Here is a 144,179-nt window from a genome sequence, read left to right as displayed (position 1 = left end):
GTTGCAAGTTACAAGAAAAATATCTAAAATGTAGCCAAAAAAGAAAGAAAAGAAAAAACGTAAAAAATAAGAAAAGTAGAAAAATAGGAAAATAAATATATAGATAAAACAGTGAATCATGATACTAATAATAATAATAATTACCATTATTATTATTATGTTTTGTAGAGCTACTTTTCGGGTCATTTTCTTGTCACCTTTTCCTAATTTCACGCAATTCGGGAGACATCTCTTAAAAAGTTGATCAGTGCCTTTTTAGTCATGTTTAAAACAAATTAAGCCATTTTTCTTAGGGTTTTAAAGGTTTAAATACACGTGAAAGGTTTCTAAACGCAAGGTTTCAATGGGTTAACTAACCTACAGCACTGGATTTTTTTTTTGTTTTCATGTTAGACTTAAATGACAATATTGATGGAGAGTTTTAATAAAGTGAGGGCTGGTGTCAGTAATGGTCCACTGTATTTCAGAGCATAATGAATTGTGCGGTAATAAAGTCTCTATCGTCGTTACATGTTAATATGAAAAACCTCTATAGATTTTCCGGTAATACTCTGTTCTAATTTAAAACATGGCTAATAATCGTTTCAAATGAACTAAATCTTTAAATTTCAAGACACGTGAGCAGGGGGACAGCCTGTCAGTACAGTAGATTGCATTGCGCTGGAGCCTACTGTCTACATGCGTATCCCGAATCTATGTGCTCGCTGATCGACTGCTCCGGTCTGGCGGATGCCGTCAGTTCACAAACATTCGCTCTCAGTTGCTAGAGAAAAGGGACATGTTAGAGGCTGGCAGGCCCGCGGAGCAGCGCGTCTAGACGGGGTGACGGACACCCTTTCAGAGATGGGCTACTTCGCCCAAAGAGGAAGGCGACGAATTTGAACTGTGTAGCTGCGACCTGGGCTCAGTGTGGTGTTTCTGGACGCTCATATGCAAGAGTTATTTAATGTTTAAAATGTGGGAGATGGTGGTGTTACCGAGAGCGAGCTCTCCCTTCCTGTCGTCTAGGACAAGATGGCAGCAATGCAGGCGAACTGTGCATGGTATGGATTTATAAGTCCATAACATGTTCAGAGAAGCCCTGGATTATACTTATAGTGACTCTATGTGAAGGTAAGTGGTGGAGTGGAGTCTGTACGTGGTGATATTTGTCTAACTTAACCTTTGAAACGATAGTTAAATGTGACGTAATACAAAGTCATAACTTAGCTACAAAGTTAGCTAGCAAGCTTTTGGCAGGGTAAGGTTTCAACCGTTCCAACACAAGCTCGTGCGTAGCTAGCTGTTAGCCCTGTCAGCACTGTGAGTAATGAAGGTGCTAGTAGGCAATTGTTTTTTTTTGCCCCGACAAACAGCGGTAGAGGTGACGTTGATGGCAATTATTACCGCGGGGCACTGTTGTGTTTCGTTGCTGTCACGGAGACCCGTTGTTTTCTGTTTAACATGTTGCTTAGATCATTAACGCTCGCTATGTTTACATGACGTTAGTTTAGTGGTTTCTGTTGCCATTAACCTACACTAAATAGACAATATGGACTTAACTTGTGAAGGCTGTATTACTTCACATGAGTTAGCTTACTCCTGGCTTCGTGCGTGAATCTGATTAGCTGGGTTTGGTATTTGCCTTGGAGTCTTTCAGGGTATTTTCTAATGATATTCTAAAGTTGAAAGTTTTTTTAGTGCACCACAACTTGCATTTTTTGATCAAGACACCTAAAATAGAATAGTCCCTTTTCCATCACTAGTCATCTACCCTAGTCATCTTATTTAGTCACTGTTATGGTTAATTTAGGCTTTAGGCAAAGTACTTTTTAGAGAGAAGTGCAGTATGATGGGCAGTGGTAGAAAAAGTACTCAGATCTTTCACTCAAGTCACAATACCAAGTGAAGAAGTACTCTAAGTAAAAATCCGGCATTCAGATTCTTAAAAATAAAGTTCAAAAGTATCAGTATCAGTTCAGATCAAAATGTACTTAAAGTACCAAAAATAAAAGTACTCATTATGTTGAATGTCCCATTTCAGAATCACGTACCCTAGGCATTTTAGGAGATATATGTAATAAAACACACAGTGAAAGACAAGACGTGTTACGTTCCACAATTTGATATAATGTCCAGGTAACCATATTACACCTGACTGTAATAATCTAGTAATGTTAGGTCTTTTACCACAATGGAGGTGGTTGATTTGTATGTAAGAGGAGGTATGGGGTTTAAAGTTGAGCTCCTATAAGGGTGTGGACATCACCGCCACACACAAGCAAAACAAAAGCATCCTTTATAATTGTAGGTAAGATTGTGTGCTAGTAGTAATTATGTGGCAGAGAACCATCACTTGGAGTCCCACTGAAACTTGAGGTTTTTTTTTTGTAAAATGGTGAAACTGGAAAGAGAAAAACAAGACTCGGACTGTGGCCTGTAGAGCTAAAAGTTAATGTACTTTCCCCGCTGCATGTTAGTCCTTTGTGACAGTATTAAAAGTACTTCTTCATATGTTGCAATGAAACTAAGAAATAACATAAATATATTCTTGTTTATATTTTCCAGGTTTAAGCAGAAAAATATTTAAAAAATTCCATTAGTTCAGCAAATACTGAATGGAAATTTTGGCTGGTATGGCTTATTCAGCAGACATGGTGGCATGGTTTGATCCAAAAAGTATGACGCTCGTTTTACAGTTTCAGTTCTTGTTACTGGACCAAAGATGACTGCTGTGTTCACTTGAAACTTTTGTTGATGTTTTAGAAATACTCTACTACAAATAGCACCAAATAACTTAACTATTTTTGTGAACAGAGATGAACTGTTATTCAGGTTTTACGACCTACTAGGTCTAAACAACATTTATGGTAGTGAAGCTGTCATCTGTTACTATCTGTGAATACTGTGAACCTTTTCAACAACACCAAGAGTAATGTGCTGTACTGCTATATTTTCGTGATTCCCCTTTCATAGACACTTCTGTCTGCTGTACTGTACGTGTGTCACATTCCTCAGCTTATCAGTAGCAAAGCCACAAAAGCAAGGTTGTGGGTGGTAATGTTACCAAAGACAGTCAGCACAGTGTTGCCAGTAAACAGATGTGTAAACAGTGTTTCCCCCTACAAAAATTGTTATTAGTGGGTAATGTTGGTTGTTAATGGGAATAGGAAGGCAGCAAGACTGGCTAACATGTTGTCATGTAATGCCATGCTGCACGGAGGTGCTATATTAGGGCAGCTGGGTATCTGTATTGCATTGTGACCAAGCTTAAAGGCTTGTTTCAGAGTGATATCATCTTGAGACGTGCGTACAGGCATGAGGCAGAGAGCACCATGACAAGAAGCTGCTCTGGGGGAACTTGCATGAATCACAAAAGTGATGGGTGGAAAATGTCCAATATCTCAGGAAGTAAACATCTGTTCCAGCACACAGAACATAATTACTAGCGATCTGGTCAGAGCCCTGGATTTTAATAACACGGTAGATGCTTTTGTCCGGAAACTGGTGAGGGAAAAAATATCTGGTGAAAGGTATAACGGCTCGCTCTGCCGCTGTGTCCATGGCTGGTTTAATAAGAAGTGAAACAGTGGGTGCCGCTCTATGATCAATGCTTTGCTGATCAATAAAAGTGCTTGTTTGGCCGGCTAGTATTTCCGTGTTTGCGATGTGGTGACAGCTGTTATGTTTGATAGAGGTGATAGGCTGATGCCTTTGAATGCAAAAAGCATTACTTTGTACACATTTTCCTATAGTGAAACTTTTCCTACATAGATTTTGGGCATCTGAAATTTGGAGTTCTTCATCTGACATACACCTCTGATCTTCATGACAGAAAGCAATAAGTACCCATATCACGATGAAGCTTCTGTTTGCTAAATATCTTTCGGGTTGTGCTTTTTATCTACATTTACAAAGTGTATTAAAAGGTGACGGGTTTATGCTTTATGCATATCGAATAAGGAGCACACAGATGCCGTTACATCAACATGTCAAGTGGAGGTAAAAACAGATACTGCTGCTTATAAACAGCAGTCAGTGTCCCTTCAATACAAAAGTCAGCTCTAAAGTAGAATACATTGCCTGTATACAGTCGCTAATCCAACAAGGAGAACACTTCTAAATGATAGTCAGAAGCTCACAGTGGAAATACCATGTGGTCACATGCTTTAGAAAATAGAGAGCCTTTTCTATCTAATGAGCAATGAAGATCATGTTCACGAGACACTGGCAAAGCAGCACAGTGTGAAGTGAGGTTGTGGGCATGTGAGTTGAGGCAGTAACCCCTACATAACAAACGAGGGATAGCTACAGCTGGAAGTGCGGAGGGACTGAAGTAGGTTCTTTTATTTCCACTTTCACAGCCTGCATTTGGTATCATCTTCTGAACTGAGCAGAAGCCAAGAATACGTCATTACATTATTTCATAAATAGCCAAAACGTGTTCTGGGTCAAGTAAGTGAATGAAATTGAAATCTCTAGTAGCCAAAAGGAGTTTGTTCTTTATATTTAACAGCATCTATCCAGACCCCAAACCCAGAATACATTTTGCAACCTAGTTCAGTTGAATCTTACTAAATTTAAAACATTTTAAGTTTATGTAGAAAGCGTTCTTTGAATGTATTTATTTATTTAATATGGTGATACAGTGATGTATAAAAATGTATATATCAGCTAATGAGTTGGTAGCTGTACAAAAATGCACCATGCCATATTCTGGAATAAAATCTTGTACAGTGATTTAGCAAAGTGCACAGTAAATGCTGTGTAGAGTTTACTTTCCTTACAAAATTGATATTGTTGTATTGAGGAAAATTAATACTGCTAGAAGTACATTGAGAACAGAGAACCAAAATGCTATTGAAATTATTTGTTGACCAACCTGCTGTGGACTGTCTGAAATTATATATTATAAAGACTTTTTCAGGGAAGAAGCATCCTCAATTTGAATCGTGACAGTAGTGCCAGATGCTCAAAGTTGCCTATTCATTATGTGAGAGATGAATAGTTTAGGAAAGTAGAAAGACTTGGGTTCATGTAATGGTTAAAAATTGATCCGGGCAACTAAAATTTGGTTAATGTGAGACAACTAAAGCACTTTGGCTAAGATTATTGTTTGATCTGCACGATATATTCAAAAATGATCTCGATTCAGGCCTCAATGCTATCAAATTTTTTATGCAACAACTATTTGTGCCGTGTTTGTAATAGCAGAGGGACCCATTGAATCAAAACAAACTCACCTATTTTTTCCCTAACCCCTTAAGGGCAAGACATCAGTGTTAATCAATCTAATGTTTGCGAAAAAAACAGAAGAGTAAAATGCCGTGAAAGATGGATCTCAGGATTGGGAACAACAAAAATATGTTAGTTGCGGAAGACTGATGATGGTGAGGAAGAACAAATGATTTAATAACCCAATGTTCTCACCAAAATGCACCTCTTGTACTGTGCAATCTGCCACTTGGAAAGATGATAATGGTCAAAAGCTACTTTGCACGGAAAAGTAAGAAGGCAAATGTACACAACCACATGAAATGTCACCAACAGGCCAGGAAAACCTCAGTGGAAAATCTTTGTTACTGACCACTCAAACATCCACAGCTGGAGGCCAAAAAAAGGCAGAGGTTAGACCTGAACTTTGCTCTGTGATCAGTAAGTCATAACCAAAAACACCAAGGATCACTGCTTTGTAAAAAGCCTTTAATAAATGGGCTTAGCATCTAAGTGTTTCAAATCACAGACTTCATCAGGGCAAATACACACCCGAAGCCTAATTAATGTTGCTTAACTTAGCCAGAAATATTACTCTGGTCACCATGGCAAGGATTATTACTTTGCTAAATAAATGCTACATAAAGTCTTCCTACCACTGTTCTCCACGTTGTGCTAAGTTTCACCAACCTAAAATACCAAGCAACAGTCAAGTCAGAAATGTGAAAAATATTGATTTTGAGGCTACATTTTTATGATCAAGACAAATTATAGAAACATACTTGAACCTGACAGTTTTTATAATCAGTAATGACTTTATCATGAACAGTCTGATAGACTGTGACAACCCCCGAGGATCACACAGCCTTAAATGTTTTTCTGACAATGGGTTAAACATTGATGAGCTGGACTAGGCCTCTGTGTTTTTGGGGCACAGAGCTATTTAACAGATTGCATGATGATGTTATCAGCCGGGCTGTTTTCACAATCATCTGGCATTTAAAAAAAAAAAGTGTGAATGGGTTAATGGGTCTGTTTTGATATGCTGTTGGTTGGATGTAACATTTATAGCTCACATGTTTCAGCAGCATAACAGCAGTTTCATAAAAACACACTGATACATGTTCTTGTGTTGACTTTTTAAACACATCGTTTGAATTTACATTACATTTAGATGTGAACAAAACCATTGACTTTTGATTAGATTAGTGCGTTTTTCCCCAATGGGGTAGAAAATGGGGTGGAAAGATAACTTTGTTTTGTGTTTGTTTTTCCGCCCACAACTTGGTGTGACTGTCATAACCTGTTCACCCTCTCACCTATTAGTTTTATTTCTTTGTCTTAAGAGGCCATTTGTCCATGTGGACAGGTGTCTACTGTGTATTTTGTCAATTTAATTTTGAGCAGACCAGAGTCAGAAGTTCAACTGTGAGCAATTACTTAGCAGCTTAAGGTTGCTGGAACCGTTCTGCGGCTTTGAAGGCAACGCGATGCCACAGGAGGAGCCTCACAGCTGACCAAGGGAGTATCTGGCTTCAGATGGTAATAATAGCAGCAGCTGCCATACTTTGGAAACAACAGAGGCTGTCTACTTCACATCCTCGAGTCAGTCTTCTCCTCAACACTTAGTGATTGTATTTGTGTGGCCAGGGAAATTAACTGATGCCCAAGTAAGTTTTATTTAAATTGAATTTAGGTGTTTTATTACACTGAGCTGATATTCAAATCTGGACATCTTGATTGCTCGGTTGTTAAGAGTGGTCCAAGTGCAGGCTCCCTATGTCTAGGGACCCTGGCACCAGACAGCACGCTCTCCATCTCCAGACCAGACAATTAACATTTCCATTCCCCAGGCACTGAGCTGAAACTCAGAATGAATTAGCATTTCATGTGCAAGTCATGGAAAATATGTGGAAGAACTGTAAGAAATACTTGGAACAAAAATCTGAAATTACTGTTTGGCCTAAATGTTTCAATGACAGTTACAATTTATTCTAAAGCCTCATGCCCACTGCACAAAAAACCCGCTAACGTCTGGGTTTTTAATGCAGTGGGAATGTGTACATCCGGGTCAATTGACTCTGTAATAGTCACATGTATTTATCGCCTCCGATAAACTGAACACCCAGGTGAACTCGCTAATTTCAGCTCCTTAACTGGCGAGATGCAGTGATGTGCCACAACTAATTACCGCCTGTCTCCACCCAAGCAGCGTTCAAACATCCATCCAAATCAGTCTGCACTGAGTTTGAAGGAGAGACTGAATAAATAACAGACACATAAAGCTAAGTAACCACTGTAAAGTTTTCACAGACCTCTGCCCATGCTGCCTTCTTCTGTTTAGCTGTTCTCCGGCCTGTCTGTGACGTTGAATGGACACACCAAAACAACCCCGCCACACACAGAAAGTCATGCTTGTCTGGTGCAGGGCTGTGTACACATACTGCTGTACTGGCAATGGGAAAGCAGTCTATAGCCTATTTTTAGCAGGTTTACCCATGTCTGAAAATCCTGCTTGCATGTGCTAATTTTGGTGGGCAAGGGGTTAAGGAGTGACTCAGAGAGCCCAACAGTCCTATTAAAACATTCATAGGAACTTCTCAGATCTCTCCTGCAGAACAATCAAGTTCTCTGCTGTTGCTTGATAGGTTCCAGACACTCATAGTTTCTTCACATCATATGCAAATGTCCCATGTGCTGCTGCCATGCTTTTACTTGCTCATTTTTGTGAAGCTTCGACTGATATTTAGCAATTTATTGGCAAAGTGAGAAGTTTGAAACTTGGATCTGTAAGCTACTTTAGGTGTATGTGTAAATACTGCAATACAGTGTGCAATGCTATTTGCCTCTGTGTCTTTAAAAGAAAATCCCATTCAGGAAATTGTACCTATAGTGCTTGTAATGAATAATAGAGCCCAGGGTAATTACAGCCAACACACCATAAACACTGGGACGGTAGCCATGGCCCCAACAACAATTAGGCAATTCTAGCACACACTGGGCAAGAGGTGGGGTACAGTCTGTTTCAGACTAACAAAGACAGGCAGGCTATTCTCTCACACACCTACTGGTAATTTAAAGTCTACGATTAATCCAACCTGCATGTGTTAGACTGTGTAAACCCACGCTGGCACATAGAGAACATGCAAACTCCACACAGAGAAGCCCTGGCCAGCTGCCATAACATGATGGTTACAAAGTGTTCAGTCTGGTGAACACCATTACAAATCCTTTTAGCTTTATGGGGTATAAAATGAAATTGTTTTGTCACTTTGGTTGGCTTCCAGACTGGACAGCCTGGACAATTATTTGTAGGAGTGGCCAAATTTAATTTCCCCATGGAGTGCGTCCAATTTAGTTTTCATTCACGACCAAAATGGTTGCCCTTTTGAGCCCTGCTTGGGATAATTTCAGACATTGTTTCAAAGGGAGAAGATGGTAAACAGTGTCGCCAAACAGTAACACTGGGTGTTGTTGTGCACAGAGCTGTCAAGGGAATAGGCTGACCTTATCTTGCTGCTCAGAATAGAGTCAAAGGGGTGGCTCACAGCACTGGTGTTATCACAACACAAGTGTGTTTTCCATCAGGGGTTTTTATTTTTAGGAGACTACAGGGGCACTAACAGCCCAAACCTGATTCTCTTGTGTTGTCTTTTTAGACCAATCTTTTTCAATAAGATGATGAAATAAGTCACTATAAAATCATGATGGTGCTAGTAAAGTAGCTTGTTTTTGTTGTTCTAGTTTTGTTCTGTTTTTTTTAATTTGTTTTTGTCTAATTTGATTTTTAGGTGGGTAAACATGCTTCAGCAAATGCACTGTTGATTAAAGTACAGAAACCCGTGGGGACAAGCTTCTTGTATCTCAATGAATTTGCCCCAAAATGAAAGTAGGTCAGTGGCTCCAGTATGGCGCACAGACAGTGCCTGATAAGGTCACTGTGCCAGTTTTTATTGTGGATTTTAAAAATCATCAGGATCATGAAACTAGTTATTTTTACTTCACTGCTCTTTCTCCACACATAAATGAGCTTTAGAATATTTCAGCATATTTTAGCAAGTTGTGATGGTCTCATGAGCAACACACGCACATGATGGGGGATGAGGGAAAAATAAACCGTGTCTTAGGTAATTGGACACGTGGGCCTGATGATGCTTTGTGACTTTATTTTTCTCTCTTTGTCTGTCTCCTCTCCTCTCTCCCTCTTTATTGGTTGCCTAGAGACCTGCAGTAGGATGCATGGAAATGGCAGGAAAAGGTCAGGCAAACCTTTGAGAAGTTAGTCATCCCCCGTGTGGAGGTGTTAGTGGGATTGCAGTGGATAGGGCGGAATAGTGAAGGTGTTCTCAAGCACTTCACTACATCACATTATCTTGTCCTAATCCGTTTGACACACACGGTTGGGGTGACAGATGTTAGTGGGGGCACTTCTAGCTGGGATGTCATCAGGTAGGAGTAATTACAACAGTATAATGGCACTGGGGCTGTCTGACAGTTGTTTTGGACTCATTATAACTTAAACTCTCCCTAGACGGTAAGCAAATAAAGGAAAACACTCTGGACTGTTCTTTGGTTTTTCAACTGATGATATAACAGGTAAATAGGTTTTTGTACTGTGCAAAGATTGTTCAACATTCAAGTTACGTATGAGTGTGCTACATAATGCTTCTTCAAATTCTACAGTGTGTTTTATTAAAAATGACACCATTTTATGTAACATGCTAAAATGGTTGTTTAGGATCCAAACCAGTGACCTGTTGCTTTATTCTCTTTCAGGTATGGCCTCACAAGTCTTGGTCTACCCACCACACATTTATCAAACCCAGACAAGTGCCTTTAGCAGTGTGAAGAAACTCAAAGTTGAGCCCAGCAGCTGTGTGTACCATGAGAGGGCACACCCGCGGACTTATCTGAACAGCAGAACCCTTGGCATTGTGCACCCAACAAAACAAGCCCACTCGTTTGTGAACCGAGACTTGGCAGTGGGCGTGAAAGTGCGTGGAGGACAAGAGTACCCGGTGCAGACAGTGGTGGTGCGTGGTGTACAGAGACAACAGCCCGGTAAAAGAGGAGGAGGAGGAGGAGGAGGACAGGGCCCAGCTGCGGCCCAGCAGCGTCAGGACGCAGGGGTTGTCCACTCGCAGGGCAAGGAGCAGCAGCAGACGGACACAGCAAGTGGGGGCAGCAGTGGAGCAACAGGGGCAGGAGGAGGGGGAAGGGGAGAGGGCTGCAGTGGAGGAGGTGAGGAGGGTGGAGAGGAGGAGGGTGACAGGGAAGAGAACTGTGGAGGTTTGAACTCAGCCGACAGCTCTCAGCGATGTGGGCTGAAACGTAAAAGTGAGGAGCTGGATAACCAAGGGAGCACCATGCAGATTGTGGAGGAACTGTCAATGTTGCCTGCCATGATGCAAACGACGAATGTGGGGAACGCAACCATGACTGCGCCTGCGGCCGTGGGGGCTGGAGGGGGCCCCTCCAAACAGGGTGTAGGTGCAGCGGGAGGGGCAGGAGGAGGGGATGGGGACTATCAGGTAGTACAGCATGAAGTCCTGTGTTCCATGAAGAATACTTATGAAGTGCTGGATTTCTTGGGACGTGGCACATTCGGCCAGGTTGTAAAGTGCTGGAAGAGGGGCACGGGTGAGGTAGTGGCGGTGAAGATCCTGAAGAACCACCCTTCATATGCACGGCAGGGTCAAATCGAAGTTGGCATCCTTGCTCGTCTGAGTGGGGAGAATGCAGATGAGCACAACCTGGTGCGAGCCTTTGAATGCTTCCAGCACCGCAGCCACACCTGCCTGGTGTTTGAGATGCTCGAGCAGAACCTGTACGATTTCCTGAAGCAGAATAAGTTCAGCCCGCTGCCCCTGAAAGTGATCAGACCTGTGCTACAGCAGGTAGCTACAGCTCTGAAAAAGCTGAAGAGCATGGGTCTGATTCATGCAGACCTCAAGCCAGAGAACATAATGCTGGTGGACCCAGTGAGGCAACCCTACAGGGTGAAGGTGATAGACTTTGGCTCAGCCAGTCATGTGTCCAAAGCAGTGTGCTCCACGTACCTCCAGTCTCGGTACTATAGGTGAGTACAAAAATGGTAGAACATTTTAAAATATTTTTGAAACAGCAATTTTGAGTTCAGTGCAGTTCAAACCAATTCCAGTCTCTGTTGGTTACCAGGCTGCTGTGGTCGGGTATAAAAATGTCCGTCCTGTAGCAAAACAAGGAAATGTCTCCCATACTGCACAACATCCTGCCTGTTTAGGAGCCACATACCACAGACTCTGAAAAAATGTGACCCTGCAGTGTTTACTAGCACACTATAGACACACTGTTTATGTCCCTACTGCCTGGAAAATAAAACTCTGCAAAACTTACAACTGTAAGAAGAAAAAAGAAGTAAGCTTAATTGACTTTGTGGACTTTTCTTGTATTATTTGCATTCAGGGCGAAGCTTCTTGGCCTTAGGAGTTGGAAAGAATTATAGAGATTATGTTACGATAGACAAAGAGCGGATAGGCAAATATTTAAGGGTGACATTATTACTTAGTGTGAACAGTTAGATTAAGTAAAGAAAGGTTGGGAGAGAAATTACTGAATGCCATTCCAAACATAAGTATGCTGTTACAGGCTCTAGGGTATGACATGGCAGTAGATACAGTAGTTAGTGTTTATTTTAAAAGGATGTCTGTTTCTGGTCTTGGATTTGCGCTTGGAAAACCTGCAGGACAAATTACCTTTGGCATTATGTTATGAGTGCTTTGGTTTGATTAGGAAAACAGGCCTAAAATGGTTTCAAATGTTGGGTAAGAGGCAGAGTGACCCAGTTCACTGTTTGGTTTGTACCTTTCCCTGCTTTGCATAGAGGCTCTGAAATGATAAGAAGGTATAAATAAACCATTTTGCACTGATAGTCCTTTCAGATGGTTACCAGTAATTCACATGAAGTTTTGTATAGAGTCTTGCACAGTTAATAGCAGCAGCTAGTATTTTGATCTCATCATGGTAATATATGCTTAATGCAGAGGGTACTTGACTAATGGATGCTGAATGATTTCACAGCTGGTTTATACTCTCTTCATCAACCAAGTCATACAATAACTGAGTCACAAGTTACAGCACCATTATACCTTCCCTGGACCTTTCCTGATGCACAACAAGGAATGAATTGTGACATTCAATATTTGCCTGGTGTCCATACAGGATGTGCTGTCTCTGTGCTAGTGACCCACTGCTGTGAGAACGCAGTGGAAATGCACAGTGTGTCGCAATTATCCCATGGAAAAGGGGACATATTTAACCTTGTGCAAGTTTATTTGTCTCTATTTACATACACAAATAGATCATTACGTAATAAGCTGTGATCTTGGTTTCTCTAGAATTAGAATTTAAGGATGCTGTATGAAATTATTTGCATTACTGTCGGGAGTATACTATATTATATACATTTATTTGATTGGAGCTGCTGCCACGTGTGTTGTGTAATGTCCCCCCCAGTAGGAGTGATCATACTTGATGAAAAAAGTGCAGTGTGATTTAATTAACAGTATAAATTGAAAACAAAATACCAGCAACACTTTGCAGAAAAAAATCCCTAGGCACATCCAAGTAAAACTTGGATTGCCTAAATAATATTTGAAATTTGGCCTAAACAAATACAATACTTAGTAATAAACAAATGGTGCAATTTAACATCTGTTACATGGTAAAGATTTCTGTCAAGAAAGACAAGTAGCTCCCAGCTACAATAAAACATGGTATGATTCACACTAGAGCTGTAGGATATAAAAAAAATATGCAGTCTTCAATAATGTTGAATATAGCAAGAACGATATTACTTGGCATAAACAGATATTAAAGTGTACTTAGTTCTTGACTCAGACTTGCAAAATGCCTGTGCTTATTTACTTTATGTGTTTCTTTAGGAGCAGCAGTGTTTATTCATTTTCAAACTGAAACCTACGCTGTACATTTACTACCACCAGAAAACTTTGCTGTTAATTTTGTCTCTGCTCTGATCGCCAACACCTGTCTGCTCAGAGCACGCCCACCATCTCTCTCTCTCGACCACACACTCGCTGTGTACTGAGCTATTCCCTGAAGGAGCTACGCTTCTCTTATAACATAAGTCATAATTTTCAACTCAGGTATATATTTTTCTCCAAGAGGCAATGGATGTGCTTTTACGTTTCAACTTGTATGTTGTTTTAGAATTGATTGCCTTTTCATGTATGAAGTAAACAAGTCTGACTGTGTCTGTTGCGGTACCTTCTACTCGCACAAAGACAGACATGAGCAGAGCAGAGCAAAGTCTCGGAGAGTAGAGCATACGTAGTAATGTCACTTACTCACTTTTTCAAGCACTGACCTGAGCGGGCAACTGACATATGCCGACATAACTTTTTCTGCCCTCAGGCCAGGACAATCCTTGTTTTTAGACCTTGCCTAACTTCAAGTGCTCTGTGTGACTGGCCAGAGAGTTAACAGCATGGCACATGTCAGACAAAACAGGGTCTAGGAAGAGAATGTAATTTAATACATTGTATCTATATTCAAAGTACAATACTGCAGTTATTTGCGATGGTTTGACATTGCGGTGAAAATGAGAAAACAATATGTTGTGCCCTTATTCACTCTGGTGGCATAGCTCCATACAAATAGACAATGCTTGCCACAAGATGAAATTCTGCCTTTGTTGTCTTTCTACCATGCCAGTAGGTCTTCCTCTGTGAAGACATCCTATAATAGCTAAGACTTTGATGCTGCATCAGCTTAATGCTGTGGAGTGATTGATGTAGCATGTGAATTAAGCCTGATCAATTTGCCCCTCCTCCAGACTCGCAAACTCTTTGTATCTTACTCTCACACATGGCAAGCGCCTCACCCTTGAGGCGTATCTGATTTCCATGAGTTGTGATGTGATCATGTTAATTAACAAGTCAAGAAAAAAGATCTACCTGTGTTACCTTTTCAGAAAGGAGAAAATGTCAGTTTAGATCAAGACTTGGATATTTTTTTAAATGTGAAATGAAGGATACATTGAGACATATTGTTTTGACAGAGCATGTCAACATCAGGCAGGTCGGACTACCAGAGGCACCTATATCTGATCAACTGATGGAAACAGTCAGGACATAGGGGATAGTTAGCTACAGTTTATGTTAACCATGAACCTTCAACATGTTCTGTTTTTACAGCATGGCACAGTATAGCAAGAATACCAATGCAAGCGGAGATCTGCTCGCATGGCGAGATTAAGTCTATTGATTTTGTGGTACAGATGGTTTGTGCTTTTTTTGTCTTAAACCTTGGTTTCTGAGGATGGGAAGAAGTGAGCAGGATTTATGAGCCACATTCAGGTCAGCGCTAGCTGTTTTACTGAAAGGCATTTACATGGCATTTGAATAATTCTCACTGCTTGCACAGTGAGCCAGTGGAGCAGTATGCTCCAGAGGGAATAAAAATACTGTCGATGAAAATAGATGCAAATAAATGATTTGATGTCTGTATCTATTTGCATTTAGCGTAGCTTTTCTCACTGACTTAAGTGTGAAGACAATACTGGCTTTGACCCATTCCTTGGCTTTATGGAAATGGTTAAAAAAATACTTGTCAATGACACCTTATTTAACATTCTCTCTTCCTCCCACACATTAATCATTCATCATATTTTTGAATGTTGTATTGTTGTAAAGGCACTTTGTTTCAAGAAGTTGCTCAAAATAGAAGTGTCGTGCTTTGCTGTGCTTTTGTCGGGGAGGAAGTGCAGCTGTTTCAACTGTTTGTCAGTTCTGTCAACCTCAAACTTTGGTGACCAGCAATTTCTCACAGGTGTTTTTATGATGTATTTATATACACTATGAAAGATGATTTGATAAATGAGTGTTTTATGTGGCAATATTTTTCACCCTAAAGTAAAAAACAAAAGACACTATATTATACCGAGTTTTCATGCTAGGTATATCAAACAATTGTACTTGTCGCAGCCATAAGCAGAGGGGCAGTTTCCTTGTTCATTAGGCACATCGGTACATCAGTAGAAGCTTTAGTATATAATGTTAGAACTGAATATGTTTTATTTATTTTTGATTTGATTCTCCTGTCAGGACAAAGTTTGTACCCCCTCACAGACAGTAGTATGCAAAGCATACTGTGAGGGAACAGCGTTGCTGAGGCTAAGAGTGAAGGGTTGCTTAAAATAGCTCCTGGGATGCTGGCCAGTGGGCTTTGACTTCTATAGATGGTGAAGCACATAGGCAGCTAGAATGAAATAAGGACAGCTTGAAATACTAGTGAGCTCTCACTTACTCACGCAAGGTCAACCAGCTCTAACGTCAGCTGTTTTGATTTTCATATGTCAATTTTTGTTTGTGTGTGTTTGGCTATTGTACACAGCATTAAGTATTCACTGGCCAGTTATCACAAGTAGCTGGTGGATACCTCAAATCTGTCAGCGACTCTAACTTAAAAAGGTGCCATCCTGATTTGCACAGTCAGCTGAGAGCTCTCAGAGCTCAGTTTTGTTGAATTGGCTTTTTTTTTAACCGAGTTTTAGATACATATTCAACAAAATAATTACAGGCAAATGATTTGGGTTGATTTAGATTAGATGGAAATGAGACGTGGTAGTAAATTATTTGGATTTGGATGTGCAAATGTGGTTTTACTTACTTCTTTTAAATTTACTACATATTAAAAATGTACTGCACGAGACATACGGCAGCATTATTATAGCTAGCTCAATTGGTTTGTATACCTGTGCAACATTTTAGCGTTGACATAATGGAAAGATCTGCTCTAGGTCGCTGAAGTTCATTCTCAACCACACAGGGAATAATTGGACTAAGACTAGTGGATTTACTTTTCCTGAAAAGTAGGTCTGGCATTTTTACAGAATGAGCAATTAATCCCCCAGACAGTCTTTGAAACATGTTTTGTGTGTGTGGGAACTTGTGGGCACACAAGCGTCTCCCTTTTTATAAACTGTGTACTTCTTTTCGTTAGTGGGTAATGAGTATTTCCAGGTATTTATACGGCCTAAGTAGCACGACAAAGAAGCTCGCAATCTCTAAATTAGCAAGAACCTAAATTATGCATCAAGGTCAGTTTCTCATGATGGTGTTTTTTACAACATCTCGTATTTGACAATGAAGTTATCATTTAGTTTTCAGTCCGCTTTGATGCTATGTCAAAACACTTAACACATTTTTTAACATTATGTTGGATCTGTAATGAAAGCAATTCCCCTAAGGTTTGCAGAAATATTTAATTAATTTAAAAAAATACATACATTTTAAAAAATTGTTGACAAAATCACTCAAACTGGTGCTCACATGCTAAAGACTCATTGCTGATATCTTCAATTCAACTTTCGTGCTGCTCACCAGCTTTCTGTCATACACCGCTTCATTTTCTAGCAACAAATTACTTTGCTGGTGTTGTGCCAACAGTCACACTGTTTTAATAAAATATGTTTTTACTGGTATAACAAGTGCTATTGCAGTTACCAGAGCAGCTAAGGCATCTTTTTATGAAAGAGCATTTTGGCTATCCTCCTGCAAAGCTGTGTGTTGTTACATTACATTCAATGTGTGCAAACTAAAGTGAGTGTGCACCTAATTGTAGGCTTTTGCGGGTGTGTTATTATGATACAAATATTGTTTGATTAATCCTGCAGAAAATAATGATAATACCACAGTGCGCAGACACAGTTCAGCATAATATGCTGTGATATTACTGCTTCACAATAAATGCTAGCCTTTCTGAAATGTCTGTTTGAGTTGGTAGTTAAACAAACTGCTCAAACATAATAAAAGTGGAAATGAAAACTGCAGAAAGTGCTTCAAACTCTAATCTATGCTTCGTATTTCAGAAAGCCTGAATTTCCTCGTTGGTGTTTTCTTAAATTAATGGCTTTGGGTTGAAGTGTCCATGGAGTACTTGTGAGATTTCGCTTGAAAATGGCATCCTATATGACTGAGACTATGCGGTAGTTGGCAACAGCAAGTAAAGAGACGGTGTTATAAATTGCTCATAGCTTGCTCTGTGCATTCTGGTACACGTAAATGTTGAAATTTTATTTGGTTAGAATGGATTTTCTGTCAGCTTTGTTTTATGTAATTCAAAGAATCTGTTTAATAAAATGATAAAATAATGAACATTAAATCAAAGTAATCTCCGTAAGCTGCATTGGTTACTTTAAAATCATTTATATAACATTTGTCAAGGACCTTTAATATATGTGTGCAAGAAAACAAATGTTTCAAAAAAAAATTGCCCTATATATTTTCAACTTTTCTTAAAAGTTGAAGGGTAAGGGTTATTTTTTTTATCTTGCCCAAAGCCACCTGAATTCACAATACTTTGCTTTAACAGCAAAACTGTAGAGAAGAAGCTCAGCCCACCAACTAGAAAAGTATCCTTCTTATGACTGGCTCCATGTCAGCTCATTGAATGGTTAACATCTGTAAAACGTGTCTAAAGCCTTGTATCCTTAATCTAAGGTCTGGGCAGATCAGAGTGCAAGTGCTACCTCTGACTTGACTGCACTGCCTCTGTGTTCCTCTGAATAATGCAGAGTGCCCTGAGAGTGTGTGGAATTACTGTTCCTGGAAGAGACGTGCGGTAAAGCTCCATTCTTCCATCATGGAGTCACCGTGTAGTCAGTTTGTCTTTGCAGCTGAGCCTCTGCCAACTGCAGCGTGGCCCAAATGAGTTTATTTATCAGAACAAGCTTACTGAAAGGCCTGCGTAAGCATGTTATGACACTGACCCCTTCCCTTTGTGTAGCCACCCTTATTTGCTGTTCTCTGTGTGAGCTGGTAGATGCCACTTTACACTTGGTTCCTCCATGTGAGGACAGAGCAGGGAGGATCAGAGAACTATTCTTGGAGTGTGAGATAATGGCCATGAATAAAAAATAGAGATGGAGATAATTTCTCTGCCTCTGCCATGCCCTTTCTTGCAAAGAATTAAGACTCGTGTCTGCACAGTTTTTTTTTCTTCCTTGAGGTGAGATAAAAATAAGATACAACTGAAGGAAAAAAACACTCACCAGACCTGCAGCATATCAAAGGAACACTGACATTTTGGGAATATGCTTGTTTACTATCTTACCTGCAGTGAGAGAAGAAGATTAATATCGATTTTGTATCTAGAGTACAGTGTGGAAGTATGTCTGGGGTATGTGTAGCCTAGCTTCAAAGAAATACTAAAATGAGCCAAAAATACACCTTTTTAACCACTCTAAACATGTTGCATTAAATGTAGTCCAGCGAGCCAGGCGCTGATACAGCCATCAGCCAAAAGTGTTTACAATTTGGACAATGTGTAAAGCTGGCATCCTTGCTGTGTGGAGAGGACCACTGACATACTTTTTAGCTTAGTTTTTTTTACTAATTTTATTCAGTTCTTTAGAAAGCTGACTTCTGTTGCTCCAAAGCATCTGGAGACACAAAAGAACTCAGTTAGCTGACTCTGTAGCAGAGGTGGGACCAAGTCATTGTTTTGCAAATCACAAGTCTCAAGTCACTCAAGTCACAGCACCCAAGACAGGCAAGTGCAGAGTCAAGTCCCAAGTTGAAACTGACAAGTTATAATCAAGTCTCAAGTCCTAACATGTGGATTTGATTCCTAAACTAACAGAATAAAATGTTAAATTTACAAAACCATCAATGCTTTTTAAGTTTGTATTCAATTTTATAGATTTTTCAAAATGTTATGTAGCTGTTAAGCTAATGCTAGCTGAACTTTAAATCACTAACTACATTAATATTAGCTTCATCTTACCGCTCTTTGAGCAACTTCAAAAGTTAAAATGGTTTAGTCTCCATCTCTGTTTTCAGCATGCATGGTTTTCATACTGCAGTGTTTTTTGTTGAATGCTGTGTAGTTTTTGTACACAAATGAAGTGATCTTTGGTGTATTTATTTTTCCAGCTGGCAGTCAGTAAAGTATTGTTCTCTCCTGTACCTTCATGTGATGCTGTTGGATTGGTTCAAATAGAAGTGGATCTGGGGAATAGTGTGTTGACTTGCTGTGACCTAATAGTGTCAACGTGAGCTGATACTTGAGATAAGGGGGGAAAGCATCAAGTATTTTCAAGACAAAACGCTCAAGTCCAAGTGAAGTCATGAATCATTGGCATTAAAGCCCAAGTTGAGTTTGAAGTCTTTTTTTGGTTTTGTGAGGTTGAGTTTGAAGTCATCAAATTTGTTTCACTCGAGTCCACACCTCTGCTTTCCAAATACCAGTAAAGACATAAAAATACAGCTTGTTTAAAGAAACATGTTTGAATGTTTATCCATGTCCTGATGTAGAATATCAAAATAGAAGACCCAGCTTATTTCCAGTGTTTGAGGAGTTGAAGCTTTGGGTCAACAATTTAGTGCACACGTACACAGTGTGTTTTGGAGTCATGCCATGCATCATGTTTGTGTTGCTCCTACTAACATAACACTGCCTTGTGGCTCAGCCTCTATGTGGATGAGAGACAGACAAACAAAGAGGGAGGAAAAGAAGAGATGCATGGAAGAAGGGAAGCAGCTGTTTGAGGTGAAGGAGCCAACAGTTGAACTTGTTGACCAGGGAAAGACGTGTTTTCATTGGTCAGATTCTTTCCACAAAGGAGCAGTGAAACACAGTGGAAGCTTCAGGCTGTGAGGAGAAAAAATGGCTACCAAACCTTACCATTGCTCCTGCCTGTTTGGGTTTTATTTTGTGATTGTTGCTGAATATCGTACCTGCAGTGTGGGCGGGTTATACTTGGCACAGTGGTGTGCCCGTGCTGGGCCTGCTGTTACTGCTGCGCTCAGCATTGTGCTTTAGGGTTTGTTAGTGATGGTTTCTATTAAAGACAAGCCAGCAGCCAATGCAGAGATTGTTATCCTATTGTTATCCAGGTCTTGCTCTGTAGTGACATCGCCAAAACCAAATGTCACATATTGCACCACGTCAGCCTAAATATATTAAATACCGTCAATAAAAGCTGATCATGTCACTATCTTTAACTTAATGAGCACATCCAACATGTTATGGTATGCAGTGGTTGAAAGGTTGAAACTCTGAAAGTGCGCTGTGAAATGGGGAATGTTTTGGAAAAGAGCGTCTGACAACGCTGCCAGCAGGCACAGAAAGCTCTTTGAAGATGTGTCTTTTTTCCCCTCTGCTGCCTCTGGATGTGTTTTTCACCGATAACACATGAGGCTCTATGGAAACCTTTGAACACAGTGATATTCTATACAACTCTTGTCTCACTCATAGTCGTTCGTTTCCAACCTTTGAACAGCTCAGTAGTATCAGTCAACAGACCTGATGTGCTCCCTTTTGTCTTGTGAGTAAGAGAAAACATGTTTAGCTTTCACACAAAGATACACTGCATTTTATGGATGGTAAAAGTACATCGATGTTGTGTTGATGCACCCTCAGTTGTTGCATAAAATGTTAAGAGAAGAGAGAAACATTTATCATGCTCTTAAATGAATCCATCTCATCCAAAATGCAACTTGTTTATTTATTTTTTAAATTTTAGATCCAGCAGTCATGTAGCGTAGGTACCACTTGCCTTTTTTTTTGCCGTTTAGCTATATATTGGGGTATTCTTTAGTCCCTTTTACACGGCCAGTTGAAGGTGGGAATATTGTGCTGTTATTTCACCTCATTGTTCTGCATAAAAAGCTACAATCACACAGAGTTGCACAGAGTTGTCACATGTTTTTTAGCATGGTTGTAAAAAAAAAATGTTGGCTTTAAATGAATATTTCCCGTCATTGGATATAATCATTGCAGTTTTGTCCCAGTTTTGTTAGACTTGATCGACATCATATCATTATTCAATATCTTCAAGTTTTTAAAAGGCGCTAATGATCACCTGTTTATATATTATTGTCTATACCTGCTTATTCCTGCACAGCAGGACACTAGTCCATCACCATGCTCACCTTTTTGTTGAACCTGTCCGTTTCTGCCGGAGGTCTTGCACGTGGCAGTAAACAGTCACAGTGCCTTCTGTAGTATTCATTCAGTGGCTCCCTCAGCCTGTTCTTCATATTCTCCAGATGGAAAATAGATTTGGTTTCACAGGGGGGCGGTGAGGCTTGAGTTGCACGTAGCACGTGCAACCATGGCAACAGCCCCCACCCGAAAACCCCCAAAACCAAAGTGAAGGAGACCTGCTGTTTGCTATTTGTCTCTCTTTATTTCACTCTGAGATTCTCCTGCTGCACTGCCATTGTGCATTCAACAGGGAAATGTAACTGAAAGAACCAAGCATATCAAAACAATAGCACAATGTTACTGTCCTCTGTGTATCCAGAGGCTTTTTGCGTAACCTTTGGTGGAGTCTGATGAAGAAATAAACAAACGAGGAAACCCTTAACATAAGCAGACTCCTGAATGATCTGTTGCTTCCTTTTCTGCGTCTATGTCTTGGTTATTCTCCTGGAAATAAAACTGGTTCGTGACCACTTTTGCGAAAAGCAAACGGCAATCCTAAAAATGTTTCTCACATGGATAAGAATTCTGTATCCCTTAGAAGGTCCTATACTGAAATGTCCGGTCATAGTAACTATTGTTTGTGTATATCCAATTATCAGGCTTTTTTTTACTTTAAGACTTTTGTAAGGATTGTTACCAGAAGAAGATTATTGAGGCCATGATAGAAGCTCTTTTCTGGCTCATCTTATATTGATTGAGCTAGTTGACAACTCAGAAGTTTAATAGGACCTGTTGATGGACTTAAACATGGACTGCAAGGGGCAAGACTGTCAGGTTTTGGTTACAGAGCAGTCTCTCACTACTAGAATGATGCCTTGTTGTGTTGCTCAAGTTGTACTGATCAGCCTTACTGTACGTACATCCCAATGCTAGCCTTGTGCCCTGATGAATGCAGTGCTGTGTTGATATGTAGCTTCTGTCTTCTTACTCCCCCAAGGAAAACCTGTTTCTTATAAATAGGACATGCCTGTGAGGCTGAAATCCTTGGCATAACTGCCGGTTGGTTTTCTGCTGCTATGTTGCCTACTGCACCAGCTGTTGCGTACATTTGTTTGGACCATGTGATAAATAAGTCCAAAACCTATTTTAGCAGGTCTTAAATTTGCTGTTGCCATCCATATGTCCCACCCCAATCATTCAGTCCCATATAGCTCCAAAGACGTCATCAAGTAGTTATGAAAGCTCAGGATTGCCTTAGTTGGTATATCCAGCTTCCTGAAATAGACCTCAGTCACTTGAGCTAATTGTCTTGAGACCACATCCTTGTCGATTATTTGAATCATCTGGTTTCTTAAATATATGTAAATAATTTGTAGAATTTGGTTTATATGCTGAATAGAAATGTAATGGTATCTGTAAGTTACTCAAGTTTCACTCTAATTATAGGGCTGAGTTAATCTAATGCTTTTAGCTATGTTTAGTTATTACTGGGATAATTATCATAGTGTGGTCTTAATATATTTGTACTGATAAAATTAGTAAGATAATAATAAAAAATGTTGGATTATCCCCTGGCCCTGTTGTTGAATTGACAGAGGGATGGGAGGAAAATTTTTACTACTTCCCAGCATACAACCCTCATCATTTTGAGCCCGGAGGCCACTCCTGCACAGAGAGACCTGTATCTGAGGGAAGAGCTCAGGCTACATCATGCTGTCAGTACACTGTCACAGTTTATAGGCTTTGTGGTGTATCCTAAACACAGTGCTCTTGACAGTTGTCAGCATGTTTTACCTGTATTGGTACTGACAGGCCTGCGTCACTGCTAGCCATCCCTGTGACATGGTATTACAGCACTAGTATGGAGTTACTTGAAGTAACTGAGCCAGCATGAAGGTGAAGAGGTAGTGGCTGTGTTTCTTATTTCCTATCAGCCTAGAGCATATACAACAGCCTGTCAAAGCTCTGATCCCAGCCTGGCTGACCTGCTAACCCACTGACTCAGCCTGCTGACGCTTGGCTAGGCGATTCTCACACACAACACTGACTTACAAGTCACTTGGCACCAGCATAATGTCCCACAAAGTTCCATCACACCGAAATATTATTATTAATGGAAATTTATTTGCTCAAGAGATAGCACCAGCCTACAAAGCCAAAAAGAAAAGCATGCATCTGTAATAAATTTGAGAATTAAGTGTTTTAAGGTGTTGTTAGTGCATAATGTGACACTATATAGCCTTTATGTAAACACTTAATGCATTACATGTGAAAATATGAAAAAAAAAAGCTATAAACATTGTGCTAAACAAGTTTTTATTGTTCTGTTTTTCAGAGAACATTTTTTTCTGACATTTTCAATGTTTTCCTGCTTAATGATTTTTTTGTGTTTGTTTCAGAGTAATTTTTGTTTTAATGGCACAAAAGCATTTGTATTTAAGCATTTTCAATTTTTTTTTAATTACAAATATGTATAATACTGGATATTTTCATATGAAATGTAATCTATATATAACTGTTGTTTGTTTTCTCTGCTCCGCAGGGCTCCAGAGATTATTTTAGGATTGCCGTTTTGTGAAGCCATAGACATGTGGTCCCTCGGCTGTGTGATAGCTGAACTTTTTTTGGGCTGGCCCCTTTACCCCGGGGCCCTGGAGTACGACCAGGTAAACAACCTTCCTTTGACTACGTGTGGGCCTCATACTCTCCGTTGTGTTCTATATACAACATATCCCAGCATCTCCTACTTTTTGTTCCAACTGCTATGACTCAGTCTCTCCTCTCTGTACCATCTCCACGTGAGAACTGTTTTTCTCTGGCACATCTATAGGTGTTATCCTTTCTACAGTCTTTTCTCCCACAGGTCAGCCCTGCCATCCCTACACTGCTCATGTGGCTGTCTGAGCAGCGTTACACCCTCTGTTTCCACCAAACCAGTTATTTTCCTGGTCTCTTCTCTGTCCTTCTTTTCTTCTTTCTTTTTCTTCTCTCTTTTCCATTATCCCCTACACTTTCTAATCAAGGCAACCCACAGAGGAGTGGGTTTCATTGTGTTTGTTTCTGAGTTTGCATTCAGTCCAGCTTTCTATTACAGGCTTGACTTCAGGTTACTGACTCACACGTGGCTCCCACTGTTGAACTTTGCGGGATATCCACTTCAGTCTAAATCTCCCAAAAGACGTGTTGAAAAAAGATTCATTTGGGATGAGAAGCTGACAAAGCCTTAAAAAGGCAGGCCGGGGTTGTCAGCAGTTGAGTTAAGGACAGATGGCTTGAAGCTAGAACCAGAATGTAACATTGTCACAGTGTGTACAAAAGGAAAAATCTGTTATTTTAATCTGTGCAAAATTTTGGCCCAATGCTGTTTCAGAGGTACTGAAGGGATTTTCTGTATGAGGATGACGTGGATGGGAGGGAGAGGAAACTTTTGAGTTTAAGGAAAAGAAAAACTTCTGCGCATAATTACACACAGAAATAAAGACGGTGACAGATTGTTTGAATGAACAAAGAGACTAAGGGCTCAAGTGACTTACAGTAACAAATTAGTGCCATATTTACTGCTTCCTTGATGACGTACGTACCCTGAGGATTGTATCAGCTGGCGTCCGTGACAGTGAGCAGAAAGGCATATTATTGTGATTGATGGTATGTCTATTAGGAGCTGTTGGATGTCTGCCCCTCCCAGTGGAGCCCTGACAGTGTCTTCCCAGGACTAGACTGATCTGGGCTTATGTTGAGCTGCTTTCCCCCTGCCACGGAGCCCTATCTACTCAAAGCCTGCCAACAGAGCCTCAGTCAGATACTGCCGTGTCCCATGCAGAACCCTGCATTACACCACTCAGCCCCACTGCACAGCGCACTCATACCAAAGTATTTTTATGGCCAGGCATCATTTTTCACTCTCCCCAGGACTGAGACAGGAGAGATAACTCAACACCTCCGAAAGAGATTTGACTTGAGCGCAGCACCACCGGTCTAAATATGATGAATCTGTTTTTGCAGGAGCCAGTCAGCATGTCACAAAGCTGCTTTAGAGATATCTGTGGGGGAGCATCCTCAGTTTAGTAAGGGACCACTTGGAGCTGATGGGGTTGACAAGGGGGGATGGGATTAAGTTGGCACAGATAGGGAAGAGTGTGAGAGACAATGAAATAAAAAGATAACAGGTGAGAAGGAGCCTGTGGAATGAAGCATGTATCAGATAGAGATCAGAACGTACTGTATGTGAATGGATGACTGGATCAGAATCCAAATACTGTGTGAACACCAGTGGTGGATTGTGATAGAGGGCGTGAATAATCTATAGAGAGAAAGCAAGAGTTTGTTGCTTTAGGTTTCAGCTTGTTGAATCTTGCACCTCTCATGTTACTGTCTATTGTTGTCCAGTGATTAAAATACCTGCAGCGAATGTTAAGCTCTGGATGTTCTCTAGGATGAACTTACCACCACGGCCTGTTTTAGCAGAATGGTTATGTAGTAGAGTCGGAAGCAAATCCTGTTTTGCCCCCCCGCCTCCAAGACATAGACTATTCTGTGACTGAACTGTGTTTTGACACCAACCCCACATTAGAAACACTACCTAGTCTTTGCCTCGCGGCCCTCTGGCATGTAGGGTTCAGTTTGGTCATAGATCTTTCCAATGAATGGGAAAAGCAGCCTGTGCACGAGCATAGAGACAGAGCACTTTTAAGATCTGCCCCCACCACATTTATGTCTGTTAGCAATCAACACAAAAATACCTCAAAGCTGTTTTGTGGTGGGGGGGGAAATGCTAACATGATAAAGAATCCATAACTAAAATTTAACAAGTTGCCAAGTTGCAAAACTGATCTTTAAAGCAGTAAGATGTAGGACATCAACAGGAAGATATGGGAAAACTGTGAGGTCCTGACACTCGGTATGCTGACATGCAGCAAGCATTTTTCTAATTTGGCCTTTACACTGTAGAGGTTGAAGCTAACTAAGCTATGTAATGCCTGGTTTTGATCTTTGTCAGTTTTAAATGATAACCAGATGATTTAATAAAAAGTGGTAAATATCCAAGTATATCTCTACTGGCCATTCAGTGGGATCATTTCTCTTAAGATTAGCAAGGTAATGAGAGGGGCACTGAGATAGACTGACAATTTTAAATTTGCCAAGTTAAGTTTTCCTCTCTGGTAGCTACAGGCATTTTGTTCACGTTTCACCCATGAGCTGCATACTGTGCCGATGAACCCCCTCCCCCCCATGATGGGCGTGGTATTCAGGGTATGACGTGCTGTGCTCTGTCTCTATGAGATGAATGCAAAAAAATCTGAGTTTTATTTTTGGTTTCTGGGGTTTTCTGGAGGCTATAATCTCATAATGAAACAAAAAGCTATGCACACATCACTAATTCAAGTTCTTTCAAATGAATCATTATCAGTTCTCTTATGGCTTTGAAAGCATTTTTAAAAAAAATTTAATAGCATCAAGAACAAATCTTGTCCTTCCATCCTCTTTTATTTTTACAGTCTCCCACACAGCCCTATCAGTGAAAGAAAAACATGATGTCAAATCACTTTAAGAAGGTGAATGATTTAATAGACCCGAACCATCATCTTTTCTATTCAGACATGTTTGATGTTTAAGGTGTCCTTGATTCATAAACAAAAAAAAGCTCCTCCAAATAATCTTAAACATCCTTGGTAAACTGACATTATTGGCAAACTTGTAGCTTTGCACCATTTTAATGTCCATGTCCTGCAACTATTAATTATCCTCCACAAGCGTTTGAAGTGAGTTAGGAGACATGGATAACGTAAATTGACACCCCATGGGATACAAGGCCAATACATACTGTATATATAACAGAACGTAAGAATAGAACGCTTGTACATTTTTATCACCTTAAATAAATAGCCAGCTGGCTGTATGTCAGTAAACAGCGAGGCAGCTGACTGCTGGTGTGGGGTGTCATCCAGGGGCCACAGGGTGATCTGGCCAGAGCTGACTGAGTTGCTGCTGCCCCCTTCATCCCCTTTTCTTCTACTTGTCTTTCTTCAAGGGGTCTTGTTCCATGCCACCCAGCATATTGTATTTATAACTCAGACTCCTCCTCCCTTCCTTCCCTCATGTTCTCCTTACCTCATCCTCCAGTCACAGCATCTTTTACTTCACTTGTACAGCAGAAGTCTGCTCATGTCTTTGATGTCACAAACCTCACGATTCAGCCAGTGTTTCATTATGAGCTAAGACTAAGATTAGCCCACGTCCTTTAGATTTCGGTATGACTTGCCTGGTTCCCATTTTTTGTCTTGTTGATCTTTCTTTATGACCTCTTTGCACTTTCTGTCTCTTGGTTTCTCAGGCACTGTTCAAGTGAGGGTCAGTGCACATTGTTGCAGAGACCAAAGTAATGTGTGCTTGCTTATTTTTTTTCTTCTTTGTGGCTCGACCTAGCTGGCAACCTGGAGGATCTGTAAGAATAAGAGGATGTAGGCAGGGTCAGTGGAAGCAAAAGAGATTTAGGTTAGTGGGGGGTTAGAAGCGTCAAGGCTCTAGCTGGAGTTTTCCTGTTTGTAAGCTGGTGCAAACTACTGTACCCCAATGTCAAAAATGAGGAAGAGATCTATTAAATACTTGCTACGTAAGAGGATGTAGGAACATTGTTTCATGTTGATTTATTGCAGTGAGTGATATCATTGAAATTCATCTTGCATGGTGTGAGTTGTTATTTGAACTGCCATAAAAAAATATACAGCTTCCTGTCTGCTGTGCAGCAGGCCCGGGCTCACTGGATAGTTGTTTTCTGGAGCCATAGCGTCGCACCAGTGATCTCACTGGTTTGTGAGATCTCTGCAGAGACACGCCTTCCAGGAAGAATCAGGGTTTTCCCGTCACAAGAATTTTCCCACCCACGCACACTGGCTGGCTGTGTTGTTTTTTGCTGTCTGTTTCTGTTTATATGATGTTGCTGAACTACAGCACAGCTATGTTATGGGCATGAAAGGAGGGGAATGTACTCAGTACTTTCAGAGTTAAGTTTGCTGGAATTGACAGTGTCAGTAAACCTTGACTAAATTATGAAAAGTGAATGTGAAAGAAAGAAAGAAAGAGAGAGTTTGGTTGATGTAAACCATGTCCTGGGAAAATGAAAAAGGAAGAAATGGACAATGATGTACTCAGTCAGTCAGTACATAGACAGTGTGTTTTATGATACTTGGATTTTAGTGTGCCTTGAGATAAGAGAGGGGATCTTCATCCCATCCCATCGAAAGCTGCTCATGCTGTCAGAATCCCAATGAATGCATTGCTTGATCACAAACTCATCTATAGCCAACTAAGAGAGACACAGGTCCCACCCACACAAACACAGACACATTGCAGTGTTTACACCTCAGCAGCAGACTGATATAACCACTCTGCTCAAGCATCACTTCAGCAAGGGGAGCAACTTGAAGATCAGCACTTGAGTAGCTTCCAACAAAAACATTTTCAGTTTCTGTAATTCACTTTTGAGTTGTGAGGTGCCTCACACACAATCTCACTCATTCACGTTTAACGGGCTGCAGTGTGGAAACTTCATGTATGTAAAGTATAGGGGTGAGGACATGTTTGTCTGCCTTAGATCTGGATCTGTGTATGTCAAAGAGAAATGAAAGCTTATTATGTTAATCCTCTTCTTTTGAAAATGTTGTGTCTTTGTGATCCTCACCGTTCTCCTGATGTGCGACTCTTTGTTCACTCTCTGCTTCTTAGCAGCACTGAATCTCTAATGGTTGTTGTCCTTTACACTCGGGTGTGATTGACGTCAGCCAGGCTTCTCACTGGTCTCCTCTCATAAACCTGTGTGTGAGACTCTTGTCCCGCAGCATCTGACTGAAGAGCATCACTGTCCAGCAAAGTGTTTGGCATTGAGACTAAAGGAACCTTATTATCAAAGTTTACATGAAAAAACCCTGACACCTTTCAGGCATCATAAACACAGGCTGCTCTCAGTTTAGGGGTCTTATTTGGATCTAGCCATTTGTCAGGAATGTGCCATCTTCAAGGTCTCTGCAGCTGTCCACACTGTGTAGCTGCACGTCCCCGCCGCACACAGTAACTTTAACTGTGGGGGACATGATAGTATGATGTCACTGTGAATGACCTTGTAAATTATCAGCACATAAAAGAGTGTGTCAGTATTAAGTGCTCTGGTGACGTGGCTTTGGCGTGGATGATGGAGAGATAAACATTAATAGGAAAACAAAACAACATTTAGTGTTTAAGTGACTTGTTTAGAAAAAAGACGATTGTTGGTAGTTGAATATAAATCAGTACTGTAGTGAGTTTTTTCCTTCGTTTAAACCAACAAATATTGCCTTTTTCTTTGGGTACAAGATTAATTTCCTGCTCCGTGCTCTTTTTTTCCTCCTCCCTTCTTTATGTCCAACAGATTCGCTACATTTCTCAGACACAAGGTTTGCCAGGGGAACATTTATTGAACACGGGGACAAAGACAGCACGGTTCTTTTGCAGAGAGTCAGACTCACCTTATGCAGCATGGAGACTAAAGGTGAGGAGTATTTACACACCTGCAAAATATGGCATATTGGCTTAGTGCCACAAACCTCAAAACAGCTAACCTCTCCCCTTGTTTTGCTTCCCTTAAAACTGATGGTAAAAATCATAGGTCAGCTCAGACAACAAATACTTTCTTCCTCCCTCTGGGCAAACCGAGAATGCTGTTCTCAAAAAGGAAGTAATGATAGCTGTCAAACCAAAGCATGGACAGAGGGACTGACTATGATAAAGAGAATATTATACCTAGATTCTGCTTTTTGAATTGCTTCACATACTGTGAATCAGTATGTGAATGACATTTTTCTAATGAGCAAATTTACTAGCAGAGGCAAGCACGAGTTATGAATACCAGCCCTGATTTCCTACTTAGGAATCTGAAGTTGTGAATTTTTAGGTTTTACAATGTCCAACATAACACGAATAAACTAGTTTGTAGGATCACAAACCTTTAAAATCATAACATAACAGATGATAACTGCTTTGCTGAATTCATTTCTTGCAGCCACCCTAAACTTTTTCTTTTTCTATAGTCAACAGATGAGCATGAGACGGAGACGGGAATGAAATCAAAGGAAGCCAGGAAGTACATCTTCAGCTGTTTGGATGACATAGCGCACGTATGTTAAGCCGCTTGGACCACAATGTACCTTACAGGACTTCAGAGGAAGTTCAACACCAAAGGCTGAGAGGATGTAGGCCACTGGGTCTTTACCAGAGGAAGTACATTCATAGCTGTATGAACAGAAAACACAGCTTATTACTGGGAAAGAAAAAGGCACCTCTAACCTGAACTTCCCTTCAGTTTAATGTTGAACACAAATTTTAAAAAATTTTTAGAGAGGTCCCATGGGTGGAAATTCCCCAGCCAGCCATATTTTTTTTTCAGATCTGTGACTTCATAATTCAGAGGAGATTCTTAAGAATTCGTGACTAATTAAGTATCATTTTTGGAAAATTGCTATTATAATTTAATACCAAACCATTCTTAAATGTATTTTAATGTTGCCCTGTTGATCAACAGTTATCTTAACCAGTAGGTTTAACCAAAGACTGTATATAGAGATAAATCCAGGGATATTTATCTTTAACATACAGTCTGTGGTTCAACAGTAAAATGTTTGTTTCCCAGGTGAACTTGGTAATGAATCTGGAAGGTAGTGACTTGTTGGCGGAGAAGGCAGACCGTCGGGAGTTTGTGGGCCTGCTGAAGAAGATGTTGTTGATTGATGCAGAAGAGAGGATTGCCCCTGCCGAAGCTCTCAGCCACCCCTTTGTGACAATGCAACACCTGCTCGACTACCCCCATAGCAACCAGTGAGTCCACTTTGCCTCAGACTTTGACACACGTTGTCATTTTGACCTTCCAACATAACTTTGTGACACTCCTCTCTCTGCCCGTAGTGTCAAGTCATGTTTCCACATCATGGATGTTTGCTGGACTCGTCCCAGTGCATACGAGGCGGCCAACAGAAATAAAGGTCCTTTCATCAGACCGGTGACCACAACCGCTGCTGCCTCTGTCAACCACCCGTTCAGCAAGATTACCGGTGTCCACACTCAAGTGAGTTGCTCGGGATGTGTTTGCATCATGAGCTGACATTTCTGTGAATGTGTTGCTGGTGTGGTATTATACTTACACAGAGTATTCTTTAGATCAGGCAGTTAAAACAAAGAAACGCATTCATAAGTTGGTGTATTTAGGAGTTATATATTTTCTTGTTCCCTGAACTGGGAATTCAAAAAAATATATCACAATATCTGAGTGAAGAATAATCACAGGTTGTGTGGGTCATTGACATGCAGTGTGTTGTTCTCTTCATCTGCTCCTGTGAAGACTGATCATGTAGACAATTTCCTCGCCTTTATTGCTTTCGTGTATGCCGACTCGCCCATCTTATTGCGTCCTAGCACTGCTGTCATGGCAACAAAATCACGTCATGTTTCCGAGGTCATGGCAACGGTGCAAATCAGTGTTGTTGCTGAGGAAAAAAAGGAGCTGACCCTGTTTTTGGGCTTTGGATCTTTATAATGCAAAACATCTTGAAATCTTTTTAAAAGCCATTATTCTGAGGATGAAACATGAAAGATGACAATATAATATAACAGTGACTGCATATGTTTTTAATAAGTGCAGACATAAGGATAATAATAGAAGGCTCTCTTGTTCTTATTAAAACCTGATGAAAGAATAACTGGGCACATTCTTTACACGACAAAACTGCTCTGCTGTAATTTGTGTCTCTGTGGAGCATTATATATGTTAAATCTTTCTTCTTCAGGAGATTTTTTTCAAGAAACTGTGAAGGCTTTTTTAGTATTATGCTCTGAAAGGCTGCTTTGTGTTTACTATCATGTGTATGGGGGTTGTTCTACATGCAGGAGCTGTGGCAGAACAATATAGGCCTAGTTCTCGTTATTCAATAAATGTGATTATAGCCAGGCACGAGAGAAGCCTGAGTAGCGAAGCAGAGGCACATGCTTGGCTGTTCTTTGTTTAGCCCTCAGGCCTATCTCAGAAAAGAAGTTTAAGGACCTTTTAGTTTTCCAACCTTTAAAAACATCTAACCTCACTGAGCCTGAATAAATGGTGAATAAGTTTGAGTGTGTACATATAAAAAGATGTCCAATCATAACCAACATCAACATATCAATAGCAGCATTTTGTTGAAAGTATTGATCAAGACATATTCAATAATTTCCTTTGCCTAATGCATTTCTAAAGCATGGTGACTCCAGTTTTCCAGGGAGTTGATAGTAAGCAAGTGGGCTTTGTTGATTCGGCATCTTGAATTTCCTTTTGAGTAGTTCAGTTTGTGTTTGCACAGTTGAGCCAAGTGAGACTCTGTCTTTTGACTGAGAAACCAGGGTTATGCCTAAAGGTCACTGATTAGCCCATTGATCCCAGTACAAGAGCGGTCCCTGGGCTCTGTCTGAATGAAATATAGACTACGCCTTACAGAGATGTCGCCATCTACTGGATCTCTAATGCCATTGTTGTTTATTGTAATACCTCAGAAAAGTCCAGTCAAATCCTTTTTCCTCTTCTAGGGATTACCCCCATCAGCCTCATCAGTGATGCACCCTGGGATACCACTACAGGCAGGAAGTGGTCAGTTTGGATGCAACGATTCATTTCAGCAGGCACTCATTCTATGTCCCCCAACCATTCAAGGTAGAACTTTTAAACCTTTGTTCCACTTGTTGTTTTTTTTTATTTTTATTTTTTGTGCACATTCGACAAAATTTCTGAAAGTCAAATATGTCCTGTCCATTGTCCCTGCAGGAATCCCCACCAACACAGCCAAACCAGCAGGCTACTCTGTTCGAATGGAGGCTTCTGTGCCTCTGGTCACTCAAGCACCCCCCATTCAGCCCATACAAATCAGACCTGGAGTCATCACACAGGTAAGAGGGTAGCAGAGATAGGACTGATGGCCTTAGAGGTCAAAGATCAGCGGCCAGCGTGCCATGGACCGCGCTTTCGGGGAGGTTCTGCGTCAATTGTGAACCCAGCGTTATGCATAGCCATGCCAATGCACTTTTTTTAATCCTCTTTTTATCGTTTAATATGAACACACAAAAACAAAATACACAATACATGAACATGAAACCCTTTCAATCATGTATAAAGGGAAAATAAATAAAGAAATAGTATAAAAAGATAAATAAAAAATAAATAGAATGAACAAGTAAATGGGTGGGGAGAAAAAAGGTAAAGGGGGTAATTGAATAAAGAAAAACAAAAAAATATACTAGCGGTAGAAAATAGGTAGAGAGGCAAAAAAAAGAATCTGTTATAAAGACAAGGGTTTTGGATCAAAACTTACACACATACACAATGGGTAGCTACTAGTTACATTACGCAGTGTTCACACAAAGTCAGTTCTGATAGTTGAAACATATACTATCCATTTTGTGCAGTACAGAGTGCAGCGGAGTGAGGTAAAACAAACTACGATGTTGTGTGATACTATGAGTAGACATGCTGATGTAGAACAACCTCGATCACAGCATATATCTTGTCTATAGCGCTCGCTGTTAGCCCCTCCCATGGCACTGACCAGCTAAGCGTTAATGCCCTCATGGCGCTCAATGGACGTTTATTAAGTCAACTGAGAAACTGCAGTTTTATTTAGATATGTCAGATGAATCATTCATCCCAAAATTTGTGGGGTGGACAGGTTCAAAGGTCTGGACCCAGGCTGTGACTTCATTAATAAGTGTAGATAAGGTAAATGTGGGGATAGGTAAATTTATTTGATATTATTTAAAGTCAAAGTAATTAATAAGGACAACAAAAAAAAACATTAATACAAAGACACCCATTTACTTATGTATGCGTATCTGTGTATATGAAATGGAGAGGTTATTATATATGTGCAAACTGATAAAAGCATTATTAAAAGGAAAACAGATGTAACAGTTTGCCTCTCTGCGCTTTAACAGGCCTGGTCCAACCGTGCACAACAGATCTTGGTGCCCACTTGGCAGCAGGTGACATCAGTGCCCCCGCCACCAACCACTCTGGCATCCGACACTGTGGCGGGCTCACAAAGATTGGGTGACTGGGGGTAAGCAATTTGTTTGTCTGTCTCGGGGGGTTACAGCACAATCCCTTTTTGATACATTATCTGTATTCTTGATATTTTCCTCATAGTTCTAATATGCAGCATTATTTAAAGCAATATGTGTTACTTCTTTGTTACCTTCAGTTGCTATGTGCACCCTTGAGAATGGCTGCACTGCTCTGATAGAGCACGCCTGCTCCCCTGAATATTAATGATCAATGAGTCATACATGTCCTTTGGGACCAGTGACTGAGACCGTTTTGTCAGTAACGGTGCTAACGGCTTTTGGCTCAATTTGCAATGTTCTGTTTTCTTATTGCAGGAAAGTGCGTCCCCATGGTAACCATTACAGCTCCATGATTGCACACCCTCAGCCATTCTTAACCAACCAAATGACCATGTCCACCCACCAGCCAATCAACATAGGCATTGCACATGTGGTGTGGCCACAGCCAGCTGCCAACAAGAGAGCGAAGCCTTGTTTGAACAGGTATGGCATGCAAGGTTTGTATTTTGCAACTAAAACAGTAAAAACAGTTTTTCCCTCTCTGAAAATGATTTGTTTTCTTCAACAGGGGCAGCAACTTCTCCCAAAACACGAACGTCCAAAATTTAGCATGCCAGTCCCCAAAGATGGCCGATACAGCAAAGAATGTGCAGCAGGTCGAAGCCAGGTGCCCAGAGGAAGGGCGCACTGCTAGAGAGGAGCAAGGAGCAGAGCAGGTGGAGGATGATGAGAACTGCTGTAAGGTGGAGCCAGACTGTGAGGAGCTTTCAGTTTCACAGGAGCAGCGGCAGGCCATGGTGATCTCTGACCTAGCTAGCCCGACTGTTAGTGTCATCAGTATCAGCAGTGACGAAGAGGAGAGCGCACAAAGACACTCAATGGGGGAGTGAGTACCGACCACCAGATTTCTTCTAATGACATTTTTTAATTTTGTTCCACAAAATGTTTTTTTCTTAAAAGCCCCTTTAACACTGCCTTTTCAATGTGGAAATATGGCGCCATAATGCTTTCTCACCATTCTTTATGAAAGTTACAATCATGGAACGGAGGGACAGAGTTGTCTCGCCTTTAAGCTGAAAAAAGAGGCGGTAAAAACGCCAAACTGAAGTCTGTGTAAAAGAGACAGCTGGGAAGACAGGATCATGGAGGTGAAGTGTGTGATGTTTTGACAGCGAGTTTTGTGTGCCACCCACGTGGGAGAATTAAAAAGCAGCTCGCAGCAGTAAGCAGCTAACTCAAATTAGAGAAACAGCTGCAGAAGATGTCTGCAATTTGGGAAACAACGAGATTCAGGAGCTCTTTAGCCTTTGAGCAGCTGGGACTGTAAGTGATTGTTAGGCCATTGTTATATTTTAGAAAGCGCAGCCGATGTGTGTATTATATGTCACATTAGAGGCAGACTCTGCTGTGTTAGACATCATGCACGTTACCCCTCTTTGGCTCTGCGATGCTGGCATGATGTTTAAAATCAAAGCAGCATGACATTGCTGTTGTTTGGTTCTGTGAAAAAATGCAAAGGTGGTGCAAAAGGGGACTTCATAGCAGCCGTATAGCTCGATCTCTGTGTATAAAGGGCTATTGTATGTGTGTCTCTGCAGGTGTAAGGGTAGTGCAGATTGTGAGGCATGTCAGAGCACTGTCAGTATGGAGAGAGTCTGTTCGCTCAGCAGTCCAGACAGCACGCTTAGCACCAGCTCTTCAGCCTCAGCGCAGTCTAGCACGTCACCCTGCAAACACCCCAACAGGTACAGGTGCAGCCTATTCAAATAAAGTTTCTACAAATGTTTTTCCGGGTTCTACATGAGCTACTACAATGCAACGAGCAAAACATCCATAACTCTCTTTCTTATTGGTTGCCCTCTTGTAGTATGTCAGACGACGAACAGGAGAGTGGTTGTGACACAGTGGACAGCTCGCCTGCCTCAGACGCCTCCGGTCATAGCAACAGTCCCTTCACACAGCAACGCTTCATCGGCGACAGCAACCAGAACTGTGAGCCCCGTGTTGCATGTGTCGCCCCAGAGACCGAGCCCAGCAAGCCAACAGTTCGTACAGTTGTGGTGCCTCCAATGAGAGTGCAGAACAACAACAACCCTGCTGTCAGCGAAACATATGGCAACACAGGTAAAAACTGTTTGTGTGATGCATTGTTAACAAATAACATCCAGTTTGTTCCTCATTTAAACATACAGTTTGTAATTTCTGTCGCTAAGGGTCTCTCAATCAAAACAATAACAAAGGACGGACTTAAGTGATGTTGTGAAGTATCATGGAATCGTGGGAGTTGTTGTCTACATTGAGTACATTCACATGGACATACATGTTATGTTTATGATCAGATTTTTGATGTCTACAGTTATATGCTAGCTGAAGTACTAAAAAACTGTGATGTATACAGGAAATATGAATAACCCTATTTCTATGTGCTCATGTGAACACCATATCCGAATGTGATCATAACCAGGGTAAGCCTTTAAATGGTTTATTCATGTCCATGTAATTGTACTCAGTGATAAACAACCGCCATTGCAGATGATAATCTGTCTGATGTGTCTCAGGCAGAAATCCTGATTACTGAGAAGGAAATGTATTAAAGTATTTATGTCACATTTATTCACGTTTAGTCATTTTGTGCTAATAAAATAGCCACATCCTTACCAGCATCAAATGAGTTAAATACCCATACAGCCACTGTAGATAGCATTATGTAGCGAATTCAATCATTGAAACAATCATACTAAAAATAGCTTTATTAGCTTGTTGGCTTTATAATGTTACTGTACACATTAACTTTGCATATACATTAGCCTGGAGGCTGGCATGACCCACTTGTTATATTAGTATATTGTTGGAACTTGTTATTTAACTATCATATCAATAAATTGGGTCTCTACTGGATTACTGTGTGGCAAAATGGCATGCAGTTAATGGAAAAACTGTGCTACTTTAGGATGATGTATTATCTGATGTATCCCCTGCTTCCTAAGAAGTTACAACAAGCAGTGGGCTATTCACATTGCACTTAGCCCCAGGCTAAGTGAGCTGTTCGCCTGCAGTTAAGAAAGCCATTACACTGGCTCAGTCCTGAAACATTTTGAGTGATCTCACTCTGACTTTGGTCTAGGGCTTGCTGGGTTTGCTCTAGAGCAGGGTTATCCCTCAGTTTGCAGGGTTATTGCCCTAAAAAATTGACTAATTTCTGGACTAAAAGTTAACTGTGTAAAACAAAACTAAGTAAACAATATAATTGTAGCATGTTAACTTGAGCTACATGCTCCAATTTACACTTAACCCGGGGCTAGTAGATGTGCAGTTTGCATATAGTCTTGGGCTTAGGTAAACCCTAGTGTGAGAGTGAAAAGGGACTATATTAGCCCTGGATCAACAGCAGTCTTGGTTTGAACATTGCTGGAAATATTTGGGAAAATGTAAGTACACAACTCCACAAAATATAACCCAAGGGAAGTTGTTTTAGACATTTTAATGCGGAAATGTTACATAATATGTCTTCAAGCTTGACTTCAAACTTTAATTTATATTAGGTGTCAAACCTACAGGTTGAAATGTGTGCCTTGTTACACTTAAAAACTGCAGGAAGTGACAGGGCCAGTAGAGTATTAGACCCAGGTTATTTCTAAACCTAAATTTATCATACTAATAAAGCAGGTGGCAGGACACCTTGTCTTCTCCAATCAGTAGCTTTGTGTCTGAAGCACACTCTGATGGTGTTAGCCACTCAGACGCCAAGCAAGTGCACGAGTAGGTCATGTTAGCTCAGAGATCCAGTCACCACTGCTGCTGTCTGCTCCACAGGTCACATGCTCTGGGATTACGCTGTCTTTGTAGGCCACAGAGGTTCTCACAGGTGATTATGAGTGACCTGCCCTGAAGTATCTGCTCTGATCTCTGGGGCGGATATTTTGTTTGCTGTCATCACTCCACACTGACTCTGAGTGCCCCTGTATCTGTGTGGATGTGCACTTGTTAAAGCTATATAAGACATGCGTAATTGTCCCGTAGTGTTAAAGGTCCTGAATAAAATGTTCAAAACATGGATGTCAGGTGGAGACCATTTTCTGACTGGCATAAGCATGTTGGACGAATGTTTTTATCTGGCGCTAAAGTGGAGTTACGCATGCTCTATGTAGGCTTTATAACAGCTGTGGTCAGCGGGACATCAACTGTCTTTCTCAGCAACCGAGTCCATTTAAGAGCTCTCTCTTTATAGGTATTTTAAAGCGAGGGTTCAACTGTAAATCCTCAGAGAAAATCATAGAGTCATATCGCCTTTCATGTCAAAGGCAGCCCCCCTCCCAACCCTCAGACTATTGCGACGAAAGCCACACATAAAAGGGCACAGCTTGCTATTCTAGTGCTACCGGGTGTATTTATAGCTGACAGTGTGACCCCACTATGAGCTCTACGTACAAGCTTAGTTACCAACTCCTCCCAGATCCCCCCCAAACATCTATTTATAATCACCTAGATCATATTCAGAGGACAGATGTCACTATGTTTAAAGGTTTGGATCAGATCAAACACAGCTGAAGTCACTGATAAGCCCACAAAGCCTCCTGCCACAAATATTGCCATTTCTGCAGTTGACGTTGGCTCCAATCCCTGGTTGCATCTTTATTTTTTTCCCCTTTTCCTTCCCCTCATTTACACTATGATACTGATATTGTGACACATAATTTCTGCATTGACATGTCATCTCCATCTCTCTGTATTTCTTCATCGTCACTCTTTACGTGACCTCCTACCTCAGTCTTAGAGTCGTCATGCCAGTCCAAAGGGCGAGGCATTCCTGGGCGACAGCATCACCACTCCACTCCCCTCCTCAACAGGCCACAGAAGATCACCCCTGCATTCCAGCCCCAGCAACAGCAGCCTATAGGCTTTGGGCAGGTAAACACATGCGGTCACATACTTGTGTTTCACAATCATAAACACACACAAGAGTACATAAACATGAGGGTTGGTTACCAAACACGGTACTTTAAAGGGTACCAAATGAATTGGGTCGATACTAGCAATTACTGATTCAAGTATATCCATGTGTGCCAAATGTTGGTACCTGGGAAAACAGCTGGGTAAGAACATGGGGTTTAGACAAGAGGTGGAAGTGTCCGAAAGCTCCTCGAATCGCCTGGATTTGCTAGAGCGCCCATTTGTCGCAATAGTTTTGTTGTCTATTTTCTTTTTTTTTATTATTTTAGTTATAGCTAAGTATCACTGCAGAGCAGACACACAAGCAGGCAGAGACAAATGATAAGCTCTATGTGTTATTAGAAGAGAGCAGATAAGCAGAATTGTGTTATAATCTGGTGTGTCACCCCTGAAGTTTGTTAAAAAATTACATTTTTACAGAGGAGGGTTGCAGCGATATATCAGTTTTAAGGTATACCGTGATATGAAAGTTGACCATTATCATACCATGTACATCTGCTTATCAACGATACTGGGGGAAAAAAATGCAAGTGGACAAAGAATTTCCCCTTTATTTTAGTTATTCTCAAAAGCGAGACTTTTTGCACATCCATTTATGAAATGGTTTCAAGTCTTAATGAACCCATAACAATCCCAATAACAAACCCTTATGCCCACCCCCCCACACACCCTCCTGTCATCTCTCTAGCTGGCCTTTAAAAAATAAATGCCATAAAAGCCCCAAAAATATCTTTAAAAACCCCTAAACAAAACAAAAAACAGTAACCTTACTGTTTTCATTTGTTGAGGGTAATTCTGACTGATGCTGGTGATAATTCTGTAATAGGGTGCCCGGTGGCTCAGTGGATGGATCAGGGACCCCATGTACAGAGGCTGTGTCCTCTCCGCATAAAAGCCCCCCAAAATAATCTTTTAAAAATAAATAAAGAGAAATAATAATGATAATTCTGTCATACCATGATACTGTAAAACTGCAATATTTTCTGAGACTGCTATCGTACTGTGAAAATCTCATTCTGTTGCAACCCCATGATAGAGAAAGTAAACCAAAAGAGTTACAGTTGGGTACTGGTACCGAATTCCAGTTACAGGTATAAATTCAAATGTGATAAGTACCTAAGCTTAGAAAACACACACAGCTTTTTATATATTTCATTTGTTGTTGTTTGTTGCAGAGACATATTTTGCCCCATTGATCGAGCAGAATATACAGTATTTGTATGGCCAAAGAGAATTTATGTTCATCCGAGACAGTGAAGTATATTTCATCTTGATAACAGAACTGACTGCAGGGATGAAAGCACTAACGCACGACCCGGGTTTAATCACTTGCAGAGGTGAAGCTTTAGAGTGTTTGCTTGTGGGAAGTCCCATTTTATAACATGTCAAGCCATTATATCCTGCATCTGCAACGTCTCTGGAATGTGAATAAGTGAAGAAGTTAGCAAATTGCACCACAATGTGCAGTTTCTGAAGTGGCTGTGACTACACTCTGTACATTTAGGTGATAAAAAGCACATTTGAATTGCAAATATTTCCTTTTTATGGCAGAGCAGCAGCCAAAGAGCACAATTCATACTGAACTGAACTCATCAGCTACAGTAGCTTTTGTCGCAAACAAATCTATCAGCTGTGAATGCTAATAATAATTAAGAATATTGCTATGTTAAACACAAATTAAGATGAGGTGAATGTCAGGTTTGTTAATGACTGATTAGAGACACAACATTGACATATAAAACTGTGGAAACAGCAACATCTAGTGGCACATAAAGACAAACTGTGTCGATGAGGATGTTGACTCTGATTGGCTGGATCTTTTCTCCCTCAGGTGCAGCATTTCGGTTCCTGCCATCAGGAATGGAATGGCAACTTTGCCCACCGGAGACCGCAGGCCTATATCCCACCCACCATGCATGGGCACACATTCACCCTGTCCCACAGCAGCCCAAACCACACTACGGGCCCCCACCCCCACCCCCACCTTGGGGGCCACCCGCACACCCAGCCCACCTTACTGTCCTACCCCCCATCTGGTCCTCTGGTCACCGCGGCCCCCGTGGCCCACCCCCTGGCTTCCCCTGTAGCCTCCCGCCCCGTCCTCCAGCCCACCTACAGCATCTCCCACCCGGCAGGCATCGTGCATCAGGTCACAGTGGGCATCAACCCCCCTCTGCTTCCCTCCCCCACCTCGCACCCCCAGGGCCAATTCAAACCCCTCTTTCCCCCGCACTCCTACATTGCCTCGCCCGCCTACGCCAGTTTCCCCCTCAGCCCCACCAAAATAAACCAGTACCCCTACATCTGAGCATGGCTGCCCAGGTACCCTTTATACCACCGGAGGGCTAAGCGAGCAGGGCGAGATCTATCTTAAACCACAAAAACATGGTTTTCATTTCCAAAACCATGGCACAACCACAGAGAAAGCAAGCTATTTTTTGAATCATGTAGACTTGGGTGTAATTGAACTTCAAGCTTTAAAAAAAAAGAAGAAAAAAAAAGAGTTCCAATGGTGGAGATGATTTGGGCAAAAATTAAGAAGGAAATAATGTATGAATGATTGAATGAAAGAATGAATGAGTAGTTAAACTCACACTTAATGTGTTTTGCACATTTGATATATATCTTTGCATTGGATCTTCTACGAATACTCCTCAAAACAGGTAAATAATTGGGGTGGTGTTGAATAGTTAGACTTTGCACCCCTGATCCCAGCTATTTTTCTATATTGCCTTCTTACGTGTGCAAGACACATCCATATTTGTAAAGCCATCCCAGTCTCTAGCTCTAGATCGACAGATGCACACGTTGTCCACAGTGTATGTTGTACTGCGTTTGAAGTATTTGTACCTTTTCGATGTCTTTTGGTGTTAGCAATGTCAAGTCAATTAACCGATTTATATAGGGTTGTTCCTCACGCTGCATGTGGTCTTGCATGAGCAAAAATGTAAACGGAAAGATGCATAGACGTTGCTCTTATTGTTTGTGTCACAAGACTCGCTGCATTGTATAACTGTCCCCAGCCATAGTGCCTTACATATTTGAGGTTGTTAATGTTACTACTTATATATGACTATATACATGAATATTAATGTACTGGACTGCAGCACTTGAAATTCCAATCAGTCGATGCATCCTATGTGTGAGTATATATATGCACACGTGTATATGTCCATGCATAGCCTGCATGGATGTGATGTATCGCAGATAGCGGTGCTTATCTTTTGGAGTCAGTGTATATTTCAGTGTGTAGTGAGTTACTTTTCTGTTCTTTAAAGAAGAACAGCATGCTTTGCTGTTGCGAATGCTTACTGTTTCATAAAAGACCTTTTTGTTTTCTTTTTTCATTCACCCTTTTCCCGAATGAACTAGTGTACAAAGTGCAAGTACTGAGTATTGCTTAATATTTGATAATCACTTTCTATTTAGTGAAACTATTATTACAAACAGTATTTGTACTGTTTGATGAAACTGCAATACAATCTAAATAGTCGTTGATTCGTTTTCTTTTCTCGTCTTCGTATTTTCATTTTGAGTGTTTTCACTTTGTTTCTTAGATGTTTAGAAGTGTGGTGGGCATGGCTTTGATTAGGTAAGGAAAAAATGCAAATTAATTCACGGTATGGAATTTTCTAAGCCTGAGCAAACCATGCAGTATTCGATATACACACATATATGGACATATATTATAGAGCTAGACTATTTAGTACAGATGCTTGATAAGGTGTGAGTTAATTGTGTGCAATTCTCTCATTTATGCATGTGTGACAAAGTTAACTTTTTCCCTTTACATTATACCATTTGTTAAAAGGCTTAAGGCTTATCGGTGTCGACTGCTTATTTTATACATTCCGTCAGGGAGGATATATACATATATATATATGATGGTAGCACCAGTCTATATATATGTAGATATGCTGTGTGTGCATTTTATCTGTTCATTTTACTAGTTATGTGTGTATTTTTTTTTTTTTTTTTTTTTTTTTTAATGAAGTTGCTTGTGCAGCACCAAAGACTGTAATTCATTTCCTGAGCAAGGTAGCTATTCTGTTTGCATAGACCTCAATTATACTGTAGTTGTAGAATGGGGTTAAATTAAAACAAACAAAAAAAGGTATTTAAAAAAAAAAAAACGGCCGAGGTTTTGTCTAGCTTATTGGGCAATTAATAAGTCGTATCATTTCTTTCTTGAATGTATCATAGATAAGCTGCTATATGATGATTGCCACTTCGATAGCTGTGAAATTAGGTGATTTCTCTGAGTTTAAACCTAGCGTTGCTATTTTTGTATAGGTCCCTAATTATCTGAAATAGAAGTGGTTTTGATTTTTGTGTTTTGCGTTCATATTTGGAGTGTCATTGTAACTACTGTATTGCTGATGATGAACATTAGTTGCATTTGTTGTTTCTCGGGGTGTGTGTTTTTGCATCAGTATTTTATCCTTATTAACCTTTCGGGCTCATCACTGCATATAAATAATGTATCGATGTAACTTAATTTTTGTATGTTTTCATATTGACGTTTTGTACACATCTAAAGCTGTAGCTTGCAGGATTGATTTAACTTTTTCATTGTGCGTAAATTCGGTATACTAGCAGTACTCTTTTGTGCGTTACAGAAGCACTGTGAGATGCCAGAAAGAAAAAAAATCCATTGTGTTCATTAAAAAGCTTCTGTAGTGTTTCCACCAATTACACACAAACACACTCGCCACTAAGCACTCATACAGGTAGTTAGGCTTGTAAGGGTTTGGGTTGATTAGACTGTGTGTCCAAAAATGAATTTAGCCCAATGTTTCTGTTCCAAAATGATGTTTTACAACTTGTTTTACTGTTAAATTGATTTTAACAAATATTTATTGCAACCTTTTTAACTGTTCAATGTTATATCTGGCTACAATATCACAGTTTGTTCTTCTAAACTGCCTTGTGTTCGGATCGCTCTCCCCTTTATGAGTGTCTCATATCAAAATGATGTTTTGTCAGCGCAAAATTGTGGCCATTGTTGTGTGTTCCTTACCGAAATTGAGACAGTGTGAGCAGCACTGTGTATGTGCCTTGAGCTTCAGAAAGTGAAAATTCAAGATGGTGATTTCCTCACCTCTTATTTGAGGAGGAAGGCATAGAATCCACCAACAGTCCGTTACCGTATAGAGTAGACAGTCTTTGAACGGCCACATTACCAGGATTTATATTAACAATGAAACACAATAGGACTACATCACGGTGTCATTCCAGGGACTCCTCTGATCAGCTTGTAGACATGACAGAGGACATGTTCATGGTGGTGCTCTCGTTTCAGATAGCCGCCGCCAAAGCCTCTCTGTAATAAAATACACACACACATACACACACACGCACACACACACACACTTTGAATGATATGACACTCAACGATCTTTGGATAGTCACTCTGGCTGAACAGCAGATGCAATACTTTACATTGTGCGGTCATTGCACCACCAAGTGTTCTTAGATAATCTCCATGCTTTACATTACCTTGCATGTACACCTAAGTTGCTTCACTTTGTCTGCCTAGAAGCTGTCTGCTCAGAGCAGCTTTTCCATCGTGCAAGCACAGGCTGAGCGGGAGTAACCAGAGCACAGCTGACAACGCTGGCCTTTAAAAAATCCGAGGAGCCGTGCTTTATATCCGGTCTTATCTGGATTCTGTGCTCTGGATGGAAATTGCTCTGTCAAGGAGATTATTGTGGTTTCTCTGCACAGTCAGTCATGAGTGCAATACTCCACATTTAAACACAGACATTGATATGGTTGTACGTTTTTTGAAAGCTTTTATTTCTTACTCTTTACTGATCATAGTATCATTTTTGGGAAAGAAAGCTTATGACAACAAGGCATGAACTTGGCAGATTAGTGCTTGAAATAGTTCCCCATTAATAAGCATGTTGAAATGAAATCTGTGTTTTGATTCCTCCAAAGGTATTCACCAGCAATGCGCCTGCATACTCTCCCATACTTGTTAGGAAAAGAATGGATGCAAGAGGAGAGAAATCTTAAAACTGTTTTTGATTTTCCACACGATTGACACCTTGGGTTTATGGATAACTTCTTTCTTTTTTGTTGTTCATGTAACATTTAACAGATAAAACAGTCGTTTGTAAAATTACTACTATAAAGTTATGACTTTGATATCAGAAAACAAATCCTCTGCTGCGGTATTATCCTTTAGAGATGTTAATTCAGGGTCTGTATTAGTCTAAATGTACTACTGTGTTACGCTTTGATTTGATTTGATGAGATTTGTTTTACTCGAGCTCTTATTTTTCTGGTCATCTGTATCAATTTCAGAGTTAATTCACACTGCAAGTTATGGAATCATCTGTTTAGATTGCTCATCAAATAGACTTGATTATGAAAAATCTGAACTGTTACTGTTTTAATACCTGTAGATTTTTTGTGGCTTTGTTTTATTCTATTTTTGTTTTCGTTTCATTTTTTGCTTTTTTAATTTTGTGCTACACTAGTTTGCCATGTAGCAATTGCACTGTGCAATATTTACAGTATGAGGACTGGGAAAACTAACTCTATGGATGTGATGTCTCAGTTTGCGATAGTGTTTCCTCTCTAGTTCTCAGTGATTTAGGTGTGACCAAGCCTTCTCTACTTTGTCACATTAAGCGGGTTTTCCAGGTGACTCTTTTGGTGAGTGTCAAAATAAGACTTTATCGTGTATTATTGTTAAGATTCACTTTGAATTAAAAAAAATCTATTGATGCAGCTCTTTTTGGCTTGGGCTGTTTTTTCCCCCTCATTATGTTATTCATTTGGATGATTTTCTTGTATTGAACACATTGAAGGCCAACAAATCTAAGTGATCATATGCAACTTCTGCACCACATTGTCAAAACCGTGATAATTAGTCTTTTCAGACTGTTAGTAAGAGAGGAGGACCTACAATTGATGTGTTTTCTCATACCTAATGGAGAAAAGCAGCAAATCCAAACAACTGAGAAACTTATTAAAGATAATATTTGATATTCTGTATGTATGCAAAGAGACACAAAAAAACTACAAACGGGGCAAAATCAGTGTGTATAGAATGATAATAATAAATTAGATAAGCTATACTTTATTGTCCCTAGAGATATTTTCTTTTCTTGACAGCACATTGGTACACCACAGCAAAATAAATACATACAGGGAAAAAAACTAGGATATTTAGAGTATTGCACATGCCTTTAGAAAAGACTAAATACACAGGCATTATGAAAATGTCATTAGATTATTATTATTATTAGTGTTGTTGTTGTTGTTATTAAATTATGCCAATTTTCTTAACAATGCAATATATTATATACCAAATGTCAAAATTATTTTCAAAACAAAATACAAATTCAAATGCTTATTTTTTTTAAATTATTTTTTTTTTTAAATATTTTTTTTTTCTTAATATTTTTTTGGACAAACCGAAGATACAGCACAGCACAGCACAGTTTTTTTTTTTTTTTTTTAAAAAGCAATATATCTGAAAGATCCAAGTATAAATACGAAATACAGATGGTAAAAATGATGCAGACAAATAAGCAGAAGGAAATTAAAAAAGATAAATTAAAAAAAACAACAAAGAAACCAGACAAAACGTAAAACGAGGACGATAAAGCAGGGTAAAAACATATAAATAGTATGTGGTGAATTCTTGTTAAATTGGGTTTGTCTGATTTCCTACATTACCGTGGAGACCTTAATACACCTTTGGTGTTTTTCAGGGTCTGTGCTGACATCTCGTGGCGGTAAGGAGGTACAACAGTCCTTATATCTGACGTTACACAGTCACATATTTAGGTAGCAATTACTGAAGCCCTCGGGACATATTGTAGTGAGTGGATGTAAAAGAAAGACGCCCTTTTTAAATATTAATCCACTGTATGCGTGAACAGGTCCTAAATATAACCTGCTGCATATGGACCTGGGTCTGTCCTGTGTCCCCCAGCAGAGGTCGTCCTACTGATGGCTCGCTTTGACTTTCTCCTGACAATTAACAGCAGAGAGGCTAATTTGATCAGTTTGGCCAGGGGGGTGTTAGACTTTAAGGCAATGACCCAGCAGCTTCTGTATCCTTAAATTTGTGGCTCAACGTCCCCGGAGCACACCCAAATGTGCGCCATCCACCGGGTGCAGGTCTGTCTGAGTCAGTTTACCGCCAACAGCGAAATGTCAAACCTTTGGCAAAGTGTGCGCGCCTCCCTGCGCCACTCGGAGCTGATGGGTGGACCGAGCGCAGCGGAGCGATAGGGCGCATTTCTTAATTTCCCTTCAACGCCGCTTTGCCCCCCACCCCCTCCTCCTCCAGCCCTGGACACCACGACGAGACCGCGGGACCGCTGTGTTTCCCGTTCAAGCACGAGGATTGATCCAATGTATTATTTACGACCGAAACTTCAGCAACTTATCCACTGGATATGGCTCCCGGTTTGAGGAGTGGGCGGCGGACAGGTCACCCCAAAGTGGTTGGAGCCGGCGGAGGAGACCCCGGTGGGTGCTCGCCGCGGAGGACGGATGCCGGAGGAGAGGGGAGGTGTTTGAGGACCAGGTGGCGAGCCGGAGCAGCGGGGATGCTTGCAAACTGTCTGCTGTCTGTGGGGACGCTTTTACTTCTTGTCCGGTGCGCTTTGGCCGCAGAGGGTAAGCACACCGCCGATGCTCCAAAAAAACCCCACACACATGCAGATGTGTTGCATTCACCTCTGTCACATCCACACTGCGAGTGACATCTATTGTAAGGAGTTGGAACATATTCGCTGGAAAAATGGGTCTTTTGTCTCACACGGGCAGCGTTTTGTAATCCGCACATTTACTGCTGCCGGGTGCACAGAGACTACATGCTGCATACAGCTTGGTATATCATATATATGAAAGAAATACATATATTTAGCTCCACAAGGTCTTTACATGTTCCGTGACATGATGGGATTATTGCATTGAAATTTGCGCAGTCAGGTCGTATGTCCAAACGGCTATTATTCATCCCCCTCACTGACCGCACTGACATGATACATTGTGTGAGAGATGGTGTTGATGCTGGAATGCGCAGGGTTTGCTTGTACGTGATGTAACTCTTTGTCACTTACTAATCTTTCCACCTGACGCCAAGCAACTCTTTTGTCTCTCTGATCAGATTGCACTGCACATATTTTAACCATCTTCTGCAGCTGGATTCATTATGAACAGCCTCAACTTTGTCTTGCATCTCAACTTCAACCCCCCCCCTTTGTTCTGCAATGCATGCATTTACATGACAGAGGTTATTAAACGTTACCCCTCTCTGTAATGAGCTGAGTTTTATTCTGGGAAATGTAATGCAGTCACAGGACAGTCAGTGTTCCAGAGCATCTGGGTCAGCACTAATGACACACATACTGTAGCCCACTGGAGGTCTGTGTTTCTCTGGCGGCATGAGAGGCAGCTGGGGTAAGGTTGGCCGACATAGCTGCCCTTCAGCCATTGAAAGAAAAGGCTAGAGTCTGCACAGTGACTCCTGTGATTGTTTACACCTCTCATTGTCATCACAGCAGAGCAAAACAACATGTCGTGTGCAAATGTCCAGTGGCTCCATCACCTCCTTCCAGTCTGCAAACTGTGATGTAGTGGCTGTAGTCTCACCTCTGCTGATGCACTGCTACAGTAGCAGAGTCTCCTCCTCCTCCTCCTCCCTCCTCCTCCTCCTTCTCCTTCTCACAGTCAGCACATCCATTCTTAAACACACGAGCCCAGAGAAGCAGCAGCACCTGAGCTATACAGTACATATTTGGCAAAAGAGAAATGTGAACACTTTGAGTAATGCAGACTCTAGGGACAAGGAAGTCTGTGCTTGGACTGTAGTCTGTTGTGAAGATATACGAACTGGCTGACTGAGAGTGAACACTGGGTTTTGTTATTACATGCTGGTTGACTGTTTACAATACGCTGTCTTTTAGTGGTGTTACAGGTTTGGAACATGGAGGATGCGCTACCAGCTCTGAAAAAAAATCCTGAGGTTTTTCACAGTCACTATGTGTATCTTTTGTGTATCTAAGGTGCCAGTTTGATTTGAGTCATCCCAAATCTCTCTCTTCTATGGTTCCCCATGGATCTTTAATCCTTTGAAACCTGGAGCAACACCACTTTTCATGTGCTGCTTTCACAATATTTAAATATTTGAATCCTGAGCAAATTTGTGCAGTTTCTTTTGAAAACATCGTGAAAAGGCAATGAGCAACTTTGTAATTAATGCTCCACAAACTGCAAAAAAAATAGTAGATTTAGAAAATTATTTTTAAAAAGCTACAGAAAAAAAGGTGAAATAAAAACAATACATATTTAAAATTATGTTACACAATTATTATAGTTTTTAAGCACTTTTTTCAAGTCTTTTTTTAAACTTTCTTTAGTGTTTTTTAAAACTATTTTTCCACTCAATTTTCCTTTTCTTTTTACTAATTTCTTGCTAATTTTTTGGTAATTTCTTCTTTCATTGCTAACTGCCTTCTTCCTGTGTTTTTGAAAGAAATTGAGCCAATTTCCTGACGTTTCAAAGGGTTAATGGGCTGTGTGTAAAATTTACTCAATGAAAAACATCCTCAGTGAGCTGGCAATACCATGACACACAGCTTCCTCCCCTTAATGCGTGAAACCAGTACAACAAGATGGTTACGATGGGAACGCCAATTTTTGTCCAACAACAACCAATCCCCTCCTCCTTAAACCCTTAAACAGCCAGTAGGGGAGAGGACAGTGCAGTGTCCTGAGTAATGTGGCTGCAAAAATGAAGCGTTTTCAACAAGATAGAGTGATCTTTAATGCACTTCCAGGATTTCTTGTCTGCTTTATGGCTTTCTTATTAACACAGCTGGTGAAATTATGCTCAGCAGCAGCTGGAGGACACGCAGAAGAGCGAGCTCAGCAAAGGCTTCTTCGGCCCTTTTGACGTCAGCTGTGTTTACTCCTACTACCACAACCCACCCATTGCTTATGAGTGTTGACAGCTCGGTTTTGACAGGGGTTAACCCCACAGACCTTTTGCTGTATGAGATGCCATCCCTGAGCTGATGCCAGTCATCACTTTCTGCTTAGAAATTCATTGAAAACAGACAGTGAAATTCAAATGTGTTTACTATTTGCTATGCAGTCTGGTGCTTTTAGCTGTAAAATGTGTGCCAATTGACCAGGGAGCTGCACATTGCAACATTCTTGTTTGGTGTGGTTCAGTATCTTGCAGTCTATGTTAGCCTTTTTAAGGGCTGTCACGACAGATAATGTTAAAATGACTTCCAGGAACTGGTTTTAAAAAACAGCAACAATGACTCACCCTTGGTCTGACGACCTGTCTGTGTGAGCTCTGGGTTTTCAGGATCACATAGAGGACACGACTGCCCTGTGTATTTTCCTCGTTTCATGTCATTGCAGTGATTTAATGTGCAGTACTTAATTATGTTGTGGGTAAAGCATGTCAGAGGGGCTTAAGATGGATGTGCATGTGTGCATAGATGGTGTCTCTTCAGGTGGGGTTTCAGCCGAGTCTTCAGTTTGATTTGCACATTGTTTGTATTCTCCTCACAGTCTTTTGCATGTTATGTCAATGCTTTGACTGTGTGAGTTCTCTGTTCAACATTAAGCAAGTGCCAAAAAATGAAAATGCTGAATGCACAGAAACAAAGTGTTATCACGTAATTAAAAAGAAAATTAGCACTTTATGTATTAGTACTGGCAATCATTCTGAGAGGAAAAAAAACATTCATTGTTATCCATCTCTGCAAACATTTTCTCTCGCTCTTTTGAATCCATATCTGTCAGATCTTAAAGAAAGTCAAAAGGTTTGCAGTCTTTCTCATTCACTGCTGTAAACAAAGCAGGAAGCACTTCTACAACACATAGATGTGATGATAAGGCAGGCAAACAGGCTTCTAATTAGTATCTTGGACCATCTGCCCCACATTATCCCTTGTATAGTTCACTGCAATCAGGGAATATTGTGTGTGTGTGTGTGTGTGTGTGTGTGTTTCCCTCCAGTATCTCTCTGTACCTTTGCGCCTCTCTGTTCTTTCGTCTGTCTCTCTGTGTTTTGTCTGTTTGGTGCAGGTTGATGGCAGACAAAGGCTTGGCTCTGCTGCTGCTTGGGAAAGGACAGCAGGCTGCCTGATTTATTGGGACACACTGTATAATACACCACACTGCTGCTCACAAGGCCACCGTTCATCACACTGCATCACACCACAGCGGGAGACAACATGAGAAGCCCGAATGTCCGCTTCTAAAGAGCAACTCCCTGCTATAATCTCAAGATTGACCCCATCTTTTAGATTGAAAATATAATATGGACTTGTCTTGTGCCTAATTAATCTTGCTTGTCATTAGATAGCTATTTGACAGTGCAAATCCACTTGTTTGACCTTTAAGAATAAAACTTTTACACTATATCAAAATGCAAACTTGATAACCTACCTGGGAATAAAATGTCATCAGAGATTAGATTAGTGTTTTAAAAATACTCACATTTAAGAAGCTGAGGTCAGAAACTTTTGACTATTTTTTCTTCAAAAATTATTCAAACTCATTAATTGATTATCAAATTTGTTTGCAACTATTTTAATAGTAGACAGCTACTTGACTGAATATTTATTACTGCTCTGTCAGTGATAGTCAGAGGCTTTATTCTGTGGCCCTGATGCATTTTCCACCCTAGACAATAATTTAGACTAGTTAAGGGGCTATACAGCACAGTACTGCAATGTTTTGAGTGGCGATATTGTACGGATACTATTGCTAAGTATCTTTTTTAAAATTCAGATAAATTAATAATGTGGCAAATACAAATGAAGTGGCCTGCAAGAATAATAAAATGATGTGCCTTTTCAGTGCACTATGTGTGCAGTTTGCAGTAATAAAATGATTTAGCCTAAGTGTGGTACAACAGTTAGTCCCAACCAAGCAATTTGATTGGACAAGAGGCATTCCACGCGTGCCGGACCTATAACTATGCGTGTATCACTCCGCTTCACAGGTGTTTTTAGCCTACAGTATCGCTCGTCGTAACAAACGTTAAGCCGCAAAGAGGGACATATTTCTTTAAATAACATTTGAGTTAAATAATAAATGGGCGTCGGAAAAAGGACGGAGGGAAGGGAAGGAGACTGGACACTTCACCGCAAACCTCCAGGTAGGCCAATGTTTATTTGTCAACACAAGACGTCTCGACGTAGTCTACTATTTAAGCAGTTAAATCCTTCGGTAACTCACGTATGCCACCAAAGCGACCGTCATCCGACTGATTTCTCTGGTCGCACAATCAGTGAAAACTCACAGATAAATGTACGTGTTACAAAGCTGCTGGCCTCCGGTGGCGTGTGGACCTAGCTTACACATAGCAGCAAGCTAGTGTGCAGGAATACGTGTGTGTTGCTTGGCAACAGTCCAGTCTCCGTCCAGTGGCAAAACTATTTGTTTTGGTGGAGCCAACAAATAAACGATTAAACAAACAAACAAATCATAGCCTGTGGCCGCTTGTTTACGGTTTAATGAGTGGCGTTTGTAGAAGAGGGTTGCGTTCAGCCCCGACACAATGTACAATAAGCAGGGGTGGATAAAGTCCCTGAAAGCCATGCTTTAGTAAAAGTACAGATATCTTACCAGAAAATGACTTTGGTAGAAGTTAAAGTCAATTATAAGAATATCACTTGATTAAAAATCTTTAAGTGTATGTTTTGTTTCTCTAAATTTACTACAGTATATGTATTGCAATACTCAGCATATCGCAAAATGTTGGGCCTTTGGTGATTCCCACCACTGTTGTACAGATCCTGCAGTCCTGCACAGGGGCTTTCAGTTATCCTGGCTGAAGACATTTGCTTAGTTGATAGTGGGCAGAGCTATGCTTGATCACCAGACTTCATCTAGCAATAAGGATGATAAAGATAATGTCACCCATAGGGTCGGATTGCTGGAACAGGGTTTTTTTGGGTCTTCAGAAGTTCTTCAACGTTGTATTTAAAGTGTAATTTATGGCACTATTCACTGTAATGCCACTGACTCTGGTGGTTTCTGTCATGTTTGAATAGGTGAATTTATCATCTGCAACAGGGAGATTTCATAGGAAAGTGAAAAGTATGGAGTTAAATATTTCAGATGTTAACCATAACTGAACGTGGCTGGATCAGATCTATGGTGTGCATGAATGAGCAATACAAAAGGACAGAGAGAGTGGGATATTGGCCTTCTCACAGAAGGGGTCATCAGTCACATTCAATGGTGTCACTGTGACTGTATCATATGTGGTTTTTGTCAATTATTGTTATAAACGGAAATGCTACGTGTAATGCTAAGTGTAGCTGTAGGCTTTGCTTTTTCACAAGGATGCCTCTGTGGACGGTGGCATTTCAGCTAATCCCTTGGAATCGCTGGAGGAGGAAATGTGAGATCACAGACAAACACATTTATTACACTGAGCCTTTACAATGTTAAATGCTGAGCATGTAGGAATGTGTGCACACACTCACACAACACCTACAACCAAAAATCACAAGCCACCCAATAAATCCAGTTGTTTTTAAAAAAAAAATAGTCTGTAATACAGTTGTGTGCAGCACACTTACAGATAAGCTGCACTTATTATTTTTGGCCACTAGATGACAAAAGAACTTCACAACAAGCTGATAAACAAACTATCCTGACACAGTGTTACTTTTTTTTCAAATTATAGACCCTAAGGGCGCAGTGTAACGTGGTGAGGTGAAGGTGCAGAGAGCTTGGGGCATAGGCTAGTTAACAAAAGCTCCAGGATAGCCGACTAGCTCAACAACAGGTGATGAAACAAGGATTTCCACAGCAAAACAAAAAGAAGGCATTGCAGCATCACCACAAATCTGGCCGTTACAATAGCATGCTAGCTGTTCAGATTTCTTCACTTGTTAGCTTTGTCTGCCTTTTGGGGCTGGGCAAGTGGTTTAGTCACAGTGGGTTTATAGCAGTTAGTTTGCTTTAAAAATGCTTGGCTCTGCTAGAAATGTGGTTTTCTAGAGTGGATCTTTAGACAATTAAAAAAAAAATGTAAAAATGGAATGTAGCCAGAAAGGGCAGTAACGTTACCAGGCTAGCAGAGTGAGTGATGTTAATTAGCCACTCACCATCGGCCCAGTGTAGGAAGATCGCATGGCCTTTAGCGCTTCAGGTTCGGTCCTTTTGTAGGTGAGCCACTCAGGATATCAGGAATCAAAACATGAGGATTTAATTAAAATGCAGATACAGGAGAGTTTCATGGAGCAAAAAAACTTGCAGCTTTTACTTTGAGTTTTTTTCTGCAAAATCTCTGTTTGTTGTTGGAACAGCTGAAAACTGGATGAAATTTAGTTGATCTACATTTTGCCTAGTTTTGTATATAATAACCTTCAAAGGTTCAGTACGAACATCTGGAAAAAGAAAGTTTATTGTTTAATCCTATATCAATGATCTTTGGCTGATAGTAGGACTAAACCACCAACCCAAAGTGTTGGTATTCTGCACCATTATAATGGCTATATTTTCAATATATAAGAGGTTAAAAAAGGATCTGACAGATTTCTTGGCAAGTCGCTTAAAAAGTGTAATCTTTTATTTATATTAGCCTATAGTTGTGAAGGTATGGTCACACATAAGCATATACAAGTGAGTGACTTACAATGTGGGCCGACTGATTCACTGCAAGCCAATTTGGCATTTCTCATGTGTGGCAATTAGTGTTTTTCATGACCAGTATCATACAACATCGGCTGGTTAGACATGGCAGCAATTCATGTTGCTCGACACATCTTTGCCACTGGATGTGGCTGCGACTTTGCTGATCAAAGTTTACAAAAGATGAACTCCAAGCCTTCACCCTTCTTGTTCCAGTAATTATTTCACTCATGTGTGACCATGACCTAATATGCAGATTTTAAAGTGTATTTAAAGTATCACAATAACCAGTATTTCCCTGTATTCAGGTTTGTGGCCGTAAAACAAACAAAAAACCTTAAGCTAAAAGAAGAAAGCTGTGCAGAGCTTCAATCAGTTGAGTGCTCTTTGTGGGTTTTCACTGCAAGTAACCTCTTTCACATTAAACGTAGTCATCTGAGTCAATGTTAATTCAGGAAATTACCAATGAATACAATGAATGGTACATTGTTAGTCTGTGACCCCCTTTTTTTCGATGAGAGAATTCTCATGGCCACAGCGATCAGGGCATTTTCATATTGTCATGTAAATGTGGGTATGCCTTTCTTTTGTTTGCTCTAATTGACTGTATAGAAATTAGGACAAGGCTGGGGCAATTCATTATTTATCGACTTACAATTGAATCTCCCCATGATAAAATGTTGAGTTTCTGTGTAACATGTAAAGAGCTTTTTCCTGATTTGATGCATAAAAGTGTAGCAGTTCATTACACTGACCATCCATTTTATCATTACAGTTTGTGATATTACATGCTAAAATAATTTATTCATATCAGACAACAGTCCAACATGTTCTTACTTCCAACTCGTCAAATACGGCACCTTGGATACATTTAAAGCTATGATTCTCTGCATCCCCCCTGTAGTGTCAGTTTCCATCACTTTCAGCTTTTTTCATGCATATAGTGTCTTTTCAAAATAAACTTCCTGATAGGTTTAGGCACCAAAACTAATTGGTTAGGTTTGGGAAAAGATCATCATTTGAATCAAAATAAGTGTGTTTGTTAAGCAAGTTATGCATGTGACAAAAGTTACGTTGTGTACATTTCATAAGTAAACTTACTTACATAAGTTGAAATAACACTACGCTGACCCATGGTTTCACAAGGGACCCATACAGCGGTTTCCTGGGTGAAAGTCCTGTGTTTTCTTGACCCATTCATCCACACCGACCTCCACCATGTGCAGACTTTATTGCTCTTTATGTCACCTGACTGCCTCCTTTGCTCCTGTCATAATTACCACAGCCACACAGAGCATTATAGTTTGAAGCGTAGGACCCCTGAGCAAGCTGCTGTATTTGACAAGGTGGAAGTGAGAACACCCTGATCTGTCCTAGACGTTGCTCACGATTTATTCAGCACATAAAGTGACCCCATGTACTGTCCCCAGCCTCAGGCAGAGAGAGGTTGTGTGCAGTGTATTATGTCTCTGAAATATCAGCGTCCCACACACGGTCTAAAGAGAAGCCTTTGATTTTAAATCCCAGTGACATCACAGATTCAGGGGCTCGCTCTGTGATTTCTAGCTTTAGTGAAGCAGGTTTAGAGTGGAGGCAAAGATGACAGCGTCAGTGAAGCATCAAGAGTGCTGGGGAGGGTTTAGCTGAACTAGGAGAGCATTAAAGGAAGTGATCAACAGTTTTAGAAGCCTATCTTATTAATCTGTAATCAGGCTGTCTTCGGACTTTAAAGATGTTCTACTGACAGAATATGGAAGTAGTTTTAGTGCATATACTTGCTGTAATTGCATTTGGAGGTAATTTGAATGCCTTGCACAAACTAAATTGGAGTATTCTGTGAGACCTGAGTCCTGAAATTTGAATGTAAAGATGAAACCTTAAAATGTGTTTTACATTTTACAGTCTCTGTTTTTGTTTTTACTGTTTTTAGGATAAGATACAGTCAGCAAAACACACACACACACACACACACACACACACACACACACACACACAGTCCTAAATGCATTTACTTTTCTGCACATGCATAAATCTATCCCATGTTGCATTTGTTTGATTTATGCCCTTACTTCAGTGCGCTGAAGTCATCCCCTAAGTCTTAAAATGAGACGGGCTGTTCCCTGCAGGCCAATTCATTACTGGGATAATCCGAGTGTGTGGCTCTACTGCCTCTGGAAAGCTAACCTTTTGCCTACACACAAACAAGACCTTCACACATGCTCCTGCTCATACCTATCTGTAGCAAATGACTGTGTAAACTTCAGTTTTGATACCTTATTAGTCTGTCCTCAGAGACTGTCCCCGCAAGTATGTATTCATGTGAGCTTATGCTCTGTGTCATATCTTGCCACTCTCAGCACTTTGTGCCCTGCTGCAGAGAGGGAGCATTGCTTTTGTTTTAATATGAAATGTTCTTAAATTATGGAGATATTCAATTTGTCTCTTATTATCAAGTGTATTGCACTGATATATTTGAAACTGAAATACAGTACAGTGCAAGTTCTGACATATTTCCCAGAGACCCAGAGCTCAGTAATTATATTACAGCAATGAATGCTGCAGTTTTTCATCTACCAAGCAAACAAGCAAACCTCATTAACACTGTTACTGTACAATATCAGTGAAATGCAGTTTAGAGTGTGACTGTATGTGTTTCTAACTCATTGTCACTTTGTGGCAGTTGAAGGTCAAAAGTGTGTCTGTAGGATTAAATCATGGTTCCTCATGGTATACATACATCTCACTAATGATATTGTCAACTAAGAGACAGGCCTCTCCTTGACAGTGCATGTCATTATGAGTCATGGATGGGACCCATTAAGTTGTGTGCCGTAAACGTTGTCTTAGGGGGACAGGGAAGTGCACAAGTTTAAATTAGAAGAATGACAGAATACTCAATTCAAGAAGTAAGTCTGTAAGGACAAAGTATTCAGCTTTGGGTTGATATGAACAGGCAGACATTCTTTGGAGATCTAGATTCACATGGAAGAAATTTTTGTATCTTTTTGTCACTGGTGAAAAGAAGAGTTTTGATATTTTAAAACATGTATCAGAAATCTAAAAATCAAGCCATTTTGTCTTATATTTCCTTCATAAAGAATACTCATAAGAGATCACAAGTGGACAATAAATAAATTGCACATTTTTTTTTCAAAAGGGTGAAATCACAGAGAAAATATTCAATTGTTTCAATTTCCTATGTCCATTTCTTCAAAGACAGAGCATCTTACCTTTTTACGCTTGCAGTTTAGTTCATATCATACCATAGATGCACATTAGAAAAATGTCCCCATTTTGATATGTACTGATCTGTCCTATTTCTCACTCGAAAGAAACATGCTCAAAGGAGGCTACCTTGGCTTGCTGGATAAACCCCTCCTGAAAAGATGGCTCCCATGGGGGCGTTCATCCTCTTAATAGTCTCCTCGCTATTAAACTAGTCTGGAATAAATCTGCAGCACTACAGTGGGTTACTGTGAATAGATATATAGCCATTGTCAAAAATCAACTGGTAGCGCTGTGTTAAATTATTCATTTTATGCCCAAAAAATTAATAGGGAGACATTCTCATAGCAAATGGCCTTATCTGAACTTCCAACTGTTTTCGTTGTTGGTCTGCCCACATCTTGAATGGTGTCCAGTAGAATCCATTAAGTACCTTGAAGTAGACACGTTTTGTATTTATAAAATATGTCCTCTGTTCTCTGCATTAAGCACTTTCAGTAATACTCCCCAAGAGCTGCGTTTTCTGACAAAGTGAGGGAGAAAAAAAAATCATTGAATAATATATTGAATACATTATACTTGTGAACTATGAGACTCAGTCCAAGTGTTGACGTGGAGCTCTACTTGACAACCTGAGGAGTACAGAGGAGCTGTCTTAGCTGTAGGAAAGTTATCTCTCAGAAGATTTACCTTTCCCACTTGTAACAAATGTTTTCAGCCAATATAAAGCGTCATTCAGAAATTGAGGACTCCATTTTCAATGCCAGACTTCAAAAGAAGCAGAGCTTTGAATGTATGTTTTTCAGTTCTGATACATACCTGCCTGAATCGAGATAGCCTATCTATTCAATCACTTTAAAAGTCTTTGAGACTGTGCACATCTTTTTGGTGGCAGAACCCAGTTTGTGTGCAGGCTTACATAGGGAACAATCAGTGCTTTTGTTTTGATGTGTATCATATGCTGCAAGTGTGTGTTGCACTTTAGAGGCAACAGCAAGATTTCTTCTTAAATATACTGCCACACAGCCCCACTTTGTCTAACCTTTCCATGTTGTTTTCTAAAACCTAATTTTTCCAACTCCTGTCTGAATGCAAAAACCCAAACGCCTAAACACACACAGTTATTTAAACATAGACTGTATAAAAGAATGTACCCCACTACATTGATGTCACTCATTGGTTTGTGGACTCAAGCCTCAAGTTTGATATTTTGGCCGTTGCCGTCTTGTTTTGTTAGAGCCAGACGTGACCAAATTTGGATGAGAAGGTGGAGCTATGGAGGAGCGAGGGGTGGATCTGACTCACAGACTGTCGCAGACAGGCTGTCACTCATAGCGGCTCCCCCATAGTCATGTGTAGCATTACACTTACACAGAACTTCAGACAGGGTTGTTTTAAAAAAGAATCACTGTTTTTGTACCAGACTGCACATTGTTTATTTCTGCTGCAAAGTAGGGCTTTTCTTTTTTCTTTTTTTTTTTTTAAAGATATTTTTAGGTGTTTTTGCCTTTAATTGACAGGACAGCACAAGTGTGAAATGGGGAAAGAGAGAGGGAATGACATGCAGCAAAGGGCCAGGGCTGGGAGTCAAAACCCGCGGCCGCTGCAGCGAGGACACAGCCTCTATACATGGAGCGCCTGCTCTATCCACTGAGCCACCAGGGGCCCTGAAAAGTAGGGCTTTTTAACACAGGGTCATGGGGATTGATTCATATTTTGAGCCAGCCTCCTATATGTATATTTTGAGCCAGCCTCCTATATATATATATATATATAGATATATATATATAGATATATATATATATATATATATATATATATATATATATATATATATATATATATATATATATATATATATATATATATATATATATATTATATATATATATATATAGAGAGAGAGAAATAGATATAGATATAGATATAGATATGTATGTTTAAGTATGTTTTCTTTAACTCATAATCACCTGAAAATAAAAATCCCTTTTTAAGTCTACATAGAGAGCTTATCCTTTGTCTGTTTGCTTTGAGAGTCCTCTGCGGGTAATGTGGCTCCCTGTAAAAACCTCCTGAAGAATGAGCACTGAAAGATTTCTAATCAGAAGAAGTTTCAGCTGGTTGCAAACTGCAATCCTCACTGCTAAATCCCCCTAAATCATTTTAATAACATATGTAAGATAGTATAATTATAGAAGATTTATCCTTCTATAACACTATCCTTGACACCACAAAATATAGTCACAGATCTTAATGAGCTACACATCTCAAAGCACCTTAAACTGAAATGATCTTAATACCACAACAGGAACTGCTGATGAAGAATCAGTAGGTGTTTTCAAATCTCAAGCATCAGAAAAAAAGACTTTATTAGAGTTTACATGGATCACACAGCTCTGTTTGTAAAGTATGTAAAACAGCCTTTCTCAGTTCAAGACTGACTTAGTTGTTGTGCACCTTCTGCCAAAACAGTTTCAAATGTATTATCCATTGATTTTGCAATTTCCAGTAAATTCTGTCTGGCTGGTAGAAACATTAGCAGAAGCTCAATCTGTTTTCACTCTGCACTGAGCATTGGGATCTCGATCCCCTGCCACATCTCACCTCAGGTGCTACTTTCTAACAAAACATCCTCTCTCTTATCTAAATTCTTAATTCACTTACATAAGGTGGCCTTTACAAAGCCAGGTTTTATGGTTTATATTCTACATCTTTGAATATGCCCTCTAAGCGCTCTTTGTTTTGCCAACTGTTCTCATTATAAACTTGTTTAATTAGATGTTTGTTTTTTTACCCAGCTGAAAGAGTGTTACATAATTACGTCTAAATCATTTAATTGCACATCTCCATGCTTTTCGAAAAAGAGGAAAATTTGATATTTTCTCATATATATATTATCTCATATTACTTACATCGTAATGTAATGTAATTGAGTAACCCAACAGCAGACCTAACAGCAGACATACGTTGATTTTCAGAATTTAAAAAAGCCAATGGCAAACGATAGAAAAATGGAAACTAAACTAACTCTTAATCTTAAAATGACTAGCAATGTATGCAGTGTATATTTTTTTCCACTAAAAACAACGGAATGAACTTTGAAACGTATCAGATGAGAGGTCACTATATCTATAGCTACATAGGTAGCTGCTAACATTACTGCTGGTGTAAAAACCGGCAACATGAGCACACAGGTTCATTAAAGACATGATAGGATCCTCGGTGGCAGAAATCAGACTGTAGCTTCAGTGGGACACAGCTGTCGGCCCAGTGGTGTTGTGGTGAATTGAGGATGAGGCCGAGGCCTTTGTTTGAGCGCTCATCCATCATGCTGCCTGCTGGAGTTGGTGGTGATCTCTGTGTTTGCTTTGACTGTGTAGAGCGTCAAGGTCGGATGTATGATTGCTGTGATGTGAAGCATGAACAGTGTTGTAGCTCAAATGTGTTGTTCGGCCTGGTATTCAGCAGTGTAAAATGCAGCCACGTCTTGTTTTTGTTCTCATGCTGTATCTGTAAGATTTCTTTCTGCTCTTGCTCTCTGTGTCTCCTGGTGTGCCCAAAACAGAAGGTGTTGTGTAAACTGTTATTTTCCATTTCCTCACTGGTCACAAGAGGAACAGCAGCTCCTTTTTTTTGAAGTACAGGAATTATTTCAGTGATATATATTTCAGCTATTGCCAATTTAATATTTCACTCTGACTCACCGACACAAAACATAACCAGTGTTCAAATAGGCCTAATTGAATTGTGGCTCTGGTCTCCATGCACCTCCACAGATGCATGAGCCAGGGCTGCACCTTATGATTATTTTCATGTTCTGCCAATTGTTTTCTTGATTAAAATATCATAAAACTGCAAGAAATGTCCATTATTATTTCTCAGAGCGCAAGTAGACATATTTAATTAATTTGTTTTGTCCAACCAGCAGTTAGATGCCAAAAGAAATGAAGTCTATAACAGTAGAAGACCAAGAAAAGTAGCAATATAATCACATTTAATCCTAAACACATTGAAGTTTTAGCACTTTAGCTGAAAATATTCGTAAACAGTTTATTTATCTCAGTAGTTTCTAATATTCTGTTGATCTGTTGATTTTAATAGACTTATTATTATCTGTGGCGCTTTAGCTGTCCTAAACGCAAATTGTATTGGCTGATCAGTGACTATATTGAATTGGAGTTTCTTACTAGACAGTGAGTACCTGGGCATATGCAAAAGGGCCCCCACCTAGAGCAAGACACACACACTTTATAGTTACTTAGCCTCTTTTTTTACGTTTGTGCTTTGCATCTCTTTGTAGTGATAATTTATCTTTTTGTGTTTCGTATCTATTTTCACTCATTTTGTGCCTCTTTACAGTAATTTAGTGTATTTTTTAGCTGTTTGGCATCTCTTTGAATCTCTTCCTGGTCAATACATGTAAATGTGAGTGCCATTTTGCAGGTGAAGGTCAGGGGGCCTACCTTACACTTTGGGCCATTCAGTAATCCTTCCATAATATTGAGTAATGTGGTGTCACATAACATATGCATTTTGTACTTTCAGGGGAATAATACTTAATTCTATTTATACTTAAATTTATTAGTGCATTTGCACTGCAATTTTTACTGTTTTATCCTTGTACTATTGTTCTCTTAATCTTAGACTGTTGTTTTATTTCATTATATTTTTTTGTTGTTTCTGCTGGTTTTAGATTTTAGAGTCCTATTTTATTGTTGCGTACCGTGACATCAATACTTAGTTTCGTTCCCTCTCATGAACCTCATGTTTTGACAATAAACCTTTTTGAATTTTGAATTTTGGATTACAGAGTCCTTCTAAATGTCCTTTTTCAAAATACCAGAAAGTGTCACCAGGTAAAACACAAGCAACTTAATTTGTGGCCTTCTGCTTGAAGTGACCCCAGATTATAGAGCATTGTGATTACATACATTTTGACATTCTTGTGCTTGACTCCGGTGTGGATTTCAGAGGGATCCCTGAAGCTTAACAGGCTTATCCCACCTTGTTATCCCCTATTGTCCTCTTCCCTCCATCCTCCTCATGCCTCAGCTAACCTCTGCTGCACTGCAGCCAATAAATACAGTAAGAGTCGGCCCTGCTCAGTATCATACAGTAGCCGTTTCCATTTGGTTCCTGTTTGATTGAGCTTCTCACCACCTTGCAGTATGATCAAGGTCAAGTGTAGGAAGGTTTCATTTTAATTGTTGGTGCAGCAGATAAGTGGACAACTGCTGCAATATGTCTTTGTTATGTCACTTAAGAGCCTTTTTTTTCATCATGTTTATGATAATACCTTCGAGAGGCAATTTGGTTTGACACGGAAGGCATGAATTATGTATCGCTTTGACAGAATCACAGTCACTTTATCACCAAGTGCAGTAAATGCAGATAATTTTTGCCCTAATGACATTGATGTCAAAACTAGAGGTGCAAGAAATTAAACACGAATTACTTTAAAGTAATATAATTTTGGTTAATTATTATTATTACCATAAACAAATGAGACCATTAGGAGGCTTTCAGCTACCTGCATTTTAACAGGTGTTCTTTAGGGTTGGGCTTTTGCAGGAAATCTAATGAATGAAACAGGAAGAAAACTATTATGCTCCCAGCACACATAGAGTAAAAGCTTACAAGCTGTAGATGTTTATTCATTAGCCTGCTTCTTACGAATTGTTATTAGGTCTCATCTTTCTTCATGCTCCTCAAAGTGGAATACCAAGAGGACTGCCAATGAAGGGCAACGGGTTGCAACAAAAGTACAGAAAGTGTGTTTTGAGTCTTCATATATAGAAGTTGAAGTTCATTTTAATAAAATATTGCAATGATTTTGACAATACTATGCAAATTTATAAATGCTACATATTGTACCTTTAGGTATATTGCTATAGGAATAGTAATACCTCTCATTTGTGCAGGAGGAGGTTAACACAGGACACATATGATGCTTTAGTAACACTCAACATTCTGTCACTTGGATGAGCTTTGACATCCTCTGAAGTCTCTCTGAGGGCCCAATTAGAAAGTCAGAGGCAAAGCCATGTGATATCCCCAATAGTGATACCAGAGTAGTCCTGTGGAGTCCATTTTTCTAGCTCTGATTGTGTCACAGGTGACCAAGCCGTTACTTCACCTTCCCTTCTTGTAAGATATTGTTGTTTTGAATAGCAGACTGCACACATCAACCCTCGGGCAAGATCACTATGCAGGTACATATTAGTTTTATTCATTTATTTCAGTAATGTTTAGTTTGTAGTTCTGTTCTGTTTGTAATCAAGTCATTGTCTTGTAAATCACAAGTATGTCACAAGTCTTTGCACTCAAGTCCCAAGTTAAGTTCCAAGTCCTAAACTTTGAGTTTTGGGTCCTGAACAAGTCATTATGTGCCCTTCACCAAATGTAATGCTTTTTGACAACAGTTAAATTTACAATTCTTTTCAAAATTAGTTTATTTTCTAAAACATGTATTTTGTCAAAAAAAAGTTACTTAGCTGTTTATCAAATGTTAGCTAAGCATTAGCTCACTAAAGATGTTATTAGTCTTGACTTACTGTTCTTTGTGCAATGTCAAATGTCAAACAGTTAAACAAGTTAAAAGTTGCAAATGTTTGACCCGCATGTTTTCCATACCGCAATTTACTACCGCATAACTACTGCATAGTTTTTTTATGTGAATATAATGATATTTGGTATAATTTGTTCTCAGCTGGCACTCAGTAATGTGAAGTTAGTTCCTCATCCGAGTCAAGTTGCAATCTTTTTTGATTTTGTCAGGTCTAAAATCATCAAATTTGTGACTCGAGTCTGACTTATGTGACACAAGTACACACCTCTGGTGTTATGTGAGGCTTAGAGGTGTATAATAAGGTACCTTGATTTTAACTTTGTACCCCACTTTTGGTATTGTTAATCCCATTACGTCCAGCAGGTAACCCTTTTTTTCACCCAATCCAGAGTAATCATTTCCCTACACTGATATTACAGAGTCTACCTATGTACCTAAGTCTACCAATAGTATAGCAATACTGAACCTCACATCCTCATGCTGGCTACTGATCTGGATCCAGTTTGTGAAAATAGGCCCTGGACTTTCTGTTCCTGTATTTTTCTAATTTAGGTTGAGCATATAATCATACATCATAACCCAAAATTGAAACAGCTGCAGCATATTAAATGACTTTCGGGCTTAATCAGTATCAAACAGCATCATTGTGGTTAATGCACAGATATTTTCTTACAAAACTAGAGGAGATCTGTACTCACAACATGTTCTTGTGATTCTTTTTATTCAATTTAAAGGTGCCCTGTGGAGTTCACTTGTAAACAAACAAAAGTGTCAGTGTCTGTCTTCAAAATGCATAATGTGTATCCTTGAGATCTAAGAAATGTGCTGAATTCATTTCTTTCCTCATAACACAAGCAAAGGTGATTTTTTTCTTTTTAGGTTTTCCTAATCCTCGTTTGTTCACATCCATGTTTAGTAACTTGCAGTCTTCTTCTCCCCCGCCTTTGCTGGTGCATTGCAGCATATTTTGGTGTTTTACCGCCACCCATAGGTCAGTGGAATAGTGTGAAACCATTGTAAGGACTGTGTCATGTAAAATACATATGTGCACGTGTATGTGTGTTCTTGTGCATGTGCATGAAAGAAATGGAGACCCACTAAAAGAAAAACTCCTCTATGGTGTGACTGGAGGTCAGAAATTCCACATGCTTTTGCTGCTGATTGTCAGTCAACCTTTAATAAAAATAAAAATGCCCTCTTCACTCAATGTACTTACATGTTTAAAATTAAGCAGAGCAAATACATAACTCAGGATGAAATCTTCATGATATCCCAGTAGGCAGTCCTGTCAGTTGCTGCGTCACCATCTGATGCCCTCCCTTCACCCCTACCTGTCATTCCACACCCACATCCTGCATGTCAAAAGGCTTTTGTAATCCAAAGCCCATCACAGCCCCAGCATGCAGCTAAACTCCTGCACTCGTCCCCTGCCTGCTCGGATATGCACGGCCCCAGGAGACAGCCTTGAGCTCCCGTTAGATTCAGTCCCTTTCTCTTTGAGGTTACACCAGGACAAGAGGTCCATATTTGAAGAAGCAGTAGCATGTGATACTTTTGACAAATCAGATACATCTCAAGAATACTAATCTGGTTTGGAGCATTGTTAACACTCCTGATCTTAAATTTGTTAACATTTGGTGAGGAAACATATATTCTGTCATTATATTTTATTTGTATGATGCTGCCATAGCAAGAGTGTACCTTTGCTTTTATCTGGCTCTGGCACATGCATGCTCTGCTTTCAACCTTGACAGTTCACAGGACAGTGTAGCCTCCAGGCATGGTGCTGAAGTGAAATATGACTTACTTTTTGGTAGTTTTAATAGGACTGCAGTCGCCTGCAGAGCCCTAACTGAGCTTTCTGACTTCCAGTCATCCTATCTGCCCAATACAAGGTCTCACTGATGGCTGCATGCATCAAAGGAATATGTCACCCTGAAAATATTCTTATATTTTTTATCTACCATTAATTTCTAAGGATCAGTGCCTTCGGAGTGGTACTGTGCGATAAAATGCACAAGTTTCTCTCAGCTCAACCAGTGTACTTCTAGAAGTAAGAGATAATTCTTCACATGATGTAGTGACTCTTTCTTGACATGGACCTTTTTAAGTAATTGCAGGAATACACAGGTGTAATTAATGAAATAAAACCATTGCATTCCATTTAGGAGAGCTTGCTATTGTTGGAGCTGGCTACGTGGGACATTTAATGGAGCTGACTGAGCCATTGTTAATGTTATTACTTCCACCTGTGCTGTTCTTGGTATGACAAATCAGAATATCTGCAGTGAAAAAGTCTGTTAGACATTTGCTTTTTCACTTTAAATACACTTGAAAGCAAACAAGCTACACTGGCATGTATATTTCCAATTACTGAAAGAGGAAAAGCATTCACCTACCAGTTTTTTTATGTTTGAGAAAATATTTGTCTTATTTGGTGCTCTGCATTTATTGTGCAACTAGAAATGAAGTCAGCCTAGCCTTAACTGAAGTAAAGGAAAGGCTAGGCTCTTCAAACATGATTGAACAGGTGGAGCTGCAGGAAATGTAAATGTGCTGTTTATGTGAAACTGCTGGAGTTGGAATCACCTATCTTAATCTTGAATTATTAATAATTACAGGCTGAGCTATAAACTTTTAAACCAAGAACCAAATCTCTGTCTGTCGTTTGGACTGAGTCTTGAGCAGTAAATGCTTTCTTGACAGTTATAAGATGTAGACGTAGTCCTTCCTAGACCTCAGTGTTGTCTTCAGCACCATATTGCAGTGTAAATGGTCAGAGACAGTTCAGGGATATCTGCTGTAAAGATGTCCTCCTTCTCTCCATTGTAAGAGAACTAGATGGCACTCAGCTTGCGCTCAAAGTGCCAAAAATATTTTTTTTGGCGTTTTGAGCAACATAAGGGAGTGCCATTTTGTTTATGAGCATTATATTATCATGACATTATTCAGCATTACTCAAGAGAGTGATCTCACATTTTCTGGGGTGAACTGTCCCTCTAAGTGTATTGAACTTGTCAGCCATCAGCACAGTAAACACTGTCAATTTCTTCTCCTCCTCTGGAAGTGTTTAACAACATCATATTTTATTTCACTGCTCTGCAGATGATGCTATGGTCCCATCTATCTAATATTAATATTGAATAGGCCACCCAGCCATTACACTCCCAGAAAGTCCCTCAGAAGATCTTTCATCAAAGCTACAAATACATGCAGAATTTATTTAGTCTGCTCAGTCTGGAAATGTTATTTGAAAATGCTTAAAGATTTTTTCATTTATGTTGTCAGAATATTGGGGGTTATATTTAGTCTGGCATTTTTGTATCAAGTGTAGATGATTAATGTGATGTAAAAAACAAACAAACAAGCATTTGGCTGACTCTAAAGGTTATTCATGCTTTGACATTATCAATATTTATAGATGCCTTACTGCTGATACAGTTGTTGTCAATGTGATGGGTTATTTTAGTGAGCTTTCCTGTCAGAGAAAAGGTACAGAATGAAATGCTCCTTAATCATCTCAGTGTTTATGTGCATTCCCTAAAAAAAATACAGTACCTATAAATGTTTATAAGTTGTTATGCCCCAAGTCGGTATTAGTTGAATTGTGAAACCATACTAATACAAGTTAAGACAGCTTTGGAGTGTATTTGCTAGCATGCAGTAGGCCTATATCTGGTCTTGCACCAAGTAAAGTAAAGGGCACATAAAGAAGCTTGAAGACATAGGGTTGTTCATTTAGTAGCCTAATTGGCCCTTTGCTTAGCTCTGCTCACCTTGGTTACTGTGTCAAGCCCGTCAAGCTTTTGCACCTGTTGTGTCAATATGGGGTTTCCAACAATATCAGTGAGAGATAATCCCGACAAAAATAATGACAAATTCATGGAATAATAGTTCTGAAACATCAGAGAGAAGTAGATAGAAAGAGACACGAAGAACAAACACAGGCACAACAAGTCAGTATATTGTTTTATTTTTTAAGGTAATGTTAATATATAGTCCTGTGCTTAGCAGAACTAAATTATCCTTGTCTTTTAATTTGTTTTAAGTGCAAACAGCCTTAAATGGTAGCCTAGCTACCTTACATGAAGAATGAGTGTGTAATAATTAGAGAGATTTAGTGGCATCTGGGCGTGAGGAAAACAGATTGCAACCAGTTGAAACTTCTCCCAATTGGAACACCTTCACTGTTAATTGTTCAGGAGGTTTTTACTGGGAGCAGAATTGTCCACAAAGGTCTCTAATGCTCCAAAAAAAAAAACTGGCCAGGTGATTATAACTGGACGAAAAAAAATACTGTTTGGCATGTCTCAGACAGGTCATGTGTGCTCCCCTTTTTTCTCTGATAACTTAATCTGTGTTCATCTCATTTCGGATCCAGATATTTAGGAGGTTTTTCTCGTGAGCTGAATTTTCCACAGAGGTCTCCTCTACTTTACACCGGTAAAAACATTGAATAAAGCAATTTCACGTTACAAATCAGTGTTTCTCTGACACTCCTTGGCATGTCGGAGCCGGCTGGCATCCTAGCACTCTCTGATAACTTAAGATCCAGGCATTATTGCGTTTTTTTTGTGGAGCAGAATTATCCACAGAGATCTCCAAAACAAATGGACCATGTGATTAAAAATGGTAAAAACTCTAATGTTTGAGGAAAAACTCTAGTGTTTTAGGATTTCTGCTCTTGTATGCTATTTCAGCATTTTCCCTTTTCTTCTGAAAGTTTGACAGGGATAATTGTTATTCTTTTCTTATAGACAGTTAAGGCCAAGAGCCATTGGTCAGCACATTTGGTTCCACATTTAGGAACTCAAATTGTTAATATGCTTTGAAACCAGGGTTGGAAATTCACATCAGCCACCAGCCAAATGCTATTAAAATATGCAAGTGGCAGCTATATTTGCTTTATTCATCAGCCATTAAAACCCCTATTGTAATCTACTGAGTGGATAGTAGATTTTATAATCCACCAGCCACTGTGGCAGGTGGACAAAACAGTTAATTTCCAACCCTGATAATTAAAACCCCTATGTACTGAACATAAACATAATACAGAAAAATTGTGTTGAAGTGTTGAATATTTTTGCATCATATCAAAAGGTGTTTATTTATAAATGTTTTTTTTTTGTTCAGTAGAACTCTGTCTGTATGATTTATTCACTGTTTCTGCTGCTTACTTTCTGCATTTACATAACGAGGCCTGAAAATCAATTAAGTTTGGCTGCTGTCCGTCCATTTTCGCCAAAAGGGTTTGAGCCAGCAGATATATGATCCCTCATGTGAGAGCAGAGGGAATGTGTCCGCTGTCACCTTCCAAAAAGCTCACAAAAAGCCCTGAATAATGGCTCTATAGTGTGTTTAACTCATCCAGTGCCTGCAGTGGAAAACTAGATAGGAACATAATGTATCACTATGCATACAGATACAGGAAATAATTAATGTAATGTCTTGTGTTAGACTATTTAGAAAGTTCAGTAGGCCTATTTGTGATAATTAAGTTACAAGACGTGAATATGGCGATGTTAAATGACTTAAACAAATCACTATCACCTCACAGAATATGTCAACATATAACCCAGTCTTAAATGAAGCTAGCTAAAACACAGGGACAAGGACAGTGGAGAACAGCATGGTGAGCAGTAATAGGAGTGGACAGAGTGCAACAGCATAAGCCATGACTAGCGTTCTGAGCTGCATCAGGACAGAAGTCAGTGTGTCGACATGTCGGGCTGAAAAAGACGAAGAGCCTTAGTGTCAGTGGATAGGCTTTTATCTGGAGTGAGAGAGCGAGAGAGAACGAGAAGGAGGAAAAATAGGCAGCAAGAGAGAAAGCTCTGCTTCTCCTGAGTCAGTATATTGACCAGAGCTGTTTCTTTTCATCTAGTATTTGTTTCCGATCATTTTATCAATGAAAATGGAGAGACTAGTGGTGTCAGTCCGAGGCTGATTTTTAAAAAATGATTGATAGAAATGTGGAAAACTAAATCAAGCTTTGTTGTTATGTTTTGCACATTTGATGATTGTACACAGATTTATAAACTAGAAAGGACTAAGTGCATGGAGTGCATTTCTCTACCAAGGTTACACAAGAGGTGTAAATCACAAGTTCCATCACAATACAATATTATATTGAATATTTGGATGACAATACAATATACTGACATCAGAAAGTCTGTCATGATATGATTTTGATTTTAATTCAATTCAGGGGGTCTGTAAGTGGTATGAGACAATATCACTGAATATTAGTGGTCTATTTATCATTTTTGCCCATTAATGGGTGCTGATAGGAGGCTTTAAAAGCTATAGTTATCAGTTGACCTTGGCTCCAATAGTTGCTGATGGCTGTGCTAGGCCACTTGCATTGTTTGATTGTTTAGGAAAGAGGTACACATGCTTGATATATATCATCTAGTTGACAATATGTATTGATGTCACTTGGCATGGATGGTATTTGGTCATTGATCATGGCATGGATATATTAGTTCCAGATTGATATATCATTACTCCCCTGGACTTCACAATCTTAAAACTTTGCTAACTTTTTAAAGAAGTCAACTCAGTTTGGTACATGTTTGAGTTGTATTAGGAATTAGATTTTTTAATTTGTGAAGAAGAATATTTGCATTAGATGTTGATATAGCAGAGTGTGTTGAATTGAGCAAGTGTGTGTATTTTACTGCAGCCTGGTTTTAAAAAAATCCTGGAATCACATGTAATCAATTACATGGTCTTCTTGGCCACAGACAAGCAATCAAACTGGACCAAAAACATACTGTATCCTCCTTGTCAGGAGTAATAAATGAGTGAGTAAATGAATGAACACTTCCTTTAATACCATGTACACTTCTCTGCATGGTTGCAGGGTTAAGTGTCCGCTTGGCTTTGTTCCAGACAGCTAATGCGTGTCTCAGCCTGCTGTGCTGTTTGCTCTCTCTGAAAAAAAAGAAATCATGGTGCTTGTTGTGTGTGACATCCTTCCTCCCATCCATACTGTCATCTCAGCAGAGCTTGGCGTCACAGCCACCATCCTCCCTCTATAGCCCTGCACAGACAGGATGTCTCCATACACAGACAAAAATGCAGAGGGTATGTGCAATACATATGTTAAGATGCAATTTTTCAATCAATATTCTCTCCTCCCAGACTTCCCTCTAACTGACTGAGCTCCTAATTTTAATTTGGATAGAACAACAGCTCAAAGCAGTTGTATATGCTGAAACATAGCAGGGACTTCTGAGGTACTTCCTCAAAAGCAGTCAACAAGCTTCTTCTTAAATTTGTTTCTCTGCTCTTAGGGATCCATCCACCTCACTATTGAATTATACTCTCTTGTTTACCATTTTCCTCTCACAAGAGAACAAAAACAGCTCAAAGCAAAAGGAAAAGCAGTGTATAATATGAGTGGAGCAGCGGGAGCCCCGGCAGTGTCATGTCTGTGTCCTGGCTGCTCAAAGATAGTGCTGGCTGCAGAAGGGGGGAAATGAGTGTGGAAATGAGGTCTGTGGTTTATGTGTGCTGGTTGCAGAATGTTTAAGGGACAAGTCAGGATCATGTAGCTGTCTCCTGATAAAGGAAGTGTACCAAAATCAAGAATTTTAGTGATTATAGATGCTGGGAGTGTCAGTTTCTTATGGGAGGCATAAGAAATTGCATTGTTATTTATCCCATTAACAACCAGTTTCCCATTTGATTTCTAATAAAATGGCTTTAATTCCAACCTGCCTGGCAATATTGGCTTTTTTTGTATCCGCATATTCCAACGTTCTGTTTACGCTATCTGATGTTTACTCCGTTACTCTGTTAGGTACTTAAGGCAAAGTTACATAATTAAAGTAGAGTTATGCAGGTTAAGTTTGGGACTTTCAGTCTTTATACTACCACCTTATTCACTCCCATCAGTGCATTGGTCATGTGATTGCAACCTTCCTGATTACGCAGGTTATATATGAATTGTGGTGCATTACTTTTCATAAGTAAACGTACCAACAGTGCCGGAGAACCGCCTGATTTGCTTGTTGACTACAACAAGTAATTTTCAATTATGGACTGTTCATTTTTGTGCTACTCCTCCTGTAAAGTCAACTCCCTACTTTTACGATCAACTTGACTTCCTACAAAATACTGGTAGTTATGTGACACCATCTGCAACTTTGCATTCAAGCCTGAAGCTGGATGGTATGAGGAATCATGAAGATAAATGACTTTTGTTGAAAAGGACCTGCAGACTTCTGCACTGCAGACACTTCACGGCAAATTCAATAATTTTCTCATTTTTGTACCACTCTTTTACCCAACAGCTGCACTGATTTCTGTGGTCTTGAACTATGTGACTTTCGTTTTTCACAGCCCTCCCATTCCCATCACTCTCCACCTGCCTCTATCACTGTCTGCTTTTATCTGCACACCTTCTCCTCTCTCGTCCATTGTTAAAATCCTCCCATATGCTCAGCCCAGTCAGAACAGGTGGCAAACCACAGGTGAACCCCACACCTCCTCTTGGACTGGCCTCCATTCTGTGCACCCAAACTCATGTTGACACTGGGCACACTAAGCAGGCGAAGGAGGGGAGCCAGGAAGTTCTCTTTCAGTTTGATGACCAGATGGTTTGACTTTTTATTGGCCTTGAAGCAGGAAGCATATCCTTTTGTTACCTTAGAGCTCTTATGTGAATACAGAAATACATTTCTCTTCTTCCCACTTTTAGTTTTATGTCACTTTTTGAAAGAATGGATTAAAAAATGCAATATAGCAATTTCACTAATCACATTTAAGCACATTAGTGATTTATCAAAGAAAGGGAATTAGGTGGGATCACAAATACAGCATGAAAGAGCTATCTTTAAAAAATGAATGGTGGCTGTTAACGAAATTCAGAGATTTATTCCTTTAAAAACAAATTATGAAAGTATTATGCTAGCTCTCTGGGATATTGGTGACATTTAAGAATACATTCAGGGTTGGTGACCTGGAACTTGAATGAGTAAGTGTAAGATCCTATTAGAGTTTACATTTAATGGTTGGGAAATATCTGAAGACAGAGAATTGTTTTCAGATAGCTTTACAGTGCCAGCTGTGTGAGTACACACACTGCCTCAAGCTAATCACCATGTGTGTAATTCAGAAAACATGGACTCAAGGGCCTCAGTAATTTCCACAGTGCATTCTGGACAAATCTCAAAATTATGTAGTTTATGTTCAAAGGGTGCATTCAGTCGAACAGAATAAGGGAATATGACTGATATGCGAGTATCCAGGTTCATGTATGTCTTCAAAAGGGTCCCTCCTGCTCATGTCACTCCACACTGAAGCAGTTGTGTGCAAGTGCTGGCTGGATGCACTTCAGCAGGAGAAACATGCTGAGGGGGTGGGAGGTGTGACAGGACTGCAAAGCTTTACAAATGGATAAAAGAAGTCCTCTGTGGATGTGTCGAGGATGTGCTGAGAATAAAAGGAGACGAGAGGAGGACAGGGATGGATGAGAGACAACTTCTTGTCGACCGTCTTGGTGCATTAATCACCTCCATCACCTTATTAAACTTTACTGTAATGTAAACCCCCGTATCTCGTCTCTGTCTGCCCTTTATTGAGGCATAATTCCTGCAAAGGCACAAACCACTGTAAGATGAGTCCATTTTGTGTTATCTTTGCTATTCTTGAGCGCACAGCTGCCATCTCTTAAGTAATTCTATTTGTTCCACTTTGAAGATTGTCTCTTTTTCTCTCCTTTGGGAAAACATAAATGTCTGCCCTCGGTGTGCGTTGCTTTCTAAGACTATCAGAAAAATGTATTTACACATCCAAACCTGGTGTGAGTAGCATTTGTGATTGGTTTTCGCCTTGACACATAGGTTAACATGATAACAGTCAATTAAAAGATTTTCCTAAAAGGTCAACTTAACATTTTCTGCAACTTTAACAGCCTAGCACCATTCGAAGTAGTCTTTACACCCAGAGCCATCTCTGTAAATGCGTATACTTGGAATCAGGTGTCCTCTAAACGGTGGTGTGACATACCTGGCTCTTCCTAATAGCTTCGTTTGTCATGTTTAGAGTATTTAATTCTTTGCTGACATGCAGGCTGAATGGATATGCCCAATGCGTAGGCAGTCTGATTTTTCACACTGCCAGTTAATAGGGCAGAGCATCAACATGTCATTTTAGATATATTTTTCACTTATAGACAAAATGAATTTGGTTGCACTTTCCAAAAAGCACCTTTTATAATGGCCCCATATGTTGTAAGTAATGACTTAAATAAATCACTCACTAATGCATTATAGATTAGTTCTGAGCCATTGATAAGAGATGCTTTTGGGTTTCTGGGTTGTGAAAAAACGAACAAATATTTGGCTGGTTATTTACTCTCCTCTAGAATAACACCTGCTTTTTGTTTTGGAATAGCTCTTAGAAAGACACTCAAATGGGCAATCGACCACTTACCTTCTGAAAAAGAGCTGCAGAGCATATGAACCCAAATCCATTTATTAACATTCACAGCTGCAGACTTGATGGATTGTAATTTCTCGTAGTTTCAGTATGCATACTTTCATCATTTACGTTCTTCATGAAATAACCATCAGAATCATTTATTGGTTATTGACTAAATGTTTATTGTACGAGCTCCTGTCCAAAGTAAATTCTGGTAATGGGTCCAAACTGGCAAACAAGAAGTTAGAGCTTTTAATTGGCTTCATAGGCTGAATCCAAAAGTCCACACTCTGGACTTGTGGACTGAGCTCTCGCAAACTTCAGTAATATGTACTGTGACGTTTTCACTGTCTTCACATAAAGTCTGAGAGGGCATAGACTATAAGTTGATGGATAGGCCTCCAATCTGTTTCACTTGTTGACATAGAAAAGTTTCAGTCACAACTACAGACATTTTTCAGATGTAATTGCTGCTGTAATATTTAAATTAATCCCATGTAGGCTATAGAGTTATTTTGTGACTGAACAACAAAATTATATTTATATATAACATATAGACTATAGACATTCAAATGCAGAATTGTTTGTAAATAAGGGCTGGCCTGTAACTATATAGGTTGGGTATTATTTACATTGGAAGACCTCCTTTGTTGTTTTTCAGCTCCTTTTTTTAGCCTTTATTTTTGCATTATTAATATTATTGGTCGGAATAATATTCAACCACATAATGATATATATATATATATATATATTTATATTCACAAATTATTTGTTTCCAGTCCACAGTTGGAAAACAAAACAAATTTACAATGTCAAGTCCATATTGCCATGAATTGTGGGTAATCAGTGGTGAATGGTGGAGTCTGCACCCCTAGCAGACTCTCTAGACATCTGCAGAAAGTGTTGACATCCCGAGAAAGTCTGCAACTGCTGTGAAATCCAGATATTTGGAATCAGCCTAAATTCAGGGTTATACGTTTTCCAGTAATTTTCTTTTTAAATCACACTAAACAACTTATATTTATTATAATGTATGCTACATGCTTGTTATGTAACAACAGAATAATGATTTAGTCATTGTTTTGTTGGTTTTAAGTAGAAATGTTATTTTTTTATGAACTGATAATATACAAACTTTGTTTAATCTGTCTGAGGAGCTTCCTGTTAAAAAGCAAGGGGTAGAAGCTCTTCAAGGGAAATTTATTGTTGGTTTCCTTCTGTTCTTTTGAGAAATTTTTGTAGGTTTATTCATTTGTTCATGCTTTTTTGTTTATAACTTTGCTTTCACAGCCTCACCAAAACCAGCCTGAACTGTTGGTGTGATGCAACTTTTAAACATAGTATTTACCAGGTGAAGATTACTCCTGCAATCCTTATAGAACCTTATAAGAGCATTAATGGAAATAAGAATAGCTTCAGCTTTAAAATTATCCCTTTGTTACCAATATTATATCACCCTTTGTTTTTCTCTCTTTCTGTTAACAGAAAAATCCACCTATGATGCCTCCGGCTCCTCGTCTTTACCAGGCGACCCCACAGTCACGGCTGCTCCTGCTCATCCATTGGCTGATGTGTCGGTGGCAGAGGAGGTGCCTTTCTCAGTCGTCCATTCAGCTGGTGATTCAGAGTCTGAGGGGGAAGGTTTATCAGGACAGCCTGCCTTTTCTTCTGTCTTAACCGTCATGGCAGGAACTGTCAAACATCCAGTGAGCCTGGATCAAAGTAGAACCTCGCCAACCATCACCAGGGACGAGACCCACACCACTCAATGGCCTTCACATAGCTCCAGCCAGGGTTCAGAGATGTCCTCCTCATTGTCGTCTTCAGGGGACAGGATCTCTCTCGCCAGCTCAGGTCTGACTTCCAGCATGTCTTTCCAACATACCACACCACCTCAGACCATAATCATGACATCAACTGTCTCTAGGCCATCGCATGTGGCTTTAATGGACGGAAACAGGAATGCGTCATTATCAGCAGCATCATCTTCTTCTTTGTCATCATCACTGTCTTCATCAGTTCAGCCCACTTCCTCTGTGTTATCATCCGTAGAGTCACTGCTATCTTCTGCTGGATGGATGAAAAAAGTAGCTTCATCTCGAGTTCAAAGCATTATGTCTAGTCCTGCTCCTCAGACATTAGCACCACCAGGGTCTCTGGGTTGGACATATAGTCTAACAACAGCACACTCTACTACTCATTCAGTTGTTGACCTACCAGCTGTTCCACAGAGACTGCAAGGCACTACAACTAAGTCATCTCACTCTCCAAGTGAAACCAGCATTGAAAAGAGCACTGAAGTGACAAAATACTCATTATACTCATCAGCGGATAAAATCTATGGAGGGATTGGAGCATATATAAGGAGTGTAGGCACAGAAGTCATCAAGTCACCAGCAACCAGCACATACACATCATTTTCTGCTCCTAACCATCGAGAAAATCTTTTAAAGATTTTATATGGATCCACTCAAACCCAGAACCCAGGTATGAACTCTCTATCAGCCAATAATCTTGAAATTAGCACCTCACTTCCCTCCAATCAAGAGAGTCAAGCTGTTCAAAGGCAGCAGGGAGCTTTACAAAATCCCACATCAGCACTGCTGTCTGCCCATCCTAAAGGCTATTCAGTTTCTAGTCATGTCACACAGCAGATGTTAAATCAAACAGCATATGCGGAAAAGGAAAACGAGACAGCCGTAGATAGTCTGACTTTTGTTAGTGAAAGCGTCAGAGATACAATCATGTTGCCTCTTAATTCACGTATTGTAAATCCAACCGTATCACCAGCAATGACGTTCAGATCCGCTGATTCTCCAGCAAGTAAAACGTCTCTCTCTGAAACTGCAATCACTGAGCTAACACCTATTCACTTTGGCATGGTGTCCTCAGAGCATGCATCTAATCCCGCTGATTTACTGACGGCAGCGGGTCACGGCAGCCCCAGAGTTCCTGCCATCAATATAAATTACAACCAGGGAGAGATAGCAGGAGCAGACCTCAAATCCATTTCCGCTCAAGCTCACCCGAATAACTCACTTTCGCTCACAGGGCCAAGGCTGGACTCCACCACTGGTTCCATCCTCAGTTCTATCACCAGAACAGGAACAACCTCCTCCACATCAGAGTCAGAGTCGCTTCATTTGCCAAGTAATGGAGTTATAAACGTTCCAGAATTTGTAACACAAACAGGGTCTCCCAAAGGCATCACTCAGGAGCCTGGAGGATGGACATTGCCAAAAGTAATATTTTCCTCCAACACTGGGATGATGTCTCTTTCTGGTTCAGTGTTGCCAGTTAGTTTAGCAAAGGATATGACTTACAAAAACATGTATGAAAGTCTCTCACATACTACTCCGCCTACAGACTTATTGTCCTTTTTTCTCAGCCTCAGCCCAAACAACGCTGATGACACTGGTCTGTCTGCCAGTAGTGAAGTTAATTTTGCAGACCAACCCAAAATCTCAGTATCTTCACAAGGATCTTTTCAAACAAGATCTTTAGCTACGTTTCCCCACAAGTTTTTTACAACATCTGATCAAACTACTCCTCATGAATATCTCCAGACAGCGTCCTCGGCTGACACCTCAGCTCATATCATAAAATCTGAAAGGGCTGGTCGCAGCATACCATCAACTTACAGGGCCGAAACAACTGCAGGGAACAATAAAACGACACCAGCCTCCAGTGTTTACATGGCATATGGAAATAAGCCCTCTGAGAGCTTCCACAGAAATACAGAAAAAAGTTCACTTTCTCCTTTATTTAATGGAAATAAAGAGTCTACTGTAATCAGAGACACTGTATTTTACACAGAGGATGTTACATCAGGACAGTTCACAACAAAGTATCCAAATTTCGTAACGACAGATGATTTCTTCATGTTGAATAAAGGCTCTCAAGGTTCTGGCAAAGGTTCTCAAGCAACTTCTGATGCATCGTCAGAACCTCTTAAAAGTCTTTCTCGCAAAGATAATGTGACGATGTCTTTTCCTTCCTCCTGGTCTGAAATCTTCCTGACACTCAGCTCCGCTTCTCCCTCTCAGGGACCAATCACCAGTGTGAGAAGTGATAGTGCAAATTTTGATTTAGGCAGACAAAGAACCATTCCCTTTGCTGCTTCCTCTGCTGCAACTACTTCCTCCAGTTATGGACAAAACAGCCGTGAATCATTTAGCGCTATTTTCAGCTTTGGCACAAAATTAATGGCACCATATACAAAATGGAAAGCCACCAAGCCTGTGTCTTTTCAAAGTGCTGCCTTTGAATTAGAAGATACATCTTTTGGCTTTGATAGGGCAAAATCTAATTCACAAACAGATGGCCCATCGTATGAACATCTGAAGTTGGAAGACAGACAAAAGGCTAATATGCATATATTTAATTCAATTGATCCAACTGTAGTCACCAGTGTTCCAACTTCATTTTATCCAACTGTTGGCGAACATCCATCTTTTACATATGTTAAAGGAACATCAGAAAATATAAAACAGAAACTGAATTCATCTCCTGCTAATCTCAGATCTGCTGCAGCTGTCCAAGTACAGCAAGGAGCCACTGTGAACACTGCATGGGGCTCAGATGGTTCTCTGCCCCTCGCTCACATGACTCCAGACTCCATGAAATCTTCAAAAGCTTCTTCTCTTGCATTGGCGTATAAGAGCATGCACAGCCCCCCTCCGGCAGATGTTGACTCTCTTGAATATGCATTTGATGCTGCTGTCACACTTTCAAATAACCCTGCACTCAGTTTCTCTGATATTGACAATATCAATAACACAACTGATTCAAAAACGAGGGGGTTAACCCTTCCAACTGAGCTGGAACCATCATCTGTTTCATTTCATTCATCATCTTCAGAGACTTCACCATTATCATACAGTAGTTTCAAAGCTTTTCAGTCCTCCTCCCTACATAACCCCAAAATGTCAGTGTCGTCTAAAGCTCCATTTTCGTCGTCATCGACGTTGCATTCACTTGGCAAAATATTGTCAGTAAAACCAACCATGCACCCAGGCACTGCATCATCATCTGGGTCTGTAAAAGCCACATTTCCATCCTCATCATCAAGTTTCACCTCATCAATAGATCACTATCTCTCAGAGGAAGTCACTGAGACGTTTGTCCTTACAGAGGCGGGGATGGACGAGTTAACCGCTGGAACATCTAGAGCAGTTGCGCTCACTTTCCCCAAAGAAAAAGCGGCCAGTCTAGCCCCCTCTCAATCAGTCAGAATTACCCTTTCTGATGGGCCCACCGAGAGGACATCTCAGGTATCACCTCTGCCCCATGGACAGGAAACCCTGACAGACTCTGTCCAGCTTACCACCACAACTGTAGCTTCAACCACCACAACCATGCCTTTCCCAAGAGTCACCACCGGAACCACACAGCCTGCCACCATTACCATGCCCGTGCCTGTGACCAGGAGAACCACCCCAACCACAACCATCAGGACTCAAACCAGCAGGAGAACGTTCACGCCACCCGTCCCCAGAACGAGTCCTCCCAGGGGGGGCTCTACCATTTTCCTTTCGCCTTTTACCACCACCACAGAGGCCCCACCACAGCAGTGCAACATCACAGAGAGACTGTGGGTGAAAACAGGTAAAGAATACTTATAACACGGTTTAAATAAAAACAATTAAACTGTGGATTTTATTTCTCTGACATGTTCTGCTCGGTGTCTGCCTTAGTTTCTCCCTTGTTTTGCCCGTATGTCTCTGTCTTTTTATCTCTCTTAGTTGTTTCCATCTATGTGAGAAGAAACAGGCTGGACAGCATTCAGAGGCAAAACCTGCGAAGGGGACTAAGTCAGGGTCTCCGAAAAGCTCTGAATGATACATCGGCCCAAGCACAGGTCAGGCTGTTATCAGTTTCTGTTAATCACTCAAGAGAAATGCAGGTGTTTCAGCTAATGGAGGCGGCAGTGGCTCAGGAGGTAGAGCGGGTCATCTTTTAATCACAAGGAGGGTGGTTTGATCCCCTGGTCCTCCTAGTGTATGAATTTGTGTGTGTACAAGTGAATGAGAGGCCAATTGTAAACATTATAGTCTGGTAAGGTAGAAAGGCGCTATATAAATGAAGTCCATTTCCCATTTAATGGATATATACGTAAACTGTCTTAGAAAATTAAAACATACACCTCTCAACTGAACGCATAGTATATTATATATATGTCATGGTGTGATTATTGATTTTGTTGTAAGTGTGGAGGCATTATCTGTGCAGCACTTAACGCTACGGGGACATTTTATATTGTATCGTATCGTATATCTAAAACTGCAACTACTACTAAAACTATTAAAAAGGCTCTAATATGCAACAATATTTGAAGCCATTCATTTACTATTGTATTGGCCAAGTGTAATGAATAATGATGAAGCTGACACTCGTTTATCCTCATCCATTAACTGAAATATTCAACAATAAAACCTGTGCCACAGTTTATATTTCAGGAGACACAACATTCACTGTCTCAGTTATTGCAGCCTTAGCCTTTTTTTTTTTTTTTTTTACTTTTTTGTTTGCCACTTCTAAGGAAAAAATGTGCATTTTCTGGCTTCATGACACTATTGTTTCAGTTTCTGTGATGCTGTGAACTACACTTTTGCTTTTTTCTATTAGGGGCCATGCTTCTCTCTGACAGCAACTTTACTGCTTCTCCATGACACATCTCTACACAAACGCCTGTCATTTTAGAATGACCCTAATTCCTTAACACAAGCACAGTGGTAAAAAAAACAAAAAAACAACTTGATTAACATAAAGACAGCATTAACTTCCCTTAATAGTCAGCAAGTGAAATCCACACTACTGTTTTTCTTTCTCTACAGCGTCAACAGCATCATTACTCAGAAACAACTTAAACCTGTCACCTAAAGCAGAGTTAGAATCAGAATAAATGCAAACATAAATTTAAAGTTTTTGCCTTGTTTGCATGTGCATTGAGTGAAGTTAATGGTACTCAGATTTATTGTTATTCAAGACTCGTCTCCCTTTAATGAACAGATTTATTTAAAGAATTCTTTTTTTTCCTTTAAAGCAGTTTGTAAATGTTGATTGACAGCTACTGATTTACAGACCCAAGCTGTTACTCAATCTTGGCCGAAAATCAAGCAGTTTTGTAACACTGGTGAACAGTGAATGGTTCGTATTCATGCCCTCAACAGAAATCTGGAGGTTTATTAGCTTGGACTGAATTAGACACTTATACCGAGGGCTCTCATGTAGGCTATGTGAGAAGAGATGAGTCCTAATATAGAAATTAGGTTGACTGAATGTGTCCCTGAAGGCAGTGGGTGATGTCACATATTTGAGTAACTGAACCAACACTAAAACAAGATATAGATTAGGACTGTGGCCATAGTTGTAGATGAGAACTGTTGTTCCAATTCCTTCATATTTATTTACTTATTTAAAACCAGAGAGTTCACAGAATCTATCCACACTTCAACCAAAAGCAATTTACCCAAAAACTAAGAAGGAAACCAACCTCAGCATTTCCTCTGCAATAATGACACAAGCAGATCCAGTGCACACACAATGATCTCCGTGTCTGTGGATTAGCCGTTTGTGGAACCAATCATGGTTCCCACTGTGCCAAAAACCATTCTCTCTCTCCAGTAAGCCTCTAATACCTCCGCTCAGTGTGACTTTGTATCAGGAGCACCTCTTGGCTATGAAAAGCGACAAAATGCAGCTGGTGAGAAGTAGAAATATGTGTGTTTTAGTCTATATGTGTGTGTTAAAAGCAGAGATAAAGACTCCCTCTGGGGACCATTTTAGCAAGCTGGTAAAATGTTTTCTGTGCATGTACTGAACATGGGAAAAAATCAATGGCTAGAATTAAATTGGGTTGTAAAAAACTGTTTTCAGGGGAAACAGATGAAGCAGCGGTTGGATTTCTTCCCTTCATAAAAAAAAACTCTCCTCCTAGTCTCCAGTGGGTTGGAGTGCCTTCAGAGTGTTGCAATTTTGAGCAAGTGCTAAGCACATTTATGTGTGCATGTTTTTGTGTGTGTGCGTTTTGTATATCTGCAATCTGGTGAAATGTCTCGGTGTGTTGTATTTCTCAAAGTGGAAGTATCAAATAATTGAGAGTGAGGCCTGTGTGTTCGTCCTGCCTATGTGAAGGTCAATGCTCTCACATGCTCCCTCTCTGTCTCTGTCTCTCTGTAGTCTCTGAAGGTGTCTTGCTTCACTGCACTCCTGTCACCCATTTCAGCAATGCTTGGGTTCCTTTTAGTAGCACTGCTCTTTCATCCAATGGGAAGCAAGCTGTTGGCGAGGGAAATTGCCTCTGTGTTTAATTATAGGTTATAAATGGTTGGGAGGAGAGAGATGTGCTATGCTGATGCTAAAAAGATGATGAGAAATAGACTAAATGAATTGAACGACGAGGCTAAAACCATTTTGAGCCTTTAAAGAATACATAAAAGTAAACTATTTTTGTGTCTTGTGCTTAGGGCTCTCCAGTGACTTGAAACTTTTAGAAAAACTGACTGAGATCCGTCGGGTTAATCTGCTGGCAGTCTTTCACACTCTTTGAGATAGAGTTAGTGGGTGTGTTACCAAACTCTGGCTTTCTGGAAATGCAATCTCTTAATAACACCTTCACATGGGTGAAGCCTGAGAGGATGAAGTGATAATAAAGGGCTCTTTTCACAGAGCTCGTAACAAGGCTGAATTGTGAGGAGGCAGAGTGGTTACTCTCAGCTACAGAGAGGATAGGCTCTCAGTGTTTTTGGCTAGCGGATCTCCTTGTTAGCGCAGGCTTTCAGATGGGGTTAGATAACAGACCTGAATGGTTTCACCTCTCCTACACTCACATCTAGTTTTGCTACATCTGTCATCGTTCGCTCTCCGGTTTCTGTGTATGTGGAGTTCACCAAAACGTCAAACTCTTAACTGACGATCACCTGCATTTGTAGGTACACACAGTTATGAAACACACATTTCACCTGTATTTCTGTGAGAATGAGAGCGCAGTGATACCTGGCCTCTTGGATTTAAAGTGAGGGAACACAAGCCTCTTTGTCCCAAACTCTCTGTTTAACAGTCTCTCCCATGTCTCTCTCATCTTTACTCCCTTGTCTCTCTCTCTCTCTCTCTCTCTATCCTCAACAGCCCTTCAGTCCTCCTGACTCTCTTTTCTCATTTCTGTATTCCATAATCACTCTCTCCCCTGTTGCTTTCATTAGCGAGAGGTTAGAATACACTCTTTACGTGCTCCATCAATCCAATGCAGTTCAATATCCTGTCATTCAGCTTATTCACTAACATGACTGATTGACACTATCCTCTGATCCTGCCTAAAGGGCCATATCACGGATAGGTTCTTGTCGATTAACTGCAAGTATTTTACATTACATTACCGACAACAGAATGTGTACAATTTTTAATCGATTTTACTAGCTTCCATGCATTGGATGGTTTCCTGTCATTCATTTCATCAGAATGATATGAAAATAAAAATTCAAACTTGCTTCAGAGAGGCCTTTTTCACAGCAGACATTTTGATTTGTCACAGTAGAAAAAGCACAGGTATTACTAATAATATTAATGATGACAACATTTTATTCAAGTGTCCCAGTGAGCCATGACTGTGTGACAGTGAGTCAGCATGCATAATATCACAACTCTGAAAATGAAGCAGCTAAATAGAATTCAGCCATCATTCATTTCATGATTTTCACCTGTGCTTTTCACACTGCTGCATGTTGTTCTTCCTTTAAAAAAGGTTATTGGTTAAGGGCTTTCGCATCAAACCATCATTTTGATATTTTACCACACAGTACTGGCTTTGACAAAGGAAATAAAGCAAGTTAAGTAACAGATTCTCCTTTTAGCAACTCAGTAGTCACACTGCATTAAAATGAAAATCACTCTTAAACCTTGTGGTGGTTTTTGGCAGTACAATAGATACCACAAGACAAAATATGTCAGCCATCAGAGACTTTAATCATGTTGTTTATCACTTCAGTACCTGTGGTTGTACTGTGGGTAATGATGCCAATCAAGCTGCAATGCTGCGAATAACAGCTTTTTGGTAGTATTTGATATACACGACTCCTGCATCAATGTGATGAAGTACCTTTTTATTCCACAGGAGGTACCACAGTAGCCCCAGAACTTTGTCAGGAGGATGTGAACCAGGAACTTGTTTAAATCTTGCATTTTTATTGTTAGGATGTTCTTAACAGTTTTACTATGGTTGAGTATAGTTCATGTTCTTTATATGTACGGTTTTGTTTTGTGGGTATTTATTTCCTGTTTTGGTGATTGTACCCATTGAGAGGAATGGATACAATTCATTGGATTACATTCCTGTTTGAAGCAAATTTTAAAAAAAAAACTTTATTATTTAAAAAGTGGTTTAAAATGTTGTTTAAAGAGCAGCCTAACTTTAGCTTCTTAGGTTTCATTTTTCACCTTGCTGTAGAAGTGACCTGTAGGACCTTGTGATATCACTGTTGGGTGTGTTCACTGGAACAACAATCACATCTGTCATTAGCCTGTGGGTGAGCCGCAAAAAAAGGTTATTTGTGGATGTTATTTTGTCTTAATTTTATGTGGTTTGGATCATGGGTGTTGGATGAATATAAGTATATCATAATAACGTAATAAAAATAATATCATTTAATTATTTTTAATCCTCTGACTGCTGATGTTTTGTGTCTGCAACGTCTTCTGTGCCAGCTGCAATATGAGAGCTGCTTTTCAGGTGTGTTACTAATAGACACCTTAACTGTGGAGATTTGCAGCTCAATATAATAAGACTAACCAAAAAATATTCATTTAAATTCTATTACCTGAAATATTTTCGTTTTAAAATATTTAATATTAATTTCTCATGTATGAATACAGAATTATCACTATAAATATGCTGCCCAACGAATTTTTTAACAATGCATATGATTATAGGATCAACGACTTCAGTTCAGGCTTTAGATCTTCTGCTGGTGAGTGCTTGGGTTGTGGAACTATAGGAGTCTGCCATACGCATGCTGGTTATAATCAGAGGCTTGGGTTGTGATACTGATTGGTCATGTGCAGACTGTGCTGGGTATGATCAGAGGTGAAAAAGGCCTGAAACCTTTAACGAGAGGCGGCAGTGAAACACAGTTTTTAGCCTGGTGTGAAGTTGTAGCCCACTCAGCTATAGGCATTGTGCATGGCCTAAAACATGATAAAAACTACCAAAGTGGTCCTTTAAGGACATCTAATTCTGTTCTCTACTTCATCCTCCTAGGTGGAGACAGTATTTGGTTCTCCTAACATGACAGTGGCTTATCACGTGACTGGAGGGGACATGGTTTACCCTCCCTCTGTAGTGCTGGAAGGCTTGGACTCCTATGGCCGTGATAAGCTGATTTCAGACCTGCGACAGTACCTCCCCATGGTAACAGCCCTGCCCCTCCCAGTTGCATTATGGAGATCAAGCCCAGCCACTGGCTTCCAGCTGAAAACAGGTCAGCCAATGTTCAGTTGGGATAAAAGAAAAAAATAAGTCACAGATAAGCTTGAGATGTACTGTTATTTGTTCCTGCTGTGATTCTGCTCTGGAGCTATTTCAGTGGAAACTAGGTTTGAGGAGTAATAAAAGAAAATAAATCTTGTGATTCCACATCAAAAGAGGAAATAACAATTGCATGTCTGCTCAGAATTTATGTTTTCCGCATATGGTTTTGTGAGGTCATTTTGATTTTATGCTCCAGTGCTGCAGTTTGTGGGAGCAGGTGATGATCCTCGGTCCTGTCGCTTCTCCCAAATGATGGAGCAGAGGCTTGAAAAGGTGTTTTTGGAAGCACAGGCCAAAGTGCTCAACGCCAACAGCAAACTCTCTGTTCAGGTACTGTGGTGTAACAGTTGTGTAGCACTGTATATGTGTTCGGTTACTGTTCCAGTGATAATGCTGCGATTTGTCACATAAAGTCAGCATTGAAACATGCACAGTGTAGTATTCTGGTGTTCACTGTACTTAAATAGATCAAAACAATCTGAGGTCTGACTTAATAGCACCTTTTTTTTAAAAAAAAGTCCCAAACAAAAAAACCAACCCAAACAAAAGTAAAGCTAGATTGAGTATGGACACTTGACTTTGCTAACTTTTGGGTGCAGTATAAAAGAAAAGACATAATTTCAACAGTTTCATCTCCTGTTACACATCAGTTTTACCATGATGTTGAGGTGATTTGACAGCTTCAGACAGATGCAGACTGTGTGCGATTTGTGCAAAATTGTCCCCTTTAGGCTTTGCCTTTTAAACAGAGCTGCTTCTGAGATGCAAATTAATTATGTTTAGGGAGGCAATGTTTGCATTAATTTTAATGAGCTGCCACATTAAAGTGCACCCTATATTAAAGCTAATTTGACGGTTATGCATGGATGAAAAAAATAATACTGCAATATTTTTGCACTCTTTGATGCCTTGCCAATTTCCCAGCCGTTGTGCTTCTTGATGATTTTCCTATTTGTTGATCCAAGACAACAATTGATTTTTTGATGTTTGTCGTCTCTGCTAGTTTGTTTTACACGATTTGTACTAATCTTTTAGATTTGCACATTACAGTAATGTCATCGCAAGCATTTTATTTGGTTCTACCTAGGTTTTTCGTTGTCCTCTTCTGACTCTGAGCCTGTACTCATCCTGTTTTTTTCTTTCTCCCAGATGCTGAGTGTCTCTCAGGCAGCAGGCTCTCCTGCTGTGTCATTGGTCTACACTGTGAGAAATGGGACTGTCTTCCTTAATGGCACTACTGCTTCAAACCTCCTTGGTCAGCTGTCAGCTGAGCTGGTGGGCTACTTCCTCTTCTATCCGCCACTTATCATTGCTGAGCGTAAGTTACAATTTGCATTCAAATATACGTCAGTATATTATGTTAGTCGGGAGTAATTTAACAGCCTTACAAGAGGAGACACCAGAAGTAGTTCTCTTGGGAATGATTTGTTCTCCAAATACAAATAAGATTGGACAAAAAACCAAAAAGAAAAACAAGTGCTGTGATTTTCCTTTGTTTCCCATTCTAGGTTCTGTATAAACTTTTCATGCTGTGTCTCACAAAGTATGCTGGCTTAATATCTTTGATTTTAGACCTCCAGACTAAGGACTTGATACATTTGATTGACTATACAAGTAGATATCAGGACCCTATCCAACCTTAGAAACTGCAACTGATTTGATGTCGTGCAAGTGGTTGTTTTCTGAGCATTGTTTTGCATTTACAAGGACCAGACTATCTCACAAGGTCTCTCTAAGCAATGGTAGAACTCAGGAATTCCATCGCTAAGCCTGACTGACGTCCAGTTTCTCAGTAATTGGATGTTTGTGACTGTTCTGCTGCTTTTACGATCACAGTTGTTTTTTAATGATTGAGTCACTTAAAGATAGTTGATGCAAGGACGCAACTAAGCCCATGCCTTTCATCTCAGCCTCCTTTGAGGGCATACTCAGCCAAGCGCTCCATCTCTGTTAGAGTTGTGCTCTGAGAAAAACAAATGAAGAGTGACAGGGAATCAGCCTGAGTCTAAACAGCAATCTTTGTAGAGTCCCCGTGTGGAGCCTGTTTCCAGTGTGATATGTAAACTCCTCAACAGAGGGAGATATGGCAGATGCAGAATTCAGAATTCAAAGTATAGGTCCAGCAAAAGAACGAGCAGCTGCGGCTGATACAGGAATATAAACCTCTTTTATACACACAGTTTCACTCGCCAGTTTACCGCAACCCAAAGCTTATTTTTTGAGCTTCAAGTCTATTCTATTCCATTTATGCTTCTAACTAGATCACACTCACACGATGCTCACACTATGCCTCCTGTGTAGGCATAGTGATGCAGCTTATTTGAGCGAAAAGGGCCTCATTGTCTTTCATAATGTAATCTCTGTCTCTGTCTTGTAAAAACCTGTATGAGGACACACTGGGTCAAGGAGACTTTGGAGATCCAGAGGCAGCCTCTGGATTGGCCCACGCCTGTAAATTGCAGCTCTGGTGAGGTTTTAAGCAGAAATAAGCCTCGTTAGCTGAATTTTAATGGTTTCTAAACAGCTGCAGTGCTTGAATTTCTCAAGACTTTGGTCAGTTTGATATGACTGAGCTTTCGCTATGCAAGATTATGTTCAGGATTACAGGGTCGATGCTTGAGCCAGAAATTAAAAGGACAGTTCACCAACAAAAAAAAATAAACAATAAAATTTGTCCTCTTCCCTGTTGTGCTGTTTATCAGTTTAGATTGTTTTGGTGTTAGCAGCTGAATGTTGGAGATATCGACCATTGTGATGTCTGCCTTCTCTCCAGTGTAATGATAAAAGGACAAATGACCAAGGACAAACTGACTAGTAAATCTACCTTGTACCGTTTTAATATAAGACACTGAGCTTGTGATGCTCAAAATGCAGAAAAACACATTTGAAAACTGTACAGCAATGTCTCTATCCACAAATCATGACTTACTTACTCAATATAATCCACAGACCTTGTTGTGATAAGTTTCATGCAGGAACTATTTTTTTCAGACTACACCCACCAATCATATCACCATGCACAAGGAAGTATGGTTTGGCTGCTAGCGCAGTAGCACCTCTAAGCTAGCTAGTGTTACAGCTCAGCTGACCAGAACACCATTAATGTCTTCATCACGTGCTATCAGAAGAACGAGTGTGTCGTCCATGACTAGATGGACTCCACCACAAGCTGAGTGCCCGCTAGTTCCATTATACTGGAGAGAAAGCAGACAGGAAAAATATGTAATTTTTTAAAATACAGGGGCTTCCCTGTATTGAAATCTAACTGAGCTCAACCTTGAAAGCACTCAGAAAAAAAAAATCCTTTTCCATTTGTCCTTTGCTAGGCTACAGAGCTTCACTAACCTCCCAGAGTTCACCTGGCTGGACCATATTTAACTGAATTTAGAACGAAAACTTCATGTTCAGTCATGTGCTGTTAAGACTGGAGTATGTTAGATAATATCTATCTGAAAAGACACACGCCATTTCCCAATTCAGGGGCTTGAGTGTCCTTTGCAGGATGTAAAAGTGAGGCTGAAACTGTGCTCCCTTCCTCAATTATATGTCTAGCGGCACAGAGACCAAAATTAATGGTGCGCCAGTGCGCTCTAACTCCATGTGACCTGGTGCTAGAGAAAAATATGTCCAGGCTAGAACAATCGGTGATCATTTTTTGCCTTGTGTCCATTATTTACTCCATTTAGAGGCTTTGTCATTGGTCCATATGTGATAGAGGTGTCTGGTGACCTGCTTTACCAAATACTTGGCACATAAGACATAGTTATGTAATACTTATCCACTTTTCGAGTTGATGTGGATAGCTTCAATGTTATGTTGCACAATTAACCAGCCTGCAATAGATTATGGGACACTGAGGGCCACAGATGATACAGATATAAGACAGATAACTGAGAGGTTGTTTCTAAAACAAGTTGCATCCCTTAAATCCAGTATTTAAAGGATGCAGCCCCTGAGCAGCGTCAGTGTCATTGGGGGCAGATGACAGTTTTGGTTTACACTCTCTTTAAATCAAGATGAATAGAATTTCTGCTTGTGAGCATCAAATTAAAACTCACTTTGTGTTGTGATTGAATCAAGTTAAAAAGCAAGGTTACCCACGGGCAGGATGATTCAGTTGGGGAGCCGAGAAAGCGAGGGAGGCAACGAGGGAGGCAACTAAATACCAAGAAAAGACTCTAAGAGAGCATAAACTGACACGGAGAAAAATCCAGGAAGACTGGAGAGTAAAAGAAAGAATGAGGGAGTGTGTGACAGTGATTTTGCTCTGTTTGTTTTGTAGCCTCGCCATTAGTGATATTACACTGTTCGCAGGAGGTGCGAGCATATGCTGGCAGCGGCTGCCTCCTCACTTCAAAGCCAATTATCGCAGTAAATAATTAACAGTGGGGGATTCTCATACCACCTTGGGCTCTGCTCTGACAGAAAAGGCCCGCGATCTCACACCACTCTACAGTGCCTGTTTGCAGCATCGAGTTCTCAGTTGTTCCTGTGGTGCTTGTGTGGCTACGCTCAGCTGTTTTACTCTCCCTCTGCTCTTCAACTATTTGTCTGGTGGAATATGAGTGGAGCTGTTAGCAAAATCTCTCTTTTTAGACCATAACAATCACTGAAAACTATAATCCAAGAACTGATGCAAAATTCTTTCAATAATGGCTTTCTTTCTATGAGCTGGAATGACTCGGAATGGCTATAAATGCTGTACAAATGTATTCCCCAGGCTCTCATCACACAACAACAGAGGCTCATGTGAAACCTACTTGCCGACTAATACTCTACATGATTCAAACTTATAGACAATGTTGGACTGATTTTGCTGACAGCCCTGCAGCCCTATCCATTAACAATGCTAAAGCCCTTACTGTTCCTCTCACCCTGCTCCCCCACCCCTCTCTCCTGTCATGCCTGAGTGTACATTTCTGTAGCGCGCCTGCTTTCACAGGCCAGTGGTACAGCATTCCCCCAAACACTGCACCAGCCTCCAGCACAAGAGCTTAATCAGGCAGGAAATAGACGTAAAAGAACACAGAGACAACGAGAGCTCAGGCAGCTGAAAGCTCTCCTTGCTTCTGTATTTGTCTGACATGCAGTGATAACGAGGATTTAAACTGAGATTTCAAACGCACGGAACTGTTACCACTCTCCACAAGAACTTTTAGAGGGTTTTTACATATTTGGTCCAGGTTTATAAGCACTGCTTTCTCAAAAAACAGATGTCTTGCTAGCAAGACCACCATCTGTGGTAATGATAACAGCTGCAACAGTGAAAATAAAATAAATGTCCTGAAGAGTTTTGTTCATTTTTTCAAGATTGAAGATTTCAAGGATTGATGGCAACAGATTGTGCCGACTGGTAAAAAGGCTGCAGGTCTTTGTTGACACGCAAGCGTATCAGAATCAAACTGCATCAGAGGATCTTGTGTTTATTTGGATTTACTCTGAATTTACTTTTTTTAATCTTTCATATTCAGTTTATGACTCAACATGTTCAAAGACACTCCTTAAGATTTGACATTTTTTTTAATTTCACTTTGCTACACTCTTTTTTAAAAAATATGAATACTGCTGGAGTAAAATTAAAATGAAAACAAAAATATTAATCATAGAAGACTATTCTAACAAACTTTAAAATGCATCTTGAGGGAAACTTTAATGCTGATACTGATCTTGTCAAATGTTTCATGTCTTTGCAGCACTGGAATATCACAATCTAAACACCTCCATTGCTACCAGAGACTTCTGGGTTATTACAGGTAGGGATATTATTGTTTCAACCCACCCTCCCACACCCACACCCACACCCCAAATATTATTAACCACAACTTCTTCTGGGGGAACTTATGTGTGTTATGTTGTATAATGTGCACATTATTATACTGCAGTGATTTGACAATCTTCTTACGAATCTTAAAAAGTACACATGGTTTCTTTTTTTCTTTACTACCACTTTACTAACACCAGACGTATGTGAAAGCAATGTACCTTTCCAATATTGAATTTCATACAGAGTGCTATTTATGTAAAGGCATTATACATCTTCTTGTGTTTAAAATCCAAACTGTCTCCTTTTACAGGAGCAGTAAATGACTCCTGGATTTTGTGTTGTTTAGTATTTTCTCTATTGGTTTTATGAATGATTAGATGTACCCAGCAACATGAGTGCATTACAGAAGGGCTGTGTTCAAGGGCACCCACTCTGCTATACTGTATTATGGATGGTCCTTTTAGATCCAACTATGTGGCTCTTAACCCTGCACTTACTGCAATGAGAGACCAAGTCAGTTCAAGGTCATCTCCTACATAATGGAATTTGCTCATATGAAATAAGATGTACAACCAGGATTATTGCTTTTCAACTGTTGATAAAATGGAACAGATTAAAGCTGCATCGCATGATATTTGACCACTGGGGGACAGAAAAAACTCCAAAATAAATTCCCACGAAGCACAGGCAGGATTTGTCATGAGCTTATCAAGTTGTTATCCCCAATTTCTCACATATTCACAATTTTTAATTTTGCATTTTCTGTGTGCAGCTCTCTTTCCTTCCTAGCAATTTATTTTTTTTCTTAACAACCATCTGGCCATCCTCTTTCTTTTGTCTACATTTGCAGTGATCCTGGATGTGGATAACGTCAGCCTGGAGGGACAGTACCAAAGCTTTGCCAGTCTAATGGAGCAGCGGCTGGCAGAGCTGTTTGTGTTGGCAGGGCAGCAGGGCACTCGTTTCAGACGAGCCACTGCTGTAGGCAGCTACACTGTCCAGGTAAGAAACTGGCACAGCAGCCCACGGGGAGTGCCAAGTCTGTCTTTCTCTGGAAGAACAAACAGTCTGCAATGCTTAGGGTCAGAGAGTGAAAACGGTAAATCATTCTTGTTCTGATGTTTTGCCTGAACGCCAAGGCTTATTAGTCAGAAGTCTAATGAACACATTGAACTAATAGCTTTTTTGGCTTATTTTTTACAGTATGAATATTTCATGAGATGTACACTTCTGTAAACGCTTGCATGATTACTTGTGGTCAGCCCTTGATAATTAGGGAGCTCCTCAGCTCATCATCTGCTAATTGCTCATCAAAACAAGCCAGAGGTTGAATGTTTTACTGAACAAGTACTCTCATCTGTCCATGCAGTTTGTCCTCTCATGAGACTCTATGCCTAAATGCATTGCTTTACTTTTGTTTTTGTCTCCAAAATGTAAGATGTTAAACCAGTGATTCAGTAGCAGCTGATATTGATGTCTTTTCCAATCAGATGGTGAGCATCCGTAGGGTAACAGGGTTAAAGAATCCTGCAGAGATGACCTACTACATCCAGCACAATGGCGTTCCTTTATCAGGCACATCAGCTGCCAAGGTCCTGAACACAGTGGACTCTCAGACCATGGCGCTCACCCTGGGCTACTTTGTCCAGCTGCAAGCAGAACGTAAGCACAGCATCCTTCCAGCATTTGACAAGTAGGCAAATAGACAGAAACAATGACAGACAGACATGCAAACCAAAACACATGACTCATGCTGAGTTTAGAAAGAGGAGCTGGAGCAAGGGTGATGGGAGCAGAAGAAAAGGTTGAGAAAGCTCTTTGCTGTCTAATCTCTCTGAAATGCTCCCGGCAGGACGGTGTTTGTTTGGGCTGCAGTGCTGCTCACTGCTCAGAAAAAAGGAGAAGGGAGTAGAGGGGAAAACAGAGTTGGTCAGGAGTGAGGGAGAGAAAAAGAGAGGGCACGCTGCATTCTCTTATAGATTGTTGCCTACAATAGCTGAATCAGGCACACTGCATATCAGGTTGAGCTGTACGCAGTGTCACTTTGCGTGGGTGCGATGAATGCTTCTGCATGTTTTAGCAGGAAAAGTGGGCTGTGTATTATACATCCAATAACCAAACAATGGACTTACTGTTATTGTGTAGTGATTAGCATGATGATGGTGAAAAAGTGTTTTTCTTTTTTTCAGCTGTGGTCAAGAACCCTCCTAATAACCTCTGGATAATCGCTGCAGTGTTGGCCCCCATCGCTGTAGTTACACTCATTATCATCATCATTACAGCTGTGCTGTGCAGGAAGAATAAAAATGACTTTAAAGCTGATGCCATTGGCAACCTCAATCCCCGAGCTAAGGTATCTATCGTTCTCTGTCTGTATTTGTCCATCTGTGTTGAAGTAGGCCGTAGATAAAACAATTTGATAATCGATTGATTGTTTTAATCACTTTTTCAAGCTTCTAAATCGTAATTAGTCTCCATGAAATGAAAAGTACATTTTCCCAGTTCAAATTCTGTGTGCTCGTGTTGACTGATCATTTATCACTTCTTAAATGCCAAATATATGTAAAAAAAAAAAAAAAAAAAAGTTGGCATCAGAATATTTTTGCATCAAAATCCCTGTTTTTTGTCTTCTGTAAAACAAGGTTTCATATATTTGATGACACTCAAGGGTGTTTACAAAATGTAATCCAATCAAATGAGACTTTGGGCGACTAGCTAGCCCCACTGCTCATATAAAATCGCACTTGATCATTTGTGACTTCTAGCTAACTAATGGAGCAAAATTTCAGAGCGTTCAGGAGAGATGTGTGTTTGGATTTCAGTGGGCCAAACCGTTGTTTTCATTTCCAAAGCAATGTGGCGGAGGTCTAATTCATTCATCTTTCCCCTGTTCTCTGCCTGATCAAACGGGGAAGGAGGTGCTTGTGGAGCCAACAGTCCGCTGTAGCTCTGTCCATGTATAAGCTTGTGTCCGCCTGCTTTTTTGCAGTAGAATCAAAAACGAAGGATTTGGTTTAAAGCCCTCTAATTCTGCATTTCTCAAATATTCTGTTTCACTGTGAAATATGTCATAGAAGCTCAAGATGCGCAAGCATTGTTTCATGGGGACTTTACGTTTTTTCTGTTTAATATAATTATTGTAGTAACAGTGTGTTTGGGTTTTGGACCCTTGGACAAGAAAACAAGACCATGGGCTCTCAAATATTAAAATGGCCATTTTTCTATGGTTTTTTATATCTTCCACGCAAAATGATTAATTGAGAACCTTATTCTGCAGATTTATCAATGAAAATAGTAGGTGTTTGTGACTAAGTAACTACTATGTGTAGACTGTGGTTCAGTGTGGGTCAGTAAGTGATAAGTATCTTCAGTGATCAATGTGCGAATGGTTTTGTATACCGAATAATATGTTTTTTGTGTTGCATTCTGTATTATCTTCACAGTGCCATCTGTATGACCTGTGTTAATGCAATTGGGGAATCCCAGTAAAAGTAGAAACTTCAGCACCACACACACACACACACACACACACACACACACACACACACTGTTCTAAACATTTTCTCTTGTTTTCAGATGGCGTATCGGAGAGATGTGGGCTATTATCACCAGGTATCTCATATGCCTCTCTGTATTTCTTCTCATTACTGATCTGTGTTTTCATCTTCGGAGCTCAACTGTGCCAGCAGTGGGATTTAAACGGGATTCTGGGCAGACATCACCTATGGTATATTTCAATAATTCCTGCGGTGCTGATGAAAACTAAGGATACAACAGCACTTTGGAGTAACAAACCTTTCACAAAGAGATTTTCTTGAATGAAGGGCTGGTGTTGCCAGTGCTTCTTATAGCATCCTCCAGATGGCAAATTTGAGAGTAAGCTCTATGGAGAATGGTTATTATGGAGATGGGGCTTTTTTTTCAAGCAGAATGAGTGTTTGCATGTTTACTGACACTTGTTTATTTTTTTGTGTAGGGAAGATTGAAAACTGTTGCATCAAGGTGCCATAATGTCCTAATCAAAGTTATCTCTCCACCTCCATGTCTCTTGTTCTTTCTGCCAGATACTTCTCTTCACTGTTATACCGTTATATTAAGAGTAGCAAAATGAAAATACATAATGTAACACTCAGCACATCCCACTACTTTATTTGTTGGATTTTATTTGAGAGAAAGTAATAAAATCTTCTTTATTAAACTATGAACACCACTTCACTGCTTCTTTCAGAGCAGTTGCACAACATCTAAAGTCCTGCAAAGTCTCATCATGTAAAAACTGCCAAAAAGCTTAATTCAATCTGAAGTGAAACACGATTGGGCTGTTTCTGAACGAACATTGCATTCTAGGCAGAGTATATAGCCGCTTCTTTCTAATAAGTAATGTTAAAGCTGAGAAAATATTCCTGAAAATGCTCAAAGATGGACTTATTCTTAAAAATTAAAATGAGGCACTTGTACTGCCTCCTCGGTATCACTTTCACCATCTGTAAGCCACTTTCATCACACATGCTTGTTAGAGTTTTCACTTTCGAGACCAGCTACAGTAGCACTTTTAGTTAGTGAGAAAACTGGATCCAAAGAAAATCTTTACTCTAAATACTCCTTGTATGTGTGTGTGTGTGTGTGTGTGTGTGTGTGTGTGTGTGTGTGTGTGTGTGTGTGTGTGTGTGTGTGTGTGTGCGCGCGCGCGCGCTATAGGGAGAGAGAGGATGCATGTTCTTCAGCCTGTGGAATATTGATTTTGTAGTGCAGCTTGTGTCTGACAGTTTCTGACACTGCAATGAGAGTAGTCCTAAATATTTCAGTGAATGTGTGTGCATATGTGTGTTGGGTTGAATTCTTTTGGTCCTTACTGTGACTATAAAGATGTTGACATCCAGTGTTAGGTAGAACACCATCACTCCTTTTCCTCCTCGCTGTTATCCTCTAACATATAACTTCACAATGATATTTCTGTGAGAGTCTGCTGATCTCATCTTGTCACCGCCCACCCCAAGTCATTTATTTGACAAGAACGTGGAAGAAGATGAAAAAGGTCCTGAGTTGAATCTGTACTTATCTATTTAAAGGCACAGCAGCACAGTAATCCTAGTGCTGCCCCTTAAGTCCTCTGGACATTTATTAAAATGATACACTTTTGAGCTATTTTGAGATGTCTGTCTTTGTGACACTTCTGGTTGGCTAATCTCTTTTTGTCTCCTATGAGCGATTACTTTATATGATTACTGGTATGTGAATAAAAATCAGTCTTACTTACTGCTGTCTTTCTCCATTTTCACTCAACACCTGTCCATCAGCCAGTCCAGGGTTTTGACTATGCCAAACAGCATCTGGGCCAACAGGGAGGAGATGAGGAGACGCTGCCTGCCAGTCAAGATACACTCGTGATGTCTCTACAAATTCGGGACACGCCACTTTCACTTGAGAAAGCCCTGCAGCAAGATGGAACTGCCAACAAAAAAAGCCTCACTTCTGACAAACACAAGAGGTATCATTATATTTACACATATTCACCTGTTCATGCTGTAATCTATGTCACCAAAACTATATCACCAAAAAATTGTGAAAGTTTAAATTTCATTGCTTTAAATGTAGCTGGATGTAGGTGAGGCAATATCTCATTGATATTCAGATTCATTTTCTCCTCCTTTACAAATCTATCAAAGACACAAAAACTATTGAAACACAAAAAAATTTAAATAGATGTGTGCAATTGTCTACTCTATGTGTGTGTGTGTGTGTGTGTGTCCTTGTGCAAATAGACATTCTGATATGTGAAAAAGCCTGCAACAGCTCAAAAACACCCAAAAGTAAATTTAAAACATTGTTTGAGTTTATCTTGTGTTTTAATTTTATACTGCATTTTGGAAAAGTGTAAAATAAGATGTTTAAAATTACTGAAGTACATTTAAAGGGATAGTTCGGATTTTTTGACATGGAAGCTAAGCAATAAACTGCTGTGGATGGGTTGGCAGCAAAATGTATTTTAACCACCTAAAAATAACAATGTCAGTTTAAGTGTGTGATTTTTAGAATATTTTCACTGCTTTACCTTATTGACAGACCGGTTTCTGATGGTGAACTGATGTTTTTTTCGCTCTCTCCATCAATACTGTAAATTAACGTCACTAAAAACAGGACCTGCTGGTCTACCGCTGCCTTGGTCAATAGTTCATTTGTTAGTATGTGACTTTGATGTTTAACAGGGTTAGTTTATATTCAGCAAAGTCACACAATAATACAAACAAAGTAACTGATTGAGGCAGCATCAGACTAGCAACTCCCACATTCAGTGAGCTTAAATGTTTTTTTCAGTAGAGTCAGGTGGCCGTAGTGAGAGCACAGAGGGAGAGCCAAAGCTGTTGACGGCTTCTCTGTCGGAATGGACTGTCTGCAGTGAGGTGAAAATACTCTTAGTATACACTTAAACTGTAAATTTTGATGCAGACCCCTGTCCACAGCAGTACATTGCTTAGCCTTCCTGTTGGCAGTCTTCCCTCAAGCTGGGATCACACCTACTGACATCTACTGTATGTAATAGCCTACTATTTATGGATAAGAACCCTATACAATCCCACCTCAAAAGAACTATCCCTTTAATCTCAATTATGAAGTTTGAATTCTCTACACTTTTTGAATAAAATACTACAATAATAGTGCAGCTTTTGCAGATAATAAAGATAAAAACATTTTTGAACATAACCTATCCATAGAACAGTGATACTGGCCCTAAATAGGGTGCCAGGTGGCCCCCAAACCATTTTCTAATTCACAAAAACATTATTCAAACTGAGAATTGTTTTTGTACGCTTAGTATACATAAGGTGCCAAAGTGCATAAAACAGCATCCAAATAGAGGTTGTTTATCCCAAAAGGGTCCCCTGCAGCCCCCAACAGAGATCCTAGCTAAATCCCCAGCATCCTGAAATCCTTGAAATGTCCTAAAATCCCCAAAATGTGCTAAAATCCTAGAAATATCCTAAAATCAAAAAAATGTCCCAAAATCATAGAAACAACCTAAAGTCCTAGAATTGTCCTGAAATCCTAGAAATGTCCTTACATCCTATTAACATATTAAAATCTGGGAAATGCTCTATATCCTAGAAACATCCTAAATCCTGGAAATCCAAAAACTGTCCTAAAATCTGAGGAATGTCACAAAATCTTTGAAATGTCTTAAAATCCTAGAAACATCCTGAAATCATAGAAATATGTATGGGGCTGAGGCAACTAGCCCCTGGCCTCTTGTCATTTTGCAAAAGTGGCCCCCAAGCAAAGCAAGTTGAGTGTCCCTGCTGTAGAAGCTGCATCCAAGCTTGACTGATGTGTACCGGCATTGCTAGGAAACAGTGTCCATGCTGTGCTACTGAATGTAAAACTCTCCATCCTATGAACATTAATACTTTTATCTCTTTAACTGGCCCGGGTAGCATTAGCTTTCAAGTACAAACTAATTAAGCCAATATTCAACAACAGTGAGGACCTGTTGTGCAGCCAAGTTTGTATTCCACTCGGAAAGCGGATGCTTGCTAGCATGTTCTGCAAACATTTGCAATTAAAAAAGTGCTAACTAAGGATGCGGCGAATGTAAATAATCCCACGATTAAATTTCCAGCCTGGTATCATCATTCTCTATTATAATAGTTTTTTCTGCAGTGCTTGAAATTTTAATGGATTCACAAATGGGAAGTGAATCTAGTTTCTCAAACAGATGATAATCAGCTGAACCATCTCTATGTATTCAGAAATATTTTAAGGTTTCTCCTTCAACTGAGACTGAAGGAAAGCATCGTCCCAAAGGGAAGTACATTAGCTACTGTATGTGCGTGTGTGTGTTTGTTATCTCAACAATTGCACCACTGCTCTGTCAGAAAGCTCTTGGGTTGCACAGAGAGAGGCAGGACGATAAAACATAAAGATCCTTCCAGCCCTATTGTCTGTCCTCATTCTACCCTCATGCTGAGTGATAGGCGGTCATTAACAGAGTTCTCAGTGTGGGCAGGTGAAATCGACCATTTTCCTCATCTGACAGTCAGTAGCGCTGTTTCGGAAATTAATTGCCATGTTAAATCATGCTATATTATTTAATCGAGGAATGTGAAAGGGCTTGATTTTTTAAAGCCATGCAGGATAATGAGATAAATGGAAATGTGTTTGACAGAATAGAGAATCTATAGACTGGAGCTCCTGCACTAATGATTTTGGAGACTCCTAAGGCAGCAAAAGTTCTTTGATTGTTATTTATCAAACTGTTGGTCTTAAAGGTTGCCTTCTTTTTTATGAGATTAAGTCTCAAGTCAACATTCATTAGTGTTAATCTGATTTACACTAGCCATATGCTATTATCCCGAGTCATAATAAGCTTGGTCTTTTATGTCTTATCCCTGCTTTTTCAGAATGTACACAGAGATAGTAACATCACAAATGAAAATCAAAAGATTAGATATACTGTGAAATAGTATGTAGTGCATTGTTTAAAAAATAGTTTGAGTCTAGTTGACTTTAACTCGCTGCATGAAAGTAGTCTTCATCTCAAAAACTCAGTTGTCATTTCAGATGATGAAATCTGGAATAAATGCTATAGCTACTAGTTGCTCTGTAACAAAAGATGATGCATTATCAGCTGTGCCAAAGAAATAAAATGGTATAAACTTCCTGTCACGTAAGTGGGCACAGGCATTTCTACTTGGCATCCCCCCCACCCAGCTTGAAAGTGTTGTAAACTGATGTGCCGATGGATGAAAACAGATTCAAAACAACACAATGTTAGATACAGTACAAATTTAATGCTCACTCGTTATTTTGCGCCTTGTTTTTATCTGCTAGCTTAATATATGATTTCAACCCATTCATGTCAGATGTTGCCTGATCTGGCGACAGTGTGTTGCTGTCTGATCTGTCTGTGGAAAAATGCAATTTTAGTATCAGAATGTTTGGAAAATATGTGGCTTGTGGAAAAAAATGGGTCAGGTTCTTACTTCTGTGACTATTGAGTTAAAGAATTGGTCATAATTTGTCCTCATATTCAACTCTGCAATTGGAATGAATAGACTCAGGACCGGCCGCAGGGCAGTGGCAAAACCCACGATACAGATACAGCAAATGACGCTAAAGTGCAACTTCTGTTTTTTGAACTGTCTCTGGTACATGATAGTAGCTCTCTACTTGATGCCAAGTCCACTGACAGACAAACAAATCCTATGTTAATTCCATTAGGTGTAGTTTGACAGTTCTTGCTGACGTCTGAGCGAAGCTGCAACCTGTCATTCACCTGTTGAACGGCCAGTTTGAAATGATATCTGTTCCAACATGCCTGCTGAGCCCTGCCAGAGGAGTAGAAAATTGTGAGGTTACATTTTTACAAGTTATTATTCAACTTCAAAATGATTTAGACAGGATAACTTATGAATGCATGAATTCATGATGCTGGTATGTATGTTGGATGCAAACAAATCTAAAAACATGCATGCCTGAATGCTGTGCAAAATTACATCTAATTTGCATCTTCCTCTCTGCTGCCATCCCTTCATTTATACCAAGATCACACATGTGTTAGCCCATAAACGACAATACGAGATCAAAGAAACAATCCTCTCAAAAAGCCAGTCTAAATGTATTATATACACCTCAATTAATTATTACACGTTACACGTCTTTGTTGAGCCTTTGACTGGAGCACAGAGCTAGCTCTCTGCAGCACTGCCTCAAAGAGAGCAGGGAGGGCAGCTGCTGTTCCTCTGTCTCTCTTTGCTGTTATCGTTTTTACCAGACAATTAGGGGATAGACCATGGTGCTTTGATGTCACTGTCAGCCCTGTGGTCCTCTGAGTCGCCGCTTGATCAGCTCTAATTCCAACGACAGTACAGTGTTAGAAGCAAGTGAAACAAGAATTGGATAAAGCAATTGTTTCTCCAATTAATGGAAGGAGCAGTCTGGCGTCACATTGGACATGAATGCGCACTGGTTTTGAAACATGCATGACATAGACTTAAGAATACAGAGTGTAGTAGAGACACATGCTAAGTAATGAAAACATGCAGGTAAGTGTACAAAACACACACACACACACACACACACACACACACACACACAAGAGATGGCAAGATTTGAACATTATTATCATAAATTTGAAACTAAACCAGCTGATGAGGCCCATTCAGACCCAAAGCACTGCATAGCCTTGATTCTTTGTGTAGTGATGGTTTTGATAATGAACTATGCACAATGAATTTTGCAAAAAAAAAACACGTTATGTTTACTGGACTCAAGCTCAGGAAAGGGAGGGAGGAAGGTGAGGTTGTTTAAGGGAGGGATGACATAACCTGGCTGTGAGCCCAGCTTCCGGAGAGCTCACCGCCTTCTCCTGTTGCTATGGTTACTTGCAGCAAGTTGCCGAGTGAGGACGGTTCCGTCATCAGCAACGAATCAGAGAAGCTGAATTCCGGCAGGGGCTTGACGGTGCTGAAAGTCACAGCACAGCAGAAACTGACAAAGGAGGAGACGCGCAAGAGGGACGGTGAGAGTCACACACTGATGCAAATACAAATAATTTATTCTACAGCTCCTTTGCAGACAAGGTCAGATGTGTCACAAATGCCAAAAAAATATTTTCCCTCCTGCGGGAAACACTTTTCCAGTCTTTTTCTCAAGCACACAGGTACACTGAGAGATATGCATTGCCACTGCAGCTCTTTTTTTACAGCCTGAAAGGTAGCCACTCAGCAGTAAGCAGAGATGGACCCGATGAATATGCATGAGACAGATACTCTGCTGACATGATACAGTATGTCAGACTAGTGGATGCTGTGACATGCTGGCAGAAACACATACACACATTCACTGATGAAAAAATGCAAAAAAAACCTCATGAAGTTTCACATCTGCTGCTTTTCTAAGATGCAGAGCAGTTTAAGTAAAAGCTCTTCAGACGTTGAACTATTCAGCGTTCTATTCTTGGCCACAGAAGCTAAATGTTCCACATTTGGTGGGTGTGAGTTAAATTAATCTAACTCAAACACCCTGCTTGTAAATTGGATCGAGCTCGCTAGATTATGATTTTCTTAATGGCTGGATTTGAATAATTCATCAGCTGAGTTAAGGGAAACTAGAATTGAATCCAGTTTGTCTGATGTCAGATAAGGAATGAAAGTGCAAAGTCAGTCCCTTTCATCTATCACAGAGATGCATTGCCACAACCTTTTGAAGCCAATGCTATCTTTGTGATCTATCGTCTCCGTCCACAACTTCATTTGCTGACACAGGCGATGGATGTTTGACATAATCCCACAGTGTCAGCCACAGAGAAACAAGGTGATGAAAGAGAGAGAGGGCGGTGGAAGTGGGGCAGATGGAAAAGCAAAGAAAGAATGAGGGAAAGAGGGAATGTGACCGTTTGTCCCCCTTTTGACTGACAATGTAATGATTAGAGGTATTTGCAGTCCCTTTGTGAGTGAACTCCCTCTCTGTTCTTCAGATCCATATGACACCTCCTCTGGCTCCCTGCAGCTTATTTCCATAAAGCCCATGGCGGCTCAGCCCCACTACACACATCCTGCGTCTTCTGACCGTGGCCAGGACTCAGCCATCGTCAACGGAGAGGTGATGCACACGCATGCATCCATTTAGAGACATACACTGACTTTCATGAACACGTTGAACACTATTTTCTTTCTACTGAACAACACTCGTCAGCCGTATTACCCCTGCAGAAAGAAGCGTGCATCTACTGCTCACTCACCAATCAACACTGAGCTTGCTAATATTACAGCTCAATTGACAGCATTCATGTTTACATCTCATGCGAGTGTAGTTCAGTAGAGAGAAAATAGTTCCAACATGAAACTGCTCACACCAAGGTCTGTGGATTATCTTTAGTAACCAGGTCATGATTTCTGCTTTGAGCACCACAACCCGAGTGCAATCTAGTTCCAATATATTCAAGAGAAGGCAGACATCTCTATGGCCGATATCTCCAACACACAGCAACTCACACCAAGACAATCTAGAATAATAAATAAGGTAAGAAGGGGTTTTAGTCAGTTATGTGGAATAAAATTGAATTTTCTTTATGTGCAAAAACATCTACAGTATTCTTTTAAGTCAGTTACATAATTTCTAGCATCATACGACTTAATCGGTTGAAGCTCTGACCTCCAGTGACTACATTAGAATATGATCAGGTGTTTTAAAAAGTGTAGTTTTTAAAACTCTAAAGGGGTATTTTCCTGCAGTAATCATAAACATGTCCTTGTCATTTCTCTATTTGAAATATGTTTATTTAGATATTTTCTCAGCTCATCCAAGAACTATTCCCCAAAAAAATCTAATTTAACACCTGTACAGTAAAGTAACTGTTATTGGTAGACGACAGTACATCTGAAAACAATTGGTTCAATGAAATGCACCACACTTTTGTTATTTTTTGTTATTTTTATTTTTTTATTTTTTTTTATTTCATGTGCGTTATTTACAGTTGCGCCCACAAGAGGGAGCCAAAATAATTGGAGGTTGACATTAATGTCTTTTAGAGGTTGTGGCATGCTGCTCAATTTTAAAGCTGGGAGGATGGTATTTGTATTTTGTGAAACTAGACAAACTAACGTACCAATTGGTACCAAACATGTCAGCATAGCATAGCATAGCATAGCATTGCTTAGAATAGCATAGCTAATCAGCAATGCTAAATTTGAGCTTGGAAACAGCTAGCATGGCCATTTCAAAGGTGGCCATTTCAAAGGTGTCCTTCAAACTCTAACCTCAAGATATCTGAATGAAAGTAGATTATCTATTCACTCGTGATTCATTCCTAATTTTGAGAAGTCTTGTTCCCTGTAAATAGATTGTTCCTTTTAGTCAGTGCACTCCTTCAAAATAAATGACCATACTTATCCTCTTAAAGAAAACAACAACCAACCTATTTGAAGAACGATGAAACGCCTAACACATATACAGTATATACAGATACATAACACAATAAAATTGGATTTTTGTGTAAAAATGTTAACTATGCACATAAATAATTTTTAATACTAATGGTAAAATAAGAAGGCAAAGTATATCATTATATGATCCTTTAACTATTATATTGACTTAGTTTTCAACTAGCGTGTATACTTCCAACAACATAATCAAATACACTAAATTCAGTTATGGCTTTTGGTTTTGTTGTACTGCCCCAAGATTTTCAGCAGCCCAATCTGGACACCCCTATGGAAAATTTATGGTGGTGCCACTGGATTTTTAAGCGATATAATAAGCATGAAAAATAATAATAATGTTTATGACTGTAATACTAACTGTATTGACTGTAATTTTTAAGCTTCTTATTCCTAAGAACCCTCCTATTTTCATCCACGTCTTTTTAAAACAAAGCAGAATCATACCACATGCAGCAAGAGGAACTGTGTGTCTGTTTTTGATTTGATCTCCTCATGTTTCTTTGCATCCTGCGCTCTTTCCTCTCTGCAGGTGAACTTGGCTCTGAAACAGAAGTCAGACATTGAGCACTACAGGAACAAGCTGAGACTGAAGGCTAAGAGGAAGGGTTATTATGACTTCCCCTCCACAGACGGCAGCAGCAGCGGTCGCGCCGTGGCACAGAGACAGCGGCATGGCCATGAGAGGGCAGCCGGTGAGCATGGCAGACCACTGGAGCCTGATGATGAGCGAGGTTCCACTTATGTCAAGTCTCACAGGAGGTGAGGGGAGAGTGGAAAAGCAAGAGGAACCTAGGGTTTGGCTGAGTGTAAAGACAAGGGTGTGAGGATACAATTCAAGCAGTCACAAAGTCCTGCAGGTGAAAGTGCTGCATACTGGTTGATGGAGTTTCTAACCATGGCCAGTTATCCATCCCTGCTGACCCTGCCTTGCCTAATTAGCTTATAGATAAGTAAAACTGTCTCCTCTAATGTTGTCATTATCCTGTCGTAGTCGGTAGTAAGAGACCCATCAGACCTGTCTGATTAATTTGATCCAAGTCCTGAGCTTCCAAAATGGAGATGAGAGGACTGGCAGAGTCTTGGATGGTCCACTCTGCTGGTTCTGTCCTTCCTCTGCTTTACAAATGCATGTACAGATGGATGGAGTCTTTGGTTATTACAGATTCAGAGTAACATGGTCACATGAGATTAACATGTAGCCACACTAGCTCCCTTAATAGTGAAAGCAACTTTTGAATTTTGGCTTGTGTTTCGACTAAGCGAGGGGTTAAATGTTGCTATTTTTATATCCCACCATGGTGAGCAAGATAAGGATTTCCTGTCAGAATTACTGTGTGGCAACATGCGTTCGCCTGACTAAAATTATCATAGCAAAGCAGGCTTGCTGATAAGCATCTTTGTCATTGAGTGCACATTGTTGTTTTATTAGATGCTTTATCAGTATTGTATTTGCTGTGCAACACCTCACGAATATCCTCATACTGGGCATATGGCACATTATTATTAGAATTACTGTTGATTCAGCTCTTTTACTTGATGTCCCTATGAGATATTCTAACCTACTGTATCTATTTTGTCTGCATCGCAACTTTTTGTACCTTTTTTTGAAAGGAAATCAGATACATTTCTCCACTTTGTTCTCCACCCCCTCCACCCTCCACCTGCCTTTCACTGGCAGGCACTCTGAAACCATGGCAGAAAAGTAAGAAAGCTGAATTGAAAGGATTTCAATAAATGATAACTATACCCCAGGCCTGATTTATACTGAATCCATTCTTTACTCCATGTGACAGGCACTCACAGGTAGGGCAGACGGACTATCGCAGCAGACAGAGTCTGAGCAGTCCCAGTCCTGGAGGAACAGAGATGGACCTGCTCGTTATGAGAGAGAGACCGAGGAGAGGCATCCGCAACAGCGGCTATGATGTGAGTCAGATCTCATCACCAGCTGACCCTGACTCTCAACAAGATGCTGTTAAAGGTTCACTGTGGGATTTAGGAAGATATTTTGGCAAAAATAAAATACCATGCTCTCTTCAGTATGTAATCACCTGGAAACAACAACTGTTATATTTTTGTTACCTTGGAATGAGCCGTTTATATATACATGGGGAGCTGGTCCTCATCCACAGAGATCAGCATTGATACACTGCCATGTGTCTGCAGTAGCCCAGAGCAGACAAACCAAGCTCTAGATAGGGCCATTTATGTTTTTGGGTCCGCCACTGTAGTAAGCAGCCCCTCTGTGACAAAAACGTCAGAAACCCACTGATTTGTAACAATAAAACAGCTTTATTAAGGATTTTACGAAGAAATCTCTGCAGATAATTTGGCTTCTGGTGAAACCCCCAGAACAATTAACACAAGGAATTCTTACCAGCAGTTTTAGCCAGATTGATCTGGGATCCTCACCACTGAATGACACAAAATCCTCCTAAATCTTACACACGGTTCCCCTTAACTTAGCAACTTCTCCATTTGAAAACATAACACCTACTCTAACTGTGATTGACAGAGGGGCCTTTAAAATAATGTCTGGTAATATTAGGTAAATATTTAACTTGTTATCTATATTTATAATGTGCTATAGGGAAGAACTGTTGAAATAAACATTAATACATGTACAAATTCAGATCATAATTTAAAAAAAACAAACCTAATGCCACTGTATTCGATCTAGTATAAAATGGAATGTGAAAATGGAAAAGACTGTAATTAATTAGACCTTGTCGGTGCTAAATTTGTGCCTAATTGCCCTTTTTAAGGCACTATGCAACCACTGAGTGAGGATATCAGACATTCTACTCAGGTGTGGTTTCCAGCAGCCAAAGGAAGGAAAGTGGCTCATTTATAATTAAGAGTTGAGATTTATAAGACCCTGCCGTTTAGATATGTAATGCGTCTCAGGATGGCTGGTTTAGGCCTCCACTCTTTTATTGTTCCATTATGGCTCGGTGTATGGCTCTTTCTGTCATGAAGTCAGAATACCAGTATGTGAGCTCCCAAGAGTAATCCAGCAGACTGTTCCTAAAAAGTGTTTTCATTCTGAGCCGTCCTTTTGTAAAAAATATGAGCAGCGGTAGAAATATTTCAGTGAACTGCCACTGACCTGCTGCCAGCCATTTTGACCAGTCACAGCAGGAAAAACGCAGATCTAAGTGGCTCTGATATTGTTGTGGCTCAATGGCACAGCTTACTGAAACACTTATATGGAAAATAAATAAGTTATTATATGGACAGGTACTTTTCCTCCTATTGCAAGTCTGCTATGGAAATCGCCTGTTTTGCATTTAATTTAGATAAATCAGTATTTTGGGATGCAATAAATGAGCAAAAAGTCACTTGACAAACTTCAGAAATATATTTCAGAAGACTCTTGGCAAGCTCTGAAATTTAAGGTTATCCACACAAATACTAGTAGTAGTGGTAGATTCTTGGTCAGTTTGTGTTTGCTGTGGCTAAATTCTGTCTACCCAACTGTTTAGCTTTAAGAAATATGGCACAACAGCCAATACAAGCTACACAGTCCTTTGTCAGAACTCCTGGCCCTGTTTATTACAGTGGGACCAGTGTGGCTGCCGGCCCCATCGCTGCAGATGCAAGCCTCTGCCACTCTGTGTTGCAGGGCAGGCTGATTTATGAGGTGCACTACGCCAGGTCTCCTGTGGCTACACTCTATTTGCACAGGAAGTAGGGCAGCCTCAACTAGTGTTCATTTATCACTGAATATAACAACTGGATAGATTAAAACAGAAGCCAGGAGATGGAGAAATTACAGTGTATGAACAGATGGAGGGATTTTTAAAAATGTGAGAATGAGAATGAAAAAGAGGTAGCAGGTAAACAATTAAGATGGAGATGATGTAATGATTATACAGAGGAGACAGGATGATGCTTATACCGTCTATTAAAATAAGAAAAAAGAAACAGGAAGAGTAGATGCTAAATAGCATAAGCACACATACAATAAACCTCCAGCAACTGCCTGAGGTCTGATCATATGCTGTATTACCTTTACAAGTCACAAGTAACTCTCAAGTCTTTGTACTCAGGTCCAAGATCTAAACTTTAAGTGTTGAGTCCTAAATAAGTCTTAATGCGCTCTTCAACAAATGTAATGCCAATATCAAATACAGAAAAATCATTAATTTTTTTATTTGTTGTTAAAAAGTAACTGTTCTGATAAGCTAACGTTAGCTAAACATTAGCCCACTAACTATGTTAATATTAGCCTCAACTTACTGTTCTCTATTGTTCAGTGTTAAATGTCAAGTGAAGTTGGAAGTTGTTGCGTCTTAGTCTATAATTTTAGACCCGCAATGCATAGTACAATTCATTTTTTTTTGGACCACCAGGCAGTTTTTGTATGTTAACAAAATAATCTTTGGTATTATTTTTTCCAAAAAGTGCTTAGTAACATAACATGAGTTATTCATGGTTCTCTCCTGCAGCTTGTAACTTTACTTTTAAATAAAATACCTTTAGTATGTAATGTAAAGTAAGTAAGGCTTTATTTATATAGCACTTTTTAAAAGCTGCAAAGCTCTTCACAAACACAATGAATTAATTGAGTTTCAGTAAAACCAGACAAGACCAACACAAAAAAATAAAAACATCACACATGGAGCTGCTGTTGGAAGACTTGCCTATCAAGTGTCAAGTATTTTCAAATCAAGGCCCAAGTGAAGTCACAAGTCATTTTTGTTAAAGTCCAAGTGGAGTTATATAGGTTTTTTTATTTTTTTATTTTTTTATTTTGTCAAGTCGAGTCTTAAGTTATCAAATTTGTGACTCAGGTCTCCCTGGAGTCCAAGTCATGTGACTTGAGTCCACACCCCTGCTTATAAGAACAGAGGAGTGGAGGTTATTGCTCACTGAAACACACTGTCTGGTCCTGTTGGCTGAACCTGCTGTGACCAAGCAGTAACACAGCTGGATCAAACTCCTGCAGCTGACTTGTCACAGAAACTCTGTGTAACATTAATCAGCTGCTTCCAGCTCAGTCAGCACCCTGTCAACAACCCACTGAGAGAATGACAGAAGACATTATTGAATTTGCAACTTTCCAGCTTTCTCAAACTGCATCTGTTGATATCCTGTTAATTCAGGAAGGAGAGATTGAACTTTCCAATGGTGTAAATCAAAGCTTGCCTCACAGTGTTGCTGCTAGAGATTTACCCATACAAGCTGTCATCATGCAACTAAGTTAGTTAGTTAGTTAGTTAGTTAATTCATTTATTGTCCACAGTGTGGAGATTTGTCTTTGGTCTCATAAAAAACAACAAGCAGAACAACACAACAACAACAACAACAAACAGCAACACTTACACACAGACATCTTCAGGGCAAAAAGCAGGACAGCAATGGCAGTTACATTACAACACATCAACGGGACATGGTGTTCAGTGCCCCAATTGCATTAGGAATAAAGGAATTTTTAAAAATATTACGATATGACATTATATTTGGGAGTTTACCGTAAAACTGTGCCCAAGTTTTGTATCCTTTTATTACTGTATGTATAAATAATAAATAATTTGCTTCTCAGTCAGATCCCTCACACACACTATCATTTGCTATGGTTCCTGTGGATCCCTTAAGGGTCTTAAAAAGCATTGTATTAATTAATCTAAAAATAAGGCCTTAAATTGTATAAAAATGTATTAAATTCATCTTTCAAAAGTCTTAACAATGCTAAGAAATGGGAAGTAGGATTTTATGATTTTTTCTTTAATAATTTACCAAATGCCTCTTTGTTTCCAACCAGGAAGGTCCGCACTGTCTGCTAGCTAGCTGTCCCTAGTCCCTAGCCCCTGTATGCAGGATGGCATAAGGAAGTGCAAATTTAATGGAAAATTGGGTATTTAAGTAAGATTTTGAAACAGATACAAGTCAGTGCATATAAGGGGGATTTTATGAAAAAAATGTCATGCAAAGAAAATCAAGGCAGCAGAGTTCAGTGAGAAACACTAAATCATGCAGAAAACATGCCAAAAACACCAGGTATTTCCCCCAAAAAAGTCATGTTTTATGTTATAATAAACATTGGGGCAAAATTGTCCCTAACCCTAAGTAACTGATACTGGTTCATGATATTTTCTTTAGGTCTTACATTTAATTCCAAGTGGCATTTAAAAAAAGTCTTAAATGTAACTCAGCTACAAGAGCCCTGCTAGCAATTATTAGCAAGTCAAAGTTTGAATGTGTGTTGATTCTCATTTCACATCCTCTAATGAATGTTATGAATGTTATTATATATGTTTTAGACTGAGCCTGAGTTGATTGAGGAGACGAATGTTGACCGTCTCATGGGTCCACGGGGATACATGTACGGCCGGGGCTTGAAAGGCCACTCAGAGACATCCACTCTGAGCTCACAGCCGTCCATTGATGAAGTGCGACAGCAGATGCACCTGCTGCTGGAGGAGGCATTCAGCCTGGCTTCAGGGGGGCAGTCCACATCCGGAAGGCACTCCCATCACCACCATCCCCCTCCTGACCACTACAGCCCTGCGCCGCCTCCCCTCCCATACGCAGACGTGGTCACCAGCGCACCGGGTACAATGAGCTGTGGACGTGGAGGCCTGCAGTGGGTACCATCTTATGGCGCAGAAATGTATCAATGCAGTCTGCCCAAACCGGTAGGTGGGATGAGATTATTTCCCCTCTCTTTAGAACTGTGTAAGAGTTTATGTAACCTTAAATGCCTTTCACTATCTGTTTAAGGCCTTTCGCTTCACCCAGCTTCCTGAGATGGCCATGGGTTCTCCTCCCCCTTTACCGCCTCGCACTGGACCTCCTCCTGGGACCTCCTTAAGACGGTAAGGCTTAATAGGTCTCACACACATATGCAGGCAGACGCAGACATACACACACGCTGTCTCGAGCATCCCAAAGCCCATCAGATATTCCACATCTATTCACATTCAAATTCATATTCAGGGACCAGATATTCGCCAGGTAATGTGCTTTGGCCAGGGTGATTTTAGGCCTTGTTTAAATTTGAAAATTGAACTAGTGCATTGAGAGATGGCAAGAATGTTAATGAGGGGCTCACTTTTCCAGATGGAGTGTGTCTGCCATCTAGTGGCACTGACAAAGTATTTCAGTAACTGTGTTTTTGCCTCTCCTCTCCTCTGTCCAACTTAGTTCCACTTCTGACTTGGGGCCTAAGGGAAGGAGCTCAGAGACATCTGTCACTGAAATGCAGAGTCAACATGACAACAACCCATATGGGCCAACAATTAGAGCAGCACTTCCATCTATCACTGCAGAGCAGCCTGTGTCCAACTACTCAGGTAAGCCTGTGAGGAGATGACATTGCACTTCAAGAGAAACCCATAACAGGCCTTGCTTCCTTGACAACATCCATTTTTCAAGAATAGTGATACATGTCCCGAAAAAAAATCTTCAGTGAATGTCAGCCTCTCTTGTCTTCTCTGTAGGAAACCCAATAACAGCTGTCTACGCCATCCCAGCCACCAGGCCCGGCTACTCAGAGTACTTTGTCTCCACACCACCCACCTCCTACCACAGCCCCTCCTGGATGTCCTATCCGCCTGAACCTGAGGATGTGCCGCCACAGTGGGCAGACTCTGTAAGGAAGCCCGTTTTGCTTGCTTAGGAAGCACCCTGTCCTTCTAAAAAATTAAATAGATAAAAAAACTGAAAGATGAGCAATTTATAGAGGTAGAAAAATGTGACCAGATGTCCTAACGTTTATAAAAAATATTTGCCAAAACTGTCACCATATTCACACAGCATTAAATGAGACAGGTATTCTGTGAAAACAATCATACTCCTGTGCCTAATCTGTTGCCTTGTAGCGATCCAGTGGACAGCATGTGAACAAAACCCTCTAAAAAATGTATCTAACACAGCTCAAGTCAAGTCAAGTCAGTTTTATTTATAAAGCCCATTATCACAAATCACAATTTGCCTCGAGGGCTACAGCATACGACATCTCTCTGTCCTTAGACTCTCACAATTACAGTAGACAAAATGACTCAGAGGAAAGAGAGAAAGAGAGAAAAATGGTAACAATAACAGAACACATGATAATAGTAATAGACATAAACATCAATAAATGTAATTTATGATGGCATATAATAATGCATGCAGATATTGTAGTTTATGTAAGTGGTGATAACAGTCATAGTGGAGGCATGACTAATAATAAAGGCAATGGAAGTTGGCGTCAGTGCAACCAAGACCCAGGACACAGTCACAGCCACAGACAGGACCACAGCACCAGCACAACCACGCCCATGATCCAAGCTGAGTCTCAATCATGTCCATCATGTTTGTGAACTGTCAAATTAGACAGCACTGATCAAATATGTGTAAAGATTGTGTAACTGCGTTGCCTATTTCTCACCTCAGATGTTTTAAGAAACATATTTTAGTGTACTGTTTAGCTGAGAAAATAGGTTTGGCCCGTTGGCTGTGCCTGGGACTTTGGTCAGCTTTTTTCAACATGACAGCTGGGTCAAAAGTTCTGCATTTTACAGCAAAACAGGACACTAAAATATGTTTCTGAAAACATTTGAGGCGAGAAAATGTGAGCCAACCACCATGTTGGAGCACTACCCACTGGCTAGACCTACTTTCTCATTTCAGAGCAAAACAGTACACTAAAATATGTTTCTGAAAACATTTGAAGGGAGAAATAGGCAATGCAGTTACAGACTCTTGATTCAATATTGATCAATGCAGCAGAGTTGAACAGTCTGACCAAATTTGACACGATTGACCACTGCGTTAGAGACTCCTCTGTTCTGATTGGTTGTTTTCATTGGGTTGTGGTAGATCCTGACAAATGCAATTGAAGCAGTTATTTTTTATAAAAGACAGAAACTATAGCTTCAAACTAGGACAGTCCAAGTGTTCAAGCATTTGTTCAAATGCCCCAGCAGCTTTTTGTCCAAATTATTAGATGTTTACAGAAAATAAACTAATCTAAGACTGACTATTGCAATTGATTTTGCAGCATTAAGGCTATATCCAAATTTTTTTTTTTTTTTTTTTTAAGGAAACCGAAAAGAAAGTCTTTGATTCTTGCTCTTGCTAGTATGGTTAGTTTAGTTAGTTTGATTATTTTGTCATCTTACAGAGACTACAAACAGCCTGTCTTCTGGCTTAATACAGAACAGTCAAGAAGCCCCAAACAAATCAATTCTATACGTTTTCATTGCATAATTGAATACAGACTAGAAAAAAATGTTGCGATTGTTTTAGAGTGTTATTGAAATAACTTCACTTCCTGGTTACTGGGATGTTTATCCTGACTTCTGGTCACCCTACGAAGCCAGAAAGTGAGCTACATTACTGCAACAGCAAACACTAAAAAGGGATAAACACACAGTAACACACGATATGAATATCAGTGGGGAAACGTGTTGCTGAAATTGCCTCTTTGTATTAAAACATTATTTTTTGCAGATTATCTCACTACATAAGTCTTTTTGTGCTCATGTTCCTATCTGCCCTTGAAAAGAACTGGGCCTCATTAAAAAATAATCCTCCTACCTTCTCCTCTGTTTTTCATTAAAGTTAGACGGGTTCCATTCGTCAGATCTGGAATAACCCATGTGACCCTCCCCTCCCCTCCCCTGCACAGGAGTCTCCTTGTTTGTATGGACTGTTCTCTTTTTTTCCCTGTCTGTTTGCCTGTTTCAACCAGATGTCTTCATGCAGTGTCTTTTTGCAGAACCAGTGTCATTTAGAAACCATTTGCTGATCTGAATTTATGGCTGGCGTTGAATGGACACAACAAAATACCGGGGTAGTTGAGCACATTTCTTAAATGACCACCTATTTTACTTTTCTTTTTTTTCTTGTGGTGTAAATCTGACTCTTGAAGATATTGTATCAACATTCAAAAGTAGTCCATTTTGGAGTTCAAACACTGTTTGAACCAAAGTCCATTTCAATATCATACACTCGCACACTAGCTCTCCCCACTCATTACTCTCCCTTTCATTTTGGTTCATTTATAAAGATTTTTCCCTGACACAAATGTGTATATTTTCCCTTATCACCCATTTAATTCTTCTAAAGTAGTGGTGCAGGGAAAATGTTCACTCAGCAAAATAACGAAAAAACTGTCGCATATAATACTGTATCCTTTTAATTATCTAATTGGCAGCCATTATTTACGTGGGTAGAGATAATAACAAGTTGCTGTATCGCTGATTTCATGTTTACCCTGTTTTCCAGGTGCCCCTTCCTGGGTATGTCGAGGCTTTTCCTCATCCTCGCTACCCACAGGGGAGCCCCACCAGGCTGCCTCTCCAATACAACCAGGCACTGGAGCAGCCGCCCACTGCCCCTAACACAGCCTCCCAGCAAAGCCTGCCCCAGGTGGTGAAGGACATGGACAGCATGCCCCTGAGCAGCCTCTCCACCTCTGCACTCGTGCAGGCTATCCGTCAGGAGGTGGCCAAGCTGGCGAAGAAGCAGAATGACGTTTTTGAGTTCTAGTTTGAATTCTTGTGTGCAGAAAAGGGTTAACTGTGCGTTGGTCTTCAACAGAGGTGCACAAAGGTGGTGCTCCTTCAGACTGATTTTTGATGTTTGTACTGTCAAATGGACTTTACCCACTGATTACCCACTGATAAATTTCGTTTTACACATCATTGATGTTTGGCAGTTCCTGATGTAAAGGAACAGAAAAGATTGGGGTTTTTTTTTAGAAAACAAATGCCATCCCCTGTCAATGATGTCCCAAGTAACTACATGCATCTCTCTTTGTAGATATGTCAATAGGATTCGCTAAATATGGAAAATATAATTTTTCCCGGGATTAGACATTTTTTTGTGAATCAGCATCCATTAAATAGAGAGAAGAAGTAGCATTGTTGTCTGTACCGAGAGGACCAAATACTTTGTGTCAGACAGTATAAGGATAACCACAGTGTATATGAGCATGTACAGTATAAGGACATCGTGTATCTTATCTGCTTTCATGGACCATTAGTTTCAACAATATCAGTTCATTCAAGCATCCATACCACATCAAACTAACAATTTCTTTCACTTTAAATTCTTTCATTTCTTTTTTACATCACATTGTAACACCATAGCAGTCACAACACTGATTGGCCTTGGTTGTCTAATGATTTTTAGAGATTTATAGTAGTTCTTGTTAATTAACACATAGATTAAATACAATATATGTTTCTGCATTTTTAGGTGAACCCAGTCGAACAAGAAATCTTAAATTGCATCTGTCTATATAGAAGCATCTATTTGTTTGGATGTACATAATGTACACTGACTTGGCTGACATTAAGTACTAAAAACATTTTACTTCATTATATGTTTCTCTTTTCTCAAAGAAAACAGCAAAACAATTCTTTGGTTGTCAAAAACACAAATTGAAAATTTGCACAGAGTAGCAGTTTTATAACTTGCTAGGTTTAAGATGCACAGATGATTCAATGCACACACAACCCCAAAACATCTGTCACAAAACAATTCTCTTCGCTGCTGGAAATAGTGCCACAGTTTCTTGTAAAGTTAAACTATAAACAAGGCGGGTCTCTCCTTTGTTTACTGCCCTTAAGACATCTTTATGGTCTCAATGGGTACATTTCATGAATGAAATACAACGTTCATGTAAACTGTTGACCTAATGAGAGGTCCTACATCAATACTCCTGTTCTAAGAAGTTTTACGTGCACAAAACTTTGTGTAACATTGTGAATGTCTGCCTGAGTGTCAACTCAGATTGAGTGTGCAGCGCAGCACATGTCGTGTTTCAGAAGCACCGTGTTCAGTGCGGAGCATCAGTTCGCCCTGGAATCATCCAGTTTGTGAGGTGCAAAGTGCAAATAGGCTTAGGTAGACATTTACCTGAAAAGGCAAATTTCATTTTCGCAACTTTGTTGCTTCTTCACATTAGTCATCCATCTCTATAACATTTTAAGTCATCCACACAAAACATGACAGCATGACAGAGCAACATTAGTTTCTCCAGGTCACATAAAAACATCAGAAATATCAGCATGTAAGAAGAGGCCAAATTAGATGAACCAAAAAACAATCGAGTAAAAGCCAGCAACTTAGGACCCAGACATCAGACAGATATCAAGTACAGAATGAAGTGCTGAACAGAATATAGTTCTTTGACAAAAAAAAATGTATTTATGGTACATGTTAAGCAAAATATCAAGCCCTCTGATAGCTACTGGAATAAAGGAGATTTGTGTATTCCACCAGCAACAAGAAGGAGGGAGGTCGACTTTTTATTTAGTGGAAGATTAGGGTGTTCAAGGATCCAACTAGCCTTTTTGATGAAATTCTTTGATTAATATCTTGAAGCTGCACTTTCTTTTTCTAATGGAAAAACTAGATTGATCATTTTAATCAGCTTTGTCACCCCTTTTTTTTAGTCTGCTTTCAAAATCAGACAAAGACCATCATACACATCAGGGCAGTGCACAAAACAAAACTGTAAAGTATTCAGTAAAAACTCCCATGAAACAAAAGTCATTAAATCATCGCACACATGAAAGGAATTAATATTTTCTCGTAACTCATACTCACATTTCACTGTGGCATAAAAACCCTTCAATAGGTTATGATGAATTCTTAATGTGGAGTCGCTGGCTCGGGAATGGAAAGTGGGACTGAGTGCAGATGAGTGCATGTAGGCCTATAGCAGGGGTCCTGCAGTAACATTCAGATGCTATAGATCGCCTACTTTTACTATATTATTGCAAATCACATGGAATGCTTTGCTGATTATTATAATCAATGCTGACAGATGACAGTTGAGACGTAAGAAAGAAAATTGTGAGTGAAAATGCCTTTAAATTATTATTTCCTTTGGTGGAACAGTTTTGCTGTCCCAGCAGTCCTGGATGAGTTTAGCCTTTTTTGCATTATGACTTTTAAACAAAAACTCCCCCTCTCCCAACAAATGTTCTTTTATACTCATGCCTGTTGGTGTCTAAGTAGGTATAAGGAAATACTGTATGTCTTAAACTCAACAAGAACTTTGTTGTTGCTTGTTTTCCCAATATTCCTTTTACCCATTATTCAGAGGAGCACTTAATGTCTTAAGAACTGTACTAAATACAGTGAAACCATTTTTTTTTTTTTGTGTGTATACCAGAAGTGAACACCTTTCCACATTCTCATGCTGGATAACTGAGAAAACATAGTGATATTAAATAAAAGGGTTCTAGGTGGTTTATTGGTTTAGAAAAAAAGATGAGTATTTATTCTATAAAATGAAATATGAACTGAGCTAAACCTATTAAAAATTAATGTCTTTTTGTCTTCCTGACTGGTTTCTAATTTCCTTTTTATCATCTGCTTGATCTTGTTATATTTGATGTTCCTCTGAGATTGATTTGATAGAGAGACCACGAGACAGATGGAGAACGAAAGAAATATTAGCCTACATGATTAAAGTTAAATAAAAGATTTTATTAGAAGAATCAATCATCAATCCGTGTCTTTAATACTTCTTTTACTTTCTGCATGCCACTTTTCCTGATAAGCAATATCCAAGGAGTTGAAGTAATTGTTGCATAGATTCACAACTTCTACCATCTTCTCCAAGAATGAAACTTAAGGTCTTTTTCAACATGGACCCTTTTTCCCCATATTTTGCATCTATGTGATAATAGATAATTTTTTTAAATGGTCGAGTGTTGGGAGAGACCACAGTAGTGAAACAGGCTGCAATGTGAGTCCTACAAGCAATTGTGCACTGTCAACAGTGGTGGAATATGTTTAAGTACATGTAATCAAGTATTGTACTGAAGTACTTGTACTTTACCTGAGTACTTCCACTTTATGCTACTTTGTACTTATACTCCACTCCATCATGGAGGTTAATCAGAATCAGAACCCGGTTTTATTGCCAAGTGCATTTACATATACAAGGAATGTGACTTGGTGTTTTAAATATATGCTATATTATTTTTTTATTCTTTCACTGCACTACATTTATTTAATAGTTTTTGTTACTAGTTACTTTACAGATTTTGATATATAAAATATGATAGACTAATAAATTAAAGTGTATTGATGCAAATTCAGCTACCTGGCAATGTATGAGCTACTTAAACTGGCTCCACCTTCACCAGATTACATTTAAGTAATGAACACTATTGCATCAAAAATTATAATTCAGTGATTTATTTAATTCCCAAAAGGGGCATAAAGAGTACTTTTATTTGGGATAGGCATACATTAAGTATATTTTTATGCTAATACTTTTGTACTTTTACTTAAGGTAAGACTTGAATGCAGGAGTTTAACTTTTAAAGTATTTATGCACTGTGGCACTGCCACTTTTAATTAAGTAAAAGATCTCAATACTTCTTCCATCGCTGACTTAATTTACATTCATTAAATATAGAACTTGTTTTTGTCAGTTGACATGCTGAGATTTTTATCTGAAGTGTCTGACAACCAGAGGTGGAATGTAAAGAAGTACATTTACTCAAGTACTGTACTTAAGTACAATTTGAGGTACTTTTACTTTACTTGTATTCTTTTAATGCCACTTTATACTTCTGCTTCACTGCATTTCTGAGGGAAATATTGTACTTTATACAAAACTTAATTCATCTAAAAGCTTGTTATAAATGATTTTTATAAATCAAACCACTCAACAGATTATACAAGTATAGCTGGAACAATTAGTCAGCTAATCAATTGGCCAACTGACAGACAATCAATTGGCATATAAGTTTTGATAAACACACTAATCTATTTTGAATAATTGTGAGGTTTGGGGTGTTTTTGTAATCTTTGAGTACTTATACTTCATACTTTTTTTTACTACTTATATTTTGGTATGGTATGAGTACTTTTACTTAAGTAAAGGATCTGAATCTGATCTACTTTCTCAACCCCTGCTGACAGCATTACAAAGCGGACCCGCGGACCACAGACAGAAGTGATAAGTTTTATCAGTAGACTGTTCACATGTTCCTCCCTTTTGCGGATCTATTTCGGGGTCAAGTCAGTCTCGTTCTGAAATCTCGCGAGAACTATAATGTTGCCAGAAAAACAATGGCGGGAACGTCGTACTACTTCGTAATGGCGTCTTGCCATCATACACTTTCCATACAGAATACACTTTCACTTTCCCCACCAAAGTTAGGCGTGTGTGAGCACGGGAAACACGTTAGAAACGGGCGAAAGGCTCCAGGTCAGAGCCGTCTCCGTAAGTGAGTATGCCTCTCTGCTCCGTCTTGTTTTTGAACTGGTGTGTGGCATTTAATTCATAAACAGGCCGCAGGTAAACAGGTGTGTCATGTCAGAAAGCAGCATGGCTGCCGACTTCTTTTTATATATTTCTTATGTACTTGCTGTCTCTCTCTCTCTCCGACTTGGTCCAAACTAAATTTTGCACGGTACTGGAGCGCTGCTTTGTTGAAGATCGGCGATGTTTCGCGCCGATCTTTCATTGCATTGCCCCACAGAAGCTAAAAAATTAGGCATCATGTTTTTGTAACAGCCGATCGGAGCTGGAGGCTATAAATTCACTGCAGAGCCATTTGTGCTCGGTATTGAATGCCGATTGTAATCTTTTCCATTGAATACTACAGTCAGATGTGAACAGTTGTTAATGTTTTATTGAGGAGTGCAAAAAGAGTTTGTTGTGTTAAAGAAAGTATAGTTTAGTGTTAAATGAAAAAGCCTCTTTCCAATGTCATGGCAATGTGGGAAAAATCTGTGAGAATTCAGAGCGACATTTCTGCTGGAGCTAGACAGTAATAAACAATTCAATTCAGTTTAATTCAGTTCAGTTCAAACAACTTTTTAAACCCCACTAGGGGCAATTAGTTAAAAGCAGCATGATAAAAAAAAAACTACAAAACAAACCCACACAAAACCAGTCTGGATCAGCAAAAGATGAGGAAAAATTAACTTTATTTCTCTATCGGGTCCGTTTACTGTCAGACACTTCCACTAACAATCTGAGCCTGTCAGTGGCCAAAACAATCACTTTTATTGGTTGTAAATTAATGTTGCAGAAATGTCTGTAGGGATTACACTGCAGCCTGTTTTGCTGGACCAGTTCAAAAAAAACTGTTGTCTCCATTTGTCATTAAGACACAAAAACATGGGGAAGTACAATGCTCAAAAATACCCGAGTTTCCCTTGTATGCTAGTAGGGATGTCCTGATCAACTTTTTTTTGCCCCGATCCTGATCTAAGTCATTTGATTTTGAGTATCTACCAATACTGAGTCCTGATCTGACACTTGTATTTACCTGGATAATTCAGTTCACAATTCAAGTCCTTTAAAGTTATTAAAATCAATCCAGTGTGTATGGTTGACAGTTTAATAGCTCAGCAATACAATCCAAGAAAAGGATGTCTGCATCCAACAGTTCCCAAGGGTCTTTTTGTTTTTACAAAGTAACAAACAATCTAAAAATATTTTTATATGGATATTATTACAATTTCACTTAGTGCAGTACATTTAAAAACAACAAAGAAAAAAAAAGCCAAGTAATCAAGCTGAAACGTGTCTTCTGAAACTGCTCTCAAATCCACTTAATGTCGCATTTTGATAAAAGGACAAAACACTTTAATTGAGTTATATAATCACAATTCCTCCTCGAAGTGTTATAGTTGAACTTTAACATTCCCAGTAACGGCAAATAAAAAATCAGTCACAATTCAGCTTATTACAGCATTATGGTAAAACTAGTTCACTGAAAATGAACAACAAAAATTTCAATTCCACCTAAAGTGGTGTAGCAGCTTCAGCTGAACATGGAAAAAATCAGTCTGTAATTACTGGAGTTTTCATTACAATAAAACCTGAATATCACGCTCTCCTGCTCTCTCTGTGTGACGGCGGACGTAAACAAAGGATCGGGCAGGGTGCATGCTCAAAGTAACTGATCTGGATTAATTAAAAAATGTGTCGATCTGGCCCGATAACGATCCGTCTGATCCGATCCCTACATGCTAGTTTATAATTGTTGTTAAGGGCTAATTAGTTGCAGAGGTGATTGTTTTTGCCACATATTTACATGACAAGGATGTCGAAGGTCCTCTGTGTGCTGATGCACCGCACTGAAAGCTTACAGATGACTTTCTCAAATCAATTTCTCTCGATCCTCCGGTTCACTATCGGCTGTGTAGTATAGTTGTAACGTGCATGATGCCATTCTTTTTTAGAGGTGTTTAAAGTCTCGGGACTATTGGGCTGATGAGTAGGGCAATTGTAAAAATTTTTGGTTTTAATATCATTAACCAAACATTTCAAACTATTTTGATACATTTTTATGTATGTCATTTTTAGCTGTGCTCTCCTTGTTCTCATTCATGAAATGTTTTAGTCACAATGTTTTATGCTGGATGTAACACATTATAATACCTACAAGGTACAAGGTAACTTTATTGTGTAAGAAAAATGTCACAAATGTCCGTAGTTTGAAACGTGTAAATATGAAATGGGTCCAACCAGGTTTTTGCAGTTGAGTTTCAATACTATGCAACTACTACAAACAAAAACAATACTTGTGTAATATTTTAATATCATCCAATTCGGCAGTATTTAAAGCCGAGACAACTACTGAGTCATAGACATCAAAGATACTGAAAGCATCTCAGTGTGAACTGAGCCTGCATCCACAGTGTGAAAGGCACTGGACTGTGCCACAAAGTCTATAGTAAAAGAAGTACACGCCGGCATATCAGGTGAACACAAAACAGTTTTCTACAATTAAAGGAATACATCTATTTTGATGCTGTTACTAAGCTGGACACTATTTCAGTGGTGTTGCAATTGAATTATGTTCCAACATTCATGCTCCCCTCAGCATGAATTGAAATAACTTTAAATTTTAACCCTTTAAAACCTGGATGGACGTCAGTTTTCTTGTACAGTGTTTAGATACCTTTCTTAAGTATATAAACCTTTAAAATGGGATTTCTTTCAAATTGTGACCCAGTTGTGGGCACTGTTATAATCAATATGAGAAGCGTATTCAGAATGTTTGTATATTTGGTTTATTTCCTCCTCACTTACAAATCCTTTTCTAATTTTTTTAAGGGCCTGCATCAGGAAAAAACATCCACAATGAGATCTATTGTGTATGAAGGCAAGTTGATGGCTCTATTTGCACAGCACCCAAAAAGCCAGAGGGTGTGGACCAGCCAGTCAAATATCAAGTAAGTTCCTGCTGCTAACCATCATCCGTTTGTTGGAAGGTCTCAGTGGTCAGTAAATCATTTTGCTCCACCAGTTTTTGTGAAATATTAAGAAAAGAAATCACCTGCATGTGAGCTCAGTGGTTCATAGTTTCTTTTTTTTTATTTTTATAATTTCTCAATCTTTCTACACTTTCATTAGGACCATTCTTCAAAAGGGGCAGCAGAAAATGAACTAATTTTGCTCTGTCAAATTCAATAAATATCCAGGAACGTCACCTCAAAACTTCACATACATTGTAATACCCTTTAATAAGTGTGCTAGACATTTCAGTGGTATCTGATTTTAAATACACAGATAAAATAAAAAATAAATACTATTTAGAAGAAATGACAAGGGTTAGCTAGAAGCTCAGTCTTTTTTCTGAACTCAAGACTAAAGGAGACAAAAAAAGATTCCATCTATTACAGTGCTAACTGAGTTTACGTGTACCCATGTCTACACAAAGGTGCAGATAAGGTGCTGCCAGCACCTGTTCCAGATCTAGATTATCTGTCTTTGCTTGCCTGTAATGTTTGTGTGTGTGAATGGTGCAGTAAATCTGTAGTTCAGAGTTTTCCCACCAGGGCTCAGCGTAAAGCCGTGCAAACAAATGTTCTCGAGCGAGAGGAGCATATCCTTATCTAAATGGTGAATTAGCCAAGTCAGAACACAGCTAATTTGATTTTCTTCCACAGAGAGAGAGAGATGTGCTTCCACTGGGAGAACAGGCACGATTACATGGAGTGGACAAAACAACAAGGTCAGTAGTGACAGTTCACCACAGTCACATTGCAGTAAATACCACCTTATTGAAGTCTGTAAAGTTTTGATGAAGTTTTGTCAGACTGTTGTTGATTTGGTGTATTTTGTGAAGCTTATGTGGTGCTGTATGAAAATGCGTTGTATTAAATGGTGTTCCAGGAGTGCGGGGAAGACAGTAAAGTTGATCTGCTGGTGAGGGGTTAAGCCTGTGACATCAGGAGGCTGATTGTGTAGACAGCGATACACATCAGTGGTAACGGTTACTATAGTGTTAAGATTTTTCATATACATTGGCTATATAATTCTTTATTTAGACTTATTTGATTAGCTGTTTGACCCAGTATTTATTTTGTCCACATTTGACTGTTTATAATTAATCTTCCACCTAAAATTTAATGAAACATAAGTAATAGGCTGCTACATGCTAAATTGGAGGGGATGAGGGAAGTAATAATTAGCAGTAACAATGGGTTGTAAACACTGCATACAACCAAGCAGCTGAAAGCTGGCATTGCCAATGCCATGATGTCTAAACACACTGCTGTTTTCCCTCCAAAACAAAAAAGAATTGGTATTGTAATCTTCATCAATATCGCTAGATATTTGCTTCTAATTTTGCTGCCATTATTGCTGTCTGTATACAGATCAGTTGTGTTGTAACACATGAGATTATCGGTGTCTGTTGTTGGGGAAAAATGTATTAGTGTCACTACAGTCTACAGTCTATAGTTGACTGTAGGACTGGATATTGGTACTCAATACCTTAAACGAATCGACTGAAGTCTGCAGTCAAGTGATAATGGAGTTTCATCTTTTTTGCGAAAGGGATCTTATTTCAGACCATCCCGACTCCCTCCTGGATCGGCAAACTTTCTGTTGCTGCCGTCCCAACATTTGCCACCGCAGCAGCAGCTAACATCTGACACCGGCTATGTTAATAATAACCATTACGTAAAGGGCCCTTTTTTGTTTTGCCACTTGTCACCTTCCCATGTTTTTGAAATAAATCAAGCAAATTTGTATAGGTTTCAGCCCTAGTATACACTGTTAGATGCTTATATCTTTCAGTTATTTGTGCAACACTTGCAACAACTCACACTTGTTTTTGATAACTTCTCTCTCAGGGAGTTGGAGCCTAATTTGGCAACTGTAATTACAAAAGATCTCACACTTAAGGCCACTTATTTCCAACTAAGTCTACTTAAAGTAATTACAGCCTTCTTGATCAGACATCAGCACAAAGGTAATTTCCACAACGGTCAGAGCAAGGACAGGTCAAGGAGAACACACTTGGAAGCGGCCGTCTCTGACACTGAGAGTCCTGTTTCTGCACTGCGATGCTCAGAGTATAGCTGCACTTTCACATCACTCTCAAACTGGAGTCAGGCTGAGGTGACGCCTGGGGAATCAAGACAAGATTTGTGAAATGAAGTGTCTCTGGTCAGAGGGTCTTGATAAGACAAATGATAAATTACTTTACCCTTAAACGATCTCTTGGCTATGGATATCCTAACAGATAACATTTTCCTCTTCTATCCACATCATTTGCTGTGGATGGAAATGACACATTGTTTTCCACTGACTGAACTCTTCCCCAGTGGTGCAATTTTATTATGTGAACTCAGTGGGTGGCGGATTGAAAGTCAGACTCCAAGCCAGACTGACGGAGTCTCATTAAGTGCGGCGCCTCTGAACTACACAGTGGAATAGAACATTAAGATTATCGCCTGTCGTGCTTCTGCAACAGATGCTCTAGTTCAAATGAATCATCCGCGTACAGTAAATAAAGCTTTGCAACTTTTTTTCGGTGTCAGCGCAGTTAAGCTCTAAATAGACAAACCTCTGGGGTTTTCAGAACAGCAGCTCTGTGTGGTTCAGCTTGCTATTTCATGTAATTCTATTGATTATTTCTCTGCCTACTCTGGTCGGTGCATCTCAGCAAATTCCCGTCCACATAAGATGTCCACCTCCTCAAAAAAAAAAAAAAAAGATCAGACAACTGCTGAGACCTGGTTACTGTGAGAGTGAAACTTCAGCTCTAGCATTTCTAAACAATAGTAATATTAACTGCATGCCCCTCTCAGCCATCCCCCTCATTTGCTGCTCTCTATCACATTTGTTGCACTGGCTGTTTGAAGACACTAGGGGCTGTCCAAGATACTTAAGCACGCAGATGTCACCTGAGTACCACCGTACTGCAGAAGACAAGCAGTCAACTGAAGACTTTCTCCTAAGCATGCACCATGTGTCTTACACTGTCAAAGCTACACATTTTTGCTCTGATTAAGCGCTTGCACATAAAAGGGCCGGGCACATAAAATATGATGAAATATGATTTTTTTAAATTAAATGCGGCAGTAAATATTCTGCATGCATAAAACAGTAATTTTTTATTGGTTCATAAATTGGTTCTTCATCTAGACACAATAGCTGTTTATCTCCAGTATGAAATCATCTTTTGATGAACATCTTTCGAATCAATTTTCACCCACCTGTTTGTTTTGTTTTACTGTCTATTAAAAGAGGCTCGATAGCATGTCTTTTAAAGGCGTTCACTAAAAAATGGGTTCTCTGTCTAAATGAAGTAATAAACTCACTGGCTGTTGTTGGCTACATTAGTGTTAGAGGACAGGACAGTAAAAATTGTAACACCTTAGCATTTCTCTCAGTAGATTTTCTTATGAGCCTACTGTTTACTGATGCTTGAAGTGGTGCAGATTGTCATTTTTGCTGAATAACACTGATTTCATATGATTGATGCAGGTTGCTCAGGGTAAGTTTTACAGTTTTTTAACTGCTGGTCGAGAACAATTTGAGTTAATATTTGTCTGTATTTGACTATTGAACATTTGATCTTCCATCATTTTCAATTATATTGAGGTAGCAGCAGAAGTCTCATATTTAAAAAACAAAGGCAAAACGATCTGCTAGACACCAATAGGGATAAAGTATAGTTTTAGACATTTGTTTGAACTATTGTGTAAATCTACAGTTGGTAACTTTTTTGAAAAAAGGAAACAACAACTTGTCATATTTGAGTAAACTATTATATTCTGATTGGAGTACATTAGACAGAAAGATCATGTCGCTCCTTTGACTGTTTCTAATGGCATTCGCTAGAATGCACACCCAAAAAGCCAAGCAGAGTAGAGGAGCCTCTAATGCAGCTGTAAATCAGGTCAATCGCTGCTCATGAACTGTGGTCAAACTGTCAAACTAGGCAACGTTGACCAAATATGAATCAAGATTGTGTAACTGCGTTGCCTATTTCTCACTTCACGTGTATTCATAGACATATCCTAATGTACCGTTTGGCTGTAAAATGAGAAAGTTTGTAATCTTAAATTCATATTTAATCAGCGCTGCCTACTTTGATAGTTTGACAAGCTGAAATTTACTTGATTGACTGCTGCGCTAGAGACTTCTCTCAGGCTCTGATTAGTTGTTCAAGTTCACGTGTGGGAAGGCCATTAGAAACGAAACAAGGCAATAGAGTAGGCAGAGGAATATGATTTTTTTCCTCAACAGATTATCTGTCTCCATTAGTGCTTGTATATATAGTGACATTTACAGCAAATATGGAAAAAGTTTTTTTTTTTTTTTTTTAGAAAAGTTACTAACTGCATCTTAAAATGGGTGGTGGTGCAATCACAGTCGTGTCAGAGCAAGAAGGTTTTAGGTTCAGACCTGCTGGCCAGCTGGGGCCCCTCTGTGTGGATTTTGCATGTCCCCTGTGCCTGAGTGGCTTCTCCCCACAGTCTGTTGACATGCAGGTTAGGGTTAATTGAGCCTTGCTCGTAGTAGTGAATGTGAGTGTGAACGGTTGTCTGTCTCTTTGTGTCAGCCTTGGGATTGCCTGGTGACCTGTGTCCACCTCTTGCCCAGTGTCAGCAGGGATTGGCTCTACAGGATAAGTGGGTGTAGCTAATTGATTCATATCTTGTCCTGCTTCTGTTGCACTCAGGTGTGCCAGCTGTAGCGCTGAGCGTGAATACTGGGACATTTTCTAATGCACACTTAAGCAAGAGCAGATAGACAGGAGCCAGGCGTTTAAATAAATACATGTTTAGTCAGTGTAATGCAGTTTTGCATGATGGCTGGATAGGGAGAAAAGACTGATCCCATGAGTATTTAAGGAAAGCTGGTACAGCTACTGTGTGGCTTTGGCATGTTAAAGGAACACTCCACTGTAACCCTATGTTACTGCTTTCAGCCGGCCTTAATGTGGGTAGTTTGTGTAAATGAACTGTAGTAAACTTCCCTCCATACTACCAGAACCCATCTCCGAACTCATCTTTCAGCAAAAATCCATCCATCCTTTTTGCTGGCTCTAGGGCTGCTGACTTCGATTTTTTCATGTCTGTCACCACGAACACAGAATAAAGAAGACCATCCCCTCCTCAAACTCAGATCAAACTGTAAAACTAGGTAGTGCTGAACAAATATAAACCAAGATGCTGTTACTGTTTTGTGTGTTTCTCACCTAAATTTTCTTCAGATATATATTTTAGGGCACTTTTTGGCTGAAATATGGGAAATTGTGAACAGGAAGTGTCAATGGAAGTTGAAAATACTGACAAACAACAAAATTGATGTTGCCCAATTTACTCTTCAGGTTTTTTTCAGAAACATATTTTAGCTTCATGTTTAACTGTTATTCAAGGTTGTTTGTTACCAGCCAGCCACCATGTTGTTTCCCGAGGAAAAACGGTGAAGCTTGCTTTACATTACCCACCTGTGGGGATGTTTATTGGTCCGTCTTGGCTCTGTGCAATCTGGTAGTTGTAGGTTTTCTACCTCTTGAGCAAAAAAAAAAAAAAAGCCAGTCATTTTTCTCTGTTTTCTGTTGTCATGTAGCAACAATTTCAAGCATCAATGTCTTTCTGCTGCATAGACAGCCTAGTTTTATGAAAGGACTATATTCCCAGCTGTAAAATACTTCTTTAAACACACGCAAAGAGGCTTGCACGAGCACGCACCTCTCAAAGGAGACAAAAACAAATGTAAACACAATCTCATACAAGCATAAAAGAAACAGCTGCATGAATGTCTCTGAGTGACCCTAGTGCACACTCACTGATGTGCAGCCCAGAGAAACGTAAGCATAAGCATTTAGTCAGCAGATTTATCGTGGTTGCAATGGATAACAGTTGTGACCTAGTTTAATAATGAGGAAAGAAAGTAATAAAACACCCTTCTCTCTGCATTTGTATGTTTCTTATGTTGCAGACACTCACAGTTTTGTCATAATATGGCTAAATACACACTTTTCTTTTCTCATAAGCATGATAAGCTATTAGTTGTGATGCTGTGTTTCTCCTTGCATGTACTTGCACATGCAGGGAAAAAGTGTTTTTGTGCTGCGACAGTTTCTCAACAACAGTTCACATTTGTATTTGTCTGCCAGTCCTTTGTGTGTTTCCATCAGTAAATAAATATAATGCAATCCATCAGTACATATGAGTCCAGAAAATAGGAAATCATTTATTCATTTTATTATGAAAGTGACTGTTGAGTGTATGACAGCTGCAGTGGTAAAGAACAGGCTCCCTGTTGACTTACCAAAAAACATAATTTCATTTAATTTCATTGGCAAGTGGCTTAAGTAGCTGTGACAACCGAGGAATGTATCTAATCAAAAAAAAATGTCAAATTGTCAGCTCGCTGTAAGAAAAAGGAAAATACTGAGAGGAAGCTGATTAGGTGTTAATTATGCACAGGTGTGCACACATATACAAACTCACTCACACACAAGCTCACAGTCTTGCTGTCACTCAAAACTATGATGTGAACGAGCATTGCCGCTGTCAGCTCTCGTTCTTTCAAAGAGCTGATGAGGCAAAGCTACTGAACTTGATAATTCTTCCCAAATACAGACTCTGTAAAATTAGTTAAGCCCATTTTCCCATGCTATCTGTGGGATGAGCGTCCTGAGTGTCTGGTTTGGCTCAATAGACAGTGAGACAGCTGTATGGGCTCAGAAGTGTTCTAAAGCTCCTGCTGGTGAAACTATCATTTAATGGTCCTTTAATTCAGATCCCTGGTCTCTTTCACATCATATATTTTCTGTTTTTTACGACTTTTCTCTGGGATTTTGTCTAATTTGCCAAACTGCAAAATATATATATATATATATATATATATATATATCACTAATTATGGTCATTCGTTTTGAAGATATATAATATATATTATATATCTTCAAAACGAATGACCATAATTAGTGTCTTTATGTATAGCTGAGATTAAGCATAGATCTAGAGCTCGAAGGCCAGTGATGTTAAATTTTGGATTAAATTTAGCACCGGGTTGGAAGCTATTTTGTGGTAAATAGCAGGCTGGGTTCCTCCTTTGTAGCTTGGCCATTAAATTACAACTCTGTCTCAGTTTTAATTGAAAGCATCTTTGGCTGTATGGGATACGCAGCTTTGGCTAGAGCCTGAGCAGAAAAGCTGGCAAAGCTAAGCTTTCTTATTTGGATTAATATCCCCAACACCTGTCTTTGGGGAAATTAATGGGTGTTACTGTAAGCAGCTTTCTTTCTTCCTCAAACCTTTTTCTGCTGATTTCTTACTTTCTTGACCCCTTCTGCCAGCTCTTTTTCCCTCTCTCTGTTGTCCCTCCCATGCTTTCCCTCTGTAGATTAATTGCTCAGTGATACCGTATGTTAAGGACTGCTGTGAGTTTCCCTACCCAGCTGTTTGAAAGCGGAGGAGTCAGCAGGATTTGGCTGCTCGGTTCTCACTTGCCAATTCGTATGCGCTCCCTTCTCTCTTTTCCAATTCTCCTTCAAGGCTCCTCCTCTTGTCCTTTACCCTTTCTCACTCATCTGTCTGCTCTCAGAGCAATTTTCTTTGCTGGTGCTGTCATGATGTGTTCAACTTTTGTTTTATCATTTCTATTTCTGTCATAGATTCAACAATTCTTGTATGTAAGGTATGGACGTGTTTCTAGATTCTCTGGCTTATGACCTGTACTTTACTGCAAATGTGCTTTCACAACTAACATGTTCAGTTCGTGAACTCTGGTGTGTTTTAGGGATGGTCCTTACGACTAATTTTCCTGATGTTTAAACCTAGAGTAGTGGACTGATGTTAAGTACAAAAACACCCAGAAGACAGCGCAATTCAATCTATAAGGTTAACCATTGTTAAGTTAAGTTTCATCATCTCATGTTTCAGAAAGTCTTTTTTAAAAGCCACTGAATTGTGCGGCACTTTGCACAACACTTTATGAATACATTATGATAGCATCTGAGTAAATAAAAGTGAACAAATAACAAATAATAAAAAAAAAAAAAAATCTTTTTCTGGAAAATTAATCTTTAGAAAATATGCCAGATGATAACGACAACATTTTACTTGGGTGAACCAAAATTGCATAAAATAATCAGAATTTTTATAATAAATATATTAATGATAAATTTAAAGGTCTAGTGTTGCATCAGAAAATTAAACGAGTTAAAACAAAATTGTGTTTGCGTTTTATTACTTTGTTTAAAAACCATTAAGAAAAAGTGAAATGTAGTGACCACACGGTTACTGTCTTTCTGTAATAACATGTTAAACCCGTCTTTTCCACAGAATGAGGTTGTATGTGTGGCGGTAACTGGTAACAGGGTGTCGCCTCTCTAAACTTTTCCTCCGCAGCAGTTTATCACACATAGGGTGGATAATTGATCTGTTGATCCGTTCACAGCTGATCAGATCACATCGATGGATGACAGGAGTGGCTGTTTGTAAGTGAAAGCAAACTTTTAGACCCAGCAGAATGAACGGTTAAGTTTCACTTTTAATGCTCTTGACTTTCTGCTGTGCCGTCTGCTTTGAGTGCGCTAGAAATTAACGATCATAGATATATTCCAATAATGCTCCTAATGAAGGGCCCAGCTCCTAAAGAAGGGCCCAGCTCCTAAAATCTTTTTGTCGCGGCAGATGTTTAAATGGTACTGGCCCGCCACAAATGTATGGGAAACCCTGGCAAATGCCTCGTGATTACCTGTGCTTCTTTATTCATAACATGAGGTCAGGAAGATGCCTATACCTGAGGCTTATAGAGCTCATAATCAGTTATGACTTGGTGTGCTCACGGTGCAGTTGTATTCTCACCTAACCTCGGACACTTTGCCTGGCAGATTCCACTTCCCATGCTGTGGCTTTTCTTACTGCTGCTGTCAAGAATAAGGAAGTGAAGTGAGGGTAAAGAGGGAATGAAAGCCAGGGAGGCTTATTGAATACATAAATCACTTCTTGGATAGAGGGTATGTTGTTTCATTGCTAATGGATCTCTGCCACCACTCCGTAAATCACAGTACACGCAACCAGACATTGTACTACTAGGAGGCAGGACTCATATGATAGAAGACATTATTCTGTTGCTTTTCTATTCTGTTTTCCTCCTTTCCTCATATCCCTCTCTTGCAGGGATTTTGGGTTCACATGGAATTGCAAAACAAGCTGTATTTAGGTTACTGCTCTCAGTCCTGCTTCTCTCCTCTCTGGGTAAACGGGCACTTACTCAGCTGGGTGGGGGCGGCATTAATCCCTGACGCTGAACAAAGTCACAGAAAGTTCATACCTGACCAGGCAGCTATAAAGTCTTAGCTTGTCCTTGGGAATTATTTCCTATAACTATAGGAAACCAGGTCTAAAGTCATTATGTTTTCATGGAAAGATTGAAAAAATACAATCAAAAAACCACTTAAATTCAGTGTGTTTTTTTCTGATGGAAATCCAGATGCCACAGTGGTAGGGGTGTTTTTTTGTATGCTAATGTAATCAAGGAGACCATGTGAATAATACCAACAGCTTTGAGATGTCACATCAAAACAAATGCACATGATTTTGGTTGAGACATGACGGTGTGGTGCACTGCAGTAACAGAGGAACTGCATAGGTGACATAATATATTTGAACAGAAAAAACTTATTCGCCATTTCAAGCGAGCTAGCACCTTAACAATCACATGAATAAATGTCTAACACAAATTAAAGGCAGTACTATTGAGCAGCAGTCCTGACAGAGAAACATCCTCCCCAGTTCACTGCAATTACTCTATTGCTGACTGTTAAGAATTGCCTGTTGGCATTGGGAACATAAATGAAAAATATCTAATGAAATATACAGTATGTTAAGGAATTGTAAAAGTATACCTTTTAATTCAACATTTACAACAAAGAACTTTTTGTTGTATTTGCTGAAACTTTGACTAGAGCTGAACAGTAGCAAACACTAACAGTGAAAAAACATCAGAAAATGACAACAGCTTACATACAAAGACAAGTAAACCGAGGAGAAGCGTTTTTCGTCACCTGTCTTCTCCTTTTTTCTTGTCTTTGCCTTGTGGGCGGTTGTTGGCTGTGCAGTTTGTGCACAAGCAGTGATTGACAGCTCCATTATGGTTTGGACATAGTTTCTGCATTCAGCATTCGTGGACAGCTGCGATCACATGAACAAGCTTGCGGTTCTGTTCTTACTATTTATTTATTTCATGTTTATTTGTATAGGGATGAATATATAGCATAATACTGATGCCACATATCCCAGCATTTATAGCCCAAGCTTATTTGCAATTCCCATTCTTAGATTGGCCCTTTCAAAATACGCAAGACTCAACAACTGCATAACTGACTGTCTGTGTCAGAGCCAGGCAGTAAACCGGAGGGCTGGGAGGTCCTCCTGTTGCCAACATAGGGTGAAAGTGAGTCTAAATGAAGCTGCTGGGTCTGGAGTAAATGTCTATTGAATATTCACCTTAAAATTAACTTTACTGAAGGGGCTGCAGCTAGCTTGACAGCAGTGTTTTGGACTGCACTGAAGTGTGGAACAAGAGATTGGAGAATGAGCAGTGGGCATGCTTGCTATTCCAAAAAAAAAAAAAAAAAAAGACGACATGTATGTCACGTGGGCTGGATACTTTAAATTGGCTTTTAGTGACTCCTTGTTCTGATTGGTTGTTTCTGTTCAGTCTCAGTAGAGTCTTGCAAATGTCATTAAGGGCAGTGGGAGAAGACGGAGGAACATGATTTTTTCATGCACTACTGTCAGGATATAGTGACAGGTTCAGTAAATATAATAAAAAGTGTAATCATACGTTAACAACAGAACCCGTAACACCTGTCTAAAATGTGTTATTCTAGTTGAAAGTTGAAAATCTATTGTACCTCTGACCACAACTTACAGTGTTGTCACCCTGAACTAACTAGGGCTGGGGCAACGCGTCGACGTAAGTGACGCACGTTACGTGAATACGTCGATTCAGAGATTTATTGTGTACTAGTTGGACCGCTTCACACAGCACGCACCCAATGAGAGCGTGAGCAGCACAGGGCGTGTTTTTTTTGTTTCGGCGCACGTGTATTAAGTTAGAGCGTGCACACTGCTCGCCTGAGCGGCGGTTATCAGGTGCGTCTCAGCTGCGTGTCAGCTGCAGCACATCTAGAGAAACGGTGGCTCGCCGTTTTTACGCGTTACGCTCGCGTTTGTTGACTCGATACCACTTTATACTGCAGTTTAAAGTCTCTCTCTGTCACAGAGATGAGGAAAAACAAAGATGTTTGTTTTACCTCAACTTCCTTGCTTCCCTTTCAAAACAAAAGCTATCTGACTGTGTCTCTGTGGACAGAATGTCATCAGTTGCTAAAACAACGCATTTTATTTTGAAACATTTACAGGGCAGGTTGTCAGCTGTACAGGAGTTTGTATAACTTCAGAAATGAGTGGAATATGTGCTTTTATATATATATATGAAAATACAGCACTCACATCAGCAGGCAGCTCTGTGCCTGAAGGCCCAGTTAAGGCTGGACTATTTTAATGCAGAAAGAATGGACTAGTTATAATTATTTCTGTTAGAGAAAAGTTCTAGTGTTATTCAAATTGCACTAATTTTACTGTTTTTAATGTTAAGTTGGACTCCAAGATTTGAGGTTTGTTACTGTTACAAAGAGTAACTGTTCTGTTAAGTGACTTGAATTTTACATTGTTTTATTTGTTTTGCTGTTGGATTGCTAAATGTAGATTGCACTTCATTCCGTTTACTTGAATGGAACAAGCTCTTGCATTAATTTTATTTTGGAGAGACTTCATATCAGACTGTAAAACACAGATTACCAGCTAAGACTGGGCTATTTTTTGTTGGAGAATAATGCCCTGCAGTGTATGACAATTTTTAAAATATTATTTTCAGTAAATTCCTTGTTATATTTATTGAGTAATAAAAAAATAATAGTTAGATCAATTAAAAAATAATAGATAGATTAATTGATTAATCGCAAAAATAATCGTTAGGTGCAGCCCTAGACCTAACAGACCCTTGAGTGCACTTTTATTTCACAAGTTGAGAAGTTAAAGCCCTGGTGTTCAGCAAAAAAACAATTTTCAGGGCTTTTAAGTAATCCTTAATTATTGTAATGTCTATGACCATTTATCATCCACTGTATATATTTGCCATTCGAATCACTCTAATCTGGCTGTTTCCTTGATCACGTGACTCCAGTTCTTCAACCAGAGCATTTTCAGAAGCTTATTGAGCCCCCATTTTTTCTATTTACTAATGGTTGTCTTTGTGGCAGAAATTTTGAAATAACGAGTCAGATTCAATCAGATGTGCGTAGTTCCTGCTTGCTGCTTTTATAAGGCTGACGTTGATCCTGACCCAATCTGTCTGCTTTATGTAAGGGGTGACTCTAGCTTTGTGCTCCTCAGCTCCTGGCTTGCTCATGCTTCACTAGCCTTACTGCAGCAATTGCCAAAATCCCTCAGCTGGAAAAAGCTTCATTAGAGGGGGGAGATAGTTAATGAACTCAGATCCCAATGTCCACGTCTGACATGGTGCCTTCATTCCCAGCTTTCGCTCCTCCGCAGTCCTTCAACCCTCTTTACCTGTGGACATCGCTCCTCCTGTTCCCTCTGTAGTCCATAGTTACATATGAGATGGCACTTCCTGAAATCAGTTGTCTGGACCTTTCTCGGGTAGAAAAAAAGGAAACGTTGACAGTTAATCTTGGTTTTTGGCTCCCAGGCATGTGGCCATTAAGGATGTATGAGTGGAGCTGCCCCCACAGCCTTCTGCAGAGTCTTAACAGTGTTTAACTTTCTTTAGTGAGATGTTTGAGCTGTGGAGAAATAGCTGGCTATTTTGTGCATCGCAACTTCCTTAACTATTTAGTTTAGTTAGTGCTGTGTCTTCCCCACAGAGCCTGACAGCTGTCAGAGGTGAAATCTTTGATCATTTGTATTCACAAATTAGTAATTTGTATCTTTGAATGAATAATTCCTTCTCTTAAATTCCTAAATGAATGCCCTCACAGTAATATTTTGTTCTTGTGAATGACTAAATCATTCCCTAAGTTATTGACATAATTGTCTCAAATTGAAGAATACTTCTTTCGCAAAATGACCATTTGTATATCAGCTACACACTGCTTGATTTAGTGCAATATATTGCAATATAAAGCACTTCTGCCTATGAATAGCCGTCCTGAGCGTACACAGGCATGTACATGTGTATGAGCTCTGCTTGTGCAGAGTTCAAAGGCCGTGCATGAAACTAATTATTGACATGTTTAAACAGTAAGGTTTTAATGAAAATGTGGAAAAAATGTGTTTGGGAAGCACTGAGCAAACTGATTAAATGAATAAATAATTGGATTATCTTGCACCTGTTGTGTGTGTGAGTTTGTAAACCGATGTTTTGATATAGTTTTGCTTTGGTAAACGTGGTCCCCATTCACTCTAATTCATAAAAAATGTTTGTCTTTTTTGGACTCTTTTTTTCACCACTGACACATGCGAGAAATACAAAGTTTGCTTCACAAATTCAGTTTAACAGTGGCTGAGTAATTGTTATACAAATGGTCATTTAGGACCAGGTTAAGCATTCATTTAAGTAATTGTAGTAGTAAAACGTGAAGTTACATGTGGCTGTGGCTTTTTTAGTCAGCGAGAAAGATGTTTTTTTTTTTTTTTCTGTCACTGAAAGCACTGATTAAAGCTTTCATTTAATTCACAGGACCACTTTTAATTTCTCTGACTATGTGTAAATGATGATGAACAAAGGCATCAAAACATGGATGTAAAACATGTGACTGATGTGGGCTGACGGAGGAGTTTAATGTGGGCCGGCTGCTCTGCAGGTTCACTGGATCAACACTAACAGGGCAGCAAGTGAATAATATACTGTGTTTCTCATATTTGTGGATAAGATGTGTAGAATAAAATACACCAGTAATAATGTCGGTTGTTTATAAAAACAAAAGTCATACCTAAACTGTAGACAAGAATGAACCACAAGCTCGTGGCAACTTAATATTCCAAAGACACGGTTGCTGTCGGCTAATGTTTTTACAAGGGAAAATTAGTTTAAAGGATAACCTTTTGTTCTGCTACCTTACTGAGTAGCACTGAAAGTCTACATGGCCACCAATTAACATTTATAGTACCAGCCCCTGTGTTAGAAAACATTTCTTTTGTGCAACCCCTACTTTGCAAAAGGCATTTTCCACATTACAATTAGAGGATGGATTTGGAGAGAGCAACACAGTGAGCTTTTCCTGTCCATCACAAATGTACAGACTCTCACCCCTTTGCTTCCCTGGAACGATGGCGTTCTCATGCTGGTAATTTCATTTATTGAAAAAGTAGCTATGTATAATGAGTTATCAGTCCCCGCTGCTCTTTATTAATATATTTTTACCCATGCTGTTGCTCTTTCAAAACACCTTTATGTTTTTTGTAAGACTGACTCGCACTTTGCTCTTTAATTCATATAGACACAAAAGCACAAAAGGAATAATACCTGAGAACACCTGACATTTCAGGGCTGTCAGAATGTGAGCCTGATTAGTTCAGCCTTTTCAAGAATAGTAATCAGCTCTTTTCAGTGCTCTAGTTTTGCTTTCAGTAGGTGTGTTATTTTTAATGTTGTCAAGAACAACGGTCTAAAAAACTGTTAGGGAGAGCAGAAGTTATTCCATAGAGGGATTATTTGTGTTCTAGTTTATGCACACACTGTGTAGTCAATTGTGTGTTCCAAAAAGTTTTGACAACATGAATGAGACTTTTTCTGCAGTTGTATAATACCCGATATTTTCAAAACTAGGACCAGTCAATGCATGGCAAGCAAAAACCTGAGAGAATCATATTTTCTGTACTATCATGTCTTTGGAGGATCACCTTTGCATCAAAATTGAATTTTAGTCGACAGTAAGGACCCAAACGCACAAAGGCAACATCAAAGAACTAGCTGCGATAAAGTTGCATCGCCTCATTTCGCATGTGTCTAGGCCAAAAAGTTGTACTTAAACACACCACAAAGACTGCAGGCGACGGCCGACTAGCAGGTACCTTCAGGGTCTGCATGAGCAGAAATAATTCTCCATACCAGCAGCTATAGTCTGTTATGCGAAAGAAGAAACCGGAAGACCAACAGCAAAGATTCAAGATGCTAGTTAGCTAATTAGCACGTTAACACTCCAACCCCATGTTGAAAGAACAAATGACATTTACAGTGCGCCAGCAAACAATAACACAAATAATAACAAACTGATTCTGCTAAAAAACTCTATTGCTAAAAAAGCCCATACCTCATATAATAAATTTGTTTTGATCTCATGCCCTTTGACTTTAGCTGTTTGTTTGCTTTCCTCACTTGTATTTTTTTCTCATCCGCTGAGCTGAACTGCCAGTCAGAGTGATTTTATTCATTGATGGGGTCCGCCGTCTTTGATGCCAAATTAATATATGAAAAAAGCCAAAAATAGGCCAACAAGGGCCAAAGATGCACGACCCACTGCAAAAACAAGGGCGACAGCCGCTCACTTACAGCCCGACAGTGACTGACAGCTAGCTTGATCTGTCCCAGCCTTTCACTATAGGATTAAGTTTGTAAGTTGTATGTGGACCAAACACATACAGACACAAGCATGAATTTGGTTTGCGTCTTCTCTTTGTATTGGTTTTACAGTTGTATAGATTAAAATATACAATATTTAAATTCTTTTCATCTGCTTGACTAAGTGTAAATGGTAAACATGTATTTGAGCCTGCAGATTCTTGTCTCAGAATACATTTACTGAAGTGAGACTTTTTCGACTTTTTAGAAGTAAACATATTGAAAAAGATACTGCACATATTTTGAGAATTCCACTATGTATAAACAGTAAATATTGACGTGCTGCCCACAAGTTTCAACTTGAAAAATATCCTCCACACCTCTGACATTATTTAACCTCCTTTTATTGGAGGGCATTAAGAAGAAGGGTGATGGCACATTGTTAGCAACCACTTGAGTCATTTTTAAGCTTTGATTGCCAATCTACTGTCTGTAAAGCCAGATGGGTTTGGAGCTCAATGCATGAATGAATCTATTAGTCTTCTTCTTATGAAATGTTATTTACAGCAAGGCAGCCCTCCAGGGCACACTCTGCGGTTTGACCTTCATGTCAGGACATCTGACTTCTTAATATGTTTGTTACAACAAAGTGCACATCTACTGAATAACAATCACATCACAGCCGGGGGATCGGTGTTTCAAATAAAACAAGACTATGTATGTCCAAGCAGTACTCTACAAGTAGTGATAGTGAAAACTATCAAAGAACATGCAAAAAAAACAACAACATGCAAACAATAGCTCTTTAAATACATTAGAGGAGTGGTTCCCAACTGGTCCAGGAAAGGGTCAAGATAACTCCTTAGTCATCAGTTAAAAGTCCACATATAAGATAAAATACCACATATGCTATTCCATTTTTCCCAAAATGTAAATAACACGTGGGCTTGGAGCACAATGAAATAAAACATATGGCAAGAATAAGGTGCAATTACATAAAACCTAGTAAATAAATATCACTGCAACGAAAAAAGACCAGTGGCATAAAAATACTGCCAAGGCACAGCATGTTAATAGGACAAATAATACCAAGAACTGGGCAAGAATATAGTTGTAGTACTGGAAAAAAAGTTTGGCTTTTTCTTTTTTACAAATTTGATATGTTTGCGAGTTGCTTCTGGGCATTTCAGAATGGACCCACAACCCACTTTTGGATCGTGACTCACCAGTTGGGAACCACTGCATTAGAAAGTCTGCAGTACAGCATGTTGTTGACTTGGAAAACAAGTGCTTAGTAATCCCATATGTTATTCCCCTGGTCTTGTGGTCTTTGAGCAAAACCGACCAATGGTGGCAAGGTCTCCAGATGGCCATGCTCGAGTCATAAGACTGCAATTGGATCTGTGTCATATGTATAAATGTGTCAATTATAACATTTTTTTTGTACACTGCAAAAATGGCCTGTCAAATTTAAGGCCAAACACCCTAGATTTAAGCATACTTGCACTTAAAAGAAGCAAATTTGGCTGCCAGTGCAGTAAGCAAATTTTGCTTGTTAAGATGTCTTAAAACCAGTAAAACTGGTTGACTCTCATTATAGCCCATAAAATCTTGAAATAAGATCAAAAACACTAATTTCAAGCAATTTATTTAAGCCTAGTTGGACATACTAGTGCTTAAAATAAGGTTTCTATAGACCTGAAGTGGATGTTTCCAGACTTGTCTCCTGTATCTAGTTAAAAATAACTCAGAAAAAGACAAAGATGCTTAACAAGACCAGGCAAGTGATATTTACTTGAATTAAGTCAAATGATCTTTCCTAGTCAGCACTAGATAATCCATTTATACTTAAAACAAGACTAACTAGATTTTTTAATCTAAATATAAGATTATTACACTTGGTTAGATCGGCAGTTTTTGCAGTGTAATGTTAGTTTGCCTTATAAGAGATGGGCTCCCATTGAAGAGGCAATTCTACGCACGGCTGACTCCCCATCTTTTTCATACTCCCTGTCTGTCTTAACGGAACTAAAATGGGAGGTAGCTTTTATCCCTTATGAACACATTATTTTCATCTTACACAACCTCTTTCATTTCTGTTGCCTTTCTTCTGCTTGTGAAAAAAGTATGTGAGCTTAACAGCAGGTGTGCTGCGTTGCTGGTCTGAATAGTTCCATATATCCATCCTCTCTTGGTACAATAGCATCACAGCTAGCCCGGGTTCAGCGAGGCAGTGACTCGTACAATAGGTGGCCTCTTTCCATAGGGGGAGGAATGATTTCCAATTTCAGGGAGAGCCTGTCGCTTGGAAATTGCGGCTCTATCACATCACCACCCTCGCTGGTGAATACTGACAAGCCCATATCTTACACTCAGACAAACTGATCTGGCTGAATGGTGTTCGAGACGGAGGGATGTAGATATGAGAGATTTGTTGTGGACTGTTGTATCAAAGGAACGAGAGTACACTGCTGTGTCCTTGTGGAGCTCCAAAGGACTGCATATTAAATGTCACTGCCCCTTAATCATCCACTGCATCCAGGTGCTGGCTTTTTATGTGCTGTCACTTTCTATCCAAGGACTGTTTCAAAGTCCACCTCAGCCACTGTGTGAGCATATGGTCCTAAATAGTGAGATGTCAGATTGAGTCTAAACTGCTGTGTGTGGAGTACTTAAAGTTGGAACCATGACAGTTTATGTTGATGCGCAAATGTACTTGCTCTCTCTCTCGCTCTCATACATGACTTTAAGTCCAAAAGGTGTATTTAGATAGTCTGACATCGGCAGGTCAAATCACAAATGTGAGTTTGTCCCTGTTCATTCAGTTTTCGTGCGCCATCATTACAAGGTACAAGGTAGATTTATTCATCATTTTTCTTAAACATGGTTGAAGAAGAAATGAAAATGTAGTTGACCCTCAATCCTGCCATATCTTTTTGGCATCAAAGGAGGAGTTCAGGAGTCTCACAGCCTGGGGAAAGGAGCTGCTCCGTAGTCTGGTGTTTTGGCAGCGGATACTTCAGTATCTTTTTCCAGATGGCAGCAGGGTGAACAGACTGTGGCTGGGGTGTCTGCTGTCTTTCAGAATCCTTTGGGCTCTGTGCAGACACCTCACTTCACAGAGGTCACTGATGGTTTGTAAATGGGAACCGGTGATGTTATGGGCAGTTTTAATCACCGGCTGTAGAGCCTTCCTGTACTGGGCCGTGCACGAACCATGCCAGTTTTGTGATGTTTCCAGTCAGTATGCTTTCTATTGCTCCTCTGTAGAAGTTAACAGGGATCTTGCTCTGGAATTTAGCCTTCTTGAGTTTCTGTAGAAAGTAGAGCTTTTTCTGTGCTTTTTTAACCTGGGTGGTGATGTGTGATGACCAAGATAGGTTCTCAGTGATAGTAACTCCAAGGAACCTACAGCTGTTCACCTGCTTCACCTCAGCTCCACTGATGTAGACAGGGGCGTGTGTCTTTGTCTCCGTCTTTCTAAAATCAACAATCAGCTCCTTGGTTTTACTGACATTGAGCAGTTGGTTGGTCTGTGCACTCCTCTGCAAGATTGTTGATTTCCTTCCGGTATGAACTCTGATCGTTCTTTGTAATACGGGCAATGATGGTGGTGTTGTCTGCATACTTCACAATAGAGTTCCCCTGATGTCTGGGAGTGCAGTCATGGGTGTACAGTTTGAACAGGAGGGGGCTGAGCACACAGCCCTGGGGGGCTCTGGTGTTGAGCACTAATGTAGGTGTGACTGCTATTCTGAACTCTCTGGGGTCTGGATGTGTGGAAGTGTTAAGTTTTCCAATCAGCTTCATGTAGGGCTGGGCGATATGGAAAAAAGTCTTATCAGAATTTTTTTTTTCCCCATATCAGCCGATATTGATATGCATCACGATATACATAAAATTACTATTTCTGTCAAGCTTAAAGGTTCCCTTTTACTCCTAAGTAAGATATGAAGATATCATAAGGTTAATTTTGATTTAAATATTTATTTTCTGTCAGACATTGAACATGACGGATATACTGTAGAACATCACCAACTGGCAGACCTATTCAACGAAAATTCAGCGAGGTCCAGTTACTAAAATTTCCTCCCAGCGAAGGTTCCGAACCTCATACCTAAAGTGAATATCACAATTAATTGAACATTTTACTTAGATTATGATTAGGATTTATTTATTTATTAGATAACGATTTTTTTTGCTTTCTGCTTTTTTTTTTTTTTGCCCTCATAGTTCACTGACACAGTTTCATTTGACCATGGTGTGTTCGAGTGAAATAAACATATTATTTTTTATTATGTATAAAACTTTCCAGCATTATATAAAAATCAAAAGCTCCATGTTAAACAAACGTAAATTTAAGCACATTGTGCTGGTAATAGGCCATCCTCTCCTGACTGCAGGACTCTGACTTCAACTTCTTCTTCAATCTTTTGTGAATCTTCTGTGAAACGTCTGTGCTATTAATCATTTTACTCAGGAAAAAAAAACTTCTGAGGAGGCCTACTTCTCTTTTAGCTGCCAACAGCTTGCCAAAATTCCCAGTTAGAGAAAGGCTGAAAATAATGTAATGTGCCTGTGGTCCCAGGCCCCCAAAACATTACATCTGCCCCTGGTAATAATAATGACAGCTCAGCGTGAGTGGCTGGATGACACACGGAACAATGCGTCCTGTTTGGTGGTTTTTAAAATATTTCCATCCAAAGTCGGATTATCACTATCTATCACAAAGTAGTCCGTATATGTCTAAAGAAGGTACTCTGCACCTCTGCAAATTGGGTGTTTCAGCTGCTGCTCTGTTTGTTTGTCTCACTGCGCTGCTGTCGGACCATCAACTGTTTGATCTGCGATAATGAAACACTGTGGAAGCACATAATCAAAGTTGTTCACTGCATTTGATTTGCCACAGTGCTTTTCTTGTTATCATTGGCTGTTCATGTTGTCTGTCAAAACATGGCTGGAATGCGTTCTATTGATTATGTCTCATATTTCAATTAAGGAAAAGTTATTTCCAATTGATATCGTTATCGTTTTATTGCCCAGCCCTAGCTTCATGGCAGAGATTGTGTTCAATGCTGAGGTAAAGGCAACAAACAGCATTCTGATGTAGCTGTTCTTATTCTCCAGGTGAG

General features: G+C 39.7%; 2 protein-coding genes across 2 annotated transcripts; both read left to right on the top strand.

Annotated features, from left to right (window-relative positions):
* The first annotated feature begins 779 nt into the window (after positions 1-779).
* Positions 780-45,918, top strand: hipk3b (homeodomain interacting protein kinase 3b). Its single transcript, XM_042503451.1, has 16 exons — positions 780-1,113; positions 9,970-11,272; positions 23,666-23,789; positions 29,525-29,644; positions 30,183-30,269; positions 30,782-30,966; positions 31,054-31,213; positions 32,701-32,824; positions 32,936-33,057; positions 34,099-34,223; positions 34,543-34,710; positions 34,796-35,113; positions 35,826-35,972; positions 36,095-36,351; positions 38,996-39,135; positions 41,009-45,918. Exons 1-16 carry the CDS (start codon positions 1,041-1,043, stop codon positions 41,483-41,485), a joined length of 3,930 nt encoding a protein of 1,309 aa, XP_042359385.1. The 5' UTR covers positions 780-1,040; the 3' UTR covers positions 41,486-45,918.
* A 1,467-nt stretch (positions 45,919-47,385) lies between these two features.
* Positions 47,386-116,469, top strand: kiaa1549lb (KIAA1549-like b). The gene is made up of 22 exons (XM_042484563.1): positions 47,386-47,823; positions 76,532-76,900; positions 80,180-80,653; positions 80,791-80,906; positions 86,301-86,520; positions 86,767-86,900; positions 87,720-87,888; positions 92,264-92,323; positions 93,185-93,336; positions 93,825-93,996; positions 94,524-94,687; positions 95,911-95,946; positions 97,632-97,822; positions 102,720-102,850; positions 103,808-103,932; positions 105,802-106,031; positions 107,066-107,198; positions 111,539-111,913; positions 111,999-112,093; positions 112,422-112,570; positions 112,718-112,869; positions 115,491-116,469. The coding sequence occupies exons 1-22, from the start codon at positions 47,601-47,603 to the stop codon at positions 115,752-115,754; spliced, it is 4,134 nt and encodes a 1,377-aa protein (XP_042340497.1). The 5' UTR covers positions 47,386-47,600; the 3' UTR covers positions 115,755-116,469.
* The last annotated feature ends 27,710 nt before the right edge of the window (positions 116,470-144,179 follow it).

Source organism: Plectropomus leopardus, chromosome 1 (genome assembly GCF_008729295.1).
Source record: "Plectropomus leopardus isolate mb chromosome 1, YSFRI_Pleo_2.0, whole genome shotgun sequence".
In the NCBI taxonomy this organism is placed as follows: Eukaryota; Metazoa; Chordata; class Actinopteri; order Perciformes; family Serranidae; genus Plectropomus; species Plectropomus leopardus.
The sequence above is the reverse complement of the archived record's forward strand: the minus strand, read 5'-3'. Positions and strand labels throughout refer to the sequence as shown.

What these genes read in the sequence shown, in the direction of transcription:
- hipk3b (XM_042503451.1), top strand. Translation starts at nt 1,041, where the DNA reads ATGGTATGGATTTATAAGTCCATAACATGTTCAGAGAAGCCCTGGATT. An exon ending in GACTACCCCCATAGCAACCA is followed by an intron (nt 30,967 to 31,053) that starts GTGAGTCCACTT and finishes CTCTGCCCGTAG; the next exon opens with TGTCAAGTCATGTTTCCACA. An exon ending in GACCTGGAGTCATCACACAG is followed by an intron (nt 33,058 to 34,098) that starts GTAAGAGGGTAG and finishes GCGCTTTAACAG; the next exon opens with GCCTGGTCCAACCGTGCACA.
- kiaa1549lb (XM_042484563.1), top strand. Translation starts at nt 47,601, where the DNA reads ATGGCTCCCGGTTTGAGGAGTGGGCGGCGGACAGGTCACCCCAAAGTG. An exon ending in GGAGACGCGCAAGAGGGACG is followed by an intron (nt 102,851 to 103,807) that starts GTGAGAGTCACA and finishes TCTGTTCTTCAG; the next exon opens with ATCCATATGACACCTCCTCT. An exon ending in CAGCCATCGTCAACGGAGAG is followed by an intron (nt 103,933 to 105,801) that starts GTGATGCACACG and finishes TCCTCTCTGCAG; the next exon opens with GTGAACTTGGCTCTGAAACA.